Source organism: Oncorhynchus mykiss, chromosome 5 (assembly GCF_013265735.2).
Source record: "Oncorhynchus mykiss isolate Arlee chromosome 5, USDA_OmykA_1.1, whole genome shotgun sequence".
NCBI classification, from domain to species: domain Eukaryota; kingdom Metazoa; phylum Chordata; class Actinopteri; order Salmoniformes; family Salmonidae; genus Oncorhynchus; species Oncorhynchus mykiss.
Genome location: NC_048569.1, coordinates 84,571,818 through 84,715,996, shown reverse-complemented (window position 1 = coordinate 84,715,996; position 144,179 = coordinate 84,571,818). Strand labels below are relative to the sequence as shown.

Below are 144,179 nucleotides of genomic sequence, written 5' to 3'. Positions count from 1 at the left end.
CCTCTCTCTCTCCCCATCCCTCTCTCTCTCTCTCTCCCTCTCTCTCTCTCTCCCTATCCCTCTCTCTCTCTCCCCCCATCTCTCTCCCTATCCCTCTCTCTCTCTCTCTCTCCCATCCCTCTCTCTCTCTCCCATCCCTCTCTCTCTCTCTCCCCATCCCTCTCTCTCTCTCCCCATCCCTCTCTCTCCCCATCCCTCACTCTCTCTCTCTCTCTCTCCCCATTCCCCCCCCTCTCTCTCTCTCTCTCCCCCCATCCCTCTCTCTCTCTCCCCCTCTCTCTCTCTCTCTCCCATCCCTCTCTCTCCCCATCCCTCTCTCTCTCTCTCCCATCCCGCTCTCTCCCCATCCCTCTCTCTCCATCCCTCTCTCTCTCGCCCCATTCCCCTCTCTCTCTCTCTCTCTCTCTCCATCCCTCTCTCTCTCTCGCCATCCCTCTCTCTCTCCCCATCCCCCTCTCGCTCTCTCCCCATCCCGCTCTCTCTATCCCCCATCCCCCTCTCTCTCCCCCATCCCCCTCTCTCTATCCCCCATCCCTCTTTCTCTCCCCATTCCTCTCTCTCTCTCTATCCCATCCCCCTCTCTCTCTCCCCATTCCTCTCTCTCTCTACCCATCCCTCTCTCTCCCCATCCCCCCTCTCTCTCTCTCCCTCATCCCTCTCTCTCTCTTCCCTCTCTCTCTCCCCATCCATCTCTCTCTCCCTCTCTCTCTCCCTCTCTCCCCCTGTCCCTATCCCTCTCTCTCTCCCTATCCCTCTCTCTCTCCCTATCCCTATCCCTCTCTCTCTCCCTATCCCCCTCTCTCTCTCTCCCTATCCCCCTCTCTCTCTCCCCATCCCTCCCCCTCTCTCTCTCCCCATCTCTCTCCCTATCCCTCTCTCTCTCTCTCTCCCATCTCTCTCCCCCCTCTCTCTCCCATCCCTCTCTCCATCCCTCTCTCTCTCTCCATCCATCTCTCTCTCTCTCTCCCCATTCCCCTCTCTCTCTCCATCCCTCTCTCTCTCTCTCGCCATCCATCCCTCTCTCTCTCCCCATTCCCCCCTCTCTCTCTCTCTCTCTCTCTCTCTCCATCCCTCTCTATCTCTCTCGCCATCCCTCTCTCTCTCACCATCTCTCTCTCTCTCTCTCCCATCCCTCTCTCACTCTCTCTCTCCCATCCCTCTCTCTCTCCCCATCCCTCACTCTCTCTCTCCCCATTCCCCCCTCTCTCTCTCTCCCCATCCCTCTCTCTCCCAATCCCTCACTCTCTCTCCCCATTCCCCCCTCCCCATCCCTCACTCTCTCTCTCCCCATTCCCCTCTCTCTCTCTCCCTCTCTCCCCCCTCTCTCCCCCTCTCTCTCTCTCTCTCTCCATTCCCCTCTCTCTCTCTCTCTCTCCCTCTCTCTCTCCCATCCCTCTCTCTCTCCCCATCCCTCTCTCTCTCCCCATCCCTCTCTCCCCATTCCCCCCTCTCCCCATCCCTCACTCTCTCTCTCCCCATCCCTCTCTCTCTCTCTCTCTCTCTCTCCCTCTCTCCCTCTCTCCCATCCCCTCTCTCTCCCCATCCCTCTCTCTCTCTCCATCCCTCTCTCTCTCCCCATTCCCCTCTCTCTCTCTCTCTCTCCCTCTCTCTCCCATCCCTCTCTCTCTCTCTCTCCATCCCTCTCTCTCCCCATCCCTCTCTCTCTCCATCCCTCTCTCTCTCTCTCCATCCCTCTCTCTCTCCCTCTCTCTCTCTCCATCCCCCTCTCTCTCTCCCTCTCTCCCCCTCTCCCATCCCCTCTCTCTCTCCCCATCCCTCTCTCTCTCTCCATCCCTCTCTCTCTCCCCATTCCCCTCTCTCTCTCTCTCTCTCCCTCTCTCTCCCATCCCTCTCTCTCCCCATCCCTCTCTCTCTCTCTCTCCATCCCTCTCTCTCCCCATCCCTCTCTCTCTCCATCCCTCTCTCTCTCTCTCCATCCCTCTCTCTCTCCCTCTCTCTCTCTCCATCCCCCTCTCTCTCTCTCTCTCTCTCCATCCCTCTCTCTCTCCCCATCCCTCTCTCTCTCTCCCCATCCCTCTCTCTCCCCACCCCTCTCTCTCTCCCCATCCCTCTCCTCTCTCCCCCCACTCTCTCCTCTCTCCCCATCCCTCTCTCCACTCTCCCCATCCCTCTCTCCACTCTCCCCATCCCTCTATCCACTCTCCCCATCCCTCTCTCCTCTCTCCCCTCACTCTCTCCACTCTCCCCATCCCTCTCTCGCTCTCCCATCCCTCTCTCTCTCTCCCCATCCCTCTCTCTCTCTCTCTACCCAACTCTCTCTCCCCCAGGTGTTTGAGAAGCTGAAGGACCACATGTTGATCCCAGTTTCCAACATGGAGAAGGTGAAGGTGGATGGAGCCCTCACCTGCTGCTCTGTTCTCATCAACATGAAAGCCAAAGTCTGATCTGAACATGCTCTGTTGGGGGTCTCTCAGGCAGACCTGGGTTCAAATACTAGTTGAAATCGTTCACATACTTTGATGTGCCAGGTTTGCCAGTTTTGGACTATAGTATTGGGCCATTAATACGCCAGGCAAACTCAATCAAGCACAGACAAAGTATTTGACTTGATTTCGAATAGTATTTTAACCCAGGTCTTCTATCAGGGCAGGGTCGGCCCACTGCTGCCACCTTGCCCGGTTGAGAACCCCAACTACCTAGCCTGGGTGCAAGTCTGTTTCTGGCCAGTCTGTTTCTGCTGTCATGCCCCCGAAAACAAATTGGCATCAAGGTTACCAACCCCCCTCCACCTTCTGAAAGTGCTCATGTGTCAATCAATCCCTCTGCTTACTGGTCAATGTTTACAACCCTTTAAAAACAACCACTTCTACTATAACACAGGAGAGGTAAAAAGGTTACCTGTTTCATAGAGTGGTTTGAAGGTGGGGCTACATAATGTTACGGTATAGTTAGTACAGTATATGCATAGTGCAGTAGCCAGTTTATAAAGAATATAAAACACAAATATATTTACATTCAACTGCTGATTACTCTATACATATTTGTAATTATTTATTTTTAAATTCAATTCATCATGATTCATGCCACATAACAAGTATACGTTTTTATTGAGGGGGAGAAAGGAATGAAATCAAATCTACCTAGTTATGTTCAATTCCATGGTAACGGAATTACGCTGAGACTCTGATTTTTCACTTTTAAAATGTATATCAAACAAAAAACTGACTGAAAAGTGTAATGAACCACATAACCCTATACACAAGGACTACTTTTAACAATTTACACAAAAAATCTTACAAAAACATATTTACAAGTTAAACTGTAGATACCGATCGGTATCGAACCAGGATGTGTCACAGCCGGCCGCGACCGGGAGACCCATGAGGCGGTGCACAATTGGCCCAGCGTCGTCTGGGTTAGCTGAAGTGTTTGGCCGACTGGGTTGTCCTTGTCCCATCGTGCTCTAGCGACTCCTGTGGAAGACCACGCTTAATGCACGCTGACACGGTCGCCAGGTGTACGGTGTTTTCTCTGACACATTGGTGCGGCTGGCTTCCGGGTTATGTGAGCATTGGGTTAAGGAGCAGTGCGGCTTGGCAGGGTCGTCTTTCAGGAAGGACGCACGGCTCTCGACCTTCACCTTACCCCTTTTTCTCCCCAAGTTTGTGATATTCAAAAATGTATAAAATAAAATCTGTGCTGGTACAAAGTTTAGTAACCGTAATGCTGTCCCCAAACTTTGCATACGGATAGTTTTTCAAGGTAAATGTTTACTTTTTTACTGTGTAAATTGTTCAAAGTAGTCATTGTGCATAGAGTTGCATGGTTTGTTGAACTTTGAAATCCATGGTTTTTATTTGGCATACATTTTAAAGTGACAAATCGGAGTCTCAGTGTAATCCCCTAACTGTGGAATTGCCCTTATCTTAATCATATATAAATAGTGAGCTTGTTCTCTCTGTCTGCCATGGAGACCTGAGTTATCTTACTTTACATCATTGTTGATTGAAAATGTATTATTATTGATTATTGGACATGAATGTTGATTGATCCCTAGCGGTGGGGGGGGGGGGGGGGGGTGCTAGTTATTCCACCTGGCTGATCAAGGGGTTATTTCTGTGATTCTGAAATTAACTACAAAATTCCCCTGAAAATAAACTGTCAAAGGATGCAAAGTAAAAGTGAATTTCCTTCCCTGTCTTAAACTAAGCTGTGCCCACTTTATAAAAGACTGAGCACACTGTGTGACGTATGTTTAATTATGACCAATTGGCTTGTCATTACTCATGATATACTCTCATAACTTTTAACATGCCTCAATCTGCTGTGTGCCTCCATCGAAAACCAAGTGGCTTAAATAACTACTGCTCTATACTCTAGTCAAGAAGCCTTTATAGCAGATTTCAATGGTTTTTGTTGAGTTTTTTAAGCCCATTGTCACTGTGTTGATTACTGATACTGACCCTGGTACTTCCTTCCTGTTATGCTCTTTCTGTATGAGAGCATGTTGGGAAATCAACATGAGACTGTTCCTCCAGCTGGAGAGATGATACACACTTAGTAGGGTCTCGCCACTAACCACCTCTAATCTATCCTGCTGTGTTTACATTGCAAAGATAGCCTTTAGTAAGATCTTTGAAGTCTGTTGACGACATAGAAATACATGTATAAATACTAAAACGGGATCTCCCATTCAAGTCAATGGACCGTGATCGTTGGACTGGTGGACATATGGAGTCTACATATGAGGGTGCAGACTTTTTCACCATTCTAGTAATTCTATTTCTATGGTTAAGGAGCTCTTCCCAACGGCCTCATCAGATATGAGCGTATACATCTCCAGCAGAGGTTTATGAACATACAGATGCCTACCAGCATCTACAACCAAAGTCTATTGCAGAGTGTGGCAGATGATGCTGAGCAAGAACCTGAAAATGTTTGCTTTCGTTTGACACTTTTTCTTTCTTAATAATCTGATGCAGATGAAAACTATTTCATCAAAGGAAGTGACGTCTTGCAGTAAGGAGCACAGCTAGAGACTCTCAGCTTGACGTCCAGTGCTCTGGCCTGGAGTGATGTATAGCCTAGTCTGTGGCCGTTCAGGAATGGGCGAGCAGAATCATTGTGATGAAACATGGAAAGAATTCATTTTGGAAGAGAGGCTTGTAAGCCTGTAAATACTCACTCTCTCTTAAAATGTTCTCTCTATAATTCTCTCCACCTCTTTATGTATATGTATATATCTGTATGTATACATGATCCCTTTCCCTGCTATTGCCTCATACAAATTTCTGGGGTAATTTATGACAATGATATCATACAGTCTGGCAAAAGGGCGCAATGGCCTGCAGTTAAAAAACATAATTTGTGACACTAGCAGTATACTTTACAGGAGGCCCTTGGCAGGTCCACTGATGATACCATAGTTGCTGTGTATCCAGCACAGGCCAGAGCTGACGCAGTCAGTGGCTGTTTACATCCCAAATTGCACCCTATTCCCTACATAGTGCAATGCTTTTGACCAGAGCCCTATAGACCCTTTTCAAAAGTAGTGCATTATATAGGGAATATGGTGCAATTTGGTATGTACAATTTTTATGGAGGCCAAAGCACCTGCAGCAGTTGTAGCCTACTGCTGAAAGTTAGAATAATCACAATATCCCACCAATCACACTGGCTGTTGCTTGTGATAATCTGAATTTTAAATCAAGTCCCCAAAATACAAATCTATTCAATCTTCCTTCAATTTGAATATGTTTTTCTTGATCTATCATTTTTTCTATTGGTGGTGACAACTTTTATTACTGATAAATGTACTGCTCCAACTGCCAGCAACATAATGTGCTGTTCCACATGAGAAAGTGTTCCACTGGTAGCCTAGGTTCAATTCCTCATAAACTACAATAACATTTTAAGATGGACCTTTTGAGTGACCCTGTGTATCCCATAGAAGTGCTGTGAATTGTCCATTTTGTCTCAGGTTTCTTGGTTTTAGTGTATTGTTGATGTTAAGTTGTGTGGTAGCCTCGGTCAGTCTTTTTACACTGCATCTTGATTTGAGCTTTTCATCCACTTTCTACAATAAACTTCATTCTAACATCAAATTGAAGGGTTAACTTATTGTGCATTGTATGGGTTTATACTGCAGACTAACCAGGTTTCCATCCAACCATTTCATGCGGATGAATTACCTGACGCAGGAAAAAAGTCACAACCGTGCTAATGGAAACAAACAGGATATTCCGGTACCATTTTATATAAAGACACTGCTCGTTCGACATGGTGGGATGTTTTTGTTAATTATGCGAGAAATAGCGGTGGAAGCACCTTTATGTGCAAATATTGATATAATAACCATCATATCGAAGTCAACTTGGAGTCACGCGAAGACATTTTGTGTGGTCCTCCCACTACAGGGTGGTGAAGGTGCAAGTTGATGAGCTTGATACACCTTTCCAATAAATATCGCAAGGGTCTTATTATGGTAACATGATGATCGGTGCTTGGCTGACGTTTGACAAATACAAAATAATATCATAATGTAGATAGCCTACCCGCACTGTATCTGCTAGTTGTTGGCTAGAGCGCATGTTTGCTATATATCCTAACCAACAGTTTTTGTGACAAAACCATCAGGAGTTGAGAATGTACGGAATGTAGTGTAACGACCCTGGGTTTATAAGCGCGGAAATCGACTCTGCCGCTTGAGCATGCTTTTGCGGCACAGTCGATAACGCGCCGGACCTCGGGCTCGAAGATCGAGGGTTCGCTCCCTGCTGTTTCATTACACTGGTGTCAGAAGTGGGATGTACATGGGAATTTATCAGCAAAAGTATTTATGTGCACTTTGTCATTACACATATATTTTTATCCGCAAAAAGTCAATTTGATGGAAACACAACTTTTTTTAAATGCACTTATGGTTTTAAGCAGATTTTAGAATGTTTGATTCAAAATCTCGCAAATTGGATGGAAACCAAGCTAGTGATTGGGCTGCCCAATCAGTCAATTGCGTCACACATTCCAAATGAAGTGTTATATCGCCACATTGTGGTCGTATATGGGATAATAATTATAAAAGCCTTCCACAACTCAGGGTTACAAAGAGGAACATGAGCATAAATTTTATGGAAAATCTGTTAGGTTTTATTTATATATAAAAACACGTAAATAAATCATCAAGGACCTGAGCCACGGCCTAATCACCCCACTACCATCTAGAAGAACGGGGTTCTACTAAGCTAATATATTAAATTGTTTTAAGATGGTCATACCAAGGATCATTACGCTAATTGATTATGAATTTTAGGACCCTTTTTTGTAGGTATTAAAGTGTATACTGAACAAAAATATAAACGCAACATGCAACAATTTCATTGCTTTTACTGAGTTACAGTTCATACAAGGAAATCAGTCCATTTAAATATTCATTAGGCCCTAATCTATTAATTTCACATGACTGGGAATACAGATATACATCTGTTGGTCACAGACACCTTAAAGAAATGGGTCTCGTAATGTATTTTTGTGCATTCAAATTGCCACCAATAAAATGCAATTGTGTTTGTTGTCTGCAGCTTATGCCTGCTCATACCGTAACCCCATCGCCACCATGGGGCACTCTGTTCACAACGTTGACATCAGCAAACCGCTCGCCCACACAACGCCATACACGTGGTCTGCGGTTGTGTGGCTGGTTGTATGTACTGCCAAATTCTCTCAAAACATTTTGGAGGTGGCTTATGGTAGAGAAATTAATATTAAATTATCTGGCAACAGCGCTGGTGGACATTCCTGCAGTCAGCATGCTCCCTCAAAACTTGACACATCTATGGCACTGTGTTTTGTTATGAAACTGCACATTTTAGAGTGTAATTTTATTATCTCCAGCACAAGGTGCACCTGTGTAGTGATCATGCTGTTTAATCAGCTTCTTGATATGCCACACCTGTTAGGTGGATGGATAACGTTGTCAAAGGAGAAATGCTCAATAACAGGGATGTAAACACATTTGCTCACAAAATTTGAGAGAAACAAGCTTTTTGTGCATATGGAACATTTCTGGGATATTTTATTTCAGCTCAGGAAAAATGGGACCAACACTTTAATTGTTGTGTTTATATTTTTGTTCAGTGTATACATAAAAAAATATTTGATGAAACATTGAATTTGGCGCTACTGCTATTAGCCCATAGAAATGCATTGAATAACAGATAGTAAAAGAAAAATCAGAAGGATTTGGTTTTGAAGTGTCTGTATCTGAGAGATATAAGAAAGATCAGGAAATTATTTTAAAACATGTTGGACACATATTTGACCCCTGTTTAAGGCACTGAGTCTTGTGGGTGCCCTCAGTTGCAGCCTCGGCATCCTAGATCAAAACAACTGACATGTACCGTCATGGACAAAAGTTTTGAGAATGACAAATATTAATTTCCAAAGTTTGCTGCCTCAGTGTCTTTAGATATTTTTGTCAGATGTTACTATGGAATACTGAAGTATATTTACAAGCATTTCATAAGTGTCAAAGGCTTTTATTGACAATTACATGAAGTTGATGCAAAGAGTCAATATTTGCAGTGTTGACCCTTCTTTTTCAAGACCTCTGCAATCCGCCCTGGCATGCTGTCAATTAACTTCTGGGCCACATCCTGACTGATGGCAGCCCATTCTTGCATAATCAATGCTTGGAGTTTGTCAGAATTTGTGGGGTTTTGTTTGTCCACCCGCCTCTTGAGGATTGACCACAAGTTCTCAATGGGATTAAGGTCTGGGGAGTTTCCTGGCCACAGACCCAAAATATTGATGTTTTGTTCCCCAAGCCACTTAGTTATCACTTTTTCCTGATGGCAAGATGCTCCATCATGCTGGAAAAGGCATTGTTCGTCACTAAACTGTTCCTGGACAGTTGGGAGAAGTTGCTCTCGGAGGATGTGTTGGTACTATTCTTTATTCATGGCTGTGTTCTTAGGCAGAATTGTGAGTGAGCCCACTCCCTTGGCTGAGAAGCAACCCCACACATGAATGGTCTCATGATGCTTTACTGTTGGCATGACACAGGTCTGATGGTAGCACTCACCTTGTCTTCTCTTGTCTTCCAATCGAAAAGGGGATTCACCAGTGAAAATGACTTTATCCCAGTCCTCAGCAGTCCAATCCCTGTACCTTTTGCAGAATATCAGTCGGTCCCTGATGTTTTTCCTGGAGAAAATTGGCTTCTTTGCTGCCCTTCTTGACACCAGGCCATCCTCCAAAAGTATTTGCCTCACTGTGCATGCAGATGCACTCACACCTGCCTGCTGCCATTCCTGAGCAAGCTCTGTACTGGTGGTGCCCCGATCCCACAGCTGAATCAACTTTAGGAGACGGTCCTGGCGCTTGCTGGACTTTCTTGGGCGCCCTGAAGCCTTCTTCACAACAATTGAACCGCTCTCCTTGAAGTTCTTGATGATCCAATAAATGGTTGATTTAGGTGCAATCTTACTGGCAGCAATATCCTTGCCTGTGAAGCCCTTTTTGTGCAAAGCAATGATGACGGCACTAGTTTCCTTGCAGGTAACCATGGTTGACAGAGGAAGAACAATGATTCCAAGCACCACCCTCCTTTTGAAGCTTCCAGTCTGTTATTCAAACTCAATCAGCATTGCAGAGTGATCTCCAGCATTGTACTCGTCAACACTCACACCTGTGTTAACGAGAGAATCGCTGACATGATGACAGCTGGTCCTTTTGTGGCAGGGCTGAAATGCAGTGGAAAGGTTTTTTGGAGATTCAGTTCATTTGCATGGCAAAGAGGGACTTTGAAATTAATTGCAATTCATCTGATCACTCTTCATAACATGTATATTCAAATTGCCATCATACAAACTGAGGCAGCAGACTTTGTGAAAATTAATATTTGTGTCATTCTCAAAACTTTTGGCCATGACTGAACATGACTGGTCAAAAGTTTAAGTACACCTACTCATTCAAGGGTTTTTATTTTTACTATTTTCTACTATTTGTCCACTCTGCAGTCCGACTCATCCCAAACCATCTCAATTTGGTTGAGGTCGGGGGATTGTGGAGGCCAGGTCATCTGATACAGCACTCCATCACTCTCCTTCTGGTGGTTGAGAGAATGCCACGAGTGTGCAAAGCTGTCATCAAGGCAAAGCGTGGCTATTTGAAGAATCTCAAATATATTTTGATTTAAAAACTTTTTGGTTACTACGTGATTACATACTGTATGTGTTATTTCATAGTTTTGATGTCTTCACTATTATTCTACAATATAGAAAAAAGTACAAATAAAGAAAAAGCCTTGAACGAATAGGTGTTCTAAAACTTCTGACCGGTAGTGTATGTGTTTGTGAGAGTCACCTTTCCATAGGTGTGTAGCCCAAACTGTTCAGACGCTACAGGCAGAAGTTGGCAGACAGACAGTACCGATTTCAGACAAGTCCCGTGAAGCTTGTGGGGGTCGTAGAGCAAAACGGAAAAACACATTGTGTTTGTAAGTATCATCTTTCCATAGAGGGGTCATAGTTTCTAGGCCAAACCGTTTGGAAGCTACAGACATTTTCGGGATGTCTCATGGTCTGACAAACCCACTCTCTCTGTCACCTTTCACAGCAGATGCGGAAGACAGACATGGATTAATACGCAGCCCATGCAAAAAAAAAATCCCAGATTACTCTCAAACAGAGCTATTATGCTGACTAGATTTCTGTGGTCACAGACATCGACTTTAGGGGGTTTAAATAGTTACCACTAGCCGGCCTCTGCCCAATACCCTGCCCTGAACCTTAGTCATTGTTACTAGCCGGCTACCACCCAGTACTCTACCCTGCACTTTAGAGACTGCTTTGCCCTATGTACATAGAGTAATTGAACATGGGTCACTTTATTAATGTTTACATACTATTTTATCCACTTTATATGTACACTGAGAATACAAAACATTAGGAACACCTGCTCTTTCCATGACATAGCTTTCACCTGATCAGTCTATGATCTCTTTTTCATGTCACTTGTTAAATCCACTTCATTCAGTGTAGATGAAGAGGAGGAGGTTAAAGAAGGATTTTTAAGCCTAGAGACAATTGAGACATGGATTGCGTATTTTCACACTCAAAAGTTTCCCATGTGTATCAAGAATGGTCCACCAGCCAACTTCACACAACTGTGGGAAGCATTGGAATCAACATGGGCCAGCATCCCTGTGGAACGCTTTCCACACCTTGTAGTGTTGTCCATGCACTGACAAATTGAGACTGTTGAGGGCAAATGGGGAAGCAAGTAAATATTAGGAAGTGGTTCCTAATGTTTTGTACACTTAGTATATGTACTGTATTCTAGTCATGGCTCATCCTTCTAGTCATGGCTCATCCTTCTAGTCATGGCTCATCCTTCTAGTCATGGCTCATCTTATATAACTGCAAGTGCACGTCTGAACATTTTCATAACAACTCATTTTGAAATGCTTATTTTAAAATGATTGTAATTTGAAACCTAAGGGATCAAATTGATCAGTCTTTCATCACCTGTTTGTTACAAATGTCTTCACTATAGTGTCATAATGGTTATGATCCAGGCCTACAGTTATAACATGACAGACAGCTAGAGCTCAGTCAATTAACTTTTCACAGAGGTGATGAGAGCCTTCTCCTTTTGGGTTACTATTACTTTATAGAGTTAATCTGCACCTTGCCACTTGAGAATGGAGGAGAGGAGTACTGGGAGAGAAACGCAAGCAAGCAGAGTGATTGATTGCTCACAGTTTCAGGTAAGAGCTGTAAATAGATACAAATAGTCCTAAAGCCTAGAATAGATTCAATTCGATCCGTGGAAGATCTGCTTTATAGCCGCTTGACATTTAAAGGTAGCCTAATTGTTGATTGAGCCAACATATGCTGCATTTCGCGTACTGTGTATGCGGGAACATTGCCTTTAAAATGTGCATCTCGGCCTAAATATAGAGGCATGGCAGGCGGGCTTGATAGGTCTATAACAAAATAGTCTACTCTAGTATCCTTTGGGCGGGGCAACTGCCAATAATGTTGCCAAGCACGAGCACCAGAGTGTGCCTTGCAGCCTACAGTTGTCCTCTTGACCCCGCCAGTTAAATGGCCTGTAGGTGTAACATTTGTATTTATGAGACTAGTCTAGAGTAGACCTAAGAGGCTACAGTGATATCATAAATATTCCCTATATAATTACAGTGATATCACAAATAGGTCCCTATATAATTGAGTCTCTCGAAAAATGCCTACCCATTCTGCGCAAGTTGCAACAAAGCAATTTGCAGGGTTGATTACCCCCGGACAACACCCTAAGTGCAATCAATCACCAAAATATGTCGGTGTCCCAAATGGCAAACTATTCCCTATAGGCCCTGGTCAAAGTAGTGCACTATATGGAATTGGGTGCCATTTGGGGAGCAGACATCATCATAAAATAAAGGCCTGAAAGTGAAAGGTCACCTAATTTCTGTTGTTGATTCAGTTATGAAGGGCAAGCTCATTCAAGCGGACCTAAAAACACTTTAGATATGTCCTCACATCTTCAGTGTGTTCTCCCCTTTGTTTGTCCCGCGTTTCTCCAGTGTTTCCATTCCTATAGGTCGGTGGTAGTGTCAGTCGCACTGGTGTCACAGGGGCTCCTGTGACCTTGACAAAAGAGAGCCTGAACCAGGATGCTTCCGAGGCCACTGACCTCCACGGAGGTCAATTATGTACCTGCTGAGGGAGTGGGTGGAGAAGGAGGGAAAGGAGGCCGAGGAAGAGTGGCAAAGAAAGATTAAGGAGGCCGAGCTCCGGCCCTCTGCAATGGAAAAGGACTTGGAAAGTGAGAAGACCAGGGCCTCCTTGCTTGAGAGGGAGCAAGAGGACACAAAGTACATTCTTAAAAGAAGTGAGGTAAGCAGGGCCTTGCATTTGAGAGCCATTGAAGAGGGACAGAGGAAGGTGGACAAGGTGGAGGTCAGGGTATCTTGGAGGGAAAGAGGCCTGTAAGAAACATCTCTCCAACTGAAGAAAGAGCAGAGCTGGAGACAATGAAAGTTAAGAGTTAAGAGCAGTGAGGACTCTGAGGCCAGGCCCTAGAGATGGAGAATGTTAACACCAGAGTGCAGGGCTTCAAAGCTGGCCAATGCTCTGGAGGAGGAGAAAAGGGTCAGAGGTCAAGGGACGGACCTCTGGCCGAAAGAGAAAAGGAAGATGGAGCTTGACATCAATCGAAAGATTGAGGCAATCAGGGAGGTTGAGGAGAACATTAAGAAGGCTAGCAAGGAGAGCGAGGAGGTGGTGAAGAAGAAGAAAACGACAATTCAGAACCCGTGGGAGGTCCTAAGGAAGAAGACTGTCAAGCTTGAGGAGGATACCCGAACACTTGTGGCCAAGAAAGGGGGAATGACAATAAAATGTCAACAATGAATAAACAGCTAGAAAGGACTGAGGAAGAAAACAACGCCCTCAAGGACAACATTAAGGTCCTTCAGTCTAAGATTGAGAAGGATGAGGAAGACAGAGGGGCGGAAAGCACTGCCTACTGTAAGTTTAGGAGTGAGATAGGAAACATGGAGGAGAGAGGGGCAGAGAACATCACCTACGACCAGCTGAGGAGTGAGCTGGAGAAAATGGAGTAGGAGAGGCAGGAGGAGAAACTTTCCTTCAACCAGCTCAGGACTGAGCAGGAAAACAATCTGGCAAGAGAAAAGATTGTTTTGGAAAGGGCAACCCAGCTAGCACATTTGGTACCTCGGAAGTTGTGTGAACGTAAGTTTTTGGTTTCCCATTGGTTCTGGGAACGAACCCATACGTTTCCTGACTGGTAAAACTAAAAGTTTTTTAAACATTCTGAGAACAGAAGTGACCATTTTGCCTGTTCTGGGAATGTACATTTTTAGGTTGCAGGGAGGTTCTGATAATATTTTACTATGGTTCCCTGAAAGCTTTCCTGGGAGGTTTAATTAATGCTCAGAGAATGGAAATTATTGGTTATTTTGAGGTTTTTTTTGTTATAACTTGCTTAACTTTCACTGAATGTTTCAATAATATTTTTAATCATGCATTTAACATGCATTTTTATTGTGACACACCACCACCAGGATGGAGCTAGCATGCCATGTTTTTTTTACACATACAAACTGTTAATTTTAGTCTATTTAAACAGTCAAAGGAAACTAGCAGTTTTTTATCCTATCAGTATCGAAACATGGTCCAATGATGCACAACGACCATTCTCTCTGTGGGGTGTTTTGGGAAACACATGATACATCTTCGACTGTTGTAGGAAAGATGCATTGTTAAAACATGTGTAAGCCTAAATTCCATCGCTATCGGGAAACCGGGCCCAAGTTAGGTGTACGTGTATCACCTTTTCAGTTCAAGAAACGGGTTTCTCTGTCCGAGTAGAAGAACGGAGAACTTCCAGCTCAGGGGGAAAGATGGCTGAAGCGGATGATGAAGTGGATTCTGAATACAATGGCTGTAAAATCAAGGAGAATTGGAGTATTGTCCAAAAGAATGGAAAACGGAGCAGTGGTGTACAGTGATGAGAATGACCCTTCGTATCTAATAGGAGTACGGTTTGTTAATGAGGAGCAGCAGAGCAGAGTACCAATCTTTAGAAACCATTTGAGTTCTGAAAACTGGTGGAGGGATTGCTGGGTAAAGGGAAGGCTGTGAGGATCACGAGAAGCGGGCTTGTTTCGATTTTTTGTGCTTATGCGGATCAGAAGGAACATGCGTTGTGTCTTAACCAGTTTGAAGTGTCGTGTATGCCTCTTCGGAACAGGGCACCCCTCAAGGGGGCTATATCAGGCGTCTCGTGGGAAGTTGATTTTGAAGAGATTAAAAATATTCCTGGAGTAATTGAAGCACGTCGAATGAATTGTGCGGTGAATGCTGAAAAAGTGAAGAGTCTTTCTGTTCTTCTGTTTTTTGATATGGAGTCTCTCCCTACTCAAGTGCAGTTAGGGTATATTAACTACAGAGCATTTATCCCAAGACCAATGTAATGTGATCATTGTAAAGCTTTTCGTCATGTAGCAAGTGTTTGCAAAAGGGAGAATCTGAGATGTCCAAGTTGTGGATGGGTCATATTATGTGTTGTAAAAGTGATGAATATGTGACATGTTGCAATTGCAGTGGGAACCATGAAGCCACATCTTCCGAATGCCCCACAGGGGTGAAAGAGAATGAGGTGGCCAAAGTCGGGGTTATAAAGGGCATTTCATATGCAGTAGCTGTGAAAAGGGTTGAGGGTTTGAATGGTGCACCAGAAGAGTCCTTGGTAGTGGATAGGCCTACACTGTATGATGCAGTGGTTGCCTTTCACCAGCAGGATCCTGAAATGTTAAAGGTTAAGAAGGTGGACTTTGTGGCATTTATAGCTATGGTAATTATTTATTTATTTATTTATTTATTTCACCTTTATTTAACCAGGTAGGCAAGTTGAGAACAAGTTCTCATTTACAATTGCGACCTGGCCAAGATAAAGCAAAGCAGTTCGACACATACAACGACACAGAGTTACACATGGAGTAAAACAAACATACAGTCAATAATACAGTATAAACAAGTCTATATACGATGTGAGCAAATGAGGTGAGATAAGGGAGGTAAAGGCAAAAAGGCCATGGTGGCAAAGTAGATACAATATAGCAAGTAAAACACTGGAATGGTAGATTTGCAATGGGAGAATGTGCAAAGTAGAAATAAAAATAATGGGGTGCAAAGGAGCAAAATAAATAAATAAATAAAATACAGTAGGGAAAGAGGTAGTTGTTTGGGCTAAATTATAGGTGGGCTATGTACAGGTGCAGTAATCTGTGAGCTGCTCTGACAGTTGGTGCTTAAAGCTAGTGAGGGAGATAAGTGTTTCCAGTTTCAGAGATTTTTGTAGTTCGTTCCAGTCATTGGCAGCAGAGAACTGGAAGGAGAGGCGGCCAAAGAAAGAATTGGTTTTGGGGGTGACTAGAGAGATATACCTGCTGGAGCGTGTGCTACAGGTGGGAGATGCAATGGTGACCAGCGAGCTGAGATAAGGGGGGACTTTACCTAGCAGGGTCTTGTAGATGACATGGAGCCAGTGGGTTTGGCGACGAGTATGAAGCGAGGGCCAGCCAACGAGAGCGTACAGGTCGCAATGGTGGGTAGTATATGGGGCTTTGGTGACAAAACGGATTGCACTGTGATAGACTGCATCCAATTTGTTGAGTAGGGTATTGGAGGCTATTTTGTAAATGACATCGCCAAAGTCGAGGATTGGTAGGATGGTCAGTTTTACAAGGGTATGTTTGGCAGCATGAGTGAAGGATGCTTTGTTGCGAAATAGGAAGCCAATTCTAGATTTAACTTTGGATTGGAGATGTTTGATATGGGTCTGGAAGGAGAGTTTACAGTCTAACCAGACACCTAAGTATTTGTAGTTGTCCACGTATTCTAAGTCGGAGCCGTCCAGAGTAGTAATGTTGGACAGGCGGGTAGGTACAGGTAGCGATCGGTTGAAGAGCATGCATTTAGTTTTACTTGTATTTAAGAGCAATTGGAGGCCACGGAAGGAGAGTTGTATGGCATTGAAGCTTGCCTGGAGGGTTGTTAACACAGTATCCAAAGAAGGGCCAGAAGTATACAGAATGGTGTCGTCTGCATAGAGGTGGATCAGAGACTCACCAGCAGCAAGAGCGACCTCATTGATGTATACAGAGAAGAGAGTCGGTCCAAGAATTGAACCCTGTGGCACCCCCATAGAGACTGCCAGAGGTCCGGACAGCAGACCCTCCGATTTGACACACTGAACTCTATCAGAGAAGTAGTTGGTGAACCAGGCGAGGCAATCATTTGAGAAACCAAGGCTGTCGAGTCTGCCGATGAGGATGTGGTGATTGACAGAGTCGAAAGCCTTGGCCAGGTCAATGAATACGGCTGCACAGTAATGTTTCTTATCGATGGCGGTTAAGATATCATTTAGGACCTTGAGCGTGGCTGAGGTGCACCCATGACCAGCTCTGAAACCAGATTGCATAGCAGAGAAGGAAGGTATGGTGAGATTCGAAATGGTCGGTAATCTGTTTATTGACTTGGCTTTCGAAGACCTTAGAAAGGCATGGTAGGATAGATATAGGTCTGTAGCAGTTTGGGTCAAGAGTGTCACCCCCTTTGAAGAGGGGGATGACCGCAGCTGCTTTCCAATCTTTGGGAATCTCAGACGACACGAAAGAGAGGTTGAACAGGCTAGTAATAGGGGTGGCAACAATTTTGGCAGATAATTTTAGAAAGAAAGGGTCCAGATTGTCTAGCCCGGCTGATTTGTAGGGGTCCAGATTTTGCAGCTCATTCAGAACAATTAATGGGACTGCCAAGGTGGAGAGAAGGTCCAGGAAGATAGAAATCATAGTGATTGTGGTGTAGCGGTTCCTGGGGCTGAAAGATTTCACATCAGAGGAGTTACATGGAATATTGGCACAATTCATACCACCCTCTCAGGTCCTAGAGCATGAGAAGGGAGACATGGAGAACTAAAAGAAGGAAAAAGTGGGAGTTGTTTATTTTGGCTATGTAATATTTTTATTAGGATGAATTAAGTTACTATCAGTATTACATATGGATTTTTTAATTTTTTGGTTTCAAACCGTCCAGTTGGTGGCGGCAATACAACGTTTTGAGTGTAGTCCACCATAAAACCCACAGAAGAAGAAGCAGAACACAAGCACTTGTTAAGGTCAGGTGTGGCCAATTATTGGGTGCAGCAAACACATCCGAACACACTTAACAAGACAGATCATGTTGATGACACATAGAACAGAATGGATGTTTTAAATAACATTCTTAGAACGTTCTCTGAACGTTACTAAAGTTTTATTGTGGTCTTTATGGAAAGTTTTCACGTTCTTGGAAAACGATTGGAGAACATGACTTTAAATGAAACCATGGGTCCGGGTTAGGGTTTGGCTGGGGTAGGCCGTCATTGTAAATAATAATTTATTCTTAACTGAGTTTCCTAGTTAAATCAAGTTCAAATAAAAAATTGAGCATGACGAAAATAACTGCTCATAAAAGTTATGTCGCGTCTTGAAAAAATGGACTACTGCTCCTTTAAGAAAATATTTTTACGACCATGTTTTTACGTCATTGCGTACTCTTTTACGGCAACAGTCACTCAAAATGGAGTAACCAGCAAAAACATCAAGCTTGCTTGCTAATTAATTAGGGGTATCATCTTATCTCTAAAGTTAAATTCATCGTATTACTGAGGTAATAATTTTATCAGTATGGCTGATAAGAAGAAACCGGACTCTTTCCATTACTTCATGAGTTACGATGATTTGAGTGACAGTAGCGATAGTAACAGCAGCGATTCTGATGAAGCGGGCCAGAAGAAATCAAGGGGGAAGGGGGGAACCGATGCTACTGGAAGCGGTAGCAAATCCCCCCAACACGGGACCAAGCGGGCTGCCAGTGGAGCTCCTCTACCAAAACCCGACGAGCTCTTCAAATCGGTCTCTAAGCCGTCCTTTCTGTACAACCCGCTGAATAAACAGATCGATTGGGAGAGCCGCGCCGTGAAAGCTCCAGAAGAGGTACTGTGTTTAACCAGCCAGCTAGCGTTCGTCCATTAGCTAGCTGTTGTCGTAACTAGTTGTTGACCAAGCTAACTAACGTTAACTACCTACTTGCTATGTATACTGAACAAAAATATAAACACAACATGTAAAGTGTTGGTCCCATGTTTCATTCGCTGAAATTAAAGATCCCAGAAATTGTCCATAAGCCCAAAAAATTTGCTTTTCTTTCATATGTTGTGCACAAATGTGTTTACATCCCTGTTATTGAGCATTTCTCCTTTGCCAAAATATTCCATCCACCTGACAATGTGGCATGTCAAGAAGATGATTACACAGGTGCACCTTGTGCTGGGGACAATAAAAGGCTACTCTAAAATGTGCAGTTTTGTCACACAACACAGTGTGCAATTTGTATGCTGACTGCAGGAATGTCCACCGGAGCTGTTACGAGATAATTTAAGTTATTGAATCATCAACACATGATACACCTTCGACTGTTGTAGTGTAACAGTATAACTTTAGACCGTCCCCTCGCCCATATCCGGGCGTGAACCAGGGACCCTCTGCACACATCAACAACAGTCACCCACGAAGCATCGTTACCCATCGCTCCACAAAAGCCGAACAAAAGCAGAGCAAGGGGAACTACTACTTCAAGGTCTCAGAGCAAGTGACGTCACCGATTGAAACGCTATTTAGTGCGCACCACCGCTAACTAGCTAGCCGTTTCACATCCGTTACAGTAGGAAAGATGCATTGTTAAAACATGTGTAAGCCTAAATTCCATCGCTATCGGGAAACCGGGCCCAGGTTAGGTGTACGTGTATCACCTTTTCAGTTCAAGAAACGTGTTTCTCTGTCCGAGTAGAAGAACGGAGAACTTCCAGCTCAGGGGGAAAGATGGCTGAAGCGGATGATGAAGTGGATTCTGAATACAATGGCTGTAAAATCAAGGAGAATTGGAGTATTGTCCAAAAGAATGGAAAACAAGCCGTCATTTTAGAGAATTTGTCAATACGTCCAACCGGCCTCACAACCTCAGACCATGTGTAACCGTGCCAGCCCAGGACCTACACATCCTGCTTCTTCACCTGCAAGATAGTTTGAAACCAGCCACCCGGACAGTTGATGAAACTGTGGGTTTGAAATTTCAGCAGAAATGGTCTCAGGAAGCTCATCTGCGTGCTCGTCGTCCTCACCAGGGTCTTGACCTGACTACAGTTCACGTTGGAACTGACTTCAGTGAACAAATGCTCATCTTCGATGGCCACTGGCATGCTGGAGTAGTGTGCTCTTCACGGATGAATCTCGGTTTCAACTAACGGGCAAATGTTGTCATGAGGGCAAGTGGTTTGCTGATGTCAATGGTGTGAACAGTGCGCACCATGGTGGCGTTGGGGTTATGGGCGAGCCAGAAATCTTGCTTGTTTGTAGGTGACCAAATACTTATATTCATTCCACCATAATTTGCAAATAAATTCATTAAAAATCCTACAATGTGATTTTCTGTATTTTTTTTTTCTCATTTTGTCTGTCATAGTTGAAGTGTACCTATGATGAAAATTACAGGCCTCTCTCATCTTTTTAATTGGGAGAACTTGCACAATTGGTGGCTGACTAAATACTTTTTTGCCCCACTGTAAATAGGGGAAACCTATAATTTTTTTCAATTGAAAAGATGAGTTACTTATAATTAACTTTTCCTGCAGCCTGCAAAGGAGTTCAAGGTGTGGAAGACTAACGCGGTGCCCCCTCAGACCTACGCCGCGGAAGCGGAGAAGCCCAAGAAGGGAGCTCCCCCAGGGATGGACATGGCCATAAAGTGGTCCAACATCTATGAAGATAACGGAGAAGACGCTCCGCAGCCTCACACCGGCAATGCTGTCTTCCTGCCCACAGAGGAACAGCCATCAGATTCCGGTAGGGAGAAAAGTGTTACCCATGTGACTGACCGCATTCTGCCTGCTTAGTATTACATCTTCCTCCCTACAAAGGGTAGTGGTACACTGTCCATACATCTGCTCGAACCAGAGCCCTCTGCCTCGCAAACACATATAACTGCCCGCTTGACGAGGTACTAACCACTTGCGCCACCGAAAAGCTAGCAGCTATGCGACGGGTGTGCAGACATTTCAAGCTGTTGTGTGGGCTTACGGTACCAGCTTTACCTCTATCTGCTTATGCCTGCACATCTCTCAATTATTTTCAGGCAGAAAATGATTGATCTCGCTCCTCTGACACACAGTAACTTGATATTTACAGCAGGGGGGTGTATCGGTGCTGGTTAGGCAGGATACAGTACGCAGCTGTGCATTCCCAGTTCATTTCTGAATGATTATGACGTGTTGTTTTCTCCCTGGTGTAGACGAGGACGGAGACAAGGCCTCTGCGAAGAAGCGTAGGGTGGAGAGCTTCCAGCAGAAGGAGAAAAGGAAGAGGGATCTGGGCCAGGCCACATCTGACAAGAGTTTCGTAGAGGAAGAGAAGAGGATCCTCAGGCAGAATGCGGATTGAGGCCCAGATCTGGTGTGAAGCTCGGGTCTGGCTGCCCTAAGCCTCTGACTGTCCTGCAGCTTTACCCCAGACACCCAACACTTTCCCTTCTTCTCCTCTGTGTCCAGCCCCTGGTTATGTGAATGGTCCAGTACTCGTCTACCTAGGGCACATGATATAGATGTTATTGTTCTGAAAACATTTGGACTGTTATTTTTAATCCCTTGTCATATCTTTGAGCATATTATCCAAACACTAGTGGAAAACGCACGTAGGTGTCTAGGTATTGATCAATGTTTCGTTGTAAATACACGACCACCTGATCTACATAATATAGTCTGGATTTGGATTAATGTCTCTGGACTGCGTTGGGCAAATCAATGTGTTCATCTGTTTGGATCATGAGCAGATGTATTTTTTTATATGGCAACTTATTTTTGAAAAGCAAGAAATGTATGGTAAATACATTTAGATTATTACTGTCTCTACATGTCTCTGTTGGTGAGACATTAGGTCAAGAAAGACTGCATTTACTAGAGTAATAAACTGTTCCTCAACATGTAATATTCGCTAGATGGCAGCCTTGGGCCACATTTGGTACACAACCTTTTCACTGGGGGGAGTAGTATCTTAAATGTTGCCATGTCTTTTAATGCGTCTATACAATATGTATACAGTTAACCACACACTGACAGTTTTGTCTGTTTTGTAGTAAATTCCGTTGTCTTACACAACTGATGCAATAAATGGAATGTGAATATAAGGCTTGCTGATTGGCTCTGTCTTATCTTGAACTTAGAAATCAGTATTGATGTGAGAGTACTAGTAACACAAGCATAACTCTACTGAACAAAACAAAATGGTGTGTTTTGGATCTTAATGCTCAAAGTGCTATATTTAAGCAATAAGGCACGTGGGGGTGTGGCATATGGCCTATATACCACAGCTAAGGGCTGTTCCATTATAAACTGGTTACCAGCGTAATTAGAGCAGTTAAAATGTTGTCATACCCATGGTATATGGGCTTATATAGCATGGCTGTCAGCCAATCACCACTCAGGGCTGAAACCACCCAGTTTATAATGTGAAAAGTGTGTGGCTTTTGTTGTCGAGAGTAACTTAAAACTACTTTTGGTCATTCTGTACAGGCAGTGTACTTCAGATAAGTCAAGGATGTTTCTCATTACATGGAAACACCTGAGAAGTTATTCTGTCAAACATTAACCCATGTTCTGGATTTTTTTTTGTTATGACTAAAAGTCCTTTTATAGCTACTCATTTAAAATGAAACTACACCTTGGTGATATGGGCATACTGCACTGTTAATGAATACAGTGTTCCTTTGGTCTTACATTGACTTTGTTCATATTAAATACATTGACTTGTTTTTATAACCTGGATTTCTGAGAATGTGCTCTGATTGACATGCATGAAATGTGAATTCCCTATTTAAATTTCTTTAGTAGTAAATGGAGCAAATATGTTTTTTTAGCCCAAGAAAAAAAAGCTGTGTTTCCGCAACGCTTCTGTGATCTGAGGAATTCCTACCATATCAGTCATCGACCACTGACATGAAATACTGGCAAATATGCTTTTGATAACATTCCACCTCCAGGTATGTGCCTGGCCTTGCCTGAAATGCATACCTAATCCAGTTTTGGAAGAAGAAACGTTGTTATTCCACAATACTAACTTAATTAACAGAGTGAAAACAAAAACCTGCCTGCTTTCCACCAGTGGAGGCTGCTGAGGGGAGGACAGCTCATAGTAATGGCTGGATTTATCAAATTATTTGACCTTTATTTAACTAGGCAAGTCAGTTAAGAACAAATTCTTATTTACAATGGCGGCATAGGAACAGTGGGTTAACTGCCTTGTTCATGGGCAGAATGACAGATTTTTTACCTTGGGGATTTGATCTTGCAACCTTTCCAACACTCTAACCACTAGGCTACCTGCCGCCCCAGAATGGAGTCAATGGAAAGGTATCAACCACAAACACATGGTTTCCAAATTAAATTAATTCACCTTTCAGCAGGACAAAAAACACAAGGCCAAATCTACACTGGAGTTGCTTACCTAGGAGACAGTTAATGTTCCTGAGTGGCCAAGGTAGTTTTGACTTAAATCTGCTTGAAAATCTATGGCAAGACCGGAAAATGTGTTTTGTCTAGCAATGATCAACAACCAATTTGACAGAGCTTGAAAAAATGTGAAATTAATAATGGGCACATGTTGCACAATCCAGGTGTGGAAAGCTCTTAGAGACTTACCCAGAAAGACACACTGTAATTGCTGCCAAATGTGATTCTAACATGTATTGACTCAGGTGTGTGAATACTTATGTCACTGAGAGGTTTCTGTATTTAATTTGCAATACATTTGCAAAAATGTTTTTAAAAAAGGGTTTTGAGTGCCTTAGACCACTGCGCCACCCAGGAGGCATGTCCAAACTTTTGACTGGTACTGTAATCTCTATTAAACAAAACAAAAACAGATCATTCTGGAGTTCTATTTTGACAGTAAAATATAGCAACTGTTGTCTAATTAGCAACCCAAAATTCATGACAATCACTGGAATAGGTTGCACAAAATATCTTGAGTCATGCATTCCTGCTTGGACGTGTTAGATGAAACAAGTTATTTCTTGAATACGTCAGTAGTCTATTTATTACACTTCCTATAGAGCACTAATAGAGCAATCTTACTTTATAAGATGATTACTCATTATCTGACCAAATCATGGACTGGTGCCACCAACTGTAAAAGTTAGTTGCAGCAGTGATACCAGAGGAAAATGTTAGTCTGGAGCCCTGTAATAATAGTAATTAACACTTAGGGTAGGTGTTGATTCAGGGGTACAGATATGCCAATTTGCCACTGATTTGCAATATATCTTAATTATTTGGCTTGGCTTTTATAACTTATAAGGCTTAAGCAGACAGGCAGACAGACAGACAGGCAGTGCAGCAGATAAGATGCTGATAGAGATGGACAGGCAGACAGACAGACAGACCGTGACAGCAAAGAAGATGCTCAGACAGACAGACAGACAGACAGACAGACAGGCTGACAGGCAGAGAAGATGCTGAGACAGGCAGTGCAGCAGAGAAGATGCTGATAGAGATGGACAGACAGACCGTGACAGCAGAGAAGATGCTGAGACAGACAGACCGACAGACAGACAGACAGACAGACTGACAGGCTGACAGGCTGACAGGCAGAGAAGATGCTGAGACAGGCAGTGCAGCAGAGAAGATGCTGATAGAGATGGACAGACAGACTGTGACAGCAGAGAAGATGCTGAGACAGACAGACAGACAGACAGACAGACAGACAGACAGACAGACAGACAGACAGGCTGACAGGCAGAGAAGATGCTGAGACAGGCAGTGCAGCAGAGAAGATGCTGATAGAGATGGACAGACAGACCGTGACAGCAGAGAAGATGCTGAGACAGACAGACAGACAGACAGACAGACAGACAGACTGACTGACTGACAGGCTGACAGGCAGAGAAGATGCTGAGACAGGTAGTGCAGCAGAGAAGATGCTGATAGAGATGGACAGACAGACCGTGACAGCAGAGAAGATGCTGAGACAGACAGACAGACAGACAGACAGACAGACAGACAGACAGGCTGACAGGCTGACAGGCAGAGAAGATGCTGATAGAGATGGACAGACAGACCGTGACAGCAGAGAAGATGCTCAGACAGACAGACAGACAGACAGGCTGACAGGCAGAGAAGATGCTGAGACAGGCAGTGCAGCAGAGAAGATGCTGATAGAGGTGGACAGACAGACCGTGACAGCAGAGAAGATGCTCAGACAGACAGACAGACAGACAGACAGACAGACAGACAGGCTGACAGGCAGAGAAGATGCTGAGACAGGCAGTGCAGCAGAGAAGATGCTGATAGAGATGGACAGACAGACCGTGACAGCAGAGAAGATGCTCAGACAGACAGACAGACAGACAGGCTGACAGGCAGAGAAGATGCTGAGACAGGCAGTGCAGCAGAGAAGATGCTGATAGAGATGGACAGACAGACCGTGACAGCAGAGAAGATGCTGAGACAGACAGACAGACAGACAGACAGACAGACAGACAGGCTGACAGGCAGAGAAGATGCTGAGACAGGCAGTGCAGCAGAGAAGATGCTGATAGAGATGGACAGACAGACCGTGACAGCAGAGAAGATGCTGAGACAGACAGACAGACAGACAGACAGACAGGCTGACAGGCAGAGAAGATGCTGAGACAGGCAGTGCAGCAGAGAAGATGCTGATAGAGATGGACAGACAGACCGTGACAGCAGAGAAGATGCTGAGACAGACAGACAACGACAGCAGAGAAGATGCTGAGACACATAGACAGCACAACAGGGAGGCTAACAAAATGGCTAGAGCAGAGGCATAGTTATAGTGGTACCTCCAGTAGAGTGGTACATCCTCTGAATGTAGTTTGTATTTGTACATCATTACGAGTGAACTACTTCAAGTGTAGGAAACCTGTTACATACAGGTTTGATAACAGGCATGAGTTGATACGTTTACTGTAATGTCAAGTGTATGTCCTTTATAAATGTCATGCATAAGCGGGGTTGGGTAGGTTACTTTCTAAATGAAATCCGTTACAGTTACTATTGACTTCTCCAAAATTGTAATCAGTAACATAACTTTTGGATTACCCAAACTCAGTAATGTAATCTGGTTACTTTTAGATTACTTTCCTCTTACGAGGCATTAGAAGAAGACAAAAATATATGTTACCAATTGAACAACATCTATTGCAGGATAAATCAATGTTAAAGTCTACATAGCTGGCCATATATGGATGTTACATTTTACTTTATGGGTTGGTTATGTAGGCTTCTTCTAACCAATCGCTTTCTACTCCATATAATAATATGATTCAATTATATCTTTACATTAAAAACCAAAGTCTATCAGAATTCCAGTCATTCCAATAAATGTTACACCCCTTGATCTTCAAGAACAGGACTTGGAAATATTGAAGTACAGATTAGCCAAATTGTTTTACCTGAGCATGACCCCAAAACTAAGGATTTATTAGCCAGCCCTACTCTGTTGTTTTTTATTTTGTTGTCATGGAGAACTGATTGAGCTCATTGAGTTGAGTTGAAAAATAAATGCTGTGCTCATGGAATGGCATGCTTTGAGCACTACTGAAAAGTGTTATTTAAATGTGAAAAATGAATGTCATATGCTGCATTTGCTACAGGCCTATTGTTTACCTTTTTGTTGGTGACACTTTGATATGCTAATAATATGCAGATGTTTAAAGAGAAAATCCACAGATGAAACAATAACAAAACGGTTTTGATAAAAAGCTGAGGGATGGGCCTGGAGAAATGTAACCACTCTCAGATTAATACACAGAGCTACGGATGCAAGGACTGACCCTCCATGATAGCCACATATGTGTTTTAACCATGTTATGAGGCTATACAGTGTTTGTTTACAAACATTGGAGAAAACAAGATTATATTTAGTGTTCTCATGTAGTGTGACAGTTGAACTAAGCTCATGAAGCATTTATAAGTTATATTCTTCAAGAATCAATGGATATACATAATTTATAAGTCCAAAAATGGATGTAGCATAAAGCCCAGCTCTGTGGAGTGTACTGCTTAAAGTGATTCTATGGACAGATCCTCCAATCTCCTCTGTGGAGCTTTGCAGCACCTTCAGGGTTATCTTTGGTCTCTTTGTTGCCTCTCTGATTAGTGCCCTCCTTGCCTGGTCTGTGAGTTTTGGTGGGCGGCCCTCTCTTGGCAGGTTTGTTGGGGTGCCATATTCTTTCCATTCTTAGATAATGGATTTAATGGTGCTCCGTGGGATGTTCAAAGTTTCTGATATTTTAGGGGCTTCATAGCAAAGGGGTGAATACACATGCACGTACCACTTTCTTCTTTATTTTATTTAAACAAGGCATTTGTTTAATTTCACTTCACCAATTTGGACTATTTTGTGCATGTCCATTACATGAAATCCAAATAAAAATCTATTTAAATTACAGGTTGTAATGCAGCAAAATAGGAAAAACGCAAAGGGGGAGAATACTTTTGCAAGGCACTGTATATGCCTGATAAGTGAACTACTACATGCGTGATGTATCATATGCTCATGAAATGGGTTGTTCCACGAAAAGAGTGTCTTTTGCATCCCTTTGATATTTTAAGTAGGACTTGGGCACCAATATTGCATTTTAAAGCATGTTATATTAAATGAAGTACCCTTTAAAATAGACCACAAGGATCATTCAATAAATCTGAATAAATAAATTCAGCATTTTTGACATGTCCCTCCATGCACCCTCTGTGACTTCTAGGAAGATTTTAACTTCTGAAGATGATTATTTATGTTATGTGATTAGTGATTCATTTAAGTCTGTCCCTGTTACATTCCTTTTAAAATATTTTTCAGAAAGAAACATGGAACATCTAGAAGTCAAATCATAGTGTAAAAGCAGGTGAGCTGGTTCTACTCTTTGGCCATTTTCTGGTGTTTTGTGTTGGAAAACTGAGTTGGTCGAACATAACAAGTCAACCCTGTTGTCAATAGATAGACAGGCTAGACATTTTTTAAAGAACCTGTGCAATCGAAATTCAGTTTATCCTGTTTTATCATATTGTAGAACAGCTGATGAAACTAACACTGTAAATGTTTTTATTTTATTTTGTCAGTGTTATTTCCTGATAGTTGCTGGTTGAAAATACAATCTACACAGGACCTTCTAATCAGCAGGTTCGCGTCGGCGGAAGTTTCGGCTTGCAATGGTGACATCACCATTCGGTAAATTGGTTAATAGACCAATAACAAAAAATTCCAAACCTCTCTGCCAATAATAGCTAGTTTTTTTCCCCCTTCCCACTCAGACCACTCCCAGACATCCTTTTTATCCACGCCAAACTTGATGCAAAACCACGCCCAAGAGTAACCTAACAACATTCAAAGCCATGCTGATTGGTCAGAGTTTGGATGTTCTCTGTGATGAATTAAATGCGTATGAGAGAGTAAGAACTCTAGAGAGGGAATCCCCGTGAATGTGGAGTTTGCTCATGCCTGCCATGCCACAAACCTTAGGAGATGTGCAGTTTCGTGGCCTCATTTAAAATGAGCTAAACGAAAGGCAAGCAACATGTGACTCTGTAGGTCAGTGGTTCCCCAATGCTGGAAGTGGGGCCCCGATTGAAAAACTGTGATTGTCAATAATAGTGAATCAATGGAGCTAGCTTTGCCCATTCAGCTAGAGTTATCTATGCAGCATCTATTTTAGTTGCCAACTAGCACAAATGTCAAGTATCTCAATAGTCCTTTCGTAAACAACCTAAGCTAACACTAGATGATGCACACTGCTAGACAGCTTCAGTCCAATCGGCGTTTTAAATTAGCGATAACACTTTATATAATTCACAGCTTACTTACCTCTAAAGACAATGTAATTATCCATGATGTCGATGCTATCCATCTGGTCAGGCTGGCTGCAATCACTCAATAAAAAGCTACATAATTTAACTCAACTTCATATACAAATTCGGGAAAATGCTAAATATGGATGGCAGTGTTTTGTTTTGGTGGGGATTCTGTCTCTAGCATTCTTCCCAGTGTTGTCAACTCCTCAGTAAGGAAAGTAGCTATTGGCTGTCCTAAAAGTTGCTAGAAGTCGCTAAATGACAGCATCACCCAATTTACATAATTGGCCATGTGCATGTAATTGTGATGGACGCTGTAGGAGAGAGGAATAACGTCGTGGGAGAGACAAAAAGTGAGTAAAAAACACCCTAAATATGTTTAGAACTACAAATGAGCAAGCTGCAGAGAGTGGCACACACAGCGAATAAGAACCAGATATTTGAGGCCATACTCCTCCTTCAGTACTTTATGGACCCCATTGTTAATCCCCGTCATAACAGAGGCATTGTCAGTCCCTATCCCCAGGAGTTTCTCTTTTTTAAGACAACACTTCTCGAGGAAAGCCACAACAGCACGGGCTATAGATTTGGCATCTCCTCCCTCCAACTCAACAAGCCCCAGAAATGTTGATACAATTGTCTGCTTGGTGTCACTAAAGTACCTCATCTCAACCCCCAGGTACTTAGAAACACTTACATTCGTGGACTCATCGAGGAGGAGGCTGAAACGTTGGTCACCCACATCTGCGACCAACTCAGAAAGTATGGTGCTAGAACACCATTAATCATTTTTGTACACTTTGTCCTGTGCATTTTGAAGTGGGTAGCAGCTGAGAAGTGGGTAGCAGCTGAGAATGCTTCTCCAATGGGATCACATGCCAGCATGGAACAGTGTTCAGCGATAGCTAATGCCATGGTGGCCTCAGACTTTTTTTGCAGAGTCAATTATTTTAACCATGAATGGCAGCTCAAAAGGCTTAGCCTTTCAGAGTATGTTTTTGAGTTTCCGTGTTTTTTTACATCACTAAGTTTGGCGTAGAAATCAGCCTTACAATACAGGCAGTATGCCCATGTATCATCTCCAATAAACGGCTTCAACCAGCCTTTGAATTCAGGGTTTGATTCCCACTCCTTTCTGTATTTTTGAGTGTACAGTTTAGACTGAGACATGATGAGCTAGCCAGCTAGATGTTTAGCTTATGTCACAGAGAGGCACACACACAGTGTACAAGGTGAGTAAGTGACTGAGGCTGTGTGAGTCAAATGCAGTGATTTATTTTAGACAAAGAACATTTTACATTTACATCCCGCCCTGAATGTAAGCCAGGGCGGGATCAGCCAGCGGAGGCTTCCCTCATGCGCGATTCATTTGCAGTCTGGACGTGGAGGGGTGAACATCTCCTGCTCTGACTGCAGCTGGGAGGGACTGCTGTGCGAGGACTGGGCCGCCTGTGAGTGCTTTGGGACGGGGTGGGGCCCACGGCAGCACCTGCTGCTCGTTGAGAAGAGTAAGAACGATACGTGCTTTCATGTCAGAGTCTCCAAAAGTCTCTAATAACACCAGAAAAAGTCCCTAAATTTGTCGCTAGTAGATTTTTTGAAAATGTGTCGCTAGACGGGTCTGAATACTCGCTAAATATAGCGACAGGGTCACTAAGTTGGCAACAACGCTCTTCCTTCTCTCTCGCACCTTAACTTCTCACAGGGAACAACAGAACGCTGACCAATCAGCGCGGCTTTAAATGTTGCTAGGTTTCTCATGGACGTGGTTTTGCATCAAGTTTGGCGTGGATATAAAGGACACCTCCCAGACAGTCCTAGCAAAATTCTTGCTTGAGAAATAGTTGTGTGCTAAAAAGCTATTTTTGGCCATTTTCATGGAAATCTATTACAGTACTTAATCTATTAAGGTACTTCATTCAGAAATTATTTGATATTGAAAAATGGCTGCATTGGGCCTTTAACAAAGCACTTTGTTTTGTGAAGCTTGCATTCAATTGATTTAAGTTGAAATCATCATATCTGTTACTTTATTTGACACTTAACAGGCACTAGCTATAGTATTATTATTATTTTTTTTATCTATTGGGATGGGAAATCATGTTTTTTTTAGGTTGAAAATTAGCTCTTTATGACAGAATGTTAGCAGTTGGTGAAATCAAAGGTTTTCTTTTGACAAAGTTACACTTGGTGGAAGTTACACTTGGTCCACAGTTGGTGGAACGACCACATTTTGTACTGTATTTTAAGTGTCATATAACTAGTAAAAACAAGCCTTTAATGATGATGTCTAAGCATGACAAACAGAGTGCAATCTGGGACAAGACCTCTTTAATCCATAGCTCTGGCTGCTACTGCTCTGCTCTTAAAAATCCTTAACTACTCATTTCCAGTGAAACTGTACCTGTGTTATGGACATACAGTTAAAGTCGGAAGTTTACGTTGGAGTCATTGAAACTCGTTTTTCAACCACTCCACAAATTTCTTGTAAACAAACTATAGTTTTGGCAATTTGGTTAGGACATTTACTTTGTGCATGACACAAGTAATGTTTCCAACAATTGTTTGCAGACAGATTATTTCACTTATAATTCACTGTATCACAATTCCAGTGGGTCAGAAGTTTACATACACTAAGTTGACTGTGCCTTTAAACAGCTTGGAAAATTCCAGAAAATTATGTCATGGCTTTAGAAGCTTCTGATAGGCTAATTGACATAATTCGAGTCAATTGGAGGTGTACCTGTGGATGTATTTCAAGGCCTACCTTCAAACTCAGTGCCTCTTTGCTTGACATCATGGGAAAATCAAAAGAAATCAGCCAAGACCTCCACAAAATGTAGACCTCCACAAGTCTCGTTCATCCTTGGGAGCAATTTCCAAACGCCTGAAGGTACCACGTTCATCTGTACAAACGCAAGTACAAACACCATGGGACAACGCAGCCGTCATACTGCTCAGGAAGGAGACGTGTTCTATCTCCTAGAGATGAACGTACTTGGGTGCAAAAAGTGCAAATCAATCTCAGAACAACAGCAAAGGACCTTGTGAAGATGCTGGAGGAAACAGGTACAAAAGTATCTATATCTACAGTAAATCGAGTCCTATATCGACATAACTTGAAAAGCCGCTCAGCAAGGAAGAAGCCACTGCTCCAAAACCGCCAAAAAAAGCCAGACTATGGTTTGCAACTGCACATGGGGACAAAGATTGAACCTTTTGGAGAAATGTCCTCTGGTCTGATGGAAAAAAATAGAACTGTTTGGCCATAATGACCATCGTTATGTTTGGAGGAAAAAGGGGGAGGCTTGCAAGCCGGAGAACACCATCCCAACCGTGAAGTATAGGGGTGGCAGCATCATGTTGTGGGGGTGCTTTGCTGCAGGAGGGACTGGTGCACTTCACAAAATAGATGACATCAGTCAGGAAGTTAAAGCTCGGTCGCAAATGGGTCTTCCAAATGGACAATGACCCCAAGCATACTTCCAAAGTTGTGGGAAAATGGCTTAAGGACAACAAAGTCAAGGTATTGGAGTGGCCATCACAAAGCCCTGACCTCAATCCCATCGAAAATTTGTGGGCAGAACTGAATACGCGTGTGCGAGCAAGGAGGCCTATAAACCTGACTCAGTTACACCAGATCTGTCAGGAGGAATGGGCCAAAATTCACCCAAATTATTGTGGGAAGCTTGTGGAAGGCTCCCCGTAATGTTTGACTCAAGTTAAACAATTTAAAGGCAATGCTACAATATACTAATTGAGTGTATGTAAACTTCTGACCCACTGGGAATGTGATGAAAGAAATAGAAGCTGAAATTAAATCATTCTCTCTACTATTATTCTGACATTTCACATTCTTAAAATAAAGTGGTGATCCTGACTGACCTAAGACGGGGAATTTTTACTAGGATTAAATGTCAGGAATTGTGAAAAACTGAGTTTAAATGTATTTGGTTAAGGTGAATGTAAACTTCCGACTTCAACTGTAGTTAATTAAGACATTTTTTTCCATAATGTGCTAGTTGCAGTATCAAACCCAAATTATGATGGTACATCCACTTATAATTTCATCCCATGACTCTGGCCACGGCTATTATCTAACTGCTGGTGAGCTGTGTGGTGGTCTGTATTTACACCCTGAGGACTGCTAAGTGCCAGAAAAAAAGGGCTGTCAGGCTGTCACCAAGGCTCGCTGGGAATGCTAGGTGGTGGGTGCTGTGTAGAGGAGCAGACCTGGGTTCAAATACTATTTCAAATTTCAATTACATTATCTTTCCTTGATTGAGCTTGCCTGGCCAATAGAATTGTCCAAAACCTGCAAACACTGCCCATCTGACAACTCCAGACAGGCAAGAGCAAGAGCACAAAGTATTTGAAAGATGACGAGTAGTATTTAAACCCAGTCTGCTGAGTGCTGAGAGACGTGTCCTGTGTTGTCTCTCTCTTCACACTGCCAGCAGGGGCCACAGGCAGATGTTTCTTAGAAGTTACTTTTCACACCACTGGCCGGCCCATACTGACAAACAGATGTTGCACAGTGGAAAACACGGAATAACAGCTAGTAGGGACAAATCCTTTCTTAAATCTGTCATTAAATGCTTAATGTAAGGCAACATAAGCAGTGGTAGAAAAAGGCCCCAAATCCTGGTAACCTCACATAGGTTTTATTCCAGACTAAAGGGGAATATTAACTTGTGTAAATCAATTGTATCTGCTGTGTAAGTACAGGTAGTAACATACAAATATATGTAATATAGAATGAAAATACAGAAATTGTAAGGCATAAATGATAAGAACTCATTCAAAATCAATTGTTTTACTGTTGATTGATGCAGGCACGCAATAGGCTACTTTGTAGACATTAGAGTTTATTCATTCATCCTTCTCTGTGCTTCTACTCAGTGGTGGAAAAAGTACTTTATTGTCATACTTTAGTAAAAGGAATGATAATGTACCTTAATAGAAAATGACGGAGGCGGCTTAGGGTAGAGAAATTAACATTAAATTCTCTGGCAACAGCTCTGGTGGACATTCCTGCAGTCAGCATGCCAATTGCACGCTCCCTCAAAACTTGAGACATCTATGGCATTGTGTTGTGTGACAAAACTGCACATTTTAGAAAACTGCACATTTTATTTCAGCTCATGTAACATGGGATCTGCACTTTACATATTGTACGATTTTCTTGTTTTTTTAAGTTACGGATGAAGGGCACACTCCAACACTCATAATTTACAAATAAAGCTTTTGTGTTTAGTGAGTCCGCTAAATCAGCGGCAGTAGGGATGACCACATGTTTTCTTGATAAGTACGTGAATTGGACCGTTTTCCTGTTCTGCTAAGCATTAAAAATGTAATGAGTACTATTGGGTGTCAGGGCAAATGTATCGGATTAAAAAGTAAATATTTTCTTTTGGAATGTAGTGGAGTAAAAGTAAAAGTTGTAAAAAAAATATAAGTAGTAAAGTACAGATAACCAAAAAAATACTTAAGTAGTACTTCAAACTATTTTTACTTAGTTACTTTACACCACTGAACGTAAGGCAACACGTTGCTGTTGCAGATGTACATCAGACGTGTGTTAGTGAGATGTGTGTGTGTGTGTTTTCATTACATTTCTTTACAGGTAGTGTTATAAACCTACACTGAGGTTACAAAACAATAAGAAAATCTTCCTAATATTTAGTCAACAGCCTCAATTTGTCGGGCATGGACTTTACAAGGTGTCGAAAGCATTCCACGGGGACGCTTTGCCCATGTTGACTCTAATGCTTCCAACAGTTTTGTCAAGTTGGCTGGATGTCCTTTGGGTGGGGGACCATTCTTGATACACACGGGAAACTATTGAGCATGAAAAATCCAGTAGCGTTGCAGTTCTTGACACAAACCAGTGCACCTGGCACCTATTACCAGACCCGTTCAAAGGCACTTAAATATTTTGTCTTGCCCATTCACCCTCTGAATGGCACACACATGCACAATTCATGTCTCAAGGCTTAAAAACCCTCCTTGAACTGGTTTCCTCCCCTTAATCTACACTGATTGGAGTGGTTTTAACAGGTGACATCAATAAGAGATCAGAGCTTTGACCTGGATTCACCCGGTCAGTCTGTCATGGAAAGAACAAGTGTTCCTAATGCTTTGTGCACAGTGTATAGTAGACCAGAGCATTTCGTTGAGTGGTATTGTGAGTGATTTTATAGAGGAAAGACAAACACACACACACAGGCCATGGCCCCATTCACTTAATAGAACCTGGACAGGCCTGAGATCAATGATGTATGGCAGTAAAGTGGAGCCAGACCCAGAGAGGAGAGATTGGTGATGAATGGTGAACAGAAGCAAAGAGGTAGACAGGAGACAAAGAGTCTGACTGTGATGATAAACATGTCAGTGGCTGTCTGTTGATAAAGCCAAGCAGAGGGAAAGGCAGGGCAGGAGGGCTAGCCCCAACCCACTGAGCCCAGCCATGCCCTAAGTGGCTAACGGTAGCTAATAGGCTAATAGGCGAGATGTGTATCTCTACATCTCTGTAAAGGTCTTGTCCTGCATCAAGAGGCTTAAGTGGCCGGAGCAGGTCGAGTAGCAAACACATGCACTGGATTGGAGGCTTAGAGATAACACTGCCCTGGTCTGTGTGTGTCAATTTGTTGGTGAGTGTGTTGTCTAGATGCTTAACAGTGTGTACTACTAATAAAGCTGTGTCAAGATTTTAGGGAAGGGGTTGTGATGTGATGTCAACATATTGTTTGGCAGTGGTTGGAGTACAGATTAATGTCTGCATTTCAATGTATAAACAAATTTTAAAAATTCACTTTAGGGACAATATCACAATAAACTGTCAGTTTGACTGCTACTGTATTTTCCCAGACATTTTGAAAAGAGAATAGAACATTTAACAACTGTGTTCTCAACTGAAGACATACAATATTGGGTTTGTGTTGTTTTCATGGTCTTCTCATCATTCATAATTTTGTCTTCATCATGTCAAGTAAATATACTTACATCTTTTCTTCAAATATCTTTTTAGATATTTTCTTTTCTAAAAACTCAACTTCAAAACACTCCCCTGCAACCCGCCTCACCAAATAAAAAATAAAAAGTATTATTCACCTCAAATCTGAAATCCACAATAGAAGCTAGCCAGTTTACTGGCTAACGTTTGTATTCAGCTAACCAAGGTTGGTGGTCATCAGCTATCCTTTAGCTCGAAAAGCTATCCCCAGTTTTGTACAACGTGACTCAGACCAGAGCCTACCGGACCTAATTTCGCTCCATATCCCCGGCTTTCAACCGCAAGCTCTGGACATTTACACCTGGATCTTGCAGCTAGATAGCTGCTATCCAAGTGACTATTGGCTTACATTGGTCCCGGAGCAAACATCAATTATTCCGGAGTTAGCCAGCTGAAGAGTTCCATCAGCCACTCCTGGGCTACAAACACCTATCCGGACCCGTTTTACTGCCGATGCGGAGCCCCACCGGGCCTTCATGACGGTACTACCGACGTTATCTGCCCGAGGGAGTTATCCAAATGGCCTCTCCGTCGCGACGTTACCTGAACACCCATCTGCGGCTGTCTTATCGGCTGCTATCTGAATAGGTCTATCGGACAATTTTCTTGGGTCACTATAACTATATCTATTTTGCCAATTGGATTGGTCCCCTCTACCACACGGAACCCCACTAATCTACCGACGGAAACGCACGAGGTGGCTAAAAACAGAACTCCATCCTCTGCCGGCTTGCTACCGATGGCCCGGCTAGCCGTCTGAATCGCCGTGACCCCAACCAACCTCACTACTCACTGGACCCTTATGATCACTCGACTAAGCATGCTTCTCTTTAAGGTCAATATGCCTTGCCCATTGCTGTTCTGGTTAGTGTTTATTGGCTTATTTCACTGTAGAGCCTCTAGCCCTGCTCATTATACCTTATCCAACCTTTCAGTTCCACCACCCACACATGCGATTACACCTGGACCTGGTTTCAATTATGTTTCTAGAGACAATATCTCTCTCATCATCACTCAATGCCTATGTTTATCTCCACTGTATTCACATCCTACCATACCTTTTTCTGTACATTATACCTTGAAGCTATTTTATTGCCCCCAGAAACCTCCTTTTACTCTCTGTTCCAGACGTCCTAGACGACCAATTCTCATAGCTTTTAGTTTTTAGCCGTACCCTTATCCTACTCCTCCCCTGTTCCTCTGGTGATTTAGAGGTGAATCCAGGCCCTGCAGTGCCTAGCTCCACTCCTATTCCCCAGGCGCTCTCTTTTGATGACTTCTGTAACCGTAATAGCCTTGGTTTCATGCATGTTAACATTAGAAGCCTCCTCCCTAAGTTTGTTTTATTCACTGCTTTAGCACACTCTGCCAACCTGGATGTCCTAGCCGTGTCTGAATCCTGGCTTAGGAAGACCACCAAAAACTCTGAAATCTCCGTCCCTAACTACAACATTTTCACACAAGATAGAACGGCCAAAGGGGGCAGTGTTGCAATCTACTGCAGAGATAGCCTGCAGAGTTCTGTCCTACTATCCAGGTCTGTACCCAAACAATTTGAACTTCTACTTTAAGAAATCCACCTCTCTGAAAACAAGTCTCTCACTGTTGCCGCTGCTATAGACCACCCTCTGCCCCCAGCTGTGCTCTGGACACCATATGTGAACTGATTGCCCCCCATCTATCTTCAGAGCTCGTGCTGCTAGGTGACCTAAACTGGAACATGCTTAACACCCCAGCCATCCTACAATCTAAGCTTGATGCCCTCAATCACACACAACTGATCAATGAACCTACCTGGTACCACCCGAAAGCCGTAAACACGTGCACCCTCATAGATATCATCCTAACCAACTTGCCCTATAAATACACCTCTGCTGTTTTCAACCAAGATCTCAGCGATCACTGCCTCATTGCCTGCATCTGTAATGGGTCAGCGGTTAAACGACCTCCACTCATCACTGTCAAACACTCCCTGAAACACTTCCGCGAGCAGGCCTTTCTAATCGACCTGGCCCGGGTATCCTGGAAGGATATTGACCTCCTCCCGTCAGTAGAGGATGCCTGGTTATTCTTTAAAAATACCTTCCTCACCATCTTAAATAAGCATGCCCCATTCAAGAAATTTAGAACCAGGAACAGATATAGCCCTTGGTTATAACCAACACAAAAACATCCTATGGCGTTCTGCATTAGCATCGAACAGCCCCCGTGATATGCAACTTTTCAGTGAAGCTAGAAACCAATATACACAGGCAGTTAGAAAAGCCAAGGCTAGCTTTTTCAAGCAGAAATTTGCTTCCTGCAACACAAACTCAAAAAAGTTCTGGGACACTGTAAAGTCCATGGAGAATAAGAACACCTCCTCCCAGCTGCCCACTGCACTGAGGATAGGAAACTCTGTCACCATGCTTTCCACCTGGCTACCCCTACCCCGGTCAACAGCACTGCACTCCCCACAGCAACTTGCCCAAGCCTTCCCCATTTCTCCTTCTCCCAAATCCAGTCAGCTGATGCTCTGAAGGAGCTGCAAAATCTGGACCCCTACAATCTGGACCCTTTCTTTCTAAAATTATCTGCCGAAAATGTTGCAACCCCTATTACTAGCCTGTTCAACCTCTCTTTCGTGATTCCCAAAGATTGGAAAGCAGCTGCGGTCATCCCCCTCTTCAAAGGGAGGGACACTCTTGACCCAAACTGCTACAGACCTATATCTATCCTACCCTGCCTTTCTAAGGTCTTCGAAAGCCAAGTCAACAAACAGATTACCGACCATTTCAAATCCCACCACACCTTCTCCGCTAGGCAATCTGGTTTCAGAGCTGGTCAAGGGTGCACGTCAGCCATGCTCAAGGTCCTAAACGATATCTTAACCGCCATCGATAAAAAACAATACTGTGCAGCCGTATTCATTGACCTGGCCAAGGCTTTCGACTCTGTCAATCACCACATCCTCATTGACAGACTCGATAGCCTTGGTTTCTCAAATTATTGCGGCAGGGGTAGCCTAGTGGTTAGAGCGTTGGACTAGTAACCGGAAGGTTGCAAGTTCAAACCCCCGAGCTGACAAGGTACAAATCTGTCATTCTGCCCCTGAACGGGCAGTTAACCCACTGTTCTTAGGCCGTCATTGAAAATAAGAATTTGTTCTTAACTGACTTGCGTTGTTAAATAAAGGTAAAATAAAATAAAAATTGCCTAGACTGGTTCACCAACTACTTCTCTGATAGAGTTCAGTGTGTCAAATCGGAGGGCCTGTTGTCCGGCTGTCTCTATGGGGGTGCCACAGGGCTCAATTATTGGGCCGACTCTCTTCTCTGCATACATCAATGATGTCGCTCTTGCTGCTAGTGAGTCTCTAATCCACTACGCAGACTACACATTCTGTATACTTCTGGCCCTTCTTTGGACACTGTGTTAACAACCCTCCAGATGAGCTTCAATGCCATACAACTCTCCTTCCGTGCCCTTCAACTGCTCTTAAGTACAAGTAAAACTAAATGCATGCTCTTCAACCAATCGCTGCCTGCACCTGCCCGCCCGTCCAGCATCACTACTCTGGACGGTTCTGACTTAGAATATGTGGACAACAACAAATACCTAGGTGTCTGGTTATACTGTAAACTCTCCTTCCAGACTCACATCAAACATCTCCAATCCAAAGTTAAATCTAGAATTGGCTTCCTATTTCACAACAAAGCATCCTTCACTCATGCTGCCAAACATACCCTCGTAAAACTGACCATCCTACCGATCCTCGGCGATGTAATTTACAAAATAACCTCCAATACCCTACTCAATAAATTGGATGCAGTCTATCACAGTGCCATCCGTTTTGTCACCAAAGCCCCATATACTACCCACCACTGCGACCTGTACGCTCTCGTTGGCTGGCCCTTGCTTCATACTCGTCGCCAAACCCACTGGCTCCAAGTAATCTACAAGACCCAGCTAGGTAAAGTCCCCCCTTCTGTCAGCTCTCTGGCCACCTGTGGCATGCGGTCCAGCAGGTATATCTCTCTGGTCACCCCCAAAACCAATTCTTCCTTTGGCCGCCTCTCCTTCCAGCTCTCTACTGCCAATGACTGGAACGAACTACAAAAATCTCTGAAACTGGAAACACTTATCTCCATCACTAGCTTTAAGCACCAGCTGTCAGAGCAGCTCACAGATTAATGCACCTATACATAGCCCATCTATAATTTAGCCCAAACAACTACCTCTTCCCTTACTGTATTTATTTATTTAGCTCCTTTGCACCCCATTATTTCTATCTCTACTTTGGACATTCTTCCACTGCAAATCTACCATTCCAGTGTTTTACTTGCTATATTGTATTTACTTCGCCACCATGTCCTTTTTTGCCTTTACCTCCCTTATCTCACCTCATTTGCTCACATTGTATATAGACTTATTTTTCTACTGTATTATTGACTGTATGTTTGTTTTACTCCATGTGTAACTCCGTGTGTTGTTGTATGTGTCGAACTGCTTTGCTTTAACTTGGCCAGGTCGCAATTGTAAATGAGAACTTGTTCTCAACTTGCCTACCTGGTTAAATAAAGGTAAAATAAAATTCCAGATAGCGGGAGGATACAGCGGAAAGCATGCAAAAAGAATAGTCACTCTTGATCATAGAGGAGGCCCTTGGCAACGCTGCAGTTCTGACAGTTAGGGATCCAGTCTAATTTATACCCAGAGAAAGACTCAGTGTCATGGACATACATTTAGTTGTGGTGCACACTGAGAAAAGGAAAGGCCCATAAAATAAGCTAGGGGGAGAGACTGGGAACAATGGTCAGCCATCAGGACAAGCGCTCCAGCAGCTGCAAAGCCCTCTTTCCAACACACACAAACACACACTCCCTGACCAGGCTGGCCTGAATGGGGGCCAGCCAAGCAGATGTTCTGCTTTTCCATCTCAAAGAGGAAAGCGAGTGATTGAAAAAAGAAAAAGAAACGTCCCGTTCTTTGTTCTTTCCCTGCTGTATCAGGGAGTTGTAGAAAAAGCTTGCAGAGTAAATTGCAATGTGCTCTTACATGTACAAGGCACTTGGAACAGGCTAAGATGCTCTCACTACTTGGCAACGCTGGTTGTTGCACAACTTTAATGTTACTAAGATACTAGCATTCTACTAGAGAATGTAAGGAATGTTGCTTTGCCATGTGACTTCACTGACAATGTTATGCTTTAGGACGTAAAACTAAACTGACATGTCTGTGTTTTATAGGTTAATCTATGATAGCCTTGAGTAGTTATCCTGTAATGTTGATGGTATAAAACAGATCTATTACACAGTAGTAACACTGTATTTCTCTCTTCACTATTTCAGATCATTTGAGTCATCCACTGCTCACTTCTGTGATTATTGTTCATAGTTGTTTAAGTAGCTATCCTCTTTTACTAGTATAAACATGTAGCCTATATCAATCAATCAAATGTATTTATAAAGCCCTTTTTACATCAGCAGATGTCACAAAGTGCTTATACAGAAACCCAGCCTAAAACCCTTATTAACAAGCAGTGCAGATGTAAAAGCACGGTGGCTGGGAAAAACTCCTTAGAAAGGCAGGAACCTAGGAAGAAACATCCTCTTCTGGCTGTGCTGGTGGAGATAAGAGTACAGTGCCTTCGGAAAGTATTCAGACCCCTTGACTTTTTCCACATTTTGTTACGTTACTGCCTCATTCTAAAATTCATTAAATTTTATTTTTTTCCTCATCAATCTACACACCCCATATTGACAAAGCAAAAACATATTTAAAATAACCCCCAGAAATATCACAGAATTCAGACCCTTTACTCAGTACTTTGATGAAGCACCTTTGGCAGCAATTACAGCATAGAGAATTATTGGGTATGACGCTACAAGCTTGGCACACCTGTATTTGGGGAGTTTCTCCCATTCTTCTCTGCAGATCATCTCAAGCTCTTTCAGGTTGGATGGGGAGCGTTGCTGCACAGCTATTTTCAGGTCTATCCAGAGATGTTCTATCGGGTTCAAGTTCGGACGCTAGCTGGGCCACTCAAAGACATTCAGAGACTTGTCCTGAAGCCACTCCTGCATTGTCTTGGCTGTATGCTTAGCAGTCCTGTTAGAAGGGTGAACCCCACAGCATGATGCTGCCACCACCATGCTTCACCATAGAGATGGTGCCAGGTTTCCTCCAGACGTGACGCTTAGCATTCAGGCCGAAGAGTTCAATCTTAGTTTCATCAGACCAGAGAATCATGTATTTCATGGTCTGAGAGTCTTTTAGGTGCCTTTTGGCAAGCTGCAAGTGGGCTGCCATGTGCCTTTTACTGAGGAGTGGCTTCCGTCTAGCCACTCTACCATCAAGGCCTGATTGGTGGAGTGCTGCAGAGATGGTTGTCCTTCCAGAAGGTTATCCCATCTCCACAGAGAAACTCTAGAGCTCTATCAGAGTGACCATCGGGTTCTTGGTCACCTCCCTGACCAAGGCCTTTCTCCCCCGATTGCTCAGTTTGGCCCTGATGGCCAGCTCTAGGAGGAGTCTTGGTGGTTCCAAACTTCTTCCATTTAAAAATAATGGGGGTCACTATGTTCTTGGGGACCTTCCATGCTGCAGAAATGTTTTGGTACCCTTCCCCAGATCTGTACCTCGACACAATCATGTCTCGGAGCTCTCCAGACAATTCCTTTGACCTCATGGCTTGGTTTTTGCTCTGACATGCACTGTCAACTGTGGGACCATATATAGACAGGTGTGTGCCTTTCCAAATCATGCCAATGAATTGAATTTACCGCAGGTGGACTCCGATCAAGTTGTAGAAACAGCTCAAGGATAAGCAATGGAAGCAGGATGCACCTGAACAAAATGTAGAGTGTCCTAGCAAAATATCTGAATACTTATATAAATAAGGTATTTCTGTTTTTTATTTGTAATAAATTAGCAAAAATGTTTTAAAAAACTGTTTAGCAATAGTAATAACCTGAACCTGGAAATGGCAATAACCCATGGTCCCATTTCCAGGCTCCTGCTTTCCATGTTGAAAGTAGTTGTGCAATGAGACATCTTTCACATACAACAATGTTCACTTATGCCGTGTGCCATAAGTTATGCACAGTTGTTGTTGTGGTGGTCTGCATATAGAATAAAATGACCTCTCTTTCTCTCTCTCTCTCTGTCTCTCTCTCTCCCCCTCTTTCCCTACCTCCCTCTCTCTCTACCACTCTCTCCTCCCCCATCTATCTCTCTCCCTCTGTCACTCTCTTCCTTTCCATCTCTCCCTCGTCTCTGTGCCTGCCTGTAAGCTTTGACCTGTAAATATCAAATCAAATCAAAGTTTATTTGCCACATGCTCCAAATACAACAGGTGTAGTAGACCTTACAGTGAAATGCTTACTTACAAGCCATAACCAACAGTGCAGCTTTTAAACAAAAAATAAGAGTAAATAGCTGCCCAGACAAGGTCTAATCTATCAGTGAGGCACGTAAAGGTGACAGGTCTACATGGCTCTGCAGCAATAACAGATGCTTATCATAGTGTTTTACTTGGGGGTGCATGCGATCATTACAGACATTGTACTCTGTTTTATTCTCCTAAAGCTGGATTCCCCAACTGGAAGCACGCAGACCGAATATGTCCCGCGAGTGATTTAAAAAAAATGTTTTTATTGTTGAACAGAAAAGACTGTAAAACACCAGCAAATCAGCTCCAAGTAATTTAGATTTTGGAAATCTGTTCCAAAGTATTCCCACGCATAATAGAGAGATATACACCTGCGTGTATAAAACATTAAGAACACCTGCTCTTTCCATGACATAGACTAACCAGGTGATTCCAGGTGAAAGCTATGATCCCTTATTGATGTCACTTGTTAAATCCACTTCAATCAGTGTAGATGAAGACAGGTTCAATAAGGATTTTAAGCCTTGAGACAATTGAGACATGGATTGTGTATGTGTGACATTCAGAGGGTGAATGGGCAAAACAAAAGATTTAAGTGACTTTGAACGGGTATGGTAGTAGGTGCCAGGCGATCCGGTTTGTGTCAAGAACTGCAGCTGGATTTTTCACGCTCAACAGTTTCCCGTGTGTATCAAGAATAGTCCACCACCCAAAGGACATTCAAACAACTTGGCACAACTGTGGGAAGCACATTGGAGTCAACATGGACCAGCATCCCTGTGGAAAGCTTTCGACACCTTGTAGTCTATGCCCCGACGAATTGAGGCTGTTCCCGAGGGCAAAAGGGGGTAGGTGCAACTCAATATTAGGAACGTGTTCCTAATGTTTTGTATACTCAGTGTATATGATCATATACAAATGTAAGCCGTGCCTGACTTGGACTGAAATTGGTGCCGGTGCTGGTTATATTTAGGTGCAGGAGCTCCACAATACTTTTGAGCTAATATTCTACAAGAGGAACTGGAGCTCCTAAAAATCTGCCCCTTTTGCCTGTGGTCAAGTGAGTTTTGGATGACGTTTTTGGCTGATGTTAGCATGATGAGAAATCCTCTTTAACATAGAAAGGATAGAGAGACTGTGTTGTTATTCCTCTAAATATGGAGTCATACTGAGGAGGAGATGTCTCCTGAATGGTTCCTTACACACCCACCATGATTATCCAGACTTTGTTCAAGGCTACTTGCATAGAGGTAGGGGTGCTAAGGATTCTGCAGCACCCCCTGAAAAATCTAAATAGTTGTGCACAGTTAATGTTGTGGTGGTCTGCATACAGAGTCAAATGCCCTCTCTTTCTCTCACTCCCTCTCTCCTGAAAATTCATCAGACCAATATAGCTGTCTGTAGCGCAGGCAAAAAATAAGTTAATCATATTTATCTGTATGGACACTCTGTCCAACATGATTCCCTCTGTGGCAGGCAGAAGACAGATGTGTCTCTCTCTGCTGAAATGCTTCACAGCTATCTACCAGTGAAGGTGTTGATTTAAAACCTGATCAGAGGCTATTTACTGCTCATGGTCCTGTACTTTCATTAAACATGTCAGGACTGGGATTTGAATGTGAAAAAGGATTTTCACTTAGAAAGAAGGAATTCCATAGGGTGGCGCACAATTGGACCAGCGTCGTCCAGGTTAGGGTTTGGCCGATGTAGGCCGTCATTGTAGATAAGAATTTGTTCTTAACTGACTTGCCTAGTCAAATAAAGGTTAAATAAAAAATCAAATCAAATCCTGGCAACCTCACATAGGTTTTATTCCAGACTAAAGGGGAATATTAACTTGTGTAAATACATTGTATCTGCTGTGTAAGTACAGGTAGTAACATACAAATATATGTAATGTAGACTGAAAATACAGAAATTGTAAGGCATAAATGATGAGAACTCCATAAGAAATCAAGTGTTTTACAGTTGATTGATGCAGGCACGCAATAGGCTACTTTGTAGACATTAGCGTTTATTCATTCATCCTTCTCTGTGCTTTGGTGGAAAAAGTACTTTATTGTCATTTGAGTAAACGTAAAGATACCTTAATAGAAAATGTCAAGAACAGATCTTGAGATTGACAAACAAGTTGCTAATAAACACTTATAAATAATCACAGTTTAAAAGATTATAGCTATCAGTTGTTATAGATTCTGGACTGGCTTATTACTTAATATTATCATGTATTATTATTATTATTATTATGCCTATTTTGACTAGACCTATATGGACTCAGTGGGGATTTATTCATGCGTTTATAGCTTCACTGGAATGTAACCAGTGATTTGCTAATCTGTCACATGTTGCCTCTAGGATACAATGGCACATGTTGTGTCAGTGGCATACTAGGCTGCGTTTACACAGGCAGCCCAATTCTGATATTTGTCCCACTAATTGGTCTTTTGACCAATCACATCAGATCTTTTCACAGCACAAGCAAGCTCTTATTCAAAGCTGATCTGATTGGTGAAAAGACCAAATAGTTAGAAAAAAATATCAGAATTGGGCTGCCTGTGTAAACGCAGCCAAATGTTGACAAATTCTTAACATATTGTCGTGAAGTTCTACAATGTAGCAGGTAGCTAAATATTATACTGCTTGCGTACGAGTTTGCGCAATGCGCCTATCACCCCCGCCAGAAAATATTCCAAATATTTGAACAGCAAGCGCAGAGAGGAAGGGGGGTCGGAGAGAGCAGAGAGGAAGGGGCCGGAGAGCGGAGAGAGAAGAGAGAGAGGCGCAGTTGAGCAAGTGAGCTAAGTAGCTAAAGCCAGTCAGTGAGGCCGAGGCGGACAGTTTTGAGGTGACAGTGGAGAATGGGGAGGACTTTGCACGCCCGGCGAATTTTGTCCGCAGAAAGGGTGCTCAAACTCGATCTCTACCCATCTGAGAGCGTGTGCTGAAACTGGAGAAACACCGGTGGACAGGAAGGAATGGCTGATCCTCTGAGGAGGAATTTATTAGCAAAACTTCGGGGGAAGAAATCTAAGAAAGGGACGCCGGCTGGTGGATACGGCGCTGCGACTAATGGGGGCAGAGCAGGTAAAGGAAAAGTTTCTCAAAACCCAGACGGCCAAACTCGTCCAGTAGTAATGTTCGCAGAGTTGCATTGTCTGACAGACAACATCATGAGAGGTAACGATAGTTACGTTAACGACATTGTAGTAAACAAGGTTGGATTAGATCAAGAGCAGAGCACGGTAGGAGTTGTTGAGACGAGTGAGTTTCCCCAGCAGTACGAGGCTTCAGCTAACATGCACATAAACACTAGCCGGGGGCCGGGGGACAATCAGGGTAGCGGGTGCTCCGGGATTAGGGGTGGAGTAAATGAGGAACTCTTGGGGGTCTCACTTCAAAGAGCAACTCAGTACGAGGGGAATGATAGAGACGAGATGATCAGAATCCATAAACAAGGGCCCGGCTACTTCTCTGGACAATTACAACAAGGACACATAGGTAGAGCACACGAACAGAGAAAACACTTTGTCCCCATTCCGCGACAGTATAGCGCAGGGGATTCAATAGGGTTTGGGAGCAATAGTCCTAATAATCACATTATATACCACAGAAGGCCTGATGGGGTAGTTAAAATGACAAATGGCCACTATCCTGCTTCAAAGAGTAATGGAACAAATGTCTGCTTTGACAAAGATCTAAAGACTCGAGTAAGCCACGGGCAGACAGACGACTCCTGCCATCAAACTGTGTACAACTACAAGGCAGACAACGGGCAGAGGTCTATAAATGATTTCAAAGTTACTGCAAACGTGCATCCTGGCCACAACCAAATATTGAAAACAAATGTTACAAATAACGGGACGCAAATGTGTCCGCCTGGTATCCCGTGTGGGCATCATCCGGACAGTAATTACACCGAGGAAAACATTGTGATTAGAAACATAGAGAGTTACGGGAGCTCGCCTGAATTTACAGGGGACAACATTAGGGTGACCCATTTGCAGAGCCCGACATTTTTCCCCACTGAATTAGAGATATGCGACGTTAATGTGGCCTCCCACTTCATATGCGCAAGAGAAGGAGCACTCCGACACTACTCTCTAGATAGCGAGGATGATGATTATTATGATAATGTAATTCTTCCCTTTTATGTATCTGAGTCGTTAGGTCCAAATGATAGAAAAAACTCAGATAAAATAGAAGCCATAGAGTCGGGTAAAGATGTTCCTAAAGGACAAGTCATTAGCGACAGTGTGCAGGAGACAGACAGACTGCGGAGCCAGTTGAAAGAGGCCTATTACCTTCTTATAAACACCATGCATGATATTAGTTTTGATGGTCAGGTCAGTGTCAACGGTTTTATAGATCAGGCAAGTTCCTCCAGTCACTCTCGGGACAGCATGTGCTCACGGTTGTCCATCAAGCATGTGGACAGTGATGCTTGGTCGTCGGGAGAGCACAGTGTCCAACAGGTGTCTGACACAGACTCCATCCTGTTGTGCCTGCTGAGTGAAAACCGAGTGGATCCAAGTCTCAAAAAAAAATTCATTAGCAAGAGCCTCGTGAATCTATCTGCTAGCAAGATTGGGCCTCCCTTACTGCGTTCCACTAGTGACAGAGCTATCAAATACCGCAGTGGTGCGCACAATGCGCCCTGCATCCAGGCCCTCGGTTCCCAAAGCCCTGCCTGTGAGAATGGGGATGGAGCAAGTAGGCCACAGGCTGTTGGAGCCTCTGACCCGTTTGAGAAACAGGCCAGCTACAATGGTGACACGAGCAGCGACGACCTGCTTCAAGACACCGGTGAAGACTTCAAGTTGAACGAGAGTAGTGGCTCGGTCAACAGCCTCACTGGATCGTCCGACAACGCAGACACCCAGCAGGGTGGTAACAGCAAGCGAGATGGAGAGATGAGCGCATGGGACCGGGGAGGCTCTGCCAAGCCCCATGGAGTCACCGTCAACAAGATGCAGGAGTGGATGCACAAAGGCCGTCTGTTGTCTTCGGAGATGAAGCAGCGCATCGCGGGGTCTACGCCCCAAGCCCATGCCACCCACGGTGGCCTGGATAGTGCACCACGGCCCAGCCAGGGCCAGGCCAGCTCAGTTCCAGGTGGATCTAAACCAGCAGCCCTGACGACCAGAGTTCACGGGGCCATACCCGCCGCTGTGGTCCCATGCCAGAGCCAGGCTTTGCATCAGTCAGGTAGGAAGGGAGGTGGTGGCCCCCCCTGGTGGAGCCACTCTCCGATCCAGGGAATCTCCCCCCTGTCGTCCTCCTCCATCCTCCTTCACCCATATTAAACTACTCCGTCTGGTCTGGTGGTGGTGGTCTCACTTTCTCTCCCTCTGGATGCAAAGCAAAGGGACGGAATGAATAAATGCCTGTCTGACCGGCCCCTTTGCTTTCCTAGTAGGATTCTCTAGTCTAACTGGTGGCGGGTTCTGGTTCTTCTTCTTCACACACTAATGTAGCTTCCATTTTAACACTGAATAGCACATTGGTTATAGTGGGCCACACTGTCGTAGTAACAATAACCACTAACTCACTCTGTAGTCTCATGGTGTTGATAACAGTGATAATGGTTGTGGTGGGTATGAACATTACTCTTGAACAATGAAATGTATAATCTGTATTAATGTTTGTTTGAGACCATAATTTGAGATGAAAACATCTGTATCATGAAACACAAATGGATATCCTGTTTTGATATTACCATGTTATTATGGTATTACCATAAAACCTGTCCTTTCATCTGCTGACCTATTTTTTAAGGAAATGGGATACATATCTACTTTTGCAGGTTGTAAGGTTTAGCTGGTGAGGTGACATCTCTTTCTTGTTGTTTCCCTGTGATATTTTCTATGGTTGGTATGGATGTGTGTGTGTGTCAGGTTGGTGTTCCATGGTATGTGTATGACTGGTGGGTTGAGCCTCATCCAGGGTAAATAGGGTGATAGGCCACATGTACCGGGTGCTGTTGTTGACTCTCTCTGGTGCAGGGCTAGAAATAGAGTGTGATCTCCAGACTGCAGCGGAGAGGGAGAGAAATAAAGAGGGTGAGAGAGGAGGGAGAGGGGGAGCATGGGGAGGGAGAGGGGGAGAGAGTGAGGGGGAGGGAGGGAGATGGAGGGCAGCTGTTGGCTCTTCCAAAGATGGTTTGGCTGCTAACTTTCTACTTTCTCTCTTTTTCTCTCTCTATCTCATATCTTTGTCTCTGTTTCTCTCTCTCCCTCTATCTCTCATGTCTCTGTTTCTCTCTCTCTGTCTTCATCTCTCATGTCTCTGTCTCTCTTTCTCTCTATCCCTCTCTTCATCTCTCATGTCGCTGTCTCTCTTTCTCTCTATCCCTCTCTTCATCTCTCATGTCGCTGTCTCTCTTTCTCTCTATCCCTCTCTTCATCTCTCATGTCGCTGTCTCTCTTTCTCTCTAGCCCTCTCTTCATCTCCCATGTCTCTGTCTTTGTTTCTCTCTCCCTCTCTTCATCTCGCTCTGTCTTTCCCTCTCTGTCTCTCTATTCATCTTTGTCTACTCTACTCTCTTCTTCTCTCATCAAAGAAAAGTTCAGCCTCTTCTGCACTTTTCCACTGTCTAACCATACCTGTTGAAGTCGACAAACAGGAGAAGACAGGGAAAGAGGGGACAGAGAGACATAGAAGCCACTAGGTGTATGAAAAGGGATGTACAGTGGGGCAAAAAAGTATTTAGTCAGCCACCAATTGTGCAAGTTCTCCCACTTAAAAAGATGAGAGAGGCCTGTAATTTTCATCATAGGTACACTTCAACTATGAAAGACAAAATTAGAAAAAAATATCCAGAAAATCACATTGTAGGATTTTTAATGAATTTATTTTCAAATTATGGTGGAAAATAAGTATTTGGTCAATAACAAAAGTTTATCTCAATACTTTGTTATATACCCTTTGTAGGCAATGACAGAGGTCAAACGTTTTCTGTAAGTCTTCACAAGGTTTTCACACACTGTTGCTGGTATTTTGGCCCATTCCTACATGCAGATCTCCTCTAGAGCAGTGATGTTTTGGGGCTGTTGCTGGGCAACACGGACTTTCAACTCCCTCCAAAGATTTTCTATGGGGTTGAGATCTGGAGACTGGTTAGGCCACACCAGGACCTTGAAATGCTTCTTATGAAGCCACTCCTTCGTTGCCTGGGCAGTGTGTTTGGGATCGTTGTCATGCTGAAAGACCCAGCCACGTTTCATCTTCAATGCCCTTGCTGATGTAAGGAGGTTTTCACTCAAAATCTCACGATACATGGCCCCATTCATTCTTTCCTTTACACAGATCAGTCGTCCTGGCCCCTTTGCAGAAAAACAGCCCCAAAGCATGATGTTTCCACCCCCATGCTTCACAGTAGGTATGGTGTTCTTTGGATGCAACTCAGCATTCTTTGTCCTCCAAACACGACGAGTTGAGTTTTTACCAAAAAGTTATATTTTGGTTTCATCTGACCATATGACATTCTCCCAATCTTCTTCTGGATCATCCAAATGCTCTCTAGCAAACTTCAGACGGGCCTGGACATGTACTGGCTTAAGCAGGGGGACACGTCTGGCACTGCAGGATTTGAGTCCCTGGCGGCGTAGTGTGTTACTGATGATAGGCTTTGTTACTTTGGTCCCAGCTCTCTGCAGGTCATTCACTAGGTCCTCCCGTGTGGTTCTGGGATTTTTGCTCACCGTTCTTGTGATCATTTTGACCCCACGGGGTGAGATCTTGCGTGGAGCCCCAGATCAAGGGAGATTATCAATGGTCTTGTATGTCTTCCATTTCCTAATAATTGCTCCCACAGTTGATTTCTTCAAACCAAGCTGCTTACCTATTGCAGATTCAGTCTTCCCAGCCTGGTGCAGGTCTACAATTTTGTTTCTGGTGTCCTTTGACAGCTCTTTGGTCTTGGCCATAGTGGAGTTTGGAGTGTGACTGTTTGAGGTTGTGGACAGGTGTATTTTATACTGATAACAAGTTCAAACAGGTGCCATTAATACAGGTAACGAGTGGAGGACAGAGGAGCCTCTTAAAGAAGAAGTTACAGGTCTGTGAGAGCCAGAAATCGTGCTTGTTTGTAGGTGACCAAATACTTATTTTCCACCATAATTTGCAAATAAATTCATTAAAAATTCTACAATGTGATTTTCTGGATTTTTTTTTCTCATTTTGTCTGTCATGGTTGATGTGTACCTATGGTGAACATTACAGGCCTCTCTCATCTTTTTAAGTGGGAGAACTTGCACAATTGGTGGCTGACTAAATACTTTTTTGCCCCACTGTATAGAAAGACTAGCTCAGGGACCTGGGAAGAGAAAAGAAGGTTTTGTCACGTTCTGACCTCTATTTCCTTTGTTTTTGTATTTATTTAGTATGGTCAGGGCGTGAGTTGGGTGGGCAGTCTGTTTGTCTTTCTATGTTTTGGTCTAGTTCTATGTTCGGCCTGATATGGTTCTCAATCAGAGGCAGGTGTTCGTCATTGTCTCTGATTGGGAACCATATTTAGGTAGCCTGGGTTTCACTGTGTGTTTGTGGGTGATTGTTCCTGTCTTTGTGTAGTGTTCACCAGATAGGCTGTATTAGGTTTCACGTTCCGTTTGTTGTTTTCGTATTCGTTTAGTTATTTCATGTATCGTCAATTATTGATTAAAGAACATGAGTAATCACCACGCTGCATTTCGGTCCTCTCTCTCAACAAACGAAGAACGCCGTTACAGAATCACCCACCACACTCGGACCGAGCAGCGTGTTAACAGGCAGCAGCGAAAGGAGGACGTTATGGACAGCAATGGCATGGAGTATACTACTTGGGAGGAGATCGACAGGTGGGCGGCCGACCCAGGGAGAGTCCCGGAGCCCGCCTGGGATTCGATGGAGCAGTGCGCGGCAGGTTATCAGAGAATGGAGTTGGCGAAGCAGGCACGGCGGCGCGGAAGGAAGCCCGAGAGGCAGCCCCAAAAATTTATTGGGGGGGGGCTAACAGGGAGTATGGCTACGCCAGGTAGGAGACCTGAGCCAACTTCCTGTGGTTACCGGGGGGCTAGAGAGACCGGGCAGGCACCGTGTTATGCTGTGGAGCGCACGGTGTCCCCAGTGCGGGTGCACAGCCCGGTGCGGTACATTCCAGCTCCGCGTATCGGCCGGGCTAGAGTGGGCATCGAGCCAAGTGCCATGAAGCCGGCTCTACGCATCTGGTCTCCAGTGCGTCTCCTTGGGCCGGCTTACATGGCACCAGCCTTGCGCACGGTGTCCCCGGTTCGCCTGCATAGCCCAGTGCGGGCTATTCCACCTCGCCGCACTGGCAGGGCGACCGGGACCATTCAACCGGGTAAGGTTGGGCAGGCTCGGTGCTCAAGAGCTCCAGTGCGCCTGCACGGCCCGGTCTATCCATCACCACCTCCACGCACCAGCCCTCCGGTGGCAGCTCCCCGTACCAGGCTGTCTCTCCGGCCCATCCTTGCAGGGGCTCTCTCCTCTCCAGCGCTGCCGGAGTCTCCCGCCTGTCCGGCGCCTCTGCCGGAGTCTCCCGCCTGTCCGGCGCCTCTGCCGGAGCCTCCCGCCTGTCCGGCGCCTCTGCCGGAGCCTCCCGCCTGTCCGGCGCCTCTGCCGGAGCCTCCCGCCTGTCCGGCGCCTCTGCCGGAGCCTCCCGCCTGTCCGGCGCCTCTGCCGGAGCCTCCCGCCTGTCCGGCGCCTCTGCCGGAGCCTCCCGCCTGTCCGGCGCCTCTGCCGGAGCCTCCCGCCTGTCCGGCGCCGCTGCCGGAGTCTCCCGCCTCTCCGGCGCTACCAGGGCCTTCCGTTTCTCCAGCGTTGCCGGAGCTTCCCGTCTGCCCAGCGCCAGCTGAGCTTCCCGTCTGCCCAGCGCCAGCTGAGCTTCCCGTCTGCCCAGCGCCAGCTGAGCTTCCCGTCTGCCCAGCGCCAGCTGAGCTTCCCGTCTGCCCAGCGCCAGCTGAGCTTCCCGTCTGCCCAGCACCAGCTGAGCCTCCCGTCTGCCCAGCGCCGCCAACGCCGCCCGTCTGCCCAGCGCCGCCAGTGCCGCCCGTCTGCCCAGCGCCGCCAGTGCCGCCCGTCTGCCCAGCGCCGCCAGTGCCGCCCGTCTGCCAGGAGCCGCCAGTGCCGCCCGTCTGCCAGGGGCCGCCAGTGCCGCCCGTCTGCCAGGGGCCGCCAGTGCCGCCCGTCAGCCAGGGGCCGCCAGTGCCGCCCGTCAGCCAGGGGCCGCCAGTGCCGCCAGTCAGCCAGGGGCCGCCAGTGCCGCCAGTCAGCCAGGGGCCGCCAGTGCCGCCAGTCAGCCAGGGGCCGCCAGTGCCGCCAGTCAGCCAGGGGCCGCCAGTGCCGCCAGTCAGCCAGGGGCCGCCAGTGCCGCCAGTCAGCCAGGGGCCGCCAGTGCCGCCAGTCAGCCAGGGGCCGCCAGTAAGCCAGGGGCCGCCAGTGCCGCCAGTAAGCCAGGGGCCGCCAGTGCCGTCAGTCAGCCAGGGGCCGCCCGAGCAGCTGCCCTTCTGTCCAGAGCAGCTGTCGCCCCTCTGTCCCAAGCTGCTGCCGCCCCTCTGTCCCGAGCAGCTGCCCCTCTGTCCCGAGCAGCTGTCCCTCTGTCCAGAGCAGCCATCGCCCTTCTGTCCCGAGCTGCTATCGCCCCTCTGTCCCGAGCTGCTATCGCCCCTCTGTCCCGAGCTGCTATCGCCCCTTTGTCCCGAGCAGTTGTCCCTCTGTCCCGAGCAGCTGCTTCACCTCTGTCCCGAGCTGCCCCTCTGTCCCGAGCAGCCCCTCTGTCCAGTGGGGTCATTGAGAGGGGTGGTCATGGTGAGTAAGCCAGGGAGGCGGACAATAAGGCGGACTAAGACAATGGTGAAGTGGGGTCCGCGTCCCGCGCCAGAGCCGCCACCGCGGACAGACGCCCACCCAGACCCTCCCCTATAGGTCAAGGTTTTGCGGCCGGAGTCCGCACCTTTGGGGGGGGGTACTGTCACGTTCTGACCTCTATTTCCTTTGTTTTTGTATTTATTTAGTATGGTCAGGGCGTGAGTTGGGTGGGCAGTCTGTTTGTCTTTCTATGTTTTGGTCTAGTTCTATGTTCGGCCTGATATGGTTCTCAATCAGAGGCAGGTGTTCGTCATTGTCTCTGATTGGGAACCATATTTAGGTAGCCTGGGTTTCACTGTGTGTTTGTGGGTGATTGTTCCTGTCTTTGTGTAGTGTTCACCAGATAGGCTGTATTAGGTTTCACGTTCCGTTTGTTGTTTTCGTATTCGTTTAGTTATTTCATGTATCGTCAATTATTGATTAAAGAACATGAGTAATCACCACGCTGCATTTCGGTCCTCTCTCTCAACAAACGAAGAACGCCGTTACAGGTTTCTATCCCTGTAGGTTGTTTTATTCACTGTCTTGTCCCCCCCTCCTTCCTTCATAAGTTCCATGGTAACTAAAAGGACCCTTGGAGTGAATATTTAGAATGCCAATCCTGTTGTTTAACTTGTTTGCTCCCTGTTAATTCCTTAGTATGAATGAACAAAATGGGCAGCGATGAAGTGTTTATTAAGGTCAGCCCCAGAGCTTATCTTACCCCTGTGGATCTCTCTCTCTCTAGATCTCTCTCTTCCCCCTCTCCCTCTCTCTCTCTCTCCTCCCTCTCTCAAGATCTCTCTCTAGATCTCTCTCTCCTCTCTCTCTAGATCTCTCTCTCTCCTCTCTCTCTCTAGATCTCTCTCGCTCCCCTCTCTCCCTCTCTAGATCTCTCTCTCTCCTCTCTATCTAGATCTCTCTCCTCTCTCTCTAGATCTCTCTCTCCTCTCTCTCTCTAGATCTCTCTCCCTCCCCTCTCTCCCTCTCTAGATCTCTCTCTCTCCTCTCTATCTAGATCTCTCTCTCCTCTCTCTCTCTCTCCTCTCACTCTCTCTAGATCTCTCTCACTCTAGATCTCTCTCTCCTCTCTCTCTCTAGATCTCTCTCTCCTCTCTCTCTCTCTAGATCTCTCTCTCCTCTCTCACTCTAGATCTCTCTCTCCTCTCTCTCTAGATCTCTCTCTCCTCTCTCTCTCTAGATCTCTCTCTCCTCTCTCTCTCTCTAGATCTCTCTCTCCTCTCTCACTCTAGATCTCTCTCTCCTCTCTCTCTCTAGATCTCTCTCTCCTCTCTGTCTCTAGATCTCTCTCTCTCCTCTATCTAGATCTCTCTCTCCTCTCTCTCTCTAGATCTTTTTCTCTAGATCTCTCTCTCTAGATCTCTCTCTCCTCTCTCTCTCTAGATCTCTCTCTCCTCTCTCTCTCTAGATCTCTCTCTCTCCTCTCTATCTAGATCTCTCTCTCCTCTCTCTCTCTAGATCTCTCTCTCTAGATCGCTCTCTCTCCTCTCTCTCTAGATCTCTCTCTCCTCTCTCTCTCTAGATCTCTCTCTCCTCTCTCTCTGCTCCACAAAGAGCCATTTAAAAAAAGTAATACCAAAACCTCTCAAAGCGTGACTATAAACTTAGACTATAAACGTTCCTTTTATAGGCGCTCTTTTAATTTATGCAGATGTTTATATGTGTCTTGGCTGACACGTTAAAAGTGATCCCCATTTATTCCCCTCCTGGTTTATTTATTGGAAATTAGAACTCACTTTGAAGTCATAAATATAATGCAGTTGATTAGGAGTGTAAAATAGATTTGACGACAGTCCTTTTAAAGTGTCTGTATGGCATCTTTGTACTTTTATAATTAGTGTGAAATCCCCCTGCATATTCATCACCCACAATGTGCTATTCACAGTGATGTGTGTGTGACTGAGTGTCTTGGGAAGTAGGTTAAAATAGAGTAGTGAGAAGTTGTTAGATGGCTCATCGTGTTTGTGCGTGTGCATATGTGCATGTGTGCGCGTGTGCGTGTGCGTGTGTGTGTGTGTGTGTGTGTGTGTGTGAAGTGGGACCACCACGATATTGTTGATGGTTAAGAAAGATAGGGAAGATCTAGAATGGTACGCTGGGACAAACACTGGCTGAGTTGTGTTGAGTTCAGTTATCTCCAGGTGTCTACTACCATGTGTAGCATGCAGGCAGTAGGTCTCTACTAAGTATTTTTGTTTTCGTCAGTTTGGGGCTCAAAGGAATGGGGATAAATCAAACCTACTGTAGACCAATAGCCATGCCAGCCAGTAGGGTGAAACGCCCGCCAGACTGCTGTTTGAACTTTGAAGATTTGATTTTCTCTTTTTCTCAGTACCTGTAATGGCTCAGTCTGATCCCCTCGTGAGAGAATAATAACCAGCCTCTGTCTGCATGCTTTGGATATTAACCTTATTGGAAGTCACACACCTGAATTGGGATTATGGGTAATATTTGTCAGAGGTCACAATATATCATTTACAAGGCGTAAAGGCTTCATAAACCCGTAAATGGCTGACATATATGCTCCACAAATCATTTATATGCAAATGTCATACTTTCTACAGGTGATATATCTGGTCTTATAGGGACATTTTAAAACATGTCTACTCTTTATTCATGATGTCCAGCACCACGCCAACATCAACATACTGTGAAAATGGCACATTTCTGTGTAAAAAAAAGACACAGGAAGATAAGTGATTCCAGTGACATCAAACAATTAGTAGTCAATGCCTCCTCATCATTGGTTAAAATCACTGATGCTTTCCAAAATTGTGGCGTAACCCTTTTGCTGTAACATATAACCCAAGGTAAAGTGATCTCCCCTGCTCTTGTTAATGTATTAAAGTGGCTACAATATCAAATAGGCAGGAAATATTCAATCTGATCCTCTTTGCCAGCTTCCCTCCACTGTTAAGACTGTGTCGCTCTCTGTGTCTGCATCAAGCCAAGTCTTGTTACTGAGCTGCACTGTTTTCTCTCATAAACACACGTAGCACCAGTTCCAGATTACCAGGTACAATGCTTCCTCCTGTCTGCTGTTTGTGATACTAAAGACAGATCAGATGATGAATGAGATAGAGGAAGCAGCATCATGGTAGTAGAGCCAGACATCTTTATGTAGAGGGTGAGTCAAATACTAATCATAATACGATATTCTCTCCGAGTTTGTCTGTTGACTCTGCCAAGTCAAAGTCAAGCACCAGCATCTTCATTTTCATGTGATGTCTCAGGCAGGAAGTTATGTTTTTTTATGTGTTTTTCTAGTTTAAGATTCCAAAGAAAAGGAGATAGCAGTATGAATGAATAGGTCGGAGAGAATAGGAACAATGATAAGGTGGAATTCTTGTTGTTTTTTCTGTTGGTATTCTATGTGACCGGGAGAGTGACACCATTTCCAATTCTCACCCCTGCAACAGGGCGGCAGGGAAGAGGACTGACACACACACAAACACACACACTGCATTATTTGCCCAGGCCATCTGTTACCCCTAAGGTCTTGGGTGTTCATTGGGCAGGCATGCCACTCTCACAGGTCTCAGTCTGCATTACTTTTAATTGGCTGTGTGTGTGTGTGTGTGTGCGTGTGGTGACCACTGTGGACACTATTGGTGAAGGTTACCGGACTCTCATGCCAACTAGAAGCCAAGGGCGAAGGAAGGCTCAGGTCTTGACAAGCTGTGTCAATCAGCGCAGAGTGCACTAAAGTTATCTCAGGGTCGGGTTAGGGCACGCACAAACACAGCGCACACACACACACAGCGCACACACACATTGCGTTCCCACAGATTAGGTTTATAAGGGCAAAGTCATATGTCTCTATCAAGGAAGTGTTGACCCAGTTTAAGTGTTTTTCACCACTGCTTTAGTTCTCACACAGTTTACTATGAATTAACATGTTTAACTGGAATCCCAGGACATTCTCTTCACATCTCATCAATAAAATGACAAGACCTGAGAAATTACATTTTCCCCCAATATGGCACTAATGCAATTCCTCAAAATGCACAACATGTCAGCAGTAGATTACACAAAAAACCCACTAGAAAGTGACCATTCTGGATTATTTAGGACCAATGCCGATTTTTGGGTGTCAAGGAGGCTGAAGGCCACTAATACATAACAACAAAATGGCAATCATTTAATTTGAATGGTAGATGTCTTGATAAACTGGGTAAATGAAGATGGCATAGGCCTATTCACAATACAGGTGAATGCATATTCAATAGGAGTGTGTGCATGCATTGAGTTATTAGACAGAGCTGAAACTTCACTGCTTGACATGTATGGTGAAATCCTGGTTGAGAATGAAACGACTGAACAAATGAACAATGAAACAGCACAGCAAGTCAGTGAAAGAAATAGGTTTTGATTATGTTTTACTGGTAATGGGGACATACGTAAATGCCCCCCAAAAAAACTTTTGGTGAGTGTGGTGTGTCTTTGTATAACCTTTATTTAACTAGGGAAGTCAATTAAGAACAAATTCTTATTTACAATGACGGTCTACCCCGGACAACGCTGGGCCAATTGTGCGCCACCCTATGGGACGCCCAATCTTGGCCAGATGTGATACAGCCTGGATTCGACCCAGACCCTGTAGTGATGCCTCTTGCACTGAGATGCAGTGCCTTAGACTGCTGCGTCCATGTGTGTGTTAACTATTTAACTGTACTAGAATGCTTAAAAGGCCGCAAAAATGTTAAATATCAGTTATTGGTATCGTTTTTTTTTGGTAAGGAAAATAGCAGATATCGGTATTGGCCAAAAATGTCATTTCAGTGCATCACTAGTGATCACAAATGCTTATGAAACTAGTATTTTCTTCTCATTATCTTTGACTAGGATTTTGTATATTTTTTTCAGCTGTCAGGACGCATCTCTTAACAGCTCAGCTGCCAGGACGAAATTCTAAACAATTCAATTGGCTAGTTCAGCTATCTGTCAAGAAATTGCACGTTGTAACTTGATCCTACTGCTACGATGGGATAGAGCTAAACTGTAACTCCGCTCCCTTTCACATCTCCTCACATCTCTCATATCACTTACTGCTGTTTATTGCTACTATGAGAACTAGTTCAATGGCGATGGCATTTTCTTATCAAGCCATAAATGGGCATAATATCTAACAAGGAGAGCAATGGTAGGAAAAAAAGATGACACAATGATGCAAGTTCTGTCTGAATGACTCAAATCTTCCCATAGTTTGCAAAGTGAGAAGGTACACACACGTGCTGACCTACAGCTTTTTTGGTCCATAAGCATGCAGGAAGATTCTTAGGTAGCTACACCCATTGCCAACCTTTATTTAGGCATTTTAAAACAGTTCCTTCTTTCTCTATTATGACAATCATCTAATCCAACTATTAACTGTCAATTTACTGATACGATTGTGGTTGGTCAGGTCAGCACACCAGTAAATAGCTAACATTACACCGCAAGTCAGATGGCTCCTTGCCGGAAATGGTGCATGTTCAAAATGATAACCCGCTAACTATGTTGGCTATTAGCTCCTATCTGATATATTAGCACCATGTTTATCTAGCCAGCATAGTAGCTAATATAGATAGCTATCTAACGCCACAGATGAAAGGGTTAGTTCTCGTAATCTGTGCTAACAGGTCACAGGTCACTAGCTAGCTACCTAGCATATTGCATGCATGTGCGGGCACGTCAACACAAGCCTTATTATTAGTGAATTAACTAAACTAATATTTGCAACAGGAGTTGCAACAGGATTTTGGCCACTGTGTCAATTCATGCATTTCTCAATACTGCAACTTTCTGTTGGAGAATGATTTATCTTGCTGCTGCTGATTTTCCCAGTTAGACATTCCTCCGCATTGTGCAGTGCTCGTGGCTCCGGCGGTAAATTGCGGCTGGCCTAGCAGCAGTTTTGCTATGTAGAGGGACTATCCGCAAAGCCGATAAAGAAGGACCCAATATTTTGGCTCGGCCGATTATCGCTTGTTCTCTAAATAGCACATTATCCAAATAGGCTGTCGCATGGTAGCCTTTAGCCTAGAGTATTTACTTCATACAAAATCGGCATACATTCAAAGTACACGCATAATTGACACTGCCGGACTGCACACGTGACCTGAATGCAGTTAATAAACCCTACAGGAAACCATATAGCCTATAAAATAACGTATGCCTTTTGAGCTGCCATTGTGAAATTTGTGACGTCACTTGCTCTGAGACCTTGAAGTAGTAGTTCCCCTTGCTCTGCAAGGGCCGCGGCTTTTGTGGAGCGATGGGTAACGATGTTTCGCGAGGGTGACTGTTGATGTGTGCAGAAGGTCACTGGTTCGCGCCCGGGTATGGGCGAGGGGACGGTCTAAAATTATACTGTTACAGAGGCATGAGGGAAAATTCTATATTTTCCTGTCCTAAAGCCTAGGCTATTTTCCTATCCAGTCCCAATTCCGCTGAAACCCAAAATCCTGTCGTGCATGACAATTCCTCATTTTATTCTGTAATCAATAGGTTGCATTATCAAAGCATGTCTCTTGCCAATGCATGTCAAAATAGCGATATAACATTTCCCCCGCTTCTCTGCGCTGTCTCGTACTTGCTGCCCATATGAGAGCTTCGGTAGAGAATATGTGATCGATAAACGGTATGAGAGTAGATATGGATATTTTTTAAACAGGTTAAGATACCTTGATATTTAAACTATTTCCACTATTTAAACTGGTCTGCTATATGTATAACCATCAACCCGATTTTGCCAAATATAGGAGATATTCTGTCATTATTTGATGGAAGTTATTTAGCAAGTTTAGCAACTTTGGTCATTTGACTTTTGTTACTGCCGTTACAAAATGTGTATGATTCGACAACGCTATAGTCGAGGGACGCTCTGTGCATCTTGAGCGCGCTCTGTGTCGGGATAGCCTACTGCTGAAATGCACTGAATTGAGGAACATAACGTTCCAAATTGATGAATTGTCTGTTTCGCAATTCACAACAGTGTCATTGGCGATCAAAGACAGTTACTCTATCATTACTAAATATCAGTTTAATTTGCTCCGAAATCTTTACATAGTGGCACAGCACCCCTCTTATTTAGGGAGAATCCTGGCATAGTGACCATACAGAATCTTGGTTCTAAACACTTTAAATGGACTTCAGATTTTCGCGGTATTTCCCGGGACAATGTGGATAAATATGAATTATTCCCGGTATTGACATTTGGGTGATTTTCTGAAGAATATTAATCCCTACAGTTTACCTAGTTGATGTGTGATTGGAGTAACTTTTTCATATGTCACTGGTGTTCTAGAACCCGCACAAATTATTTTTCAGTTGGTTCTTTCCACTACTTGAGGCTCCATGGCAAAGGTTGTGACCTACATCAAGAATATTTTTTGTTTTCAGGGCATTGATATGATTGGCATATGCGTTTACAGTTTGAATGTGATGGTAGAGAGATAGTAGGAAATTCATGGAGAGGTGTTGGAGGAAGGCGGTGCCATGCCATGCATGATGAAGGTGTGAGAGGTGTTGGAAGAGAAAACTGTCAATCTAGAGGAGCTGTGGTCTGGAATGTCCTACATGTGGGAACACGCTACCTCTGTTATGGAAGACCCCTTAAAGGAGGCAGCTCTGCAGTGACCAGCTCAATTCACGCTAGGCTATACGACAGCAGCCTCTAATTCAACTTGAGCTAAGGCTAGCACTAATGCTAACATGCCATCCCCATGCTACGAGCCTATTTTCATTGACGAAAGTTTAAGCAGAGGCACTACGACAAGATTTAATTTGACTTAATATGTACATCAACTGTTTCAATATACATGACATGCTTGCCTTACATTTCGTTGAGGCTGGCAACGTGGCATTCTTGCTCTGCAGCTCCAATTTACCGTAAACATCACAGTAGCCATTAGCAATGCAAACTATTCAACAATGCGAGTTTATGGTAGGTAGCAAGCTAAACAAAATTATTTCTGCATTCTCCGTAGTTACATCATAATAGCTGCATTAGCTAGTTAGCCGAATGCGGATGTTTGCTAAAACTGGAACTGCTTTGAGGTCGTCCCTAAAAAAGTATAATAATGTACAATAAATTAAGACTACAGATTATTGAATGGGATAATATACACCATTTTTTGAGAATGATAATTTGAAACATACAGTTTTAATGAGTAAATGTATTTATACATGTTTTCATTTTGATAAGAGATTAAACTACAATGGATTGAAAGTTATTTGTTGATGTAAAAATCTAAATGTACCGATTTTAAGCTTGTGCCATTAGATTTGGGGTGAGGTGGGGTCACGGAAAATGTTTGGGGGAAAAAATGGGGTCTCCAGAAATTGTCTGAAAAAATGGGGTACCCACTGAAAAAGTTTGAATACCACTGCCAGGCTTAATTTTATCAATATCATAGAGCTTTTTATATGAGGTAAAAAGCTAATGTGCACACACGCACGCACGCACACACACACACACACACACACTGTGCCTTTAGGGCCCATGTCAATAAAATCAGCCAAGCAAAAAAGAAACTTAGTTTCAATCTAGTGAACTCGGAATAGCTTCCTTACGCAACTTTACAGGCCATGTTCCACTAATTTGATTGCACTGGTTAAAAAGAAACTATTTATTCTGACACGCTGGTACTTTTTAATAGTAGACTTCTTCAACCCTGCACACACACACACACACCAACACCCAACTCTGGACCCTATGTATTTTGTTTTATAAGTGAAAACATTCTCGGTATCCAGTCTGTAATTTGGTGGTTGTAGCGCAGCTTGCAGGAAATCTGTTTCCTTAAGAAAAAGAGAGCTTGTCATTAGCGTCTACTGTGGAGGGGCTCGTCTGGGCTGAGAGGAGAATGCACGTATCAAAACAGTCTTTACAGAGAGAAGACTGCCATGCGATGCGTGTTGCAACAGAACCCAGCCCTCATCACTCAGATCCAGCCTGTCTGTTTCCCTCTCTCTTTCCCAGCAGGCAGCATCTGCTCATCAGCCCATGGCTTGTCAACACTGCCTGCGGAAAAACAAGACCTGTCAGACAAACAATCTTTGCATGATTTGCAGGGTTACTTGCTTTGCGATTTGTAAGAGATTTGGCTTCTCTTTTTATTATCTGTTAGGTAAACTGTACACACAGAGCTGCGAACTGTACAGACACACAGAGACATCTCTTGTTGCGTTGAATGGGGATGGTACTTTCTGAACCCTTTGAAAAATGTCAAGCCAGAAGCTGCCTCATCACCACATTTTTTATCTGCCCCTATTGATGCTCATATCGCCACTGGTTTTACTTATGTCAACTGACCAAACCATCCTCCTCACCCTCCATCCCATTTGCCTCATCCCTTCATCCCATCATCCTCACCTTCCATCCCCTCCTCGTCCTCCTGATCCCTGGCACCTCTATTTTCACTGCTGTCACGATGGCTGTGATTTTTCAGATTTTTCCTCCGCCTTGTTTAAGGGAGCTCTGACTCTATCCCGTCTCTCTCTGTGTGTGATTTTCCGTTAGGTCTGAGCTCGCACATTCCCCAAGCTGACATTCCAGAGATGGGAAGTCATTGGAGGAGATGTGCCAGTGTTGCGAGGTGTTTGTGTTACAAGGGGCCTGAGTGGCCTGCCACGTAGTAATGACGGTTTGTGTTTTAGGCAAAATATAGCAGAACCAGCAGTGGAGAAAAATACCAAAAAACACATTTCTCATTCTGTCTAGTAGAGGTGAAATACAGACGTGAAGAAAGATGATGTGTTTGGATTTTGAGTAGCGTGTGTGGTTGTATGTGAGCGTGAGAAGAGAGGGGGAAGTCCCTCCACATTTCACCATCCCAAGGCCGGGTAAGTCACTGTTGGTAAGTCACCTATGGTTTCATGATACAGATGTTTTCATTTAAAGTAACGAAGGCACAACGTTATCCTCGCAAGGCAAATATAATCTGGTAATCAAATGTTGGGTTTAGAAAACAAGTGGGAGGCTATGATTCAACAGGTTATAAAACATCCCCCACTGTTTCCATGGTGATAGTTGCCAGAAGATCTCTTTGTGTCTTAAAGGATTATGATGGGATACAGGTGAGCAGATGGTGGCAGTGAGATATCAGTACAAGAATGCATCCAAAATGGCACCCTATTCCCTACATAGTAGTGCTTTACTTTTGACCAGATAATAGGATGCCATTTCAGATACAGCCTCAGTCTCTCCTGCTCTGCAGTCTGACACGTCTCTCTTTCTCTCACTCTCTCTCCTGCAGCTCTGATAGAGAATGTCCACTCCTCCGACAGGCACGAGGTTGGCGAGGGCAAGGCCAGCGAGCTGTCATTATGGAGACCCCCACTCAACACCATCACCGTTTCCAAGAAACGCAACTGGCTCCAGCAGAGCTCTGGGAGGCCGCATCACACCACCCAGGATGACTCCCAGTGCATTCTGGGAGCAGAGGAGGACAATGGACATGGACATACACCCCGACCCCCTCCTAGCCCCTCCCCGGAGTACCTAAAACCCCCCGGACCGCCGCCCTCCCGGCCCCTCCGCCTGCACCTAGCCCAGGTGAGCATGTGCCACGCCCGCGTTGGACCCCAGCCCAGGTGTGTGGACCCGGCCGAGGAGAATGATGCGGATGACGAGGGGGAGATCTGGTACAACCCCATACCTGAGGATGAAGAACCAGAGCTACCTCACATTTACAGACCCACCGCCATCCCCCAGGTCAGACTGATGGTCCCTACACGGCCCCAGGAGCCCCAAGCCACCCAGATCCAGAGGAGGCCCAGCCGGGAAGGGGTGGCCGGGCGGACCCTGGAAGGCTGCAGCCCTGACCTGGAGGGTGTGGTGGAGAGCCTGTGTGGCGGAGGTGGAGGTGGAGAGGGGAGTCAGCAGGGGAATGCTGTACATTCCATGGAGCCGTCGGTACAGCTGCACAGACAGATGCTGCACACATGCAAACCTCAGGAGGAGGGGCCAGCCAGTTCCAGCAGAGCCACAGCTGCAGGTAAATAACCTCTAGAACTACGTCTATCCATCTCCCTTCTCCTAGTCTTACACTCTTTCTAATCTACTCTCACTCACTCTCTCCTTTTCTTTTCTTTTACTATCCCTTTCTCCTCTTTCTCTGTACTCACCTCTTTCCCTTCCTCAACTTAGTGCCGGCGGCTGTCTGTCTGTCTCTCAGTCAATCAGTCTTTCAATCAGTCTTGAGACACCACGCACACACACATACCTCTCCTCTCTCTAATCATATCTCTACATAGTGGTGTCAGTCATTAGGTTAGCTAAACCCAGCCAGACATTAGTTAACCAGGTGGAATTAGTTGGCATTCCTGAAGGGAATAAATAATTTTTTATTTGTGATTGAAGCTCATTCCCGGGATTAAGCAACGCTGTAGACTAGGGCTGTCCGAGTTAACCAATTTACTGAAGTTCACTTTTTGTAATTTCAGTGCACAATTTGTTTATTTATTGCGATTAATTGCAATGTCTGAAAGCATTCAAAATACACTGGGTGTGTGTGGGTGGGTGGCAGGCCTGGAATTTTGTGATTTTAGTGGTAAGGCCATTTGGCCTTAAGAGGTTCCCAATCTACCAGGGTACCAAGGCCATCTGCTAGGGCACCAAGGCCATCTGCTAGGGCACCAAGGCCAACTGCTAGGGCACCAAGGCCATCTGCCAGGGCACCAAGGCCATTAACCAAAATAGCCAATTAAAGTGCTTTGAAAACAGAAAAACAGTAGCCATTCTTTAAAAAAAAACACATCTATGTAAATGTACATAAATAATTAGCCTACAGTACATCTAAAGTGTGCCCCCCTCATGTCAGCACCAGACCGATGCTGACATGAGGGAGGCGCCAGAAAATGTAGCCACACTTTAATGAGACTTTAAATTACATGTACTGTATATACACTGCTCCAAAAAAATAAAGGGAACACTAAAATAACACATCCTAGATCTGAATGAATGAAATATTCTTATTAAATACTTTTTTCTTTACATAGTTGAATGTGCTGACAACAAAATCACACAAAAATTATCAATGGAAATCAAATTTATCAACCCATGGAGGTCTGGATTTGGAGTCACACTCAAAATTAAAGTGGAAAACCACACTACAGGCTGATCCAACTTTGATGTAATGTCCTTAAAACAAGTCAAAATGAAGCTCAGTAGTGTGTGTGTGGCCTCCACGTGCCTATATGACCTCCCTACAACACCTGGGCATGCTCCTGATGAGGTGGCAGATGGTCTCCTGAGGGATCTCCTCCCAGACCTGGACTAAAGCATCCGCCAACTCCTGGACATTCTGTGGTGCAACGTGGCGTTGGTGGATGGAGCGAGACCTGATGTCCCAGATGTGCTCAATTGGATTCAGGTCTGGGGAACGGGCGGGCTAGTCCATAGCATCAATGCCTTCCTCTTGCAGGAACTGCTGACACGCTCCAGCCACATGAGGTCTAGCATTGTCTTGCATTAGGAGGAACCCAGGGCCAACCGCACCAGCATATGGTCTCACAAGGGGTCTGAGGATCTCATCTCGGTACCTAATGGCAGTCAGGCTACCTCTGGCGAGCACATGGAGGGCTGTGCGGCCCCCCAAAGAAATGCCACCCCACATCATGACTGACCCACCGCCAAACCGGTCATGCTGGAGGATGTTGCAGACAGCAGAACGTTCTCAACGGCGTCTCCAGACTCTGTCACGTCTGTCACATATGCTCAGTGTGAACCTGCTTTAATCTGTGAAGAGCACAGGGCGCCAGTGGCGAATTTGCCAATCTTGGTGTTCTCTGGCAAATGCCAGAGAACACCAAGTCTGTTTCTGAGTCTGTTTCTGACCGTTTGAGCAGACACATGCACATTTGTGGCCTGCTGGAGGTCATTTTGCAGGGCTCTGGCAGTGCTCCTCCTGCTCCTCCTTGCACAAAGGCGGAGGTAGCGGTCCTGCTGCTGGGTTGTTGCCCTCCTATGGCCTCCTCCACGTCTCCTGATGTACTGGCCTGTCTCCTGGTAGCGCCTCCATGCTCTGGACACTACGCTGACAGACACAGCAAACCTTCTTGCCACAGCTCACATTGATGTGTCATCCTGGATGAGCTGCACTACCTGAGCCACTTGTGTGGGTTGTAGACTCCGTCTCATGCTACCACTAGAGTGAAAGCACCGCCAGCATTCAAAAGTGACCAAAACATCAGCCAGGAAGCATAGGAACTGAGAAGTGGTCCGTGCTCACCACCTGCAGAACCACTCCTTTATTGGGGGTGTCTTGCTAATTGCCTATATTTTCCAACTGTTGTCTATTCCATTTGCACAACAGCATGTGAAATTTATTGTCAATCAGTGTTTCTTCCTAAGTGGGCAGTTTGATTTCAAAGAAGTGTGATTGACTTGGAGTTACATTGTGTTGTTGAAGTGTTCCCTTTATTTTTTTGAGCAGTGTATATAGGCTAAACACCAGTTATGTTTGTCAAATATAATCTAGGATAATTTTTAATAAAGGCTTGATTCTGTCGACATACAGTGCATTCGGAAAGTATTTAGACCCCTTGATTTTTTCCACATTTTGTTATGTTACAGCCTTATTCTAAAATAGATTATAAAATGATTCCTCATCAATCTACACACAATGCCCCATAATGATGAAGCAAAAACAGGCTTTTAGAATTTGTTGCTGTCCCGTTTTTTTCCTCCATTTTATGAGGCATGTCTTACCATGTTCCGACCATAGGAATGTTAAGGGGATTATTTTATAAACACTTCCTCATATGTCATTGAAACCAGTATTTCTTTCATGTTGTCAACTTTCTTTCATTGTCCAGCAGCCAAAGGCACAATCCTAGTCATATTACCAACCCATGCTAGTTTTTGAGTTTTGTCCCGAAGCCGCTCCTGCGTTGTCTTGGCTGTGTGCTTCGGTCGATGTCCTGTTGAAATAGTTTATCAACATTTTAAGCTTAAACCTTCTGATCTGTTGCATCAACCTCATTGCTTTTAAAATTGTTTCTTTTATGTGCAGGGGTTGTATTAATTTGGGATCTATCGCGTCCCAGAACTGTCCCAGAGTATGTTTAGAATATTTTTTTCTCGCACAGAAGGACAAGCTGACCAATAGAATATGTCAATGTTTGTACATTGACATAGACTAGTGCTTTTGCTGTTCGTTATTCTTCTTGTTGGCTGACGAAAAGTAAATGTGGACAATAACATCTTCAATATGCGCCTCGGATTTGGATAAGAAGGATGCGCACCTTTGCATCCCCGGTGTGTCTTCACTTGTAACCTACTTCTGAGTGGGGATGCCTGTGAGAAGGACCCGATCATGTGACGGGCATTGGCTAATAAGAATTTAGATGTTTGAGAGACCCATGTGAGTGAGAGGTGCTTCGGAGCATGGCGATTGGCAGCCGGGAGAAAGGAAAGGAATTATTATATTCAGCCCAAGGGCACAACAGCCACTTTGGCCACAAGACATGAATTATTTTAGGCTTCATTGCTGGGAAATTTGAGGCCTGGTGTGTGTGTGTGTTTCAGTGTTGAGACTGCGCGGCACGATTTTAGCTATTATGTAGGGTGTCCAATCAAAAATGCATATTGTGACCAACTTCTTATCTCTATCATAATCTGTCCAAACTGTTGTGAAGTTTTTACCCTTGTAGCATGGGCCAGAATTAGGGTGACTAAATCAATGGAGGAAAGAGACAAAAGTGGTAAAAAAAATCAGGAGAATTGCTTTGCGTCAGTAAGGCTGGATTCTGTACAATAATTAAATCTACATGGCTACCTGACAGGCTCATCTTTCTTCTCGAATCCTCAGGACATAAAACAATATAGAGGTAAGAGGGATATCGATTTAGAGACATGACATGTAGTATTTTCATATTTTAGTATACGTTTAATTTGACATTTCTGTTCTTTTTCGAAGATTGAAAAACCCCACTGAACGATTCAGAACATAAAAAATTATATTTGTCTTCACATAAGGATTTAAAATTTCATCACCAAAGTGCATTTCACCCACTCTGGGCAGAGAGGGTGTACCCCCTATATTGTGATGACATTCCCTACACAACTCTCTTAGTACGTTGTATTTTAAATTTTTTGACTTCTTCTTTTGACTGCTCTGATGTGGCAACACGGTTGTTTGGACATTTTGACAAATCTTGAAGTGAACCCATAATTATGACTTTTAACTACTGTCTTCTATGGCACGCAAAAGAGCTTTCTGGTTGTTGAACACAAAGTGAAGCTGAATAGCAAGGATATACTTATCCCTTCCGCATAATTGGCAGCAGCCATAGCAACAGAAGTTCTTTATGAAAGTCATAATAAGCCTAACATGTGTACTGGTGTTGCTCACTTCACTTTGACTAAATGTATTAGTGAAAAGAGCAAACTACCAGATATCTATTGGTAATACTAGTTGGTTAGAAGTTTTAAAAGTATTAAAACACTTTTTACATTTGTCTGAGTGAACAACAGCAAATGTTTTGGAACCTCCTTCATCCTACATCTCCAGTCTTGTCTTGGGGACATTCCCTCCAAAACAATGTGTTCTGAGGGGACATTCTCTCTCTGAACCTTTTTTGTGAGAGTGAGTGACATAACACAAGCGTGATTGACAGGTAGCGGCCAACAGCTAGAGCTCGGCCAATGGGTAACAACAAAGCCCCGGCTCACAGTGACATCACATGCTGAGTGGCCAAAGTCTCAGTCATGAAAGACTTTACATGCAGGATCAGGATTAGCCTTAGGCCAGGGCCTGAGTGGGGTCTCAGTGTTCCAGCACATTAATGCTGGAATAGCCACAGACACTGATTATAACCAATTAAAACTAAGCTATTTTCTGCTCTTGTCATTTGATATGGTACAGTGTGAAATTCCAGATATTTCCCAGTCTTTCATGGTTAAACGATGAAAGGGGAAAGCACGTAGAAAGACTCCTCTGTGTAGAGAGAAGTTGCATGATTATTATGTTGGTTTATCAATCTGTTCTTATTCTGTGAACTGTGTTTGAATTATGTGTGATTGATCTGTGACTGAGACAGAAAGGCATTTACAGGAACTTGTGTCATAAATTAGTCAGTATGTTGTTGTGTTGTGTGGAATGTGGAGTCCTTGTGATAGTGTAGGTCGCCTAGTTATATGGGAGATGTGCTGCTTGCTGTGTTCTGTGTTGTGCAGGGTGGGGAGTGTTCAGTGAGTGTTTTGTATTCCAGTGTTCCACTCCGGAACTCCCTGCTCGTTGTTGACTTTGCGGTCGGCTCCTGTGGGTTAGCCGACGCCACTCCACACTTCAACCCGTGTCTCAACAAAAAAGAACCTACCGCATTACGTGTCCTCAAAGAGAAAGTGTGTGTGTGTGTGTTACTACGTTGTGTGTGTGCCAGCTAGGCACCCAGTGAGAGGTGATGTTACCTATTTATCCGTCAGTCACAGTGGTTGTGAACGGTGGTGAGCCCTATAATAATAATAATGATGATGATGACGATGATGATGTATGTGTCCAGGTCTCTGTAATGTGGTAAAAATACTCCCATAATCCTTTGGGATGTAACAGGAGCTGAGTGCTACGTCTAAATGAGACGCTGTCACGGCAGGAAGTGGCAGGGTGACAGGCCGTGTTTTGGGTTTGCAGGAGGACAATGTATCAGACATGTCCCTGACTTAACCCTTGTGTATTCTTAACATTCTGTATACTCCCCTTGACCTAAGGGTCAAAAATGCCCCGCCTTCACTAAACCCCTAAAATAAAGCAGCTTAATTTAATTTTAAACCCCAAATGTATTTTGCATGAAGAAACAACCTGCCATTCATCACAAACTTTGTGTATATCTGGGTTTTCCCTCTTCACAATGCAGAAAGACTGCATTTAATCAGTGGACACCACTCATTTTTATTACAACACACCTGTCATAATTGTTTTCTTTACTTAAGTAGAGGTTTATTATTATTTTTGCTAAAGATACTGTATAGGTGTAAACATATTTGTTTTAACAAGAGATAGCACTTGTATAGCCTAAGAAAGTATAGCCTAAGAAAGTATCAGAAATGTGCAGAAAGTAGTTTTGAATGCATTTTATTGAAGGGAAGCAATAACAGTCTTGAACTTTTTTGGCAACATAGTGATATATTCTTATATACTGTACAATGAGGAATTCAACTACAAAATACTAGTTGTCTCCCATTTTTTGAGCCATTGCCCCCACCCACAAGGTGTATAAACATCAACAATAAATATGAATAAAATAAGATAATAGATACAAAACAAAAACGTGAAGAACATAAATCAGTCAATTCTAATTAGCACATGTAGGACAGTGTGCAAGTGTGTGTGCATGGACTTTTCAGATGCATTTCTCACATGTGCAGCACATAGTATTTGTTTTACAGTCCTTTGGGGGGCAGAATTGGCATCTCCTCCTCTTGCCTGCCCCAGCTGCAGCCTCAGGTGGATCAGGACAAGATTCAGCCCCCTGAACAGCTTTCACAAGCGCTGCAGAGGCTGCTGTGCGGGGAGGCGCTCACTTCTTTAAATGTGTGGGGTTACAAGTGCCTTTCCCAGCTGCTCCAGGAACCCCCTCCTCTTGTTCCGCTTATCAGGCAACCAGGTAGGGTCGATCTTGTTCCATATCACAAAGGCATTGTATGAGGACACATCAATGATGTTATGGAAGATGACCAGGGGCCAGCGGGCAGTCATCCTCCTGCAGCTGTAAGTCCCAATCACATTGTCAACGTTGTCCACGCCTCACGTTGTCCACGCCTGTGGTTGTAGTCCAGGATGATGGCTGGCTTCCTGTCCTCACGATCACTGATCTCAGCCGTTTTGTGCAGTGTGCTCAGGAGGACCACATTCTTGTTCCTCTTTGGAAGGTAAGAAACTAGAGTGGTGGTGGGGGTGAAGGCAAACTTTGATGAGAAGGCCTCTCTCCCTCTTGTTGCAAGGAGTGCAGGGGGGGAGCTCAGGCTTGTTCTTTCTAACTGTGCCAACCATGGTGATCTTCCTCTTCAGGAGGTGCTGGCTGAGTTCATAAGAGGTGAAGAAATTGTCACATGTGACATTGTGCTCCCTTAGTCCATCTGGTTCTTCACCGGGCCTCCACTGGTCGGCTTCCCTGTGTAGACTTGCATCTTCCAAACGTAGCTGGATTGTGCATCACAGACCACCCATATCTTAATGCCATACTTTGCTGGCTTGCTGGGCATATACTGCCGGAAAGGACAGCGACCTTTTGACAAAAGAGATTACTATCAGTAAATAGTATCAGTGTCACAGAAAACAATCACATAAATCACTGATATTACAGCAATACATAATAAAATGAACAGTGACAATCACTTACATTACAGATATGAAAATAAAAATGTACCTCTGAATGGAACTAGTTGCTCAACACTGTTACTTCAGGGTCGTAGAGGTACGGCTCCACCCACTTCTCCCAGACCTCTCTTGTCAAATCGTAGCATTCTTGAGAAAGTGTGAAAGACTTTCAGTGGCATTGTGGCACAGAAAATCGACCTTCCACTCCCTGCATCTCAGAGACTACATGTAGCCTCGCCTCGGGACCTATACACACCCGCTAAGATTGTCTCCATATTTACGGAAACCCTCCAAGTTTGTCATCTCCAGGATTCTTTTTTTCTATGACTGGTGTGATGAACATGTAGAATGTTGAGGTGATGTCCTAGGCATGGGCAACTGCATGTCTTGTGGGTCATGGGGTCATGCTTATGACTTTTTGTGCTGCCATCCTGCCCTGGTTGTCATATGGTGACAAGGACCATGTTATTTTGCTGTTCTTTGACAAAAATGTCTCTCTTTCAGCTTGGGGGATTTCTTCTTCATCTGAAGATGATGCATCGTGCTCTGGGTTGTATTATTCCCCCATCTTCTTCTTCAGATACCTCCTCTTCTAAATCATTGTTCTCTTGTTCCCCCTGGACATCTGAAAAAATCTGAGCCACGACCTGTTGTGCACTGAGAATCATGGCTTCAGTTTAGAGAGAACTGGGGGGACTGTCATCTCCAGCACCTTTATAGCCTCTGACTACATTCCCCATTAGTAAACAATGCTTTCAAGAAATGTTTATTTTGTCTGAAATTTAGTTAATTTTGTCTGTGAACTTGAGTCATGTGTGGGGTCGAGGAGAGGAGATGCTGCACATGCACAAAAAAGTTGTAGTTTTGTCTGTGTTCATCAGTAGCACGTATAATCTCAATTTCTCATTGTGTGTGTGTGTGTGTGTGTGTGTGTGTGTGTGTGTGTGTGTGTGTGTGTGTGTGTGTGTGTGTGTGTCTTTGTGGTTTTTGTGGTGTGTAAATTATTTTATAACTGCTGGGTCAAAAATGACCCTAAGACAATCTTTGTACCCTGGTGGTGTACAGCTTTCATGGAAATATGAACAAAGGCGATGTTTCACTTTTTCTAATGTTGGGGTCACTCTAGGAAAAGTAATCCAATTTCAAGCTGAAAAAAGATCATTTAGAGGTTTTTCTCTGCTGTTAAACATAGTGGGGGGTCATTTTTGACCCTTAAGACAACACAGTTAAGCAGGGTGTACTATTAGCTGGTTGGTGGGGTTATTGGGAGGGGAGGTAAGGTTGAGAACTTAAGTTTAATGGACAAATGTCTGCTGTGCTGTGTGATTTGGCCTTCTAGTCGTGAGTGACTGACTGACTGACTGGTCATGGAATTGTTTCACCCCTCTCCCCACAGGGAGTAATTGAGACCTGTCACTCAATCTGCTTTCCACAGACTACAGGGAGGAACAGACATGGGGGTAGTATGGTCACTGCTTTCAGTAATGCCATATTGTCTACATGCAGCCTGTAAAAGAAGGCCCTAGATTAGAATAAAAGGGGATAGTAGAATGGAGAGGGGAACTATAGTGTCCTACTCCTTTTTCAGGTTTTTGTGATGCCTACATCCTATCACCCTCCTCCTCTTCTCTTCTCCTTTATAAAGTCTCAATCCCCTCTTCACTACGAGCCAAACCCGCTAGCACAGAGGGCTACTTTATTACAAGTGGCTAAAAATGGATAACACTTTGTTACTGGCTTTGAATAATAAGAGTGTCTGTTGAATAATAATTAATTTATGCACGTTAGATTAGAATGACCCAGTCCAACACTAGACCTTCTATCTCTGTCTGTCTGTCTGTCCGGCTGGTTGGTTGGTTCTTTTTCCTAACCGGATACACCCTAGACTCCTCATAGGGCTGTCATTGACTGCTCCTTTGTCTGGCTGAATGCTGTGTTTGTATGGAGGATAATGACGGATGGACTATAGAGAGCATGTAGAGGCAGGTGTGTGTTCCCATAGCGCCTGGACAGGAAATCTGGAAGTTGGGCCGTTGGGGTCAAATGTGGTCAGAGCTATTTTTATGGTTGTTTGGATCGGATCAGCCTGCGAAAGTGAAGCGCTGCAGTAAATGAAGGATCACTTCATTAATTTTGACTCTGGGGATCACAAGAGTGAAAATACACACACACACACACACAGACACACAGACACACACACACACACACACACACACACACACACACACACACACACACACACACACACACACACACACACACACACACACAACAACACACTGTTGTTGGAGATACAGAGGATCTCTGGGCTGAGTTGGAATGCCTGTGGCAGTAGCCTTAGTCTACATAGAGAGCAAGACAGACTGCGTTGGCAGGTAGCCATGTTGTTGTGCTATTGGGAGTATAGAAAGTATAGGGCCTGCCATGCCTGACTATGGGTGCATCCCAAATGGCACCCTGTTTCCTATTTAGTACACTATAAAGGCCATAGGGTACTGGTCAAAAGTAGTGCAGTAGTGCACTGTAGGGAATAGGGGACGTATACTATATTTGGTCACCATTGTAATGAAACACCTCCCGTGGCTGCTGTGGCCTCTGAAAGGATTCCAGCACTGAATGATTTAGGCCCCAAGGAGAGGAGAGCCACCAATACAGTGTCTCTGTCTGTGTCCCAAATTGCAGCCTATTCCCTATACAGTGCACTACTTTGATCAGAGTCCTATGGGCCCTGGTCAAAAGCAGTGCACTAGAGAATAGGGTGCCAGAGAACAGTGCACTAGAGAACTCTCTTTCCTTCTCTGTTTGTGTCTGTAATGAGTGTGTGAGTTTGCAAGGGAGAGGGCAGTTTTTCACTTTAAAATGTATGCCCCCAAAAAAACAATGATTGCAAAGTTAAATGGATATTTTGGGATTTTGGCAATGAAAGCCATTATCTACTTCCCCAGAGTCAGATTAATCCGTGGATACCATTTTTATGTCTCTGCGTGCAGTTTGAAGGAAGTTGCTAACTAGCGTTAGCGCAATTGCGGGCTAGCACTAGCGCAGTTAGCATTGGCTCGTAAAACTACCTCTAACTTCTTTCAAACTGGATACAGAGACATAGAAATGGTATCCATGTAGCAACAGTCATCAAAATTGTTAAAATGTTTTAAAAACAATTGTAATAAATGCAACAGTTGGACAATATATGAAGATACTGTCGTTCTGTCCCTGAACAAGATAGTTAACCCACTGTTCCTAGGCCGTCATTGCAAATAAGAATTTGTTCATAACTGACTTGCCTAGTTAAATAAAGGTTAAATAAAAAACTAAACAATGAAATCCATCAGATATTGACAGAATTATAGCATATTCAACATTTTACTGGCATGGATAGATAATAAATGTTCAGGAATTTTGTTGGGAATTCAGGTATTCAATATAATGTCAAATATCACTTTTTCTTCTTAGAATGCACTCATATTTACATTTTCTAATGCTATCAGGTATTTTTTATATATATTTTGTGTTAAAATAAAGTAATATGTGCAGCATTTGCATAAATTCACTGGGTGTATTTGCATGTATTAACACATTAACATAAAGGGGTGGAACAGGGCTGCAACACCAACAATGTGCTGTCTGCATTGCCCCACACACACACACACAGTCTCTCTTTATGCCCACACATATACACACACACACACACACACACACACACACACACACACACATACACACACTCCTTCCACACACATACACATACATTTACTCTCTCGCTTAGCACCTGTCTGGGCCCAGAATTTTTTTAAAGGCAATCAAGGGCCATAAATTCCTTTTCTTTGTTAGAGGGGTGTCAGTGACAGTCTGCCCGGGGTGGGCCTTGGGGGTCATAAGGGAGTGGGGGGTGTATGGGGGCGACACTGGTCACCCAGCTCCGGTTCCAACGTGCGGAATGCTACCCTTTGCCCTTTGACCCTATGAACATCCCCCGTGGGTTAAGTATCAAACAGTTCCCCTGATCCTCAGGTAGAGGGTGTCGAGTGTCTGTCCCTCTCTTTCTCTATGACGTTGCTGTAGATGTTGCCACAGGGTAAATGGCTACAGAATAGTGAGGGAACTATGGAGAACAGCACAGTAGTCATTGGTAATGTTATTCTACTTGGTAAATGTTATATCCACCAGATTTAACACAGTTGGCTGTTGTTGTGGATGAGGGTTCTGTTCATACCATTAGATTTAGGATGATTGCCAAATACATTTCCACATCATGTACTCATCTGAAAACGGACATACATTTGCTTTACAAGTAATTTACCTTTATTATAGGAGATTTTGAAAGTTGATTGGTCAAAAATGGGTTCCAGTGGTTTCAGTTCCTTCTGAAGGCATGTGAGTTTGGCCAAACCTAAACCTCAGTATCTGGGACCCACCGTAGATGTTGTTTGGCACTTCTTCCAGAGGTATTTTGCACCTTTGGTCCGGCTCTCTCCTCCTTTCCCCCTCTGTGTGCTGGTATTTGTTATTGTCAGGAACCACTAGCTAACAGGGATTTATATTCAGCAGCCTAAAGGAAAGAGAATGGAGGCTAAACATGGTTTATTATGGAATGTCAGATAACACCCCCTTTCACTGGCCAGGCCTCTGATTCGCAGTACAAGGAGTGCCTTTGTCCCCCCCATACCCCCTTCTCCCCCCCTCTCGTCTTCTCTCTGCCCCACTTCTCTTCTCTCTGCCCCACTCAACCCACTCTGCCCTACTGCTGCCTCCATCTTACCCCTTCGCTACACCCTCCGACACCTCCTCTACCCCCTCCCGGCCTCCCTCTTACCCCCTTGCTACACCCTCCGACACCTCCTCTACCCCCTCCCTGCCTCCCTCTTACCCCCTTGCTACACCCTCCGACACCTCCTCTACCCCCTCCCTGCCTTCCTCTTACCCCTCTCTCCAGAATAGCACAGCAGGCCCCTCTGAAAATAGAGCAGGGGATGTTGGCAGGTCATGCTACCCTCTTCTGTGCTCTCTCTCTCTTTCTCTTTGCTTTCTTTTTCTCTTCCTCTCACTCTTTAACTCTCTTTCCCTCTATCTCTCTTTCTTCTACTTTCTCTTTCCTCTCTTTTCCTCTCCTTCTCCCCCTTTCCCTCTCCTTTGCTCTCTTCACAATGAATAGCCAACATAATCACTGTTTGAAAACAGAAAACTGAAAATGATACGCAAGTGATAACTGTAAAGAGAGAATAAGCACATTGTAGTGTGTTTTGGAGTTATTTAATGTCTTAAATTCAACTGTGTGGTTTTTTCCCTGAATTCTGATTGGCTGAAAGTCATGGTATATCAGACCGAATACCACGGGTATAACAAAAGTTTTAGTTTTACTGATCTAATTACATTGGTAACCAGTTTATAATAGCAATAAGGCTCCTCTGGGGTTTGTGATATGTGGCCAATATACTCAGCGTTATGTCGTACATAAGAACAGCCCTTAGCCATGGTATATTGGCCATATACCACACCTTCTCTGGCCTTATTGTTGAAATATTCAACTGTGACAGAATTGTGCTCAAAAAGTAACTGAATGTTGAAGAAATTAAATCTAGTTTTTGTTGTACTAGTTACTGACTTATTGTCTTGGAAGGCCATGAATGTAGATACTACTAGTACTGCAGTGCACCAAATCATAAAGTTCTCTTAAAATGGTGGTGATGCAGACTGGTTCTGTACAATATATAAATGAGTTACCTCAGCCATGTTACATGTTTTGGACATTCTGTCCCTTGAAGCTGGTGGTATTTCCCTGTGATGTGTGAAAAGGGGAGAGGATAGAAAAAGGGAAAGGTTAGCAAAAGAGGAAATCCTATTAGGAAAGGGAAAAGTGCTCTTCTCTGTTTGAAACGGGCTCAAGAATCCCATCGGGGGACCAGCGGGACACTTCAGTTATCTAAACTGTAGCTGGCCTGAGGCTGGAGGGTGAGGGCTGTCCTGTCCATGTCCTCTCTGTCCACCGCTCCTGGTGCTGGCTCGCTGCTGGGGCAGGCCAGATGGATTTGGTTAACCTGACAAACTTCTACTGAAACAAACTAATAGAATAGTTTGTCGCAAGAGGGGTGGGTTGTTGTTGTAGAAACAGAGTATGGCTGGATGGATGGATGGATCATGGAAGCAGGCAGAGCCACTGAAGGACAGTGCCTTGGGGGAAAGATTCTGAGAAGGAGCTCCCAAATTCAGTCCCACTTCATAGGCTTTCTTTCGACTAGACTCTCACTCTGGCCCCAGGCTACTGGTTCAGAGGCTTTCGACTCTCACTCTAGACATAAGACTACTGGTTAGGAGCTTCTCTCCAGGCTCTAACATTCCTGAGTGTAATTTAGGCAACTTGTAGATGCATACCATTGAATGGATGTGTTAGTAATGGGTTCTCCCTTCAGTAACGTTAGCCCTGAGCCCTGAAGCAGAAGTGTCTAATTCCTCTTTGTGTAACAATTTGCTTCAGAGACCTGGCTCGCTCACACCTTTGCTAATAAGATCTACCGTAATCTAGAATTTACCTAGCATTTCATTTAGTTAACCACATCACAGGAGTTCATTCTTAGTTAACAACTGACCTATTTTTTCAATGGTGAAGTTTGTTACGGTCTGGTCTTCAATGCAAGCTGTTGCTGATGGTGTAAAGCAATTGAATTTAGTCCCATATTAGTCTCATGTCAACCCCTGTCTAACTGTCAGCCGTCTAAAAACTATGACATATACATAACTAAATTTAGATTTGTCTAGCCTTCAACAAATCTTCCCAGTGCCCTTCTTTAGTATCTAAATGTTGAGTGTTGTGTCTATCTTCGTGTATTTTCTCTGGTGACCTCTGTGAGTTTCAACATGGTCTCTCTCTCTCTCTCTTTCTCTCTCTCTCTCTCTGTCTGTCCTTGTTGTTCTCACTGCAGCAGAAGGCCCTGACCTGGCCACCCCCGGCTTCTCGCCTCCCTCCAGCCCCAACCCTGCTAAGAAGGGAAGCTCCCTCAACTGGTCATTCCCGGACAAGATCAAGTCCCCGCGCACCGTCAGGAAACTCTCCATGAAGATGAAGAAGCTTCCGGAACTCAGCCGCAAGCTCAGCGTCAAAGGGATCCCTAGCAACAACAACAACACCAGCGGTAACGGAGCCAGCGTGAGCAGCCAATCAGAGACAAGGACCCAGTGTCCCAAAACCAATAGTGGGTCAGAACCAGGCTCAGCTCCTCCCAGGTTGTCCCCAGGGGGCGGGCAGGGGGCGGCCGCCAGCCAAAATGTGATCTCGAGATATCACTTGGACAGCAGTGTGTCGACACAGCAAAGTTACAGCAAGAAGAAGAGCAGCGGGACCTCCATGTCGGCTAGCAAGGGGGGCTACCTCAGTGACGGGGACTCCCCAGAACTGGTGGCCAAGTCTGGGAAGCACAGGTCCTCAGAGGGCAAGGGAGGCAAGGGGAAGGAGAAAGAGAAAGACCCAGCCACTGGAGGAGGAGAGAGAACAGGAGCTGGAGGAGTAACAGGAGGAGGTGGCAGCTCCAAGCTGCACGGCACAGAACTAGACATTGACGCGTTCCGTCACTACGCCTTCACAGAACAGCCCAAGTGCACCCAGTACATCTCAGGCCTGATGAGCCTGCACTTCTACGGCGCCGAGGACCTCAAGCCGCCACGTGTCGACTCCCGGGACGTCTACTGCGCCATCCAGGTGGACTCGGTCAACAAGGCGCGCACTGCCCTGCTCACCTGCCGGACCACCTTCCTAGACATGGACCACACCTTCAACATCGAGCTGGAGAACGCCCAGCACCTGAAGCTAGTGGTGTTCAGCTGGGACCCCACACCCAAGAAGAACCGGGTGTGCTGTCATGGCACTGTGGTGCTACCGGCTCTCTTCAGGGTGACCAGGAGTCATCAGCTGGCCGTGAAGCTGGAGCCACGAGGCCTGATCTACGTGAAGCTGAACCTGATGGAGCAGTGGCAGAACTCCCTGGACGGAGGCTACGATGGGGAACGGGAGCGACAGATGTTTGGGGTGGAGGCCTGGAGGGTTGTGGAGAGAGAGAACTCAGGACTCATGGTGCCCCTGCTCATCGAAAAGTGCATCACGGAAATTGAGAAGAGAGGCTGCCAGGTGAGTTCAGCTCATGAGAGTTCATGTTTAATGTTTGTTTGGCAGATTTAGCGGATTCATCTCTATGGTGGTAGACTTGTGTGAATTTGATGAAATGTCATATTCTTAAAAAATGTAGTTATTGTAGTTATACAGTACTAGCTGTATGTTGCAGAAAACCATGTGAAAGTTATTAGTTTGACATGATACTTGAAACTAGCTAACTTAACATACTGGATAGACTTGCTGAAATCAGACATAATGCCCTCTACCTCCTCCAACTCCTCTTCTTCTTCAAAGGAGAGAGACTCCAGCTTTGGTTTATTTTAATTAGTTGAGACTCTGCCCAGCAGTAAAATTGTCTGGCTACAGCCAGGGGGAGGGGGGGTGCCCTGAGAGGCTACGCCTTGGTGGGGGGGCAACCTCCTTGGGTCTTTCGCCATTACTTTCTCCGGTCCTCTCCACAGCTAATCTATCAAATGGGGGAGTACAAAGAAAACAAGTGGCCTGAGGTAAGGTCTGGCCAATGTGCTAATGGTTTTAGCCACTGGCCAAGTACATTTATTAGTTGCGTTTTCTTTGTACTCCTCCATTTCTCTCTCTCTCCCCTCTCTCTCCCCCCTCTCTCTATTTCTCAATTTCTCTCTCCCTTTCTCTGTTGATTCAAGAGACAAACATAACTCACAGACTTGGTAGAGTTTGTGTGGGGGAGATGATTATCACTAGATGCATAGATGCAGTTTGGAGCCATCTTTACCTGGGTCCCCCAGGGGCCCCGTTTGAGAGGGGTTAGGGGGATCTACATCAGATTACACAGGAATGTATAGGACGTGTCACAGAGGCATGCAGAGAGAGCCAGACACACAGCATAGCATGTCTTTAGAAATAATTATGCGTATCCCTAGATGGAGACTACTCTCATTTCAGTGTCTCCATAAATGCATGGCCTTTGGGGCTGTAAAGCCTTTAAGGTACTGGATGAATGTGGCTATTCTGAAACAACTGCTGATTGGTGTCCCAGAAGCGAGTTATGTGTGTGGGGTTGCTGTAAGGCGTGTTTTTGTATTTGTAAGAGACAGATGCCCTTTCAGAAAATGTATCTGTCTGATATAGTCTTGTGTGGTTCAGTTGGTAGAGCATGAGGCTTGAGGAGAAAATGAAAGTATGAAATGAATGCACTCACTACTGCAAGTTGCTCTGTGTAAGAGTGCCTACTAAGTGATGAAAATGACATATGTTGAGACAAATAACTATCTGATATCAGCTCCACTAGTTCTATTATCTTTAGTAAAAAGTCAGTGAATTTTAGTGCATTGTTTTCCTAGAAGGGGGTCAGAAGTTTGTGAATGGTGCAGGTGCATCCATCTATTTGCTATCTGTCAAGATCGCCTAATCCCATCCCTACTGATTGGCTTAGTTAGGGGTCCAACAAGCCTGTGTGTGTGGCTGGGTGTGTGGGTGGGTGGGGGTGCATGGGTGCCTGCCTGTCCTCATGCTCGCTCATTCAGGAAGTCTCTGACTCACCACAGGAAACCATTCTGCTGTTTTTAATTAAGGCAAGGACAGACCATTGTTTCCTATTGGTGTATGTGTGTTGCTCAGCAGCAGATAAGGCCAAGGCCTCTTCACCATCAGCTGTCACACTACTGCCTGTCTGTGTGCTCTCTGCTCTCTCCTCTCAGAGCTGCTACTCACCCTAAACTAAAGAAAGAGCTTTTTCTCAATAGGCTTGTTGTTCATTGTGCCCAGTGACTTCTGTTTACTCTTGCACTAAGCTAAATCCCTGCCTAATCTGTCCATTTTTTACCCTCTCGTGTGAGTGAGTGGGGTTTAGAAATGTTAGACAGAACAGAGAGCTCTCAGTCACAAACAGTTTGGCTAGTGGTCTGTGTAGACATTAGTGGCTGTAGTCTGGAGGCCTGTTAAAAGTCATAGATAACCAGCTATGTACCAAGCTAGGGTCTGGAGCCTAGAGGCCTGTAAAAAATATATGGTGCATTCGGAAAGTATTCAGACCCCTTTACTTTTTCCACATTTTGTTACGTTACAGCCTTATTCTAAAATTGATTATATGACATTTTTTCCTCATCCCTCTACACAAAATACCCCATAATGACAAAGCAAAAACAGGTTTTTGGAAGTTTTTGCAAATGTATTAAAAATAATAAAACAGAAATACCTTATTTAAATAAGTATTACCCTTTGCTATGAGACTTTGCTATGAGACTCGAAATTGATCTCAGGTGCATCCTGTTTCCATTGATCATCCTTGAGATGTTTCTACAACTTGATTGGATTCCACCTGTGGTAAATTTAATTGATTGAGCATGATTTGGAAAGGCACATACCTCCCTATATAAGGTCCCACAGTTGACTGTACATGTCAGCGCAAAAACCTTAGAGCTCAGAGACAGGATTGTATTGAGGCACAGGTCTGGGGAAGGGCACAAAAACATTTCTGCAGCATCGAAGGTCCCCAAGAACACAGTGGCCTCTGTCATTCTTAAATGGAAGAAGTTTAGAACCACCAAGGCTCTTCCTAGAGCTGGCCGCCCGGCCAAACTGAGCAATCGGGGGAGGTGAGTCTTGGTCAGGGAGGTAACCAAGAACTGGATGGTCACTTTGACAGAGCTCCAGAGTTCCTCTGTGGAGATGGGAGGGCCTTCCAGAAGGACAACCATCTCTGCAGCACTCCGCCAATCAGGCCTTTATGGTAGAGGGGCCAGATGGAAGCCACTCCTCAGTAAAAGGCACATGACAGCCTGCTTGGAGTTTGCCAAAAGGCATCTAAAGGACTCATTTAATCCATTTTAGAATAAGGCTGTAATGTAACAAAATGTGGAAAAAGTCAAGGGATCTGCATACTTTCTGAATGCGCTGTAGATTTCCAGCGATGTGCCGAGCTAAGGGCTGGAGCCAGGAGGCCTGTAAACACCATAGATATCCAGCTATGTGCCGAGCTAGGGGCTGGAGCCAGGAGGCCTGTAAACACCATAGATATCCAGCTATGTACCGAGCTAGGGGCTGGAGCCAGGAGGCCTGTAAACACCATAGATATCCAGCTATGTGCCGAGCTAGGGGCTGGAGCCAGGAGGCCTGTAAACACCATAGATATCCAGCTATGTGCCGAGCTAGGGGCTGGAGCCAGGAGGCCTGTAAACACCATAGATATCCAGCGATGTGCCGAGCTAAGGGCTGGAGCCAGGAGGCCTGTAAACACCATAGATATCCAGCTATGTGCCGAGCTAGGGGCTGGAGCCAGGAGGCCTGTAAACACCATAGATATCCAGCTATGTACCGAGCTAGGGGCTGGAGCCAGGAGGCCTGTAAACACCATAGATATCCAGCTATGTACCGAGCTAGGGGCTGGAGCCAGGAGGCCTGTAAACACCATAGATATCCAGCTATGTACCGAGCTAGGGGCTGGAGCCAGGAGGCCTGTAAACACCATAGATATCCAGCTATGTACCGAGCTAATGGCTGGAGCCAGGAGGCCTGTAAACACCATAGATATCCAGCTATGTGCCGAGCTAAGGGCTGGAGCCAGGAGGCCTGTAAACACCATAGATATCCAGCTATGTACCGAGCTAGGGGCTGGAGCCAGGAGGCCTGTAAACACCATAGATATCCAGCTATGTACCGAGCTAAGGGCTGGAGCCAGGAGGCCTGTAAACACCATAGATATCCAGCTATGTGCCGAGCTAAGGGCTGGAGCCAGGAGGCCTGTAAACACCATAGATATCCAGCTATGTGCCGAGCTAAGGGCTGGAGCCAGGAGGCCTGTAAACACCATAGATATCCAGCTATGTGCCGAGCTAGGGGCTGGAGCCAGGAGGCCTGTAAACACCATAGATATCCAGCTATGTGCCGAGCTAGGGGCTGGAGCCAGGAGGCCTGTAAACACCATAGATATCCAGCTATGTGCCGAGCTAAGGGCTGGAGCCAGGAGGCCTGTAAACACCATAGATATCCAGCTATGTGCCGAGCTAAGGGCTGGAGCCAGGAGGCCTGTAAACACCATAGATATCCAGCGATGTGCCGAGCTAAGGGCTGGAGCCAGGAGGCCTGTAAACACCATAGATATCCAGCTATGTGCCGAGCTAGGGGCTGGAGCCAGGAGGCCTGTAAACACCATAGATATCCAGCTATGTGCCGAGCTAGGGGCTGGAGCCAGGAGGCCTGTAAACACCATAGATATCCAGCTATGTACCGAGCTAGGGGCTGGAGCCAGGAGGCCTGTAAACACCATAGATATCCAGCTATGTGCCGAGCTAGGGGCTGGAGCCAGGAGGCCTGTAAACACCATAGATATCCAGCTATGTACCGAGCTAGGGGCTGGAGCCAGGAGGCCTGTAAACACCATAGATATCCAGCTATGTGCCGAGCTAGGGGCTGGAGCCAGGAGGCCTGTAAACACCATAGATATCCAGCTATGTACCGAGCTAAGGGCTGGAGCCAGGAGGCCTGTAAACACCATAGATATCCAGCTATGTGCCGAGCTAAGGGCTGGAGCCAGGAGGCCTGTAAACACCATAGATATCCAGCTATGTGCCGAGCTTGGGGCTGGAGCCAGGAGGCCTGTAAACACCATAGACATCCAGCTATGTGCCGAGCTAAGGGCTGGAGCCAGGAGGCCTGTAAACACCATAGATATCCAGCTATGTGCCGAGCTAAGGGCTGGAGCCAGGAGGCCTGTAAACACCATAGATATCCAGCTATGTGCCGAGCTAAGGGCTGGAGCCAGGAGGCCTGTAAACACCATAGATATCCAGCTATGTGCCGAGCTAGGGGCTGGAGCCAGGAGGCCTGTAAACACCATAGATATCCAGCTATGTGCCGAGCTAAGGGCTGGAGCCAGGAGGCCTGTAAACACCATAGATATCCAGCGATGTGCCGAGCTAGGGGCTGGAGCCAGGAGGCCTGTAAACACCATAGATATCCAGCGATGTGCCGAGCTAGGGGCTGGAGCCAGGAGGCCTGTAAACACCATAGATATCCAGCTATGTGCCGAGCTAGGGGCTTGAGCCAGGAGGCCTGTAAACACCATAGATATCCAGCTATGTGCCGAGCTAAGGGCTGGAGCCAGGAGGCCTGTAAACACCATAGATATCCAGCGATGTGCCGAGCTAAGGGCTGGAGCCAGGAGGCCTGTAAACACCATAGATATCCAGCTATGTGCCGAGCTAGGGGCTGGAGCCAGGAGGCCTGTAAACACCATAGATATCCAGCTATGTGCCGAGCTAGGGGCTGGAGCCAGGAGGCCTGTAAACACCATAGATATCCAGCTATGTGCCGAGCTAGGGGCTGGAGCCAGGAGGCCTGTAAACACCATAGATATCCAGCTATGTGCCGAGCTAAGGGTTGGAGCCAGGAGGCCTGTAAACACCATAGATATCCAGCTATGTGCCGAGCTAGGGGCTGGAGCCAGGAGGCCTGTAAACACCATAGATATCCAGCTATGTGCCGAGCTAGGGGCTGGAGCCAGGAGGCCTGTAAACACCATAGATATCCAGCTATGTGCCGAGCTAGGGGCTGGAGCCAGGAGGTCTGTAAACACCATAGATATCCAGCTATGTGCCGAGCTAGGGGCTGGAGCCAGGAGGCCTGTAAACACCATAGATATCCAGCTATGTGCCGAGCTAGGGGCTGGAGCCAGGAGGCCTGTAAACACCATAGATATCCAGCTATGTGCCGAGCTAGGGGCTGGAGCCAGGAGGCCTGTAAACACCATAGATATCCAGCTATGTGCCAAGCTAAGGGCTGGAGCCAGGAGGCCTGTAAACACCATAGATATCCAGCTATGTGCCGAGCTAGGGGCTGGAGCCAGGAGGCCTGTAAACACCATAGATATCCAGCTATGTGCCGAGCTAGGGGCTGGAGCCAGGAGGCCTGTAAACACCATAGATATCCAGCGATGTGCCGAGCTTGGGGCTGGAGCCAGGAGGCCTGTAAACACCATAGATATCCAGCTATGTGCCGAGCTAGGGGCTGGAGCCAGGAGGCCTGTAAACACCATAGATATCCAGCTATGTGCCGAGCTAGGGGCTGTAGCCAGGAGGCCTGTAAACACCATAGATATCCAGCTATGTGCCGAGCTAGGGGCTGGAGCCAGGAGGCCTGTAAACACCATAGATATCCAGCTATGTGCCGAGCTAGGGGCTGGAGCCAGGAGGCCTGTAAACACCATAGATATCCAGCTATGTACCGAGCTAGGGGCTGGAGCCAGGAGGCCTGTAAACACCATAGATATCCAGCTATGTGCCGAGCTAGGGGCTGGAGCCAGGAGGCCTGTAAACACCATAGATATCCAGCTATGTGCCGAGCTAGGGGCTGGAGCCAGGAGGTCTGTAAACACCATAGATATCCAGCTATGTACCGAGCTAGGGGCTTGAGCCAGGAGGCCTGTAAACACCATAGATATCCAGCTATGTGCCGAGCTAGGGGCTGGAGCCAGGAGGTCTGTAAACACCATAGATATCCAGCTATGTGCCGAGCTAGGGGCTGGAGCCAGGAGGTCTGTAAACACCATAGATATCCAGCTATGTGCCGAGCTAGGGGCTGGAGCCAGGAGGTCTGTAAACACCATAGATATCCAGCTATGTGCCGAGCTAGGGGCTGGAGCCAGGAGGCCTGTAAACACCATAGATATCCAGCTATGTACCGAGCTAGGGGCTGGAGCCAGGAGGCCTGTAAACACCATAGATATCCAGCTATGTGCCGAGCTAGGGGCTGGAGCCAGGAGGCCTGTAAACACCATAGATATCCAGCGATGTGCCGAGCTAGGGGCTGGAGCCAGGAGGCCTGTAAACACCATAGATATCCAGCTATGTGCCGAGCTAGGGTCTGGAGCCAGGAGGCCTGTAAACACCATAGATATCCAGCTATGTGCCGAGCTAAGGGCTGGAGCCAGGAGGCCTGTAAACACCATAGATATCCAGCTATGTGCCGAGCTAGGGGCTGGAGCCAGGAGGCCTGTAAACACCATAGATATCCAGCTATGTGCCGAGCTAAGGGCTGGAGCCAGGAGGCCTGTAAACACCATAGATATCCAGCTATGTGCCGAGCTAAGGGCTGGAGCCAGGAGGCCTGTAAACACCATAGATATCCAGCTATGTGCCGAGCTAAGGGCTGGAGCCAGGAGGCCTGTAAACACCATAGATATCCAGCTATGTGCCGAGCTAAGGGCTGGAGCCAGGAGGCCTGTAAACACCATAGATATCCAGCGATGTGCCGAGCTAAGGGCTGGAGCCAGGAGGCCTGTAAACACCATAGATATCCAGCTATGTGCCGAGCTAGGGGCTGGAGCCAGGAGGCCTGTAAACACCATAGATATCCAGCTATGTGCCGAGCTAGGGGCTGGAGCCAGGAGGCCTGTAAACACCATAGATATCCAGCTATGTGCCGAGCTAGGGGCTGGAGCCAGGAGGCCTGTAAACACCATAGATATCCAGCTATGTGCCAAGCTAAGGGCTGGAGCCAGGAGGCCTGTAAACACCATAGATATCCAGCTATGTGCCGAGCTAGGGGCTGGAGCCAGGAGGCCTGTAAACACCATAGATATCCAGCTATGTGCCGAGCTAGGGGCTGGAGCCAGGAGGCCTGTAAACACCATAGATATCCAGCGATGTGCCGAGCTTGGGGCTGGAGCCAGGAGGCCTGTAAACACCATAGATATCCAGCTATGTGCCGAGCTAGGGGCTGGAGCCAGGAGGCCTGTAAACACCATAGATATCCAGCTATGTGCCGAGCTAGGGGCTGGAGCCAGGAGGCCTGTAAACACCATAGATATCCAGCTATGTGCCGAGCTAGGGGCTGGAGCCAGGAGGCCTGTAAACACCATAGATATCCAGCTATGTGCCGAGCTAGGGGCTGGAGCCAGGAGGCCTGTAAACACCATAGATATCCAGCTATGTACCGAGCTAGGGGCTGGAGCCAGGAGGCCTGTAAACACCATAGATATCCAGCTATGTGCCGAGCTAGGGGCTGGAGCCAGGAGGCCTGTAAACACCATAGATATCCAGCTATGTGCCGAGCTAGGGGCTGGAGCCAGGAGGTCTGTAAACACCATAGATATCCAGCTATGTACCGAGCTAGGGGCTTGAGCCAGGAGGCCTGTAAACACCATAGATATCCAGCTATGTGCCGAGCTAGGGGCTGGAGCCAGGAGGTCTGTAAACACCATAGATATCCAGCTATGTGCCGAGCTAGGGGCTGGAGCCAGGAGGTCTGTAAACACCATAGATATCCAGCTATGTGCCGAGCTAGGGGCTGGAGCCAGGAGGTCTGTAAACACCATAGATATCCAGCTATGTGCCGAGCTAGGGGCTGGAGCCAGGAGGCCTGTAAACACCATAGATATCCAGCTATGTACCGAGCTAGGGGCTGGAGCCAGGAGGCCTGTAAACACCATAGATATCCAGCTATGTGCCGAGCTAGGGGCTGGAGCCAGGAGGCCTGTAAACACCATAGATATCCAGCGATGTGCCGAGCTAGGGGCTGGAGCCAGGAGGCCTGTAAACACCATAGATATCCAGCTATGTGCCGAGCTAGGGTCTGGAGCCAGGAGGCCTGTAAACACCATAGATATCCAGCTATGTGCCGAGCTAAGGGCTGGAGCCAGGAGGCCTGTAAACACCATAGATATCCAGCTATGTGCCGAGCTAGGGGCTGGAGCCAGGAGGCCTGTAAACACCATAGATATCCAGCTATGTGCCGAGCTAAGGGCTGGAGCCAGGAGGCCTGTAAACACCATAGATATCCAGCTATGTGCCGAGCTAAGGGCTGGAGCCAGGAGGCCTGTAAACACCATAGATATCCAGCTATGTGCCGAGCTAAGGGCTGGAGCCAGGAGGCCTGTAAACACCATAGATATCCAGCTATGTGCCGAGCTAAGGGCTGGAGCCAGGAGGCCTGTAAACACCATAGATATCCAGCGATGTGCCGAGCTAAGGGCTGGAGCCAGGAGGCCTGTAAACACCATAGATATCCAGCGATGTGCCGAGCTAAGGGTTGGAGCCAGGAGGCCTGTAAACACCATAGATATCCAGCGATGTGCCGAGCTAAGGGCTGGAGCCAGGAGGCCTGTAAACACCATAGATATCCAGCGATGTGCCGAGCTAAGGGCTGGAGCCAGGAGGCCTGTAAACACCATAGATATCCAGCTATGTGCCGAGCTAAGGGCTGGAGCCAGGAGGCCTGTAAACACCATAGATATCCAGCTATGTGCCGAGCTAAGGGCTGGAGCCAGGAGGCCTGTAAACACCATAGATATCCAGCTATGTGCCGAGCTAAGGGCTGGAGCCAGGAGGCCTGTAAACACCATAGATATCCAGCGATGTGCCGAGCTAAGGGCTGGAGCCAGGAGGCCTGTAAACACCATAGATATCCAGCTATGTGCCGAGCTAAGGGCTGGAGCCAGGAGGCCTGTAAACACCATAGATATCCAGCGATGTGCCGAGCTAGGGGCTGGAGCCAGGAGGCCTGTAAACACCATAGATATCCAGCGATGTGCCGAGCTAAGGGCTGGAGCCAGGAGGCCTGTAAACACCATAGATATCCAGCTATGTGCCGAGCTAAGGGCTGGAGCCAGGAGGCCTGTAAACACCATAGATATCCAGCGATGTGCCGAGCTAGGGGCTTGAGCCAGGAGGTCTGTAAACACCATAGATATCCAGCGATGTGCCGAGCTAGGGGCTGGAGTCAGGAGGCCTGTAAACACCATAGATATCCAGCGATGTGCCGAGCTAGGGGCTTGAGCCAGGAGGTCTGTAAACACCATAGATATCCAGCGATGTGCCGAGCTAGGGGCTTGAGCCAGCAGGCCTGTAAACACCATAGATATCCAGCTATGTGCCGAGCTAGGGGCTGGAGCCAGGAGGCCTGTAAACACCATAGATATCCAGCTATGTGCCGAGCTAGGGGCTGGAGCCAGGAGGCCTGTAAACACCATAGATATCCAGCTATGTGCCGAGCTAGGGGCTGGAGCCAGGAGGCCTGTAAACACCATAGATATCCAGCTATGTGCCGAGCTAAGGGCTGGAGCCAGGAGGCCTGTAAACACCATAGATATCCAGCTATGTGCCGAGCTAGGGGCTGGAGCCAGGAGGCCTGTAAACACCATAGATATCCAGCTATGTGCCGAGCTAGGGGCTGGAGCCAGGAGGCCTGTAAACACCATAGATATCCAGCTATGTACCGAGCTAGGGGCTGGAGCCAGGAGGCCTGTAAACACCATAGATATCCAGCTATGTACCGAGCTAGGGGCTGGAGCCAGGAGGCCTGTAAACACCAAATATATCCAGCTATGTACCGAGCTAGGGGCTGGAGCCAGGAGGCCTGTAAACACCATAGATATCCAGCGATGTGCCGAGCTAAGGGCTGGAGCCAGGAGGCCTGTAAACACCATAGATATTCAGCTATGTGCCGAGCTAGGGGCTGGAGCCAGGAGGCCTGTAAACACCATAGATATCCAGCTATGTGCCGAGCTAGGGGCTGGAGCCAGGAGGCCTGTAAACACCATAGATATCCAGCTATGTGCCGAGCTAGGGGCTGGAGCCAGGAGGCCTGTAAACACCATAGATATCCAGCTATGTGCCGAGCTAAGGGTTGGAGCCAGGAGGCCTGTAAACACCATAGATATCCAGCTATGTGCCGAGCTAGGGGCTGGAGCCAGGAGGCCTGTAAACACCATAGATATCCAGCTATGTGCCGAGCTAGGGGCTGGAGCCAGGAGGCCTGTAAACACCATAGATATCCAGCTATGTGCCGAGCTAGGGGCTGGAGCCAGGAGGTCTGTAAACACCATAGATATCCAGCTATGTGCCGAGCTAGGGGCTGGAGCCAGGAGGCCTGTAAACACCATAGATATCCAGCTATGTGCCGAGCTAGGGGCTGGAGCCAGGAGGCCTGTAAACACCATAGATATCCAGCTATGTGCCGAGCTAGGGGCTGGAGCCAGGAGGCCTGTAAACACCATAGATATCCAGCTATGTGCCAAGCTAAGGGCTGGAGCCAGGAGGCCTGTAAACACCATAGATATCCAGCTATGTGCCGAGCTAGGGGCTGGAGCCAGGAGGCCTGTAAACACCATAGATATCCAGCTATGTGCCGAGCTAGGGGCTGGAGCCAGGAGGCCTGTAAACACCATAGATATCCAGCGATGTGCCGAGCTTGGGGCTGGAGCCAGGAGGCCTGTAAACACCATAGATATCCAGCTATGTGCCGAGCTAGGGGCTGGAGCCAGGAGGCCTGTAAACACCATAGATATCCAGCTATGTGCCGAGCTAGGGGCTGTAGCCAGGAGGCCTGTAAACACCATAGATATCCAGCTATGTGCCGAGCTAGGGGCTGGAGCCAGGAGGCCTGTAAACACCATAGATATCCAGCGATGTGCCGAGCTAGGGGCTGGAGCCAGGAGGCCTGTAAACACCATAGATATCCAGCGATGTGCCGAGCTAAGGGCTGGAGCCAGGAGGCCTGTAAACACCATAGATATCCAGCTATGTGCCGAGCTAAGGGCTGGAGCCAGGAGGCCTGTAAACACCATAGATATCCAGCGATGTGCCGAGCTAGGGGCTTGAGCCAGGAGGTCTGTAAACACCATAGATATCCAGCGATGTGCCGAGCTAGGGGCTTGAGCCAGCAGGCCTGTAAACACCATAGATATCCAGCTATGTGCCGAGCTAGGGGCTGGAGTCAGGAGGCCTGTAAACACCATAGATATCCAGCGATGTGCCGAGCTAGGGGCTTGAGCCAGGAGGTCTGTAAACACCATAGATATCCAGCGATGTGCCGAGCTAGGGGCTTGAGCCAGCAGGCCTGTAAACACCATAGATATCCAGCTATGTGCCGAGCTAGGGGCTGGAGCCAGGAGGCCTGTAAACACCATAGATATCCAGCTATGTGCCGAGCTAGGGGCTGGAGCCAGGAGGCCTGTAAACACCATAGATATCCAGCTATGTGCCGAGCTAGGGGCTGGAGCCAGGAGGCCTGTAAACACCATAGATATCCAGCTATGTACCGAGCTAGGGGCTTGAGCCAGGAGGCCTGTAAACACCATAGATATCCAGCTATGTGCCGAGCTAGGGGCTGGAGCCAGGAGGTCTGTAAACACCATAGATATCCAGCTATGTGCCGAGCTAGGGGCTTGAGCCAGGAGGCCTGTAAACACCATAGATATCCAGCTATGTGCCGAGCTAGGGGCTGGAGCCAGGAGGTCTGTAAACACCATAGATATCCAGCTATGTGCCGAGCTAGGGGCTGGAGCCAGGAGGTCTGTAAACACCATAGATATCCAGCTATGTGCCGAGCTAGGGGCTGGAGCCAGGAGGTCTGTAAACACCATAGATATCCAGCTATGTGCCGAGCTAGGGGCTGGAGCCAGGAGGCCTGTAAACACCATAGATATCCAGCTATGTACCGAGCTAGGGGCTGGAGCCAGGAGGCCTGTAAACACCATAGATATCCAGCTATGTGCCGAGCTAGGGGCTGGAGCCAGGAGGCCTGTAAACACCATAGATATCCAGCGATGTGCCGAGCTAGGGGCTGGAGCCAGGAGGCCTGTAAACACCATAGATATCCAGCTATGTGCCGAGCTAGGGTCTGGAGCCAGGAGGCCTGTAAACACCATAGATATCCAGCTATGTGCCGAGCTAAGGGCTGGAGCCAGGAGGCCTGTAAACACCATAGATATCCAGCTATGTGCCGAGCTAGGGGCTGGAGCCAGGAGGCCTGTAAACACCATAGATATCCAGCTATGTGCCGAGCTAAGGGCTGGAGCCAGGAGGCCTGTAAACACCATAGATATCCAGCTATGTGCCGAGCTAAGGGCTGGAGCCAGGAGGCCTGTAAACACCATAGATATCCAGCTATGTGCCGAGCTAAGGGCTGGAGCCAGGAGGCCTGTAAACACCATAGATATCCAGCTATGTGCCGAGCTAAGGGCTGGAGCCAGGAGGCCTGTAAACACCATAGATATCCAGCGATGTGCCGAGCTAAGGGCTGGAGCCAGGAGGCCTGTAAACACCATAGATATCCAGCGATGTGCCGAGCTAAGGGCTGGAGCCAGGAGGCCTGTAAACACCATAGATATCCAGCGATGTGCCGAGCTAAGGGCTGGAGCCAGGAGGCCTGTAAACACCATAGATATCCAGCGATGTGCCGAGCTAGGGGCTGGAGCCAGGAGGCCTGTAAACACCATAGATATCCAGCTATGTGCCGAGCTAGGGGCTGGAGCCAGGAGGTCTGTAAACACCATAGATATCCAGCTATGTGCCGAGCTAGGGGCTGGAGCCAGGAGGCCTGTAAACACCATAGATATCCAGCTATGTGCCGAGCTAGGGGCTGGAGCCAGGAGGCCTGTAAACACCATAGATATCCAGCTATGTGCCGAGCTAGGGGCTGGAGCCAGGAGGCCTGTAAACACCATAGATATCCAGCTATGTGCCAAGCTAAGGGCTGGAGCCAGGAGGCCTGTAAACACCATAGATATCCAGCTATGTGCCGAGCTAGGGGCTGGAGCCAGGAGGCCTGTAAACACCATAGATATCCAGCTATGTGCCGAGCTAGGGGCTGGAGCCAGGAGGCCTGTAAACACCATAGATATCCAGCTATGTGCCGAGCTAGGGGCTGGAGCCAGGAGGTCTGTAAACACCATAGATATCCAGCTATGTGCCGAGCTAGGGGCTGGAGCCAGGAGGCCTGTAAACACCATAGATATCCAGCTATGTGCCGAGCTAGGGGCTGGAGCCAGGAGGCCTGTAAACACCATAGATATCCAGCTATGTGCCGAGCTAGGGGCTGGAGCCAGGAGGCCTGTAAACACCATAGATATCCAGCTATGTGCCAAGCTAAGGGCTGGAGCCAGGAGGCCTGTAAACACCATAGATATCCAGCTATGTGCCGAGCTAGGGGCTGGAGCCAGGAGGCCTGTAAACACCATAGATATCCAGCTATGTGCCGAGCTAGGGGCTGGAGCCAGGAGGCCTGTAAACACCATAGATATCCAGCGATGTGCCGAGCTTGGGGCTGGAGCCAGGAGGCCTGTAAACACCATAGATATCCAGCTATGTGCCGAGCTAGGGGCTGGAGCCAGGAGGCCTGTAAACACCATAGATATCCAGCTATGTGCCGAGCTAGGGGCTGTAGCCAGGAGGCCTGTAAACACCATAGATATCCAGCTATGTGCCGAGCTAGGGGCTGGAGCCAGGAGGCCTGTAAACACCATAGATATCCAGCGATGTGCCGAGCTAGGGGCTGGAGCCAGGAGGCCTGTAAACACCATAGATATCCAGCGATGTGCCGAGCTAAGGGCTGGAGCCAGGAGGCCTGTAAACACCATAGATATCCAGCTATGTGCCGAGCTAAGGGCTGGAGCCAGGAGGCCTGTAAACACCATAGATATCCAGCGATGTGCCGAGCTAGGGGCTTGAGCCAGGAGGTCTGTAAACACCATAGATATCCAGCGATGTGCCGAGCTAGGGGCTTGAGCCAGCAGGCCTGTAAACACCATAGATATCCAGCTATGTGCCGAGCTAGGGGCTGGAGTCAGGAGGCCTGTAAACACCATAGATATCCAGCGATGTGCCGAGCTAGGGGCTTGAGCCAGGAGGTCTGTAAACACCATAGATATCCAGCGATGTGCCGAGCTAGGGGCTTGAGCCAGCAGGCCTGTAAACACCATAGATATCCAGCTATGTGCCGAGCTAGGGGCTGGAGCCAGGAGGCCTGTAAACACCATAGATATCCAGCTATGTGCCGAGCTAGGGGCTGGAGCCAGGAGGCCTGTAAACACCATAGATATCCAGCTATGTGCCGAGCTAGGGGCTGGAGCCAGGAGGCCTGTAAACACCATAGATATCCAGCTATGTACCGAGCTAGGGGCTGGAGCCAGGAGGCCTGTAAACACCATAGATATCCAGCTATGTGCCGAGCTAGGGGCTGGAGCCAGGAGGTCTGTAAACACCATAGATATCCAGCTATGTGCCGAGCTAGGGGCTTGAGCCAGGAGGCCTGTAAACACCATAGATATCCAGCTATGTGCCGAGCTAGGGGCTGGAGCCAGGAGGTCTGTAAACACCATAGATATCCAGCTATGTGCCGAGCTAGGGGCTGGAGCCAGGAGGTCTGTAAACACCATAGATATCCAGCTATGTGCCGAGCTAGGGGCTGGAGCCAGGAGGTCTGTAAACACCATAGATATCCAGCTATGTGCCGAGCTAGGGGCTGGAGCCAGGAGGCCTGTAAACACCATAGATATCCAGCTATGTACCGAGCTAGGGGCTGGAGCCAGGAGGCCTGTAAACACCATAGATATCCAGCTATGTGCCGAGCTAGGGGCTGGAGCCAGGAGGCCTGTAAACACCATAGATATCCAGCGATGTGCCGAGCTAGGGGCTGGAGCCAGGAGGCCTGTAAACACCATAGATATCCAGCTATGTGCCGAGCTAGGGTCTGGAGCCAGGAGGCCTGTAAACACCATAGATATCCAGCTATGTGCCGAGCTAAGGGCTGGAGCCAGGAGGCCTGTAAACACCATAGATATCCAGCTATGTGCCGAGCTAGGGGCTGGAGCCAGGAGGCCTGTAAACACCATAGATATCCAGCTATGTGCCGAGCTAAGGGCTGGAGCCAGGAGGCCTGTAAACACCATAGATATCCAGCGATGTGCCGAGCTAGGGGCTGGAGCCAGGAGGCCTGTAAACACCATAGATATCCAGCTATGTGCCGAGCTAGGGTCTGGAGCCAGGAGGCCTGTAAACACCATAGATATCCAGCTATGTGCCGAGCTAAGGGCTGGAGCCAGGAGGCCTGTAAACACCATAGATATCCAGCTATGTGCCGAGCTAGGGGCTGGAGCCAGGAGGCCTGTAAACACCATAGATATCCAGCTATGTGCCGAGCTAAGGGCTGGAGCCAGGAGGCCTGTAAACACCATAGATATCCAGCTATGTGCCGAGCTAAGGGCTGGAGCCAGGAGGCCTGTAAACACCATAGATATCCAGCTATGTGCCGAGCTAAGGGCTGGAGCCAGGAGGCCTGTAAACACCATAGATATCCAGCTATGTGCCGAGCTAAGGGCTGGAGCCAGGAGGCCTGTAAACACCATAGATATCCAGCGATGTGCCGAGCTAAGGGCTGGAGCCAGGAGGCCTGTAAACACCATAGATATCCAGCGATGTGCCGAGCTAAGGGCTGGAGCCAGGAGGCCTGTAAACACCATAGATATCCAGCGATGTGCCGAGCTAAGGGCTGGAGCCAGGAGGCCTGTAAACACCATAGATATCCAGCGATGTGCCGAGCTAAGGGCTGGAGCCAGGAGGCCTGTAAACACCATAGATATCCAGCTATGTGCCGAGCTAAGGGCTGGAGCCAGGAGGCCTGTAAACACCATAGATATCCAGCTATGTGCCGAGCTAAGGGCTGGAGCCAGGAGGCCTGTAAACACCATAGATATCCAGCTATGTGCCGAGCTAAGGGCTGGAGCCAGGAGGCCTGTAAACACCATAGATATCCAGCGATGTGCCGAGCTAAGGGCTGGAGCCAGGAGGCCTGTAAACACCATAGATATCCAGCTATGTGCCGAGCTAAGGGCTGGAGCCAGGAGGCCTGTAAACACCATAGATATCCAGCGATGTGCCGAGCTAGGGGCTGGAGCCAGGAGGCCTGTAAACACCATAGATATCCAGCGATGTGCCGAGCTAAGGGCTGGAGCCAGGAGGCCTGTAAACACCATAGATATCCAGCTATGTGCCGAGCTAAGGGCTGGAGCCAGGAGGCCTGTAAACACCATAGATATCCAGCGATGTGCCGAGCTAGGGGCTTGAGCCAGGAGGTCTGTAAACACCATAGATATCCAGCGATGTGCCGAGCTAGGGGCTGGAGTCAGGAGGCCTGTAAACACCATAGATATCCAGCGATGTGCCGAGCTAGGGGCTTGAGCCAGGAGGTCTGTAAACACCATAGATATCCAGCGATGTGCCGAGCTAGGGGCTTGAGCCAGCAGGCCTGTAAACACCATAGATATCCAGCTATGTGCCGAGCTAGGGGCTGGAGCCAGGAGGCCTGTAAACACCATAGATATCCAGCTATGTGCCGAGCTAGGGGCTGGAGCCAGGAGGCCTGTAAACACCATAGATATCCAGCTATGTGCCGAGCTAGGGGCTGGAGCCAGGAGGCCTGTAAACACCATAGATATCCAGCTATGTGCCGAGCTAAGGGCTGGAGCCAGGAGGCCTGTAAACACCATAGATATCCAGCTATGTGCCGAGCTAGGGGCTGGAGCCAGGAGGCCTGTAAACACCATAGATATCCAGCTATGTGCCGAGCTAGGGGCTGGAGCCAGGAGGCCTGTAAACACCATAGATATCCAGCTATGTACCGAGCTAGGGGCTGGAGCCAGGAGGCCTGTAAACACCATAGATATCCAGCTATGTACCGAGCTAGGGGCTGGAGCCAGGAGGCCTGTAAACACCAAATATATCCAGCTATGTACCGAGCTAGGGGCTGGAGCCAGGAGGCCTGTAAACACCATAGATATCCAGCGATGTGCCGAGCTAAGGGCTGGAGCCAGGAGGCCTGTAAACACCATAGATATTCAGCTATGTGCCGAGCTAGGGGCTGGAGCCAGGAGGCCTGTAAACACCATAGATATCCAGCTATGTGCCGAGCTAGGGGCTGGAGCCAGGAGGTCTGTAAACACCATAGATATCCAGCTATGTGCCGAGCTAGGGGCTGGAGCCAGGAGGCCTGTAAACACCATAGATATCCAGCTATGTGCCGAGCTAAGGGTTGGAGCCAGGAGGCCTGTAAACACCATAGATATCCAGCTATGTGCCGAGCTAGGGGCTGGAGCCAGGAGGCCTGTAAACACCATAGATATCCAGCTATGTGCCGAGCTAGGGGCTGGAGCCAGGAGGCCTGTAAACACCATAGATATCCAGCTATGTGCCGAGCTAGGGGCTGGAGCCAGGAGGTCTGTAAACACCATAGATATCCAGCTATGTGCCGAGCTAGGGGCTGGAGCCAGGAGGCCTGTAAACACCATAGATATCCAGCTATGTGCCGAGCTAGGGGCTGGAGCCAGGAGGCCTGTAAACACCATAGATATCCAGCTATGTGCCGAGCTAGGGGCTGGAGCCAGGAGGCCTGTAAACACCATAGATATCCAGCTATGTGCCAAGCTAAGGGCTGGAGCCAGGAGGCCTGTAAACACCATAGATATCCAGCTATGTGCCGAGCTAGGGGCTGGAGCCAGGAGGCCTGTAAACACCATAGATATCCAGCTATGTGCCGAGCTAGGGGCTGGAGCCAGGAGGCCTGTAAACACCATAGATATCCAGCGATGTGCCGAGCTTGGGGCTGGAGCCAGGAGGCCTGTAAACACCATAGATATCCAGCTATGTGCCGAGCTAGGGGCTGGAGCCAGGAGGCCTGTAAACACCATAGATATCCAGCTATGTGCCGAGCTAGGGGCTGTAGCCAGGAGGCCTGTAAACACCATAGATATCCAGCTATGTGCCGAGCTAGGGGCTGGAGCCAGGAGGCCTGTAAACACCATAGATATCCAGCGATGTGCCGAGCTAGGGGCTGGAGCCAGGAGGCCTGTAAACACCATAGATATCCAGCGATGTGCCGAGCTAAGGGCTGGAGCCAGGAGGCCTGTAAACACCATAGATATCCAGCTATGTGCCGAGCTAAGGGCTGGAGCCAGGAGGCCTGTAAACACCATAGATATCCAGCGATGTGCCGAGCTAGGGGCTTGAGCCAGGAGGTCTGTAAACACCATAGATATCCAGCGATGTGCCGAGCTAGGGGCTTGAGCCAGCAGGCCTGTAAACACCATAGATATCCAGCTATGTGCCGAGCTAGGGGCTGGAGTCAGGAGGCCTGTAAACACCATAGATATCCAGCGATGTGCCGAGCTAGGGGCTTGAGCCAGGAGGTCTGTAAACACCATAGATATCCAGCGATGTGCCGAGCTAGGGGCTTGAGCCAGCAGGCCTGTAAACACCATAGATATCCAGCTATGTGCCGAGCTAGGGGCTGGAGCCAGGAGGCCTGTAAACACCATAGATATCCAGCTATGTGCCGAGCTAGGGGCTGGAGCCAGGAGGCCTGTAAACACCATAGATATCCAGCTATGTGCCGAGCTAGGGGCTGGAGCCAGGAGGCCTGTAAACACCATAGATATCCAGCTATGTGCCGAGCTAAGGGCTGGAGCCAGGAGGCCTGTAAACACCATAGATATCCAGCTATGTGCCGAGCTAGGGGCTGGAGCCAGGAGGCCTGTAAACACCATAGATATCCAGCTATGTGCCGAGCTAGGGGCTGGAGCCAGGAGGCCTGTAAACACCATAGATATCCAGCTATGTACCGAGCTAGGGGCTGGAGCCAGGAGGCCTGTAAACACCATAGATATCCAGCTATGTACCGAGCTAGGGGCTGGAGCCAGGAGGCCTGTAAACACCAAATATATCCAGCTATGTACCGAGCTAGGGGCTGGAGCCAGGAGGCCTGTAAACACCATAGATATCCAGCTATGTGCCGAGCTAGGGGCTGGAGCCAGGAGGCCTGTAAACACCATAGATATCCAGCTATGTGCCGAGCTAGGGGCTTGAGCCAGGAGGCCTGTAAACACCATAGATATCCAGCTATGTGCCGAGCTAAGGGCTGGAGCCAGGAGGCCTGTAAACACCATAGATATCCAGCGATGTGCCGAGCTAAGGGCTGGAGCCAGGAGGCCTGTAAACACCATAGATATCCAGCTATGTGCCGAGCTAGGGGCTGGAGCCAGGAGGCCTGTAAACACCATAGATATCCAGCTATGTGCCGAGCTAGGGGCTGGAGCCAGGAGGCCTGTAAACACCATAGATATCCAGCTATGTGCCGAGCTAGGGGCTGGAGCCAGGAGGCCTGTAAACACCATAGATATCCAGCTATGTGCCGAGCTAAGGGTTGGAGCCAGGAGGCCTGTAAACACCATAGATATCCAGCTATGTGCCGAGCTAGGGGCTGGAGCCAGGAGGCCTGTAAACACCATAGATATCCAGCTATGTGCCGAGCTAGGGGCTGGAGCCAGGAGGCCTGTAAACACCATAGATATCCAGCTATGTGCCGAGCTAGGGGCTGGAGCCAGGAGGTCTGTAAACACCATAGATATCCAGCTATGTGCCGAGCTAGGGGCTGGAGCCAGGAGGCCTGTAAACACCATAGATATCCAGCTATGTGCCGAGCTAGGGGCTGGAGCCAGGAGGCCTGTAAACACCATAGATATCCAGCTATGTGCCGAGCTAGGGGCTGGAGCCAGGAGGCCTGTAAACACCATAGATATCCAGCTATGTGCCAAGCTAAGGGCTGGAGCCAGGAGGCCTGTAAACACCATAGATATCCAGCTATGTGCCGAGCTAGGGGCTGGAGCCAGGAGGCCTGTAAACACCATAGATATCCAGCTATGTGCCGAGCTAGGGGCTGGAGCCAGGAGGCCTGTAAACACCATAGATATCCAGCGATGTGCCGAGCTTGGGGCTGGAGCCAGGAGGCCTGTAAACACCATAGATATCCAGCTATGTGCCGAGCTAGGGGCTGGAGCCAGGAGGCCTGTAAACACCATAGATATCCAGCTATGTGCCGAGCTAGGGGCTGTAGCCAGGAGGCCTGTAAACACCATAGATATCCAGCTATGTGCCGAGCTAGGGGCTGGAGCCAGGAGGCCTGTAAACACCATAGATATCCAGCTATGTGCCGAGCTAGGGGCTGGAGCCAGGAGGCCTGTAAACACCATAGATATCCAGCTATGTACCGAGCTAGGGGCTGGAGCCAGGAGGCCTGTAAACACCATAGATATCCAGCTATGTGCCGAGCTAGGGGCTGGAGCCAGGAGGCCTGTAAACACCATAGATATCCAGCTATGTGCCGAGCTAGGGGCTGGAGCCAGGAGGTCTGTAAACACCATAGATATCCAGCTATGTACCGAGCTAGGGGCTTGAGCCAGGAGGCCTGTAAACACCATAGATATCCAGCTATGTGCCGAGCTAGGGGCTGGAGCCAGGAGGTCTGTAAACACCATAGATATCCAGCTATGTGCCGAGCTAGGGGCTGGAGCCAGGAGGTCTGTAAACACCATAGATATCCAGCTATGTGCCGAGCTAGGGGCTGGAGCCAGGAGGTCTGTAAACACCATAGATATCCAGCTATGTGCCGAGCTAGGGGCTGGAGCCAGGAGGCCTGTAAACACCATAGATATCCAGCTATGTACCGAGCTAGGGGCTGGAGCCAGGAGGCCTGTAAACACCATAGATATCCAGCTATGTGCCGAGCTAGGGGCTGGAGCCAGGAGGCCTGTAAACACCATAGATATCCAGCTATGTGCCAAGCTAAGGGCTGGAGCCAGGAGGCCTGTAAACACCATAGATATCCAGCTATGTGCCGAGCTAGGGGCTGGAGCCAGGAGGCCTGTAAACACCATAGATATCCAGCTATGTGCCGAGCTAGGGGCTGGAGCCAGGAGGCCTGTAAACACCATAGATATCCAGCGATGTGCCGAGCTTGGGGCTGGAGCCAGGAGGCCTGTAAACACCATAGATATCCAGCTATGTGCCGAGCTAGGGGCTGGAGCCAGGAGGCCTGTAAACACCATAGATATCCAGCTATGTGCCGAGCTAGGGGCTGTAGCCAGGAGGCCTGTAAACACCATAGATATCCAGCTATGTGCCGAGCTAGGGGCTGGAGCCAGGAGGCCTGTAAACACCATAGATATCCAGCTATGTGCCGAGCTAGGGGCTGGAGCCAGGAGGCCTGTAAACACCATAGATATCCAGCTATGTACCGAGCTAGGGGCTGGAGCCAGGAGGCCTGTAAACACCATAGATATCCAGCTATGTGCCGAGCTAGGGGCTGGAGCCAGGAGGCCTGTAAACACCATAGATATCCAGCTATGTGCCGAGCTAGGGGCTGGAGCCAGGAGGTCTGTAAACACCATAGATATCCAGCTATGTACCGAGCTAGGGGCTTGAGCCAGGAGGCCTGTAAACACCATAGATATCCAGCTATGTGCCGAGCTAGGGGCTGGAGCCAGGAGGTCTGTAAACACCATAGATATCCAGCTATGTGCCGAGCTAGGGGCTGGAGCCAGGAGGTCTGTAAACACCATAGATATCCAGCTATGTGCCGAGCTAGGGGCTGGAGCCAGGAGGTCTGTAAACACCATAGATATCCAGCTATGTGCCGAGCTAGGGGCTGGAGCCAGGAGGCCTGTAAACACCATAGATATCCAGCTATGTACCGAGCTAGGGGCTGGAGCCAGGAGGCCTGTAAACACCATAGATATCCAGCTATGTGCCGAGCTAGGGGCTGGAGCCAGGAGGCCTGTAAACACCATAGATATCCAGCGATGTGCCGAGCTAGGGGCTGGAGCCAGGAGGCCTGTAAACACCATAGATATCCAGCGATGTGCCGAGCTAGGGGCTGGAGCCAGGAGGCCTGTAAACACCATAGATATCCAGCTATGTGCCGAGCTAGGGTCTGGAGCCAGGAGGCCTGTAAACACCATAGATATCCAGCTATGTGCCGAGCTAAGGGCTGGAGCCAGGAGGCCTGTAAACACCATAGATATCCAGCTATGTGCCGAGCTAGGGGCTGGAGCCAGGAGGCCTGTAAACACCATAGATATCCAGCTATGTGCCGAGCTAAGGGCTGGAGCCAGGAGGCCTGTAAACACCATAGATATCCAGCTATGTGCCGAGCTAAGGGCTGGAGCCAGGAGGCCTGTAAACACCATAGATATCCAGCTATGTGCCGAGCTAAGGGCTGGAGCCAGGAGGCCTGTAAACACCATAGATATCCAGCTATGTGCCGAGCTAAGGGCTGGAGCCAGGAGGCCTGTAAACACCATAGATATCCAGCGATGTGCCGAGCTAAGGGCTGGAGCCAGGAGGCCTGTAAACACCATAGATATCCAGCGATGTGCCGAGCTAAGGGCTGGAGCCAGGAGGCCTGTAAACACCATAGATATCCAGCGATGTGCCGAGCTAAGGGCTGGAGCCAGGAGGCCTGTAAACACCATAGATATCCAGCGATGTGCCGAGCTAAGGGCTGGAGCCAGGAGGCCTGTAAACACCATAGATATCCAGCTATGTGCCGAGCTAAGGGCTGGAGCCAGGAGGCCTGTAAACACCATAGATATCCAGCTATGTGCCGAGCTAAGGGCTGGAGCCAGGAGGCCTGTAAACACCATAGATATCCAGCTATGTGCCGAGCTAAGGGTTGGAGCCAGGAGGCCTGTAAACACCATAGATATCCAGCGATGTGCCGAGCTAAGGGCTGGAGCCAGGAGGCCTGTAAACACCATAGATATCCAGCTATGTGCCGAGCTAAGGGCTGGAGCCAGGAGGCCTGTAAACACCATAGATATCCAGCGATTTGCCGAGCTAGGGGCTGGAGCCAGGAGGCCTGTAAACACCATAGATATCCAGCGATGTGCCGAGCTAAGGGCTGGAGCCAGGAGGCCTGTAAACACCATAGATATCCAGCTATGTGCCGAGCTAAGGGCTGGAGCCAGGAGGCCTGTAAACACCATAGATATCCAGCGATGTGCTGAGCTAGGGGCTTGAGCCCGGAGGTCTGTAAACACCATAGATATCCAGCGATGTGCCGAGCTAGGGGCTTGAGCCAGCAGGCCTGTAAACACCATAGATATCCAGCTATGTGCCGAGCTAGGGGCTGGAGTCAGGAGGCCTGTAAACACCATAGATATCCAGCGATGTGCCGAGCTAGGGGCTTGAGCCAGGAGGTCTGTAAACACCATAGATATCCAGCGATGTGCCGAGCTAGGGGCTTGAGCCAGCAGGCCTGTAAACACCATAGATATCCAGCTATGTGCCGAGCTAGGGGCTGGAGCCAGGAGGCCTGTAAACACCATAGATATCCAGCTATGTGCCGAGCTAGGGGCTGGAGCCAGGAGGCCTGTAAACACCATAGATATCCAGCTATGTGCCGAGCTAGGGGCTGGAGCCAGGAGGCCTGTAAACACCATAGATATCCAGCTATGTGCCGAGCTAAGGGCTGGAGCCAGGAGGCCTGTAAACACCATAGATATCCAGCTATGTGCCGAGCTAGGGGCTGGAGCCAGGAGGCCTGTAAACACCATAGATATCCAGCTATGTGCCGAGCTAGGGGCTGGAGCCAGGAGGCCTGTAAACACCATAGATATCCAGCTATGTGCCGAGCTAAGGGCTGGAGCCAGGAGGCCTGTAAACACCATAGATATCCAGCTATGTGCCGAGCTAGGGGCTGGAGCCAGGAGGCCTGTAAACACCATAGATATCCAGCTATGTGCCGAGCTAGGGGCTGGAGCCAGGAGGCCTGTAAACACCATAGATATCCAGCTATGTACCGAGCTAGGGGCTGGAGCCAGGAGGCCTGTAAACACCATAGATATCCAGCTATGTACCGAGCTAGGGGCTGGAGCCAGGAGGCCTGTAAACACCAAATATATCCAGCTATGTACCGAGCTAGGGGCTGGAGCCAGGAGGCCTGTAAACACCATAGATATCCAGCTATGTACCGAGCTAGGGGCTTCAGAATGTATTCCTACCCCTTGGCTTATTCCACATTATGTTGTTTTACAGGCTGAATTCAAAATGGATTAAATCGATTTTTGGCACTCATCTACATATATACCCCATAATGACAAAGTGAAAACATGTTTGTAGAGATTTTTGCACATTTATTGAAATGAAATACATATATATCTAATTTACATACAGTACCACTCAAATGTTTGGACACCTTCTCATAAAAAGTTTTTTTTTTCCTTTTTTTTTCCTATATTGTAGAATTATAGTGAAGACATCAAAACTATGAACTAACTCATATAGTAACCAAAAAAGTGTTAAACAAACCAAATATATTTTATATTTGAGATTCTTCAAAGTAGTCACCCTTTTCGTTGATGACAGCTTTGCACACTCTTGGCATTCTCTCAACCAGCTTAGTGAGGAATGCTTTTCCAACAGTCTTAAAGGACTATGCTGAGCACTTGTTGGCTGCTTATCCTTTACTCTGCGGTCCAACTCACCCCAAACCATCTCAATTGGGTTGAGGTCAGGTGATTGTGGAGGCCAGGTCATTTGATGCAGCACCATCACTCTTCTTCTTGGTCAAATAGCCCTTACATAGCCTGGAGGTTTGTTTTGGGTCATTGTCCTGTTGAAAAAACAAATTATAGTCTAACTAACTGCAAACCAGATGAGATGGCGTATCGCTGCAGAATGCTGTAGTAGCCATTCTGGTTAGGTGTGCCTTGAATTCTAAATAAATCACTGACAGTGTCACCAGCAAAGCACCCCCACACCAGCACACCTCCTCCTTCATGCTTTTTGGTGGGAACCACACATGCGGAGATCATCCGTTCACCTACTCTGCGTCTCACAAAGACATGGTGGTTGGAATCAAAAATCTCCAATTTGGACTCATCAGACCAAAGGACAGATTGCTCGTGTTTCTTTGCCCAAGCAAGTCTCTTCTTATTATTAGTGTCATTTTGTAGTAGTTTCTTTTCAGCAAATCGACCATGAAGGCCTGATTCACACAGTCTCCTCTGAACAGTTGATGTTGAGATGTGTCTGTTACTTGTTGCAATCTGAAGAGCAGTTAACTCCTCATGAGAACCAGTTTCATCATAGCACTTGAAGGTTTTTGGTCTTTTACCAAGTAGGGCAATCTTCTGTATACCACTCCTACCTTGTTACAACAAAACTGATTGGCACAAATGCATTAAGAAGTAAAGAAATTCCACAAATGAACTTTTAACAAGGCACACTTGTTAATTGAAATGCATTCCAGGTGACTACCAGTTTCCTACTTTCTCCCACTGCCACCTGCATCCTCCGTTTTTGGGGTAATGCTGTAATCAATTTGTTGTAATCTTGGATTGAGCAGACCTTGCCATACATTTGGGATTACTCCATGAAAGACAAAACTCTACCATTTCAATTTACAACATCATTTATAAACAGAATACCCTTTTCAAACATCTTTTCCATAAATACAGGTATTTTATGCTTGTTGGTGTTTAGCTAGCTTCCAATTCCAGTTGTGAAGAGTCCAGTCAGTGCAGTACCCCTCTGGGTTATGCAAGAGAACGTGGTTTCTGCATTGTACTCATTAAACCTATTGTTTAGTAAGAAACCAAGCAAAGAGGCTTCGTACCACCCAGAACCATAGATAGGTGCTGCACTACCTGGAACATGGCAGTTCCCTGGCCGGAGATTAGGGAGCTGTATCATTGAGCTATTCATAACAGTTCCAAACCGTTCATAACAGTGTAATTAAGTGTATTTTGTGATCAGCCAGTACACACAGGCTCCGTGTTCCCATGGGTTTTCCATGGTGGTTTCACTGGTCATGTAACTACTCTGTTGCTACTCTAAGAGGTTGTTTACAGTGTGTGACTGCCATGGTTTGAACTGACAGCTGTGGGATCCTTGCTAGTCATTAGTGCTGAGCAATTAACTGACATTTCGGTTTTCAAACAACTAATTGACAGACATCGGTTAAATTATTTGAATTCCATTTTGTAAAAAATTATTCTGTCAGCTTCTGTAGAGATAAATCAGATCATGCCTGAAGTCTGTGATGTAGTAGGGAGATGTAGTTTCCAACAGGCCAATATTCTACATAGTTTAGCGCAGAAATAATGTTAATTAACTACAAAGACCATAATCCATTGCACGCCTACTTGTCCGATCTGTTTCTTTTACACCTGTTTTGTAAAAGAGACAGAAGAATGTGCCATAGCACGATTTGAGAGGGATGGAGAGGGATGGAATACATGATCTAAGCCAAGGTTTCTCAAATTCAGTCAAGTGTTTATTTATATTTGACACTTTTAAAGGAATAGTGCCAGATTGTGGCAATTAAGCCCTTTTTATACTTTCAGAGTTGTTTAACCCATGGATACAATTTGTATTTGAATTGCCAAAATCTTATACTATCCCTTTAAGATCAGAGTGACAAGTTACAACATATATTTGTAGCAAACATAGCAAGCAGTGACGTGAATGAGAGCCACGAGCGTCCAGTCACAGCTTGCTCCTCATAATTTCTACAGTGCAGTGGTGCACATCAGTTATATTTCAGATGTTGTCAACCTCATATCATTTTTATGCATTTTGGAGTAGAATGTCTTTTTAAAAGTCACCAGAAGTGCCTCCCTCCGCCCGTCCACTATCTGCTGAAAATCCTAGGGGAAACGCTGTTGTATATAGATAATGGTATAACCCTAATGGTATAATGACTCATGTTAGAGGGTCTGCACTCTGTATTTGGGACGGTGAGTATTTAACCTAGTCATGTGAGTGATTTTAGCAGGTTTTGTCTTTGTGTTTGACCTAGTTGTGTGTTTTTGCAGTTTTTTTTGTTTGCCTGTATTTGACCCATGTGTGTTTCTGCAGGTTGTGTGTATTTAACCTGGTTGTGTGTGTTTCTGTAGGTTGTGTGTGTTTCTGCAGGTTGTGTGTATTTAACCTGGTTGTGTGTGTTTCTGCAGGTTGTGTGTATTTAACCTGGTTGTGTGTGTGTTTCTGCAGGTTGTGTGTATTTAACCTGGTTGTGTGTGTTTCTGCAGGTTGTGTGTATTTAACCTGGTTGTGTGTGTTTCTGCAGGTTGTGTGTATTTAACCTGGTTGTGTGTGTTTCTGCAGGTTGTGTGTATTTAACCTGGTTGTGTGTGTGTTTCTGCAGGTTGTGTGTATTTAACCTGGTTGTGTGTGTTTCTGCAGGTTGTGTGTATTTAACCTGGTTGTGAATGTGTTTCTGCAGGTTGTGTGTATTTAACCTGGTTGTCTATGTGTTTCTGCAGGTTGTGTGTATTTAACCTGGTTGTGTGTGTTTCTGCAGGTTGTGTGTATTTAACCTGGTTGTGTGTGTTTTTGCAGGTTGTGTGTATTTAACCTGGTTGTGTGTGTTTCTGCAGGTTGTGTGTATTTAACCTGGTTGTGTGTGTTTTTGCAGGTTGTGTGTATTTAACCTGGTTGTCTATGTGTTTTTGCAGGTTGTGGGCCTCTACCGTCTGTGTGGTTCAGCGGCAGTAAAGAAGGAGCTTCGGGAGGCCTTTGAAAGGGACAGCCTGGGTGTGGAGCTCTGTGAAAACACCTACCCTGACATCAACGTCATCACAGGTAACATTACACTGCAAATAGTATCAGAACCTCTGTCCTGTAACACCTATTAAAACTATTGCTGTGTGTGTGACATGTACAGTGCCTTTAGAAAGTTGTTTCCAACAAGGCACTAAATTAATACGGCAAACAATGTGGCAAAACAATTCACTTTTTGTCCTGAATACAAAGTGTTATGTTTGGGGCAAATCCAAATTCAATACAACACATTACTGAGTACCACTTTCTATATTTTCAAGCATAGTGGTGGATGCATCATATTATGGGTATGCTTGTGATCGATAAGGAGTTTTTGAAGAAAAAATAATGGAGCTAAGCACAGCAAAAATCCTAGAGGAAAACCTGGTCCAGTCTGTTTTCCACCAGACACTGGGAGATGAATTCACCTTCCACCTGAACAATAACCTAAAACAGAGTTGCTTACCAAGAAGACAGTGAATGTTCCCGAGTGACCAAGTTACAGTTTTGATTAAATCTGCTTGAAAATCTATTGCAGGACCTGAAAATTGTTGACTAGCAATGATCAACAACCAATTTGACAGAGCTTGAAGAATTTTGAAAAGAATAATGGCCAAATGTTGTACAATCCAGGTGGGCTAAGCTCTTAATCGCTGATAAGATGTAATCGCTGCTAAAGGTAATTCTAACATGTATTGACTCAGGGGGTTGAATAGTTATCTAATCAAGATATATTACTGTTTTATTTTTCATATATTTTTCACAAATGTTATAATTTTTCTTACACTTTGACATTACAGAGTATTTTGTGTAGATCTTTGACCAAAAACGACAATTCAATCCATTTTAATCCCACTTTGTAACAAAACAAAATGTGGAAAAAGTCAAGGGGTGTGAATGCTCTCTGAGGGCACTGTACACACGTCACACATGTGTCTGTGCATGTGTGTGTGCGTTTGCATTTACTTGTGTGTGTGTACGTGTGTGTGTGTACATGTGTGTGTGTGTGTACGTGTGTGTGTGTGTGTACATGTGTGTGTGCGTTTGCATTTACTTGTGTGTGTGTACGTGTGTGTGTGTGTGTACGTGTGTGTGTGTGTGTACGTGTGTGTGTGTGTGTACGTGTGTGTGTGTGTGTACGTGTGTGTGTGTGTGTACGTGTGTGTGTGTACGTGTGTGTGTGTGTACGTGTGTGTGTGTGTGTACGTGTGTGTGTGTGTGTGTACGTGTGTGTGTGTGTGTACGTGTGTGTGTGTGTGTACGTGTGTGTGTGCGTGCATGCTTACTTGCATGTTTTTGTTTGTTGTAAAAGCATTCCAGTCAGCATACCACCAGCATGTGAGTGTATCTGAGAGGAGAGCCCTCACATCAGCCAGCCAACCATCCAGACCAATGTGCATTTAGGTCATTCCTTCATTTCCCTTCCCCAGGTTTAGACATGCCACTCGCTCTGACCACCCCCGCTCTGACACACACACACACACACACACACACACACACACACAGACCCCTGAACATAATTCACGCACTGAGGGTTACCATTATTTACACATTAAATAGAGGACAATAACCCAGTTTCACTCCACTTGAAGTAATGTAATTCCTCACTGGTTTCTATCATTATCAATGACAAACTAGGACTAAACTGTTCTGCTTGGCCATGTTGGGACTGGAGTGAATGTCCAATATTCTCCTTCGCTGCAGCCTGCAGAAGGATGTTAGCCGGATCAAAATAGCTAAACAAAACCAATGATCTGTTAACTTCCAGAGTATGTCTGCCATGTCACTTGTTAACCAATAAGTACAGATTCCGGGAATAGACAGGGGAGGGGCAACAGTTAAGAGAAAAATAATAAATAAAAATACTTGCTCACGGATTATTATTTTCTTCCCACCGAAAAAGAGGAAGACCATGGAAGCCCCTTGGCATTGTGGGAGCTGCTGTTGGTTTTGGAAAGAGGCCCATATAGGCGTCCTCGTATCATGCCTGCTTTGATCCAAATGCATTAGCATGGCAGGGCAAAGAACACAGTTAACAGTTGAGCGGGTTAGAAAAAAAGGGCCAGCACCAGTGTGGATTGTTGGTTTTTGCTTGCTGTCTAAATTTACTCTGCCGAGCGTGTGGCTGTTGCAGATGGGCTGAGGGAGTGAGAGAGAGAGAGCGCGGGGGAAGGGTGGCTGGGCTGAGAGCAGTGATAGATAGAGGGGGGTGGGGTATGGGGGTTGGTGGTTTGAGTGTAGTCAGGTCAGCCAGAGAGAGAGACAGAGAGACTAGCTAATAAGCAGGCCAAATGGATGAGCTAAGAGGTGGCGGCGAGGTCTGGGTTGTCACCCGGCTCATTTAAAAGGCAGAGGTATTGAAAGGGATTACCCCGTGTCAAAGTTCAATCCAAAGCTTGCAAAACATGTGAACTGCCTAGCCTTACTTTGTTTCAAACCATGATCCCAGACAAAGGAAACAACTCATCATGATTGTCATGCTCTGAATAGAGAATAGTTATGGTAACATACATGAACTGAATTTAGCCAATGGCTCTTTTTTGTCTCAGGCAGCGGAATTTCTGGGTTAGATTTTTTTATTGCGATACAGTATTTTTAGGTACAGACTTTTTTGTTATTAACATTAAAACTTGTCAGTACATTCAGAAGTTGTATGTAGGTTAACATGGATGACAACAGGAGTCTAGATGGTGTAGGTCTCTACTGTAATTGAATTAGTGTTGACAGCTGGGATGTGACTTAAATCAAGAAGGGTGGTGGAGGGGGCAGGAGCTCTCTCTCTCTTTAGCCCCCTTTGACTCAGAGACATTCCTCCGGGGCTGTGAGGGCTTTGGCAGGACCCCGTGTCCACAGACCCGCCCCCCCCCCCCCCCCAGCCCCTTCAGTCAGGAGCACAGATGGAAGGACAAGCTGCTCATTTTAGTTTTAGTCAGGGTGGTGTGCTTCGGTCACCGGCCAGGCATTACTTCAGACTTCTCTGGTTCTGATCTCAGAGAACGCCATGCTTTACACAAGGAGGCTTCTGAGAGGCCGACTAGGTCAGTCACAACATCTGCCATTTTTAAGTTATTGTTGAAGTATTATATATTTCTAGTCTATGTAACACAGCAATGAGACTGTACGAGGATCATTGTAGATGTAACTGATGTTGTTTCTCCACCTGGTAGCTAATGCATGGACAGTTATCTGAGAGTCCCATCTATCAACCTTTTCTTGGCAGGAAGCCAACACAACAAGAAGCCTCAGTGATGCGTTCTAAATGAAATAGAGCAAGGGTTGATGGTGAATCAGTGTAATTTCCCTCTTCTCAGTGAAAGGGAAGATAGTGGTTTGGGCTTAGTTAGAGTCTGTACGTGTGATGAGCTGCTAGTTGCTCCGACAAAGGTCATTACAAACCGAAAGCTTCGAAAAGCGAAAAAATCGGAAATTGCATCTGATTTAAGAGACTCCCTTTGTTAACAAGGATAAAGAGTCTAGTTTGTAGCCCAGCTAGCTGCCCTTCCAGTCCTCCAGTCCAGCCCTCCCCATGCAGTGAATACATGGAAAGTCATTAATAGTGCTCTCTTTGATGCAGAACACACAGATGGTATTTGGTTAAGTGGAGGCATGGTGGCTTAGCTGAACTCTAGGCCGAACAGGAGGCAGGAAGGGCCCGTCATACAAACACCTACAGTCCTTGTCCAGTGTGAGTGGGTGGGTGTCAGAGAGAGAAGCGGGCAGGGCAAGGCAAGGCCCCGCCCCCTGTCCTCTACAGCCCCTCTGACTCTCTCTCTACTGGTCTGGGAGTGTGAGGAGAAGGCAGGTGTTGGAAGGGGAGAACAAGCCCCTATTTGTTTCTTTAGGGCAGCATCGACCAACGGCAGCAGTGACCTGTAGTTTTGTTTGAAAAAGGTGTTGGACCATTGCCATATGGGTCTTGTAGTGTTTCTTGTAGATATTCTGCAAAAGTCTACAATTTCAGTTGTGAGAAACCGTATGTATAAGATTTGCCTGTCAATGACTAAACTTTGGACCAAAAACACAACACATTTCTCTATCAACTCAAAGCTCATTTCTGCCACCAATTCCCCTATAGGAAAATCCCAAAACAACTTCCCTGAAAAACACAAACACCTTCCCTGAACAACAACATTCCTCGTCTCCATGATATGTTTGTTGCCTAACACATCACAGGCTGTGAAAATAAAGGCAACACCTGCAGAGGAAGGCCACCTGTTCCAAACTGAGCATGACCTTGCCTGGTGTGTGTGTGTGTGTGTGTGTGTGTGTGTGTGTGTGTGTGTGTGTGTGTGTGTGTGTGTGTGTGTGTGTGTGTGTGTGTGTGTGTGTGTGTGTGTGTGTGTGTGTGTGTGTGTGTGTGCTTGTGTGTGTGGCAAGCCCCAAAAGGGGTTAAGGTACTCCAACGGCAGAGTAAACACAGAGCTGTGTCATAGCAGGCTAATCATTTACCCCACACATAATGGCTGCATTCTCTCTGCTCTGAGTCACTACACACGCACACACACACACACACAAACACACACACACACACACACACACAAACACACAAACACACACACACACACACACACACACACACACACACACACACACACACACACACACACACACACACACACACACAAACAGGGGGACCAGTGTTTATATCAAAACTACTGCGGAAGGGAACATAGAATCTTGGTGTGTATTGAGTTATAGGTGTGTTGTGTTCACACAGAGGTCATTAAGGTGGTATAAGTGAGAACCTATAATCTATAATTATTTGCTCAGTAGTAAAAAAAAAAAGAAGGTTATTTTCATTGTCACATTGCATTTCAAACTTGGTACTAGTACAGCACTATGTTAGTTGGCGATGGAATAACTAGATTAAACTGAAGTTGATGAATCTATTTGTTTTTGTGAGGACTGATAGAACACTGTGTTTTGGTTTTGCTGGAGGATGTTCACAAACACTGCTTCTATCTGTCTGGGAAATCAGCATGTCTGAGGAAGTATCCAGAGAGCTAGAAGTAAAACCCTGTTACATGTATCTCTCCTTTATCTGTACTTATCTAACACTGTACATTCTGAACATCTCTTTAATACCTGGTACCTCTGAGTCAAATGGGGAAAAAATCATCAATGAAAAAGCAAACAACATTGTAGCTGTTTGTCAAATGTTTCAAAAGCTCAATAGTAAACCAGGTAGAGTCTCTGCCCAGACTGTTGTTAAAGAGGGGCGGGTTGACTGACTGACTGGCAGGCTGGTTGGAGTGCTATCTATCACCAGGCTCCCTGAACAAAAATGTCCTTTTCATATCTGCTGTTTTCATCTAGGCATGCAGTCCTCCAGTCTGAACAGAGACCTGTCATCATTGTAGATCTACCTAAGAGAAAGGGGGAGAATGGTGGGGGGCTGGGAGAGGGGAGAGAGAGAGAGAAGAGAGAAATCACAAAATGTGACAAACACAAAATTGAGACTGCATGCATAATTCTGCAAAAATATCCTCTGTGTACAATTTAAAGCTCCAAATAATGCCTGCAGAGCAGAATTAGGCCGATACCCTCTAATTATCAAAATCCAGAAAAGAGACGTTACATTTCTACATTTCATACTAAAAAGAAGCGATTCCCAAACCTTCCATAACAAAGCCATCACCTACAGAGAGATGAACCTGGAGAAGAGTCCCCTAAGCAAGCTGGTCCTGGGGCTCTGTACACAAACACAAAGAGACCCCACAGAGCCCCAGGACAGCAACACAATTAGACCCAACCAAACCATGAGCAAACAAAAAGATAATTACTTGACACATTGGAAAGAATTAACAAAAAAACAGAGCAAACTAGAATGCTATTTGGCCCTAAACAGAGAGTGAACAGTGGCAGAATACCTGACCACTGTGACTGACCCAAACTTAAGGAAAGCTTTAACTATGTACAGACTCAGTGAGCATAGCCTTGCTATTGAGAAAGGTCACTGTAGGCAGACCTGGCTCTCTAGAGAAGACAGGCTATGTGTCACGCCCTGACCTCAAAGAGCCGTTTTATTTCTCTATTTGGTTAGGTCAGGGTGGGATGTGGGGTGGGCATTCTATGTTTTGTTTTCTATGTTTCTTTATTTCTATGTTTTGGCCGGGTTTGGTTCTCAATCAGGGACAGCTGTCTATCGTTGTCTCTGATTGGGAACCATACTTAGGTAGCCCTTTTTCCCTCGTTCAGGGTGGGTAGTAATCTTTGTTTGTGGCACATAGCCTTAAGCTTCACGGTTGTTTGTATTGTGTATTGTTTTTTGTCGGCGTCATCATCCTAAATAAAAGGAATATGTACACTCACCAAGCTGCTCTTTGGCCCTCTTCATTCGACACCCGTGACACTATGTGCTCACTGCCCACAAAATGAGGTGGAAACTGAGCTGTACTTCCTAACCTCCTGCCAAATGTATGACCATATTAGAGACACATATTTCCCTCAGATTACACAGACCCACAAAGAATTCGAAAACAAATCCAATTTTGATGAACTCCCATATCTATTGGGTGAAATACCACAGTGTGCCATCACAGCAGCAAGATTTGTGACCTGTTGCCACAAGAAAAGGTCAACCAGTGAAGAACAAACACCATTGTAAATTGAACCCATATTTATGTTTATTTATTTTCAGTTTTGTACTTTAACTATTTGCACATTGTTACAACACTGTATATAGACATAATATGACATTTGAAATGTCTTTATTCTTTTGGAACTTGCGTTATTGTAATATTTACTGTTCACGTTTGTTTATCCATTTCACTTGCTTTGGCAATGTAAACATATGTTTCCCATGCCAATAAAGTCACTTGAATTGAATTTAATTGAGAGAGAGACAGGATGATGCTTTAAGTGCCTACCATGATGGCTTGACACAGCAAACTTAGTTGTTTTTTAGTAGAATAAAATCTGCAGCACCACCATGGCTATGTGGTGTAGGAATGCACAAACGGCAGACTGTCCTCTGCACTGCTATGTTGAGGCATGTTGGGTCTTGAGTACAGTTATGGAGGGGGCTCAGATTCTGACTCCTGATGTGAAAAACAGACCTGAGTTAGGGACAGAGGAAGGGAAAGAAACGGTAACACCCCTGAGTTTTATGTACTGTAGGTCAGGAGCGATATAGGAGGGAAATCCTTTCTTACACAGCAACAACTTTAAAGAGCATACAGTATGTATAAATCTTTAACATAGGGTCCTACTATATATATTTTCTTTAGATTGGATTTGTAACCAGTCTTACCACTAGACTATGCTCTTGCCAGTGTGTTTGAAGCTAGAATCCTTAATGTTGAAAAGGCCATGTTGGTTTGTGATATTACAACAACAAACAAGTTACTGAAAACAATGGACACTGTCACCTCGGACATCATTGCACTCGCGACTGAAGAACACAATATGTACTGCAACAACAACAACATCTCAGCTCGACAACAAAACCTAAAACAGCTGTAGTGGGACAGCCAGTGGCGCTGTTTCCCCTACTGCAGATCCCATCCTTAAACTGCAGGAGTCTGGTGATGAGTATAACACAACTCAGCCTGATGGGCATCTGGGAGTTTTCAACAGTGGACTGAATCTACATCACTCTGTCAACAGAAGTCCACCTACTGCATTCCCGCCAGACTACATGTTCTGGATGTAGAATAGAATAGTACTTTATTAGTCCATCTCTGGGGAGGAAATGCTGGTTATTCCACATACTAAAAAGCAGCCTAATCCCAGATTCCCAGTATGATTTGGGTCTGCTCTTTGTTTCATGCTTGTTTCTATCTGGACTAGAGGGTAGCATGGATAGAGATTATACCAGGCAGTCTGAAAAAGACGGGACAGCATTAAGTTAATGACTCCCTCTTCCTTAAGTGAACAACGGGATTGGACAGGATTAAAAAGTGAACATTGATTCATGCTCTTATTTCTCCTATAAAGCTGTTAGGCAAGACGACTAGACCGTGAGTTGTAATGTAGTATGTTAGAAATAAAATATGGGTAACAATTTACATAAAGTTCTTCTTATACCTTTGTAGTTATACTCTGGAAAACTGTTGTGAAAAAAGCCAAAACCCAATTAAGTGTACTGATTGTACTGGTTATATGCCATGCTTAATTGATTAAGCAGCTCTATTTACAGCGGCTTAATCTGGATGTTATTGTCAATCTAGTCACGTACATGCGTCTGAACTGAAGTTGTCTTTGTATGGTAATGGACCTGTAGTAGTTACTAACTGAAACAGCCTCAGTCTCTGTCTCCAAATCACTGAGAACCCACTGACTGCCCAACTCAAAGTTCTGCTCTGAAAAGTGATAGCTAGTTACGCACAGAAAAAAATATAATAATATCAATCCATTCCACCGCTGAGAATTGACACGCTGCCAAGACGTCTTTCTTTATTTCCATATCTGTCTGTTATTTTTTCTCCTCGCCTTTGAGGAAAATAAAATACTTTTAAGGGGGCTTAGTGGAGACAGACAGTGTGGGTTTCATGTTTGCTCGCCTCTTTTGTCTGGGCCTGTTGGAGGCTGAATGTGGCTGGAGTTACAGGTTTAAAAGTCTCCACCATCACAGAATCGAGTCCCCCCCACCCCCTCTTCAACATTCTCAGGCTGCCATGTCACGCCCGATTCCAATCAGGCATTGCCCTAGATGCCCCCAGAACAGAGCCCACCACAACAATGGGTCCTAAAATCCTTGGCAGCCAGCAGAGTGTGTACCAGGCCCAGCCTGCTGTGTAAAAGTAAGGGAGAAGAAAAGCCTTTGATTTCTCAATAACGTCTCTTCATAAAGATTATATTGTTAGCAATTTGTCAGGTATTTAAGCTGTCTTGTGAAGTACATAAGAGGTAGTGTGTTTCACTCGATTGAGCTGTGAAAAAAGCATCTAAAGCCCAGCTGATCGAGCCTGAATCAGGTCCAGATGGCACAGACAGACAGTGGTGTTCTTCATGGTCTTCTTTCTGGTGAAAATATTTTCTGCCCTCTGAAGTAACATCTGGTTGCTGTCATCATCGTTGCCAGAGTTGTTATAATCAGAGCTTATTATTCTGTTCATTCCATAAAGGGTTTCTCATGCTCTCCTTCTCCCCCCCACCCTCTCTCGCCCCCCTCTCTCTCTTGCCTCTGTCTCTCTCTCCCTCCCTCTTTCTCTCTGTCCATCCCTTCCTCTCTCCAGGTGTGCTGAAGGACTACCTGCGTGAGTTGCCGTACCCCCTCATCACTAAGCACCTGTATGAGGCTGTGTTAGACTCCATGGCTAAGAGGCCTCTGCGTATTGGAGCAGGAGGATGTGAGAACGACCTGGCGGACACAGAGCAGACTGTCAGCCTGCTGGAGAACCTGCCAGAGGTGGAGAGGGTAAGGAGAAGATCCTTTTAAGGGCTTTTCACACTACTGAGCCGTACCTGAGCCAAACCAAGCTGTACTGAGCTGGCCTGATTACGAATCCTCCCTGTAGTTTCTGGAACCATGCTGTAAAAAGAGAAAATATCTGAGGCAGCGCAGTACAGTTGTGTTAGCCTGCCCTGACCCAGCATGCTCTCTGTCTGTGTGATCCCAGTTGACCCTACGGAGGCTGCTGGACCACCTGAAGCTGGTGGCGTCGCACCACGACGTCAACAAGATGACGTGTCAGAACCTGGCAGTGTGCTTCGGCCCCGTGCTGCTCAGCCAACGCCAGGAGGCCAGCTGCCATAGCAACCGCGTCTTCATCGACTCAGAAGAGCTGGCCAGTGCCCTGCACTTTAAGAAGCACATCGAGGTGCTGCACTACCTTTTGCAGCTATGGCCAGGTAACCTCCACCATAGAAATGCAATATTACTAGAGTGACCTATGTCATAAACCTTCATAACTCTAGAATGTAGCAGATAATGGAAGCCATCTTGGTCAGGGATAAATTAAAATCTAGTCAACTTCATCCTTCATCCATTTTTTATAGTTTATTAATGACTAGCTTAATTACTAGGTACTTTATCTTGCAGTGGATGTATGAGGCTTTAAGATCAGGCAATCTGTGATTATGAACATCCTGGGCATTGTGAATCACTGAGCCAACTACTTAATAAACAACTAATTACATTTACTGACTTTAAAAAGCACTCACCCAAAAGCAAGACCTTTCCTAGAAGGGCACTATGTTGGTGGAACTGCTTTCTAGTGCAAATTGCTCCTAGCTCTGTGGTTCTGTTCCAAACATTACTTTAAAAGGCTGGGCTGGCGCTTTGATCTCTGGTGGTTTGGCTTGGCTGACACACACACACACAGCAATTAGCCATTCGCTGCCATCTGTTCGATCGTCATAGATGAAATGCGCCACAGAGTGCTTCATCATATTGGGAGGGCCAAAGCCTTGTTGTAAACCAAGCTCATTGGGTAGTGGCGCTTTTATATAAATCACTGTCCAGAGAAAATATGGCACCCTATTCCCTATATATTGCATTTCTTTTGTTCAGAGCCCTATTGGCCCTGGTCAAAATAAGTGCACTATAAAGGGAATAGGGTGTAAAGTGTCGAATCAAAAACGCATCTTTTGACCAATGGGTAACATACTATGTTAATTGTGTAGATACAGTGCATTCAGAAAGTATTCAGACCCCTTGACTTTTTCCACAATTTGTTACGTTACAGCATTATTCTAAAATTGATAGTTTTTCCCCCCCATCAATCAACACACAATACCCCATAATGACAGAGCAAAAACAGGTTTTTAGAAATGTTTGCAAGTTTATTAAAAATAAAAAACTGAAATGTAACATTTACATAACTATTCAGACCCTTAGTACTTTGTTGAAGCACCTTTGGCAGCGATTACAGTTTTGACCGCGAGTCTTCTTGGGTATGATGCTACAAGCTTGGCACACCTATATTTGGAGAGTTTCTCAAATTCTTCTCTGCAGATCTTCTCAAGCTCTGTCTGTCAGGTTGGATAGGAAACGTTGCTGCACAGCTATTTTCAGGTCACTCCAGAGATGTTCAATCGGGTTCAAGTCCGGGCTCTGGCCAGATCTAGGAAGAGTCTTGGTGGTTCCAAACTTCTTCCATTTAAGATTGATGGAAGCCACTGTGTTCTTTGGGACCTTCAATGCTGCAGATATGTTTTGGTACCCGTCCCCAGATCTGTGCCTCGACACAATCCTATCCCGGAGCTCTACAGACATTTTCTTTGACCTCATGGCTTGGTGTTTTGGTTTTTGCTCTGACATGCACTGTCAACTGTGGGGCCTTATATAGACAGGTGCCTTTGCAAATTGTGTCCAATCAATTGAATGTACCACAGATGGACTCAAATCAAGTTGTAGAAACATCTCAAGGATGATCAACGAAAACAGGATGCACCTGAGCTCAATTTCGAGTATCATAGCAAAGGGTCTGAATACCTATATAAGTATGACGACCACCTGGATTCGGTCTTATGTAGAAAAATTTGAAATTGTGTTTTTTACATTGGATTAAAGTAGAGACTCAGGGCTAGAAAATGGTATATGATACACTGCAATTGAGGAACAATGGGAACGTAATTATGTTTGAAAGTTGAATCATTTATAACCCCACATTTGAGAAAATGGCCCTTGAATGTTTTGGTACTGGAGAGCTCTTCTTTGTCTACACCCATTCAGCATCGTTCACACCCTCTTACGTCTTAGCCCCACCCATCTCTTTAAGGATTCACATGTGAGGCTATGTGGTAACACACGCTATATCAAATAAAGTTTACATTTATTTGTCACATGCACAGGATACAGAAAGTGTAAACGGTACAGTCAAGTGGAACCTTGCATAGTAGCGATATCAAAACAGAAAGTGTCCTGATATTTTATCATTATTAGATGACGCTTACCCGCCACACTTATCTACATTGATGGGTCATGTGAAGGAAATTCTATAACCATCCCTCAGCCACATCTAGCTAAGTGGATGGGTCACTATTGTCTAGACATGTACACATGTTCATGAAATACAATGGATGGCCATATCCACCCCCAGACACACCTGGCTAATTTGATGGGTCGTGTAATAATCTGGCCGAAGTGGAGTCTTTTGTTTAGTCATTTAGCTAGCTAAACAATGAACCGGCATAATCCCAACTCATACTACTACCAATACAAACATTGTCATAGCTATAGTATGAATCTGCAGGTAGCTAAACAATGAACCGGCATAATCCCATCTCATACTACTACCAATACAAACATTGTCATAGCTGTAGTATGAATCTGCAGGTAGCTAAACAATGAACCGGCATAATCCCATCTCATACTACTACCAATACAAACATTGTCATAGCTGTAGTATGAATCTGCAGGTAGCTAAACAATGAACCGGCATAATCCCATCTCATACTACTACCAATACAAACATTGTCATAGCTGTAGTATGAATCTGCAGGTAGCTAAAGCTAACAAACATTATGTTTACTCCTGTGAAGTAGTAACGTGCGACAAACGCCTACTTTCCTGAAACTGGTCACAATAAGGTATTTCTGTTTTTTATTTTCAATACATTTGCAAAAGTGTGTCATTAAATAAAAATCAAATGTTATTTGTCACATACACATGGTTAGCAGATGTTAATGTGAGTGTAGTGAAATGCTTGTGCTTCTAGTTCCGACAATGCAGTAGTAACCAATGAGTAATCTAACCTAACAATTCCAAAACTACTACCTTATACACACAAGTGTAAAGGGATGAAGAATATGTACATAAAGATATATGAATGAGTGATGGTACAGAACGGCATGGCAAGATGCAGTAGATGGTATCGAGTACAGTATATACATATGAGATGAGTAATGTAGGGTATGTAAACAAAGTGGCTAGTGATACATGTATTACATAAAGATGCAGTAGATGATATAGAGTACAGTATATACGTATACATATGAGATGAGTAATGTAGGGTATGTAAACATTATATTAAGTGGGGTATTGTGTGTAGATTGATGAGAAAAATAATTTAATCAATTTTAGAATTATGCTCTAATGTAACAAAATGTGGAAAAAGTGAAGGGGTCTGAATACTTTTCAAAAGGTCCAAACTTCTGGTCTCTATCCTAATCCGTCCAAACGTTTGTCAAGTTTTTACCCTTGTAGCATGGCCAGAATTAGGGTGACTAAATCAATGGAGGCCAGAGAAACAAAGTGGTAAAAAATGTGGAAAATTGCTTCGCATCAGCTAGGCTGGGTTTTGTGCAAGAATTAAAGATAAAGATACAATATAAGGTAAGGTAAGATGGATATCAATTTAGAGACATGACGTGTAGTATTTTCATATTTTAGTATACGCTTTTCATACTAATTCGACATTCCTGTTCTTTTTCAAAGATTTCTCACAAAAATAAGCGTGTCTCTGTGAAATGTCAACGGCGCACTGAGCGTATACCAAGCTTTTTATTTTCAAAGCATTTGACATTTATTTCAGCTGGTGTCATGCTATTTTAGCTTTTTGTGACCCATGGAAGCAACTTTAACGACGACGACCACAATATGTAAAATCCTCAAAAGAGAAACCTGCACCACGATGTCAACAGAGCTCAGGGCTTATTATCAGATTTATTAGGTTACGAAATCTGACCTTTTATATATAGTTGAAGTCAGAAATGTACATACACCTTAGCCAAATACAATTTAACTCAGTTTTTCACAATTCCTGACATTTAATCCAAGTTCAAATTCCCTGTCTTAAATTAGTTAGAATCACCACTTTATTTTAAGAATGTGAAATGTCAGAATGATAGTAGCGAGAATGATTTATTTCAGCTTTTATTTCTTTCATCATATTCCAAGTGGGTCAGAAGTTTACATACACTCAATTAGTATTTGGCAGCATTTCCTTTAAATTAAATAACTTGGGTCAAACGTTTTGGGGAGCCTTCCACAAGCTTCCCACAATAAGTTGGGTGAATTTTGGCCCATTCCTCCTGACAGAGCTGGTGTAACTGAGTCAGGTTTGTAGGCCTCTTTGCTAGCACATGCTTTTTCAGTTCTGCCCACACATTTTCTATGGGATTGAGGTCAGGGCTTTGTGATGGCCACTCCAATACCTTGACTTTGTTGTCCTTAAGCCATTTTGCCACAACTTTGGAAGTATGCTTGGGGTCATTGTCCATTTGGAAGAACCATTTGCGACCAAGCTTTAACTTCCTGACTGATGTCTTGAGATGTTGCCACATAATTTTCCATCTTCATGATGCCATCTATTTTGTGAAGTGCACCATTCTCTCCTGCAGCAAAGCACCCCCACAACATGATGCTGCCACCCCCGTGCTTCACGTTTGGGATGGTGTTCTTCGGCTTGCAAGCCTCCCCTTTTTCCTCTAAACATAACGATGGTCAATATGGCCAAACAGTTCTATTTTTGTTTCATCAGACCAGAGGACATTTCTCCAAAAAGTACGATCTATGTCGATATAAAACTCGTTTTACTGTGGGTATACAGTGCCTTGCGAAAGTATTCGGCCCCCTTGAACTTTGCGACCTTTTGCCACATTTCAGGCTTCAAACATAAAACTGTATTTTTTTGTGAAGAATCAACAACAAGTGGGACACAATCATGAAGTGGAACGACATTTATTGGATATTTCAAACTTTTTTAACAAATCAAAAACTGAAAAATTGGGCGTGCAAAATTATTCAGCCCCCTTAAGTTAATACTTTGTAGCGCCACCTTTTGCTGCGATTACAGCTGTAAGTCGCTTGGGGTATGTCTCTATCAGTTTTGCACATCGAGAGACTGACATTTTTTCCCATTCCTCCTTGCAAAACAGCTCGAGCTCAGTGAGGTTGGATGGAGAGCATTTGTGAACAGCAGTTTTCAGTTCTTTCCACAGATTCTCGATTGGATTCAGGTCTGGACTTTGACTTGGCCATTCTAACACCTGGATATGTTTATTTTTGAACCATTCCATTGTAGATTTTGCTTTATGTTTTGGATCATTGTCTTGTTGGAAGACAAATCTCTGTCCCAGTCTCAGGTCTTTTGCAGACTCCATCAGGTTTTCTTCCAGAATGGTCCTGTATTTGGCTCCATCCACCTTCCCATCAATTTTAACCATCTTCCCTGTCCCTGCTGAAGAAAAGCAGGCCCAAACCATGATGCTGCCACCACCATGTTTGACAGTGGAGATGGTGTGATCAGCTGTGTTGCTTTTACGCCAAACATAACGTTTTGCATTGTTGCCAAAAAGTTCAATTTTGGTTTCATCTGACCAGAGCACCTTCTTCCACATGTTTCGTGTGTCTCCCAGGTGGCTTGTGGCAAACCTTAAACAACACTTTTTATGGATATCTTTAAGAAATGGCTTTCTTCTTGCCACTCTTCCATAAAGGCCAGATTTGTGCAATATACGACTGATTGTTGTCCTATGGACAGAGTCTCCCACCTCAGCTGTAGATCTCTGCAGTTCATCCAGAGTGATCATGGGCCTCTTGGCTGCGTCTCTGATCAGTCTTTTCCTTGTATGAGCTGAATGTTTAGAGGGACGGCCAGGTCTTGGTAGATTTGCAGTGGTCTGATACTCCTTCCATTTCAATATTATCGCTTGCACAGTGCTCCTTGGGATGTTTAAAGCTTGGGAAATCTTTTTGTATCCAAATCCGGCTTTAAACTTCTTCACAACAGTATCTCGGAGCTGCCTGGTGTGTTCCTTGTTCTTCATGATGCTCTCTGCGCTTTTAACGGACCTCTGAGACTATCACAGTGCAGGTGCATTTATACGGAGACTTGATTACACACAGGTGGATTGTATTTATCATCATTAGTCATTTAGGTCAACATTGGATCATTCAGAGATCCTCACTGAACTTCTGGAGAGAGTTTGCTGCACTGAAAGTAAAGGGGCTGAATAATTTTGCACGCCCAATTTTTCAGTTTTTGATTTGTTAAAAAAGTTTGAAATATCCAATAAATGTCGTTCCACTTCATGATTGTGTCCCACTTGTTGTTGATTCTTCACAAAAAAATACAGTTTTATATCTTTATGTTTGAAGCCTGAAATGTGGCAAAAGGTCGCAAAGTTCAAGGGGGCCGAATATTTTCGCAAGGCACTGTAAACTTCTGACCCACTGGAATTGTGATACAGTGAATTATTAGTGAAATAATCTGTCTGTAAACAATTGTTGAAAAATGACTTGTGTCATGCACAAAGTAGATGTCCTAACCGACTTCCGACTTCAACTGTAATGTTAATGATATGTTAATGATATATTAGAGAAAGACCCCATTGAACTATTCAAAACATGAATAATCATATTTGTCTTGTTAAAATGTACTTTACAACATAAGGAAGTGAAATTTCCTCACCAAATTGCGTTTTCACCCACTCTGGGCAGAGTGCCGTTTGGGATGCAGACAGACACCCTGTAGTGTGCTGTTTGGGATGCAGACAGACACCCTGTAGGGTGCTGTTTGGGATGCAGACAGACATCCTGGACCAACTGTGGCTCTATGGTTGGTAATTTGTCTCCCTGTCCAACTGTTCTGCTCTCAGCAGCTGTCTTCTTTGTGTGTACGGTGACATGAGAACAGATACGCACCGTCGAGTACAGGGATAGAGGGAGGATATGAGAGAGAGAGGGGTATGAGTGTTGGGTTGCTAGGCGGTTTAGATGTCAAAGCCTGTGTTATTGTTTAAGTCTAAGGAGGATGGAGAATAGAAGCCTGTAAGGCTAAACCTGTCTGATCCCCTCAGATCACTAACATTCCAACTGCACTAACTGCATTTAACATCATAGTGTTGTTTACCTACACTGCATGGTGTATTGCTTAAGCTTATACATGCAAGGCAAGCAGCTGATCTTTATACTCCTCGCTGTCCCTGCCCTCCAAATTGAATCCCATTCTGCTTATTAATATGTTAAAACATGACCTTTATTATTTTTTTTATACGATTTTATTTGATATTTTATCAGTACAAAACAAACATCATGCGAACATCAACTACATCACTCCTGCCCAGACCCACTAGCCCTCACCCCTATCTCCATCAACTACATCACTCCTACCCAGACCCACTAGCCATCACCCCTATCTCCATCAACTACATCACTCCTACCCAGACGACTAGCCATCACCCCTATCTCCATCAACTACATCACTCCTACCCAGACCCACTAGCCATCACCCCTATCTCCATCAACTACATCACTCCTACCCAGACCCACTAGCCATCACCCCTATCTCCATCAACTACATCACTCCTACCCAAACCCACTAGCCCTCACCACTATCTCCATCAACTACATCACTCCTACCCAGACCCACTAGCCCTCACCCCTATCTCCATCAACTACATCACTCCTACCCAGACCCACTAGCCATCACCCCTATCTCCATCAACTACATCACTCCTACCCAAACCCACTAGCCCTCACCCCATCTCGATCAACTACATCACTCCTGCCCAGACCCACTAGCCCTCACCCCTATCTCCATCAACTACATCACTCCTACCCAGACCCACTAGCCCTCACCCCTATCTCCATCAACTACATCACTCCTACCCAGACCCACTAGCCATCACCCCTATCTCCATCAACTACATCACTCCTGCCCAGACCCACTAGCCCTCACCCCTATCTCCATCAACTACATCACTCCTACCCAGACCCACTAGCCATCACCTCTATCTCCATCAACTACATCACTCCTACCCAGACCCACTAGCCATCACCCCTATCTCCATCAACTACATCACTCCTGCCCAGACCCACTAGCCCTCACCCCTATCTCCATCAACTACATCACTCCTACCCAGACCCACTAGCCATCACCTCTATCTCCATCAACTACATCACTCCTACCCAGACCCACTAGCCATCACCCCTATCTCCATCAACTACATCACTCCTACCCAGACCCACTAGCCATCACCTCTATCTCCATGCCCGTATCACTTTCCACCACATGGCCTCAAACTGCACGATTTTGTTAAAATATGACTTTTAGTACCCTCTCCACCTAGGATATTCCAGTCCTAACCTTAACCCTTAGCCCTCCCAGCTTCACCCAATCATTTCACAATCATTATGAGATATATCCAGCCTCTTCACGAGGACCACACCTTCCACTGCATTGTTGCATAGGCCTGGAGTGTGTGACCTGGGTTATGTGAATGTGTTTCTGGGGTTGTGTGAATGTGTCTGGGGTTGTGTGAATGTGTTTCTGGGGTTGTGTGAGTGTGTCTGGGGTTATGTGAATGTGTTTCTGGGGTTGTGTGAGTGTGTCTGGGGTTATGTGAATGTGTTTCTGGGGTTGTGTGAGTGTGTCTGGGGTTGTGTGAATGTGTTTCTGGGGTTGTGTGAGTGTGTCTGGGGTTGTGTGAATGTGTTTCTGGGATTGTATGAGTGTGTCTGGGGTTATGTGATTAGGAGAGTTGGCTTGTCCTCTGTACTTGCTATGTCTTCAATGGGGGAGGAGGGTGTTACGGTGTGAATGAACGGTGTGTGTGTGTGTGTGTGGGCAGATATGTGCCTGTGTATGTGACTGCTTGGCCTTAGTATTTGGTGAATTTCATAAGGAGGTGAAAGTGTGTGTGACACTTTGGCCTTGGTGACCGCTGTGCTTTTCTGGTGAGTGTGTGTGTGGGCGTGCTTGTGTGTGTTGTGTGTGTGTGTGTGCGCATGTGTGCTTGCGGGCGTGTGTGTTTGGGCAGAGAGCAGGTGGTCAGGGAGAGATCACAATATGGCAGAGTGGGGGAGTGAGGGGAGAGGAGAGGAGAGGAGAGGAGAGGAGAGGAGAGAGGATAGGGGAGAGGATGAGGGGAGAGGATGAGGGGAGGAGAGGAGGGGAGAGGATGGGGAGGGGAGGGGAGGGGAGGGGAGGGGAGGGGAGGGGAGGGGAGGGGAGGGGAGGGGAGGGGAGGGGAGGGGAGAAGGGTGTGTGAGGCTCTGGATATTTTTAACTGGTCAGGGACAGCACAGTGGGAGCAGCCCTGGATTTGGAAGTGTTCAGGAGGGTGTGTGGCACAGGCAGGATGGGGAGACTGGGAGTTCAGGGGTTGAGGTGATGGGGGTTCGGGGTTATTTGCTTATTCTTGGATCAATGGCAGATGCCTCCTTGAGCCCTGAAATAAGAACGATCCTGCTTTTCATCTACTATACACTGTAACAGTCATCATCTGTTCATCTACTACACGCTGTAACACAGTCATCATCTGTTCATCTACTACACGCTGTAACAGTCATCATCTGTTCATCTACTACACTCTGTAACAGTCATCATCTGTTCATCTACTACACGCTGTAACAGTCATCATCTGTTCATCTACTACACGCTGTAACAGTCATCATCTGTTCATCTACTACACGCTGTAACACAGTCATCATCTGTTCATCTACTACACGCTGTAACAGTCATCATCTGTTCATCTACTACACGCTGTAACACAGTCATCATCTGTTCATCTACTACACGCTGTAACAGTCATCATCTGTTCATCTACTACACGCTGTAACACAGTCATCATCTGTTCATCTACTGCACGCTGTAACACAGTCATCATCTGTTCATCAACAATTTCTCATCCCTCTCAGTCACGATACCCCGGCAAAAATCGGCATTTCATTTATCTGACTTTAATTTATCTGTATATCCAGCCCTTATATTTAGCCTCACAATGAAGTGTTTTAACATGTTATTTTCAGGACAACCAGGGCTACAAGTAGATCACAAATCAATTTGATATAAACAAATGTCAATAAATAAAGAAGGTCCGCCAAAGCAAAAACCTGATAAAAAATGAATTTATACGAATGTAAGTACAGAAATTGTTTGCTCACTGGGAAATGACAGTGACAACAGTTTGGAATTTGAGACAGCAACTATGTGAGCTTATTACAGTATTATAGACACTTTGTCCTGGGATTTCCTATGTAGAAGAATGTAGAAGAATCCCATACCTTCTAACAACTCTTGTGTAGCTCGTGAAGTCATAGAGCAAAACATGTTACGTGTTCGTGGGAGTCTCAGCTTTTAATTAGTCAAACCATCCGGACTCTACAGATGTTTTTGTCGAAATACCCCGCACACCGCGCCGGCATTACGGTGGGACTCATTGAAAGCATTCATACAGCATGATATCAAAATCAGCTGTTGGCTTTGCTGTTCCACTGTGGGGCTTGTGTACTTTACTTTCTACCTTCTTCAGCATGAAATAGCTGTAACAATAAAGTCGAGTTTCAAGGTCGTTCATGTCAACTGGCTGCTTGACTGGTTGCTTTTTGTTGCAGTGAGTGGACATATCAGTTTTACCTCTGAAATGTGTTCTGTTTGTTTTGTTTTATTCCGCCACTGACTGTAGGAGGTATGTAAAGGTGTACTGTGGGGGACACCGTGTAGTAGGAACACAGAGAGACAGACAGGTAACTGGGCTGTGGTGGTTGGAGTGTTGGCGTGCTCAGTGTTCTGTTCATCTTCCTGGCTCAGACATGCTCATATCATGTGATTCCCTCCTACCCCTTCTTCACCCCACAGAAGGGACGTGTGTTAGGTTAGTTCACAGACATTTGAAGACTAGGTCAAATGTACAGCTGTAGAAGTGAAGTAGTAGTGTGTTGGAGTGGCTTTGGCATATTTCTATGCAGCATGGCATGGGTTAATGTCTAAACTGCCACCTTTAGATCGTGGCTGGACTCCAGGAGGACCTTGTGTATACAGTGTGCTTGAATGAAAATTATAATATTTTTTAATTGGTTTGCACCAACAGTGCTTGAAGAGCTTGTGCCATACACCAGGAGTTAACAGAGCTAGGACTATGGCACTGACTGAATAACTTCCTGTTTACTCTTTAACTAACTCTTTCTTTCTCTCTCCTATGTCTTTCCATCTCTCCTTATAGTGGTGGACCCACATGGAAAGACCTCATCCCCCATCCTGGAGCACCCCGGCCCAGCCGACCAGCCTGCCGCTCCACCCCTGCGTCGGAGGAAGGAGCGTCCCCAGGTGCTGAACTTGAGTGATGCAGAGATGGCCGGGGTGCTGCGACCTAGGCCAGGCCGACTGGACAGCCCTAGCAACCGTTACGCCGGTGACTGGAGTCGCTGTGGAGAGCGCTACCTCCCCCCTCCTCTGGCCGAGGAGGAAAATGACTATGATGATGTTCCTTCTGAGGATATGGAGGTCACTGAGGAGGGACAGGAAGGAGAGGACAGGGGGAAGGAAGGGGGAGAGGAGCTGAGACAGGAAGGATTACTGGACAGTGGACAGGAGGAAGGACAGGCAGAGCCACCTACAGCAAAACAGGAACCCCCACTACTCCAGGAGGTGATGGAGGGACCTGTAGAGAAGGAGGAAGAGGAGAGAGAAGCAGAGGAGAGCGATGTCTCCAGTGACGGTCAGCCGTCAGACGATAGGGTGTGTGATGATGATGATGAGCGCATCCTGCCCCTCCACAACCCCAAAGAGCACACATACCAGGCTTACATGAAGATCCAGGACATCAGCCCCGTTCTCAGCAACAGGGTCAACCTGCGAGACCTGCAGGAGAGCATCGACACGCTCATAGGCAACCTGGAGAGAGAGCTGAACAAGAACAATCTCAAAGTTAGCTACTAACCCAACACACATTCAGCCTCACAGGCTACTGACTCAAACACACTGCCCAACAGGCTACTGACTCAAACACACAGCCCAACAGGCTACTGACTCAAACACACAGCCCAACAGGCTACTGACTCAACACACACTCAGCCCAACAAGTTATTGACCCAAACACACAGCCCAACAGACTACTGACTCAACACACAGCCCAACAGGCTACTGACTCAAACACACAGCCCAACAAGCTACTGACTCAACACACACTCAGCCCAACAAGTTATTGACCCAAACACACAGCCCAACAGACTACTGACTCAACACACAGCCCAACAGACTAGTTACTCAACACACAGCCCAACATGCTACTGACTCAAACACACACTCAGCCTAACATGCTACTGACTCAAACACACAGCCCCCGAAGATGGAAAAGGCTTAGCTAATTCTAAGGGCTTCGAGACTGGAGAGTTGTTGGGGTTCAGGAATTTGGCTCCAGGGTTGCCGTGGTGACCTTTAATAAAGACGACTCAGTGGCACGTGCACCCGTGTCGTGCGCCCCTGCAGAACTCTGGTGTTTAGAACTCTGGTGCGTGATTGGCTGGACACTTCATTTAGCACCTACCCACAAGACATTATTAGATGTTTCATTAATGTTTTGCTTTTGATGACTTGTTTTTACATGTCGCTCATGTTCTGTTGTTCTTATCCGGTTGTTGTTGTTGTTGTTGTTGTTGCTTCTCTTCTTATTAGAAGAACCCATTGACCCCCAGGGGTGTAAACGGTGCCTTAATTGTGTGAAGGTGGGACTTTAAGGCAGGGGAGAGCTTTCTATTGAGGTACGAAACATTATGACGTACAGCAATGCACTTGTGAGGCAGGCTTTAGTGTATAGTACAAGTCATTTAGGTATATGGTACATGCAGTATAGCTGGCTATGGACTGGGAGGAGAACCAGGGAGGGGCTAGACCTCTGAACCCTCCTCCTCCTCGGGTACGAGTACAAACGTATCATACAGTCACATACATACCTGCTCCAATACCATGAAGAAACACATAAACAAGGAGATAATGGGTGATAAGTGTTTCTCTCTACCTGCTAGAACAGAGCAGCTAATCTGTAGCAACAAAGAGAGATAGAAAAAATAACTAAAGTGATGTCATGTATTTGAAAAATGAATAAGTGAATATGAAATGGGTGAAAACCATTAATATCTGGTTTTCTTTTAGCCCTTCTTCCCCAACCTCCCACATGATCTAGACCAGGGTTTGGTCTTAATGTGCACCCAGGGGTTCCCCAGAACCACACGTACCAAACTCATTCCACGGAGGGCCCAGGGTCTGCGGGTTTTCGCTCCTCCCTTGCTCTTAATTGATTAATTAAGGTAATTAATTAGTAAGGAACTCCCTACACCTGGTTGTCTAGGGCTTAATTGAAATGGAAAAACCAAAAAACCTGCAGACACTAGGCCCTCCATGGAATGAGTTTCAGACCCATGATCTAGACAGACAGTGATCACCTGCGGGTTTAAAGAGGAACAAGTCAAATATGGGAAACTTATGGATGGTACGTACTGACTGCAGAACAGCAGTTCACATGTTTCATAGAAACAGTTACTGTGTGGAGAGGGCTCTGGCTAGTACGACATGTGAGTCCACTACCTAAATAGATAAAAGCAAGTTTTCAGAAATCCAGGGATTCAGAATGATCAGTATTTAACATATTTATGTATATATAAATGTATTTGGAGTATATATTTGATTTTTTACAGCTTATATATATATTTCCATACAGGCATATTTAAATGCTCACCATAACCTTGTAGTGTTGACCCATGATAGACTATATAGACGGATTGGTTGTTTAGCAACAAAACCAACACATGTGCAACTATGGGGTTAAACAGATGGGGTTGGCTTAGACTGTTGATAACATGTCAAATATATTTTGTTTCTAATGTTCATTGAAAACAAATACATTGTTACAGTTGGTTAGCTAGCTAGAGAATATTCGCCATATTAGCATAGACGTGACATCAGTCAAAACAAGCTGAAACGAGCCACCTACAGTTCCCCACATGGCAGATTCTTGTCATTGTTGCTAGTTATCTGGCCATCCAGAACCACAACACACGGCCTTCTGCCCCATTGAAATGCGTGCATGGTTTTCGCGATGTTGTCACCTAACCCGTCTATGTTGCTTTGTTTCCTCCCACTTAAGCTACCTGTACACATCTTAAACGTGCTGGACTAATGGTACAACTTAAGCTGTAATATATATGACATAGAAATACATTCTTGCAGAAAGAGAGATATTGTTATTTTTGTTATATTTTTTTGTACATATTTGGCATCTGTTTTGTCGCCGGTTGGTCTAATCTGAGTTCATAGTTGTGTTTAAAAGGTACTGATGAACATTGTTGCATGGTCAAAAGCTTTATTACTGACTTAAACAAGTATATTTCCCACCTGAGGTTATCGTATCATATTTATGTGTATATGGAGATTATTTTTTATTTGTTCCTTTTTTGTCATCCCTTTGACAGCTGCTGACACAGACTAACAACCAGGTTCAAAAGAACATTTCATTGAAAGACTAAAAGAAAGGAAAATCATTCAGCTAGCTAGTCCCTAAGGCGATTGCACTGCAGTGCAGTAGTTTCCTATGGTGATGGGAAACTATCCAGTGAAGCTTTCATTATATAAGGAGGTTTTTCTGGTTCTAGCCTGGCCCTTGTTCCTCTCCTCCGGGCCTGGCCTGGCCCTTGTTCCTCTCCTCCGGATCTGGCCCTTGTTCCTCTCCTCCGGATCTGGCCCTTGTTCCTCTCCTCCGGATCTGGCCCTTGTTCCTCTCCTCCGGATCTGGCCCTTGTTCCTCTCCTCCGGATCTGGCCTGGCCCTTGTTCCTCTCCTCCGGGCCTGGCCTGGCCCTTGTTCCTCTCCTCCGGATCTGGCCCTTGTTCCTCCCCTCCGGATCTGGCCCTTGTTCCTCTCCTCCGGGTCTGGCCCTTGTTCCTCTCCTCCGGGTCTGACCCTTGTTCCTCTCCTCCGGATCTGGCCCTTGTTCCTCTCCTCCGGATCTGGCCCTTGTTCCTCTCCTCCGGATCTGGCCTGGCCCTTGTTCCTCTCCTCCGGGCCTGGCCTGGCCCTTGTTCCTCTCCTCCGGATCTGGCCCTTGTTCCTCTCCTCCGGATCTGACCCTGGTTCCTCTCCTCCGGGCCTGACCCTTGTTCCTCTCCTCCGGATTTGGCCCTTGTTCCTCTCCTCCGGATCTGGCCCTTGTTCCTCTCCTCCGGATCTGGCCCTTGTTCCTCTCCTCCGGATCTGGCCCTTGTTCCTCTCCTCCGGGTCTGACCCTGGTTCCTCTCCTCCGGGCCTGACCCTTGTTCCTCTCCTCCAGATCTGGCCCTTGTTCCTCTCCTCCGGATCTGGCCCTTGTTCCTCTCCTCCGGATCTAGCCCTTGTTCCTCTCCTCCGGGTCTGACCCTTGTTCCTCTCCTCCGGATCTGGCCCTTGTTCCTCTCCTCCGGATCTGGCCCTTGTTCCTCTCCTCCGGATCTGGCCCTTGTTCCTCTCCTCCGGATCTGGCCCTTGTTCCTCTCCTCTGGGTCTGACCCTGGTTCCTCTCCTCCGGGTCTGACCCTGGTTCCTCTCCTCCGGGTCGTTCCTCTCCTCCGGGTCTGACCCTGGTTCCTCTCCTCCGGATCTGGCCCTTGTTCCTCTCCTCCGGATCTGGCCCTTGTTCCTCTCCTCCGGGTCTGACCCTGGTTCCTCTCCTCCGGGTCTGACCCTGGTTCCTCTCCTCCGGGCCTGGCCTGGCTTTGTTTCCTCTCCTCCGGGCCTGGCCTGGTCTTGTTTCCTCTCCCCCGGGCCTGACCTGGCCCTGTTTCCTCTCCTCCGGGGCTGGCCTAGCACTGTATCTATCAATGCATTCCTCCCTCTTCACTCTTTCGCTAACCCCCTCCCTCCTTCCCTCTTAATCAGTGTGTCACATGTCCACATTGTGTCTGAGCACGTGCACATCGTTGTTTGCGTGTACAGTAAGTGTCATACAGTCAACGTGTTTCTGTAATAGTTGTTTTGTTTCATCTCTGTCCTGTTTGTATGTCTGTCTTGGAAACAGAAAGCTATGATGAAAGCATCACTAAATAGAATAATACTTTGTACTGATCTTGAGAAATGTATGGTCATATTAAAGTATATATTTCACATGGCCTTGCGTCATTCTGGTTATTACATTTTGTCAAGTTGATTCAACCATGTTCTGCTGCCAAATCCTCGGCCGGTAGATGAGAGTAAAGTGAAACACTCAAAGCATCCCATTTTGAGATGTAAGGTCTGTTGTCTTTTTGCTATTCACTTTAGACCAGTATTAAAATGTCTAACATTAACAGTCATTAACAGTCAGTTGTTTATTGGGTCTTGGTTTCTACCGATGTTCCTTTCAGAATCCGCTACTGTGCTGTGACTTCCTGCCTTTAAGTTAGAAGGGATTTCAAATAAGGGTTTTTAAGGTATTAGGGTTCAAATAAGGGTTTTCAATGTATTAGGGTTCAAATATGGATTTCCAAGGTGTTAGGGTTCAAATATGGATTTCCAAGGTGTTAGGGTTCAAATATGGATTCCCCAAGGTGTTAGGGTTCAAATATGGATTCCCCAAGGTGTTAGGGTTCAAATATGGATTTCCAAGGTGTTAGGGTTCAAATATGGATTTCCAAGGTGTTAGGGTTCAAATATGGATTTCCAAGGTGTTAGGGTTCAAATATGGATTTCCAAGGTGTTAGGGTTCAAATATGGATTTCAAAGGTATTAGGGTTCAAATATGGATTCCCCAAGGTGTTAGGGTTCAAATATGGATTTCCAAGGTGTTAGGGTTCAAATATGGATTTCCAAGGTGTTAGGGTTCAAATATGGATTTCCAAGGTGTTAGGGTTCAAATATGGATTCCCCAAGGTGTTAGGGTTCAAATATGGATTTCCAAGGTGTTAGGGTTCAAATATGGATGTCCAAGGTGTTAGGGTTCAAATATGGATTTTAAAGGTATTAGGGTTCAAATATGGATTCCCCAAGGTGTTAGGGTTCAAATATGGATTTCCAAGGTGTTAGGGTTCAAATATGGATTTCCAAGGTGTTAGGGTTCAAATAAGGGTTTTCAAGGTGTTAGGGTTCAAATATGGATTTCCAAGGTGTTAGGGTTCAAATATGGATGTCCAAGGTGTTAGGGTTCAAATATGGATTTCCAAGGTGTTAGGGTTCAAATATGGATTTCCAAGGTGTTAGGGTTTAAATATGGATGTCCAAGGTGTTAGGGTTCAAATATGGATTTCCAAGGTATTAGGGTTAATCTATCTTTGCTATGGAAAAGTTGGAGCAAAGCAACAAAAGACAGGAAAGATGGGAAGTGTTCCTGGCTCTGCAGAGTTTGGGGAATATTTTTAGGATGTGGGAATCTCCCAGTGCTTGGCACAGCTTCGGGGACATTCCAGAACGACAGCCCTCATCATTTTAACTCTGTGGAGTAGCCTGCTACCTTTCTTTTCTTTCTTTTTACGCTCCGTAACACCAATTACCCCACTGAAGACATTCTTTTAAAAAGTATACTCTTCCATTACAGACTTTATATGGGCAAATAAAACTCATGGAATAAAATGGAACGTTTTACGTCTTCCTAAATCTGAGGGTGATTTAAAACATCCAGACTTGGAATTGTATCAACTTGCCACCCAAGGCTTTTACTACAGACATATAGTTAAATGCACTAAAGAGGAACAATGGGTACATATTGAAGATGCTCATCCTCATCCTCATAATCTTTTTACGTGTTTGTTTTCAAAAGATTAAGCTAAGAACATTAACAACTTCATAGTTAAGAACCTCATAACAATATGGAAGAACATGAACAACTTCATAGTTAAGAACCTCATAACAATATGGAAGAACATTAACAACTTCATAGTTAAGAACCTCATAACAATATGGAAGAACATTAACAACTTCATAGTTAAGAACCTCATAACAATATGGAAGAACATTAACAACTTCATAGTTAAGAACCTCATAACAATATGAAAGAACATTAACAACTTCATAGTTAACAACACCATAACAATATGGAAGAACATTAACAACTTCATAGTTAACAACACCATAACAATATGGAAGAACATTAACAACTTCATAGTTAAGAACCTCATAACAATATGAAAGAACATTAACAACTTCATAGTTAACAACACCATAACAATATGGAAGAATATTAACAACTTCATAGTTAACAACACCATAACAATATGGAAGAATATTAACAACTTCATAGTTAACAACACCATAACAATATGGAAGAACATGAACAACTTCATAGTTAAGAACACCATAACAATATGGAAGAACATTAACAACTTCATAGTTAACAACACCATAACAATATGGAAGAACATTAACAACTTCATAGTTAACAACACCATAACAATATGGAAGAACATTAACAACTTCATAGTTAACAACACCATAACAATATGGAAGAACATTAACAACTTCATAGTTAACAACACCATAACAATATGGAAGAACATTAACAACTTCATAGTTAACAACACCATAACAATATGGAAGAACATTAACAACTTCATAGTTAACAACACTATAACAATATGGAAGAACATTAACAACTTCATAGTTAACAACACCATAACAATATGGAAGAACATTAACAACTTCATAGTTAACAACACCATAACAATATGGAAGAACATTAACAACTTCATAGTTAAGAACACCATAACAATATGGAAGAACATTAACAACTTCATAGTTAACAACACCATAACAATATGGAAGAACATTAACAACTTCATAGTTAACAACACCATAACAATATGGAAGAACATTAACAACTTCATAGTTAAGAACACCATAACAATATGGAAGAACATTAACAACTTCATAGTTAAGAACCTCATAACAATATGGAAGAACATTAACAACTTCATAGTTAAGAACCTCATAACAATATGGAAGAATATTAACAACTTCATAGTTAACAACACCATAACAATATGGAAGAACATTAACAACTTCATAGTTAACAACACCATAACAATATGGAAGAACATTAACAACTTCATAGTTAAGAACCTCATAACAATATGGAAGAACATTAAACGGATTCTGCAAGAACCAATATCACTCCCAAAACACAACCCTATGGAATAATCCTTGGATAGCGTTTCAGAATACACCGATAATTTGGAAAACTAAAAGCATAGGAACCGTAAAATAATTGGTTTTAGGAAATACATTAAGTTCCATGACAGAATTAAAAAGACCAATGTAGATATTTTAAAATATATGCAAATTCAAAGTTTTGATTTAAAATCTTTTGGATATCAGAGCAATCTCAAAATTCTATTTGAGTCAAAAAATGATACTCATATGATAGGTAAGATATACAAAACCTTGCAGAGAACCTATCCAACTGACAATCTATAAACTATTGGAACCAAGACTTAAAAATAACTGATATCGGCACAAGTTGGAGGGAGCATAGCAAACAAAATTACAGCTAACAAAAATGTACGCTTAATCCCATGGATATAATTTATTATACAAGAGACAAATAATTAATCATTAGTAATTATTAATCAATTCTACAGCAAAACGGAGAGTCATGTCTTAAGTATAAGACTAACAATTAGTCAATAATCCATTCTTTCTGGGAATGCTATGAAGTTGAAAATGATGGCCTGAGTAATGACAGTTGTTAATCCGTCTGTCCTCATATTTCAAGACATGTCATATGAGGCGGCAGTGAGACCCATGTGTTGGACGACACTCTTCTCATCAATTATCTTGAAAAAACATATTCTTAAAAACTGGAAATCAACCAATCCTCCATTGTTAAGACAATAGAAAAAGCAGATGCTTCATTATGTAAATATTGAAAGAGCATGGGCGACGAGGAGGAACAAAATGGTGCAATTTGAGGACATGTGGTGGAGAGTAGTGCAGGCACTGGAGATAGAACAGGTGGGTCTGGGCAGGACTGATGATGTTGTTGTGCGTCAGTATGTTATCTTTTGTATTTGTATGTTTTGTTTTGTCTGGTTTGAAAATACAGCCAGGGCACCCATAATAGAAGTCAGTATTAGATGTCCATCCATGTCTGAGGACGTGGATGGAGGACGTGGACGTGCAAACGTTCAAATTCCAAATTTCAGACGGGCATGGACATGTACTGGGGTAAACACGTCTGGCACTGCAGGATTTGAGTCCCTGGCGGCGTAGTGTGTTACTGATGGTAGGCTTTGTTACTTTGGTTCCAGCTCTCTGCAGGTCATTCACTAGGTCCCCCCGTGTGGTTCTGGGATTTTTGCTCACCGTTCTTGTGATCATTTTGACCCCACGGGGTGAGATCTGGTGTGGAGCCCCAGATCGAGGGAGATTATCAGTGGTCTTGTATGACTTCCATTTCCTAATAATTGCTCACACAGTTGATTTCTTCAAACCAAGCTGCAGATTCATTCTTCCCAGTCTGGTGCAGGTCTACAATTTTGTTTCTGGTGTCCTTTGACAGCTCTTTGGTCTTGGCCATAGTGGAGTTTGGAGTGTGACTGTTTGAGGTTGTGGACAGGTGTATTTTATACTGATAACAAGTTCAAACAGGTGCCATTAATACAGGTAACGAGTGGAGGACAGAGGAGCCTCTCAAAGAAGAAGTTACAGGTCTGTGAGAGCCAGAAATCTTGCTTGTTTGTAGGTGACCAAATACTTATTTTCCACCATAATTTGCAAATTAATTAATAAAAAATCCTACAATGTGATTTTCTGGATTTTTTTCTCATTTTGTCTGTCATAGTTGAAGTGTACCTATGATGAAAATTACAGGCCTCTCTCATCTTTTTAAGTGGGAGAACTTGCACAATTGGTGGCTGACTAAATACTTTTTTGCCCCACTGTGTGTGTAATATATATATATATATATATATATATATATATATATATATATATATATATATATATATGCCCCCCCCACTTCTTAAACCAAAGTTGTGCCACTGCTGAAAATAATATTAATACAATCTTTCAAATAATAATAACAATAAAAAACATATGATAAACACATTCAGCAGTAAGTGAACATAGAGTTCCAAACAATGCAGAGCCATTTGAGCTGTAAATGGTTTTGTAACTTTTTTCTTGTGATGGGTATTCAGCACGTAAACCCGTCCCTATGCTGGAACATTGGATACATTGTGGGAGTCAACCCGTCTGCCTAGGGAGACTAGTGTTCTTGTGGCATTTTTACGATTTGTTATGAACTAATGAAGCTTTAGGGTACAGAGTGTATAGCACCGGTGACTGTATTACTGTAGCCTGTAGGTATGCCTTTTACCAACCTGTGGATTTGGATGGAATTCCAAACTTTCAAATTCCAAAGTGAGCCAACTTTTCATTGAGCATTCAGTGGGGTCTGAAATTATTGACACCTTTAATAAAGATGTGCAAAAATGACTGTATAAAATAAATAATTAAAATACTGAGCTATATGTTATGCTCAAAATGGAAAAAATATAATATTTTATACTAATACTATTGCTCAGAAAGAGATTTTGTTTAACAAATAATAATTTTCTTTCTCTAAAGGGTAGGAGTCAAAATGATTGACACCACTGTTTTCAATGCCCCATAACATCAAAGATCCACCACCATATTGTACTGGAGGTATGGGGTTCTTTTCTGCTTATGCATTCACTTTTTCTGTACCCCCTTTTCTCTCCAATATCGTGGGATCCAATTGGTAGTTACAGTCTTGTCTCATCGCTGCAACTCCCGTACGGACTCAAGAGAGGCGAAGGTCGAGAGCCATGCATCCTTCCGAAACACAACTCAACCAGGCCGCACTACTTCTTGACGCAATGCCTACTTAACCCAGAAGCCAGCCGCACCAATGTGTTGGCGGAAACACTGTACACCTGGCGACATGTCAGCGTGCACTGCACCCGGCCCACCACAGGAGTCACTAGTACGCGATGGGACAAGGACATCCCTATCGGACGATGCTGGGCCAATTGTGTGCCGCCCCATGGGTCTCCCAGTCGCGGCCGACTGCGACAGAGCCTGGACTCAAACCCAGAATCTCTAGTGGCACAGCTAGCACTGCGATGCAGTGCCTAGACCACTGCACCACTCGGGAGGCCCATGCATTCTAATTTTGATGCCAAACCCACCACTGGTGTGTGTGGTGAAGAGCTCTATTTTCATGTCATCCAACAAAAGTTGCCACTTGATAACAGCCCGTCTGTTGTAGTGAACTCAACTGAACCTGTTCATTTTATAATTGGAAAGAGAGAGACTCAGTGAGCATAGCCTTGCTATTGAGAAAGGCCGTTGTAGGCAGACCTGGCTCTCAAGAGAAGACAGGCTATGTGCTCACTGCCCACAAAATGAGGTGGAAACTGAGCTGTACTTCCTAACCTCCTGCCAAATGTATGACCATATTAGAGATACATATTATTCTCAGATTACACAGATCCACAAAGAATTCGAAAACAAATCCAATTTTGATAAACTCCCATATCTACTGGGTGAAATACCACAATGTGCCATCACATCAGCAAGATGTGTGACCTGTTGCCACAAGAAAAGGGAAACCAGTGAAGAACAAACACCATTGTAAATACATCCTATATTTCTGTTTATTTATTTTCCCTTTTCTACTTTAACCATTTGCACATCGTTACAACACTGTATATGGATGTGACATTTGACATGTATTTATTATTTTGGAACTTCTGTGAGTGTAATGTTTACTGTTAATTTTGATTGTTTATTTCACTTTTGTTTTATTATCTACCTCACTTGCTTTGGCAATGTTAACATATGTTTCCCATGCCAATAAAGCACCTTGAATTGAGAGATAGATATGGGTCTCTTACGGTAAGCATGTGAAACTAGATCTACTCCACCCGTCTAATATCCTCCCCCCCTCCCTCCCTGTCCTTCAACCTCCCTCAAAATCTCCCCCCCTCAACCTTCCATTCCAGCTAAACAATGGTATATACAGTAGCGTTTTGCAAATGTAAAAACATATATCATACACAGTAATATTTTACACACACATGAAGTTACCCATAAACTATAATTTCTAATTAAAATAACACAAATGTGAAAAATTGGTGGATATAGCATCAAGGAAATGAACTTATCTTTAATGTTCCGTACTAACTAATGTGAGTCATTAGAATAGAAGTTACTAGTTGGAGCTAAGCCTCCATAATTGCTGGGAACCTTTAGATTCAAAAACAACTCCAGCCAAGACAGACATTCCATACATGTGGTGTCCTTCAATAAGATGATATTAATCACATTTTACCCAAAGTCCTGCTTCCTTCTGATGTATTTCTCTTTTGTTCCTGCCGGTGGCGGCCCTGTTACTTGGCAGCTCATCTGAAGCCGGTAGACAAATCACTGACAGATTCCTCTGGTAGCTAGCTGTGTTCAGGGCCAGAATGATGAGATGAGAAAGGAAAGAGAGGAGGAGGAGGGGGGGGGGGTATAAGAGGAGGTTTAGAAGAGAGGGAGAAAGAGGTGAAAGTGAAGACTGGAGAGGGGGAGAACAGAGAAGCAGTGTGACGAGAGGGAGAACAAAGAAGAGGAGAGGGGGTTATATACGAGGAGACGATAAGGAAGAGAGGAAAGGGAGAGGAGAGAGAGGTGAAAGTGAAAAAGGTGAGGATGAAAACAGAGAACCGGTGCTTCTGATCCTGTGGCTGTGGCCTCACAACGTAGAGCAGAGTAGCCCTTCTCTCTGTCTAAATTAACCCCACTCCCCTAGCCTCCCCTTCTCTCTAGCCGTGGTTACACCTTGCATTAATATGTGATTGTCGTCATCTGATCAACATGAGCGGATCACTGTCTGATCGAGATTTGTTGTGTCTTCACATGGTATTAAAACGTATCTCTTATCTGCCCACTGCCTCTGCATTGTGACCAGATCCCTGGTCCCTCCCTGTATGCAAATGAATCCAACTTGCCTTGGACCTCCTGTTATGCACACCTCTGTGAAGAGGAAACGCAACACCCTGCTATAACTCAACTCCCCATGAAGTGAAAGGTATGGACTGTAGGTGCGAGTAAGGATGACAAAAGTCCAAATTTACCGTTTACTAGGAATTTTTTTCCGTCACACAGTAATATGGGGAAAAGGGGCTGGACGGAACCAAAGTAAAGAAAGTAAATGTCAAAGCCCCCCCCCTCTCCTACCTCACCTGCCTCCCCACTACTTACCTAACTTACCCTCTCCTACCTCACCACTACTTACCCTCTCCTACCTCACCTGCCTCCCCACTACTTACCTAACCTACCCTCTCCTACCTCACCTGCCTCCCCACTACTTACCCTCTCCTACCTCACCTGCCTCCCCACTACTTACCTAACCTACCCTCTCCTACCTCACCTGCCTCCCCACTACTTACCTAACTTACCCTCTCCTACCTCACCTGCCTCCCCACCTAACTTACCCTAACTTACCCTAACTTACCCTCTCCTACCTCACCTGCCTCCCCACTACTTACCTAACTTACCCTCTCCTATCTAAACTGCCTACCCACTACCTATCTAACTTACCCTCTCCTATCTTACCTGCCTTCCCACTACTTACCTAACCGACCCTCTATCTTACCTGCCTACCCACTACTTACCTAATTTAGCACCACCTGGTGCCCTAACCAAAATACAGGGGGTGGTCCGCCCAGGTCTTACCTAGTAGTGTGCCTAGACAGTGAATATACTACAGGTATATCTAAGCCCGCGGGCATCTTGCCTAAGCACTCCCTAAGTGCTTTGCCCTTCCCCCTGGGAACAAATGAAACAGAATATTAAACAAGCCACTTCACAACAAAACTGAAAAAACTCAGGCCATTTTTTTACTTGTTTATATATTTCAACCTTTCTTTAACTAGGCAAGTCAGTTAAGAACAAATTCTTATTTTTCAATGACAGCCTAGAAACAGTGGGTTAACTGCCTGTTCAGGGGCAGAACGACAGAATTGTACCTTGTCAGCTCGGGGATTTGAATTTGCAACCTTTCGGTTACTAGTCCAACACTAACCACTAGGCTACCCTGCCACCCCATTAAAGAAGCTCTGACAAAGCAACAAACACAGAACATACCAAAGCTGCTACCAACAACAACTAACATAGTACATATCAATGACCAACGTGCTATACCCCTCATCCATCAACCTCCTCTCTCAGCAATGATCTATATCACAATCAAGCTTTCTCCTGAACAACAGAACACTGGCTTTTATAGCTTCAGAAGGCATTGGAAATTGGAGACAGCTGCGTTCTGATGAGGGGGTGGGGTCAGCTCTCCAATTAATCGTGGAGTCGACCAATCAACTGCTGGGGGATTTCAGGAAGCCATCTCCTGAAACACACTCAAATACACAAACTACAACACAGAAACTGGGGAACTTAACACCTCCCTTATCACAAAAGCTGTATAAATTAACAGAAAACAGCACACTTTTATAGTTTTACACTCATCATTACAACCTATATTTGTTATCCAATTATTTAAATATTAGGAGGCCTCCTGGGTGGCGCAGTGGTCTAAGGCTCTGCATCGCAGTGCAAGCTGTGCCACCAGAGACTTCGAGCCCAGGCTCTGTCGCAGCCGGCCGCCCCCGGGAGGTCCATGGGGCGTTGCACAATTGGCCTAGTGTTGTTAGGGAGGGCTTGACCGGTAGGGTTATCCTTGTCTCATCGCGTGGGCCGTTTGCAGTGCACGCTGAACAGGTCGCTAGGTGTATGGTGTTTCCTCCGACACATTGGTGTGGCTGGCTTCCGGGTTGGATGGGTTGTGTTTCGGAGGACGCATGGCTTTCGACCTTCGTCTCTCCCGAGCCCGTATGGGAGTTGTAGCGATGAGACAAGATAGTAACTAACAACTGGGAGAAAAAGGGGGTAAGAAGAGATTAGATAATTCATATATCCTCCTGTTTAAAAAGTAAAACAGCTAAGCCTAGATGCATTGGTTGTGTTTAGGCAAGTCATACAAATAATTAGCATATCAGAAGTTTGTATTGAGGAACCTTTAATATAACTGTGGTCAAATTATAAAATTGGATAAAAGCGGCAATGGATAAAAATTGAGAGAAGCACGTTTGTAAAGCAAATGTTATGGATTTATAAAGGAATAAAGTGTCAATGTTAAAGTAGCCTAAAGAGTCCTTCGTCTTGTGGCCTTGCTTACAAAAACAGCTATGCGCCTTTACACATCAGTTTAGATATATTCTGCACTTTATTGCTAGCTATTTGTATGAAAATTATTGCATTTAATTCCAGGAGTCCGATTCTTATTTAGTATAGACCTAAACAGTTCCAAAGACAAATAAATCAAAGACAAATATTTGCGC

The 144,179-nt window shown here is 45.6% G+C and overlaps 4 protein-coding genes and 1 long non-coding RNA gene across 6 annotated transcripts in view; 3 read left to right on the top strand and 2 right to left on the bottom strand.

The window, feature by feature from the left end:
- Positions 1-6,065, top strand: part of ddah1 (dimethylarginine dimethylaminohydrolase 1) — a 152,228-nt gene extending 146,163 nt beyond the window's left edge. Inside the window, exon 6 of the mRNA XM_036978598.1 lies at positions 2,289-6,065. Within this exon, the coding sequence (XP_036834493.1) occupies positions 2,289-2,405 (117 nt within the window). The 3' untranslated portion in view covers positions 2,406-6,065. The remainder of the gene's footprint in view (positions 1-2,288) is intronic.
- Positions 6,066-18,053: 11,988 nt separating this feature from the next.
- On the top strand, positions 18,054-22,402 carry LOC110524711 (UPF0690 protein C1orf52 homolog). The gene is made up of 3 exons (XM_021604587.2): positions 18,054-18,526; positions 20,221-20,431; positions 20,877-22,402. Exons 1-3 carry the CDS (start codon positions 18,218-18,220, stop codon positions 21,023-21,025), a joined length of 669 nt encoding a protein of 222 aa, XP_021460262.1. The 5' UTR covers positions 18,054-18,217; the 3' UTR covers positions 21,026-22,402.
- Positions 22,403-45,538: 23,136 nt separating this feature from the next.
- Positions 45,539-129,976, top strand: syde2 (synapse defective 1, Rho GTPase, homolog 2 (C. elegans)). 2 transcript variants are annotated; one of them, XM_021604584.2, is made up of 7 exons: positions 45,539-48,038; positions 63,938-64,678; positions 78,916-80,114; positions 108,142-108,268; positions 117,406-117,587; positions 117,790-118,021; positions 129,062-129,976. In XM_021604584.2, the coding sequence occupies exons 1-7, from the start codon at positions 45,809-45,811 to the stop codon at positions 129,775-129,777; spliced, it is 5,427 nt and encodes a 1,808-aa protein (XP_021460259.2). In that variant the 5' UTR covers positions 45,539-45,808; the 3' UTR covers positions 129,778-129,976. The 2 variants fall into 2 exon arrangements, with proteins under 2 accessions (XP_021460259.2, XP_021460261.2); XM_021604586.2 differs by having other exon boundaries at positions 45,545-45,917.
- Positions 75,683-110,368, bottom strand: LOC118964675. The gene is made up of 3 exons (XR_005051881.1): positions 110,101-110,368; positions 77,720-77,774; positions 75,683-76,547 (listed from the first exon to the last, which is right to left on the bottom strand). It is a non-coding gene; the product is annotated as an uncharacterized LOC118964675 (long non-coding RNA).
- Positions 129,977-132,438: 2,462 nt separating the features above from the next.
- LOC118964730 (basic salivary proline-rich protein 3-like) lies at positions 132,439-133,761 on the bottom strand. Its single transcript, XM_036979073.1, has 2 exons — positions 133,752-133,761; positions 132,439-133,667 (listed from the first exon to the last, which is right to left on the bottom strand). Exons 1-2 carry the CDS (start codon positions 133,759-133,761, stop codon positions 132,439-132,441), a joined length of 1,239 nt encoding a protein of 412 aa, XP_036834968.1.
- Between the last annotated feature and the right edge of the window lie 10,418 nt (positions 133,762-144,179).

What these genes read in the sequence shown, in the direction of transcription:
- LOC110524711 (XM_021604587.2), top strand. Translation starts at nt 18,218, where the DNA reads ATGGCTGATAAGAAGAAACCGGACTCTTTCCATTACTTCATGAGTTAC. An exon ending in CCGTGAAAGCTCCAGAAGAG is followed by an intron (nt 18,527 to 20,220) that starts GTACTGTGTTTA and finishes CTTTTCCTGCAG; the next exon opens with CCTGCAAAGGAGTTCAAGGT. An exon ending in GGAACAGCCATCAGATTCCG is followed by an intron (nt 20,432 to 20,876) that starts GTAGGGAGAAAA and finishes TCCCTGGTGTAG; the next exon opens with ACGAGGACGGAGACAAGGCC.
- syde2 (XM_021604584.2), top strand. Translation starts at nt 45,809, where the DNA reads ATGGCTGATCCTCTGAGGAGGAATTTATTAGCAAAACTTCGGGGGAAG. An exon ending in CAGCAGAGCCACAGCTGCAG is followed by an intron (nt 64,679 to 78,915) that starts GTAAATAACCTC and finishes TTCTCACTGCAG; the next exon opens with CAGAAGGCCCTGACCTGGCC. An exon ending in CCTTTTGCAGCTATGGCCAG is followed by an intron (nt 118,022 to 129,061) that starts GTAACCTCCACC and finishes CTCTCCTTATAG; the next exon opens with TGGTGGACCCACATGGAAAG.